The sequence below is a fragment of the Phocoena sinus genome, chromosome 1 (assembly GCF_008692025.1).
Source record: "Phocoena sinus isolate mPhoSin1 chromosome 1, mPhoSin1.pri, whole genome shotgun sequence".
NCBI classification, from domain to species: Eukaryota; Metazoa; Chordata; class Mammalia; order Artiodactyla; family Phocoenidae; genus Phocoena; species Phocoena sinus.
In genome coordinates this window covers 99,327,222-99,470,649 of record NC_045763.1, presented here as the reverse complement: position 1 = coordinate 99,470,649, position 143,428 = coordinate 99,327,222, and the positions used below count along the sequence as shown (strand labels likewise).

Sequence of the window (143,428 nt, the reverse complement as noted above, 5' to 3'; positions counted from 1 at the left end):
TCAGCATCTCTGCTGTCCTAAGATGGCTTGTCCTGGGGCTACCTCTCAAAGTGCTGCTCGGGTTGTTAACCTCTTTGGCTTCGGTTTCCTCATCTGCAAAACGGGGAGTTGATTGGTGGCTAGCTAACATCCTTCTAGCGTTAAGAATCAGTGATTGTTCTTTTTGCTGGTATCTTTTTCCTTAAAAAACGACTCAGAAAATGAGCCTCAACTCTTCAGATCCATCCCTTCCCTCTGAAGTGAGCAGAGGAAACTAGTGTATGAGGTGCAGAATCTAAGGGGCCTGCGAACTGAAGGGCTATTTCTCACTGTTTGAAGGATCCCATTGCCAAAAATGGAAGTGGTGTTTGGAGTGTTGTTTTTGCCATGTCCCCTGGACTTAAATGGAACTAAATTCTCTTACAAAGATGGAAAGGAGAAGGGAGAAGAGGAGGGGGCCTGGGCTGGGAGCTGGCTTCTAATCTATGCACTGGAGGTCCAAGTTCAAAAATGCTTGCAGGAAAGCTTCAGTTCAATTTTTTTTCTCCATACACAATGAAGCCGTTGTGTGTCCAGAAGCTGGGAGAAGGCAGCTGGATTTCTAGAGCTCAACAGCCAGCATCTTTTTTATTCCCCTTTGATGCTCCTCTTTTGGAGATACCCCATAGGACACATTGGTCTCGAGAATAAAATTCTAGTTAGTCCCATGCTGTAAAGTCTAGAAAACAGGAAGCAGATCATGAGCAGGAGTTATCAGCTCTCATTAGCATGAGGCCTCCGTGAATCTGTGAATAATGACTTTCAGTAAAGCAAGGAACATCAAACACTTTCCACTCACCTGAACATTTGCCCTGTCTCCGATGACCATTTTAGGTGTGTAAGTTCCTGCAGTGCTGGGTCCTTTTGCTGTGTTAGCTTAATTTTGTAAACTACCCTGTACAGGAATGTGTTGAATAAATGCCCATCTGATTTAAAAAGTCTGGAGGGATTTCTGTGCCTACTGCTTTACGGGATCTAATCAGATGGTCCTTGAAATGGCTCTGACCCCCTCTTTGGGAAATATTTCTAAAATGATAAATTATTTCTTCTGCTAAACCTCTGTGATAGTTTTTCTGTGATTTCTCTTTAAACAGATGAAGCCTAAGGAGATGACACAAAAGGAAACTGGGGTTTAGAGATGGGGGTAGTAGAATACATTTAGCTACAATGATAATAATAGTTGACATTCAGAGCTTACCCTGGTGGGGGTATTTTAGGAATTTAATTCATTTAATCCTCAAAGTGACTCTATAGAATAGATATTATTGTCTTTGTCACTTTAACAAATGAGGAAGCCGTGGCATAGAGAGGTTAAATCATGAAGCTGATACGTAGCTGAGCCAGGCTCCCAAATGTGGTCCTTAGAGTGGGACATTTTACTAATTTCCTGTGCGCAGGGTGTTTCTCTAACTTTCATGCCTCTTGGTTTCCTGACAGCTATGTTGTACTTTCATTCTAGATATAAGTCTTGACTATTCATTGTCTTTATACTCTGGTTCCCCGACATAAGATGAGCAGAAAGTCATGGGAGAGTCAACAGGGGTGGAGAGGAAGGCAACAAGTCATGGCATCGAGGCCACACACACACACACACACACACACACATGCACACACGCTCACAATAAAATTTATTTATTTTATCCTCACATCACTCATGTGCTCTCAGAGGCTCCTTTCCTGCCAGGTTACACATAGTGTTTCCCTGAGGGCTCAGTCCTTTGCACTCCAGGTCATGGGAAGGGGCAGGAAGGAGATGACTTCCTTTCCAAGGGCCTGCTGGAAAACCATGTTTAGAGAGGCACGCTTGTAAGATTTGATCAATAAGAATAGCAACTGTGGGCTTCCCTGGTGGTGCAGTGGTTAAGAATCTGCCTGCCAACGCAAGGGACACAGGTTCGAGCCCTGGCCCGGGAAGATCCCACATGCCGCGGAGCAACTAAGCCTGTGCGCCACAACTACTGAGCCTGCGCTCTAGACCTGCAAGCCACAACTACTGAGCCCACGTGCCACAACTACTGAAGCCCGCGCACCTAGAACCCATGCTCCGCAACAAGAGAAGCCATGACAATGAGAAGCCCGTGCACTGCAATGAAGAGTAGCCCCCGCTCGCCGCAACTAGAGAAAGCCCGCGCACAGCAACGAAGACCCAACACAGCCCCAAAATAAATAAATACATTTATTTAAAAAAATAATAAAATAAATAAATAAATATTTTTTAAAAAAAAGAATAGCAACTATGAAGGACAAATCTCTATGAGTGAGACGGTGCAATCACCAGCTCTCTGAGCATAGAAGGAAATCAGTCCTGCCCTTGAGGAGCTCAGCACTGACAAAAGCAAACCCCAGTTCTGATGTGTCATCCCCCACACCCCAAGACTGTCATCTTGGGACATATACTGTGGCATGCTATCACGTACTCTATAGCTTCTTGTACCCTGGATTTAAAAACCAGTCCAACTCTTACAACCATAGTGTGGAACGGTGTGTTGTCATTACAATGAATGAGGGTGCATTAACATTGGAAGTTACCCTTGGTGTGTTCATTCGGTGAAATAAGCTTGCAGAACAATATGCGTGGCATGCTCCCATTTGTGTAACCAAGATAAAAACACATGCATAATAACAATAATAAAGATGCTTATTATACACAAGGCATTATTCAAAGTGCTCTACATTTACTAACTTAATCTTCAGAACAATCCTGTAAAGTGGATACTAAGATTAGCTCAGTTTTATATGAAGAAATCAAAGTATGGAGAAGTTAAGTAACTTGCTCGAGGTCACCCAGCTAAGTAGTGAAGTCAGGATTCAAACCCAGGCATCCTGGCCCCAGAGTGTCTACTATTAACCAGGATGCTGTACTTTAAATACCATGGAAGCAGAGAACAATTCTAGACAAATATACAGCAAACTGTTAACAATGGTTAGCAAAGACATGTGGAAATTTGGGGTTGGATGAGGGGCAAGAGAGGACATTTTATGTTTATAATACACACTGCTGTACTTTGGGGCATTATTCTTAAACTACCTGATTATTTACAAGTTTATTATTTACAAGTTATTGTTTACAAGTTTAAAAAGTCCTTTAAGGGCTGCAGGCAACCATTGAATTTGAAGTAGCCTAGTCAAGAGAAGAGATTTAAGAAAATTCTGTTTTTAGGAGGAGAGAATGGGGACTGGGCTGGGTTTATAAGTAAAAAGGAAAGAGTATGGGTATGACTTAAAGAGAAGGGGGAGAGATGATGTACCTAGAGCAGTCGAATTCATAGAGACAGAAAGTGTAATGGTGGCTGCCAGGGGCTGGCGGGAGAGGGAATTGGGAGTTGTTTTCTAATGGGTATAGAGTTCCTGTTTTACCAGATGAAGAGTTCTGGAGTTGGATGGTGGTCATGGTTGCACAACTACGTGAATGTATTTAACACCATTGACCTGCGCACTTGAAAATGGTAATGCACTTAAGATGGTAAATTTTATGTTAAGTGTATTTCACTACAACCTAAAAAAAAAAACTGAAGAGGAAAAAAAGAGAGAAGAGGGAGAAAGATGACTGAGGAGCCAGTAGAAGCAACAAAGAAGGGGAAGGAGTGGAAATCAGTGCATGGAAGTGTGGTGAGGAACTTGGGCATCTAGCCCTGCTGACTTTAATGATCCACACTAAATATAAGGTCTCAGCAGAGGGAAAAACCTGTGTTCTCCATGTACAGAAATGAAATATTTTACACACTTTATAAGTTAACCAGTAACTGTCCTTTTGGGGGATGGTCTGGAGGGTCCCAGGAAGAATTTCAAGCATAGTGCAGTTGTCTCCATCTTGAGATCTAGTGTCCTGGTTTAGAGGAAAGTTTGCTGTTTTAAAGCAGGAGTAGACTCCCAGTCTCTGAAAAATGCAAATGCAGATTGATCCTCCTCTACAGAGCAGTTCAGGTAAATGGGGCCACCCAAAACCACACCGGTGTGAGAGGGAAGGGATCAGGTTTCAGCTGCTGGGACACCTTGCTGGCCTGGTGACAGGCCTCTGTGAGGTGGCCCTGTTCCAGCAGACCCCAGCATCTCCTTTGCCAGGTCTGCTATCAGCTCCACCACCTTTACCCTTGAGCTAGAGCCAAGGTCTCTGGAGGAAGGAGCGTGCTGTCGCCTTTCATATCAGGGCCTTCCTGATGCACAGTGGACAGGCAGTGCTCAGCCCTGAGTGGCTCCCAGGGTCTCATGAGTTGGGCACTGTCATAAGAAAGACTGAGTATCTGGAAAAGGTAGCCTCTAAAGGACTGTCAGTCAGGGCCAAGAAAAATCATCCTCACTTGAGATAATTCTGACAATTTAGAGTCTAGGGAGTACAAATGAGATTTTCTTAGTTTTTTTTTCCGTAGGCTTGGATGGACTTCTACTTACAGCATGGCATGTTTTCATCTTGACTAGTAAGAAGAGGTCCCACCTTCCTATTTTCTTCCTGTTTCATCCCCAGATAGCTACCATAACTGTAATTATAGCCATATTTACTGAATGAATATTATATGCCAGGAATCTTACCTATACACTTCTCGCAACAAAATGCTGCAATAGGGAATATTAACACCATTTTACAAGTGGATGAAACTGATCATCAGAGAAGTTAAGATTCTTATCCAGGGCCATTCGTTTGTGGCAGAGGGGGGATTTGAACCCAGGACTGTTCAAGTCCAAAGCTGGTAAATTTATACATTAAATGTGTACATTATGCTAGATTGCTCTTTCAAGTGCAAATAGAAACTATTTTTAAAGCAAGCTCCTTAATAAACAGGTTGCCAGAGCTGCAGCATAAATGCAGAGTTGTACCTTGTCTGACACCTCAGCTTCTCCTCTATCTTACTAAGTATGACTGGCACTTGCATATGGAATCTTTGGAAGCTACATTTACTCAGCTACTAAATACCATGAAGTCCTAGAAGAGGGTTACTCTATCCCCAAAGTTCCTCATTTCTGATGAGGATATAACTCTGTCACGAAGGAGGATTTGCTCTGATTGTGTTCAGAGGCCTGTAGAATAACCCAAGCTGGTGCATCCCTCTCCCATTCCAAGGTCAATGGCTGGCTCTCTGAGCACATCACTGCCCATAGGGGAGGTAGGAGCTACAGCCCCAGTACTTATGGCTAGGTCTCCAAGGAAGAATCATTGATTATCTTTTGGGGCTAACTGGCATCTGAGAGTTGCTTCTCTGCCCATGGTATCTCCTCATGGTGAAGCTGTTCTGGGCAGTTTGTTAGGGCTGACATTGATTTCCCATTGTCTCCTGTACATGATCTGAATGATTATTTACACTACTTGAATTTAAGTTCTCAATCTTTATACAAGTTACTGAGTGCCTTTACAAAGGCAACTTGGGAGCATTCTGTTAAAGAGGTGATTTTCTAAAGCTGGTGGACCTTTGCATGAGTGAACTCTGCAATGGATGGAATTTTCATTATTCATGGAAATGTATCTTCAAAGACAGCATTTTTTACACTTTCCCCCACCCCACAACCCATACAAAAAAAAATACATTTTTTAAATTACAGGCAAGATGAAGTAAAAGGAATCAGATTTAGTTTTCTGCCAGAAATAAGTAATAAACGAAACAACAATATTTGAACACTGAAAACAAATGAAGTTAGCCCCACAATTACTCCCAACTTATTTCTGGGAGAGTGTCTGTGTTGCAAAGCAGGGAGGAGAAACCAAGGCAGAGCATGGTGATTGAGGAGACAGAGGTGGGAGCCTAGGGAGGGCAAGGTGGCTAGAGTCTGCAGAAGAGAGCACGGAACAGGAGAGAGCTTCACAGAGAGAAAGTGCTGGAGATCTGCAGAGGGTCTCCCTCTAGTCTTTGGCTGAATATTGGTCAGCACAGGCATATGAGGAAACTGCCTAAAGCTGGAGAAAACCACCCAAAAGGAGAGGGGACAGGACCACAATAGGTCATGTTTCTTCCAGCCAGAGAGGAAATCTTCAAATTAATGGGGTTTTGGTTAGAATTCTTATAAAGATACTGCCTCGGCATAGGACAAAATTAGTCCTAGACTAAAAGCATCTCTGGTCTTACTGAACAAAGTTTAAAAGCAAGCCTGGAGAGGATAAAACTGTTTCCAAGTAACTTAACTGTGCTCCAGAACAAAACTCAAGGAGGACAAAAATATCTAGCACTAACAAGGTAAAATTAACAAGGCCTGGTATACAATCAAAATATTACCTAGTATGTAAAGAGACAGGAACATGACCAGTAATGAAGTATAAAGTCAAAAGAAACAGACCCAGAAATAACACATATGATAGAATTAGTAGACAAAGTTTAAAATAATAGTTATAATATATTCTATATGTTCAAGAAGGCGAAGATTGAGCATGTTAAGTAGAGATGTGGAAAATATTAAAAAGGCCCAAACAGAATTCTAGTGAGGAAATGACAATATCTGATATGAAAAATACACTGGATGAGATTAACAGATTAGACACTGCAGTATAAAAGATTAGTAAACCTGAAGGCTTAGCAATAGAAATGATGCCAAATGAAACTGAGAGAAATGAATTAAAAAAAAATCTAAGAACATCAGTAAGCTGTGGTAAAACCTCAAGCAGCCCAATGTACATGTAAGTAGAGACCCTGAAGGAGAGAGGAAAGAGGAATGAACAGTGAAAATGTTTGAAGAAGTAATGGTTGAAAATTTCCAAATTTGATGTCTACTATAACGCCATAGGCCCAAGAAGTTTAATGGATCCCATGCATAAAAACCATGAATAATTACACCAAGAGACAAATTTCTCAAAACCAGAGATACAGATAAAATCTTAAAAGCTGCCAGAAAGGGAAAAAAAGAAGACACATTACATATTGAGGAACAAAGAATGAAAGAAGACATCATGTCAGGAACAGTGTGAGACACAAGACGATAGAGCAATATTTTCATAATGTGGAAAGAAAAGAAAATCTGTCAAAACCCAGCAAAAACATTTTTCAAAAATAACTTTTGCAGATAATAGCTTTTCCAGGCATACTAAAACTGAAGGAATTCATCACCAGCAGACCTGCACAAGAAATGTTAAAGGGATTTCTACAGGGAGAAGGAGAATGATATGAGATGGAAATCATAGGAACAATGAGCACTAGAAATGGTAAATATGTAAGTAAATATAAAAGACTTTTTTTATTATTAAAAAACTCTTTAAAATAATTGACTTTGGAAAGCAAAAATAATGACAATGTATTGAAAGGTTCATGACATAGGTAGAAGTAAAATGTATGATAATAGCACAAAGTCCGGGAAGGGGTTAAATGGATATATATTGTTTTAAGGTCCTTATACTATGTGTTAAATGGTATATTATTTGAAGGTAGACTGTATATTGCAAACCTTTGTTATAAAATAATAAAACAAAGAGTTACAGCTAATGAGCTAACAAAGGATATAAAATGGAATCATTAGGATTATAATTTTAATAATTAAAGAGGACAAGGATGCCCCCTCTCATTATTCCTTTTCCACATTGTACTGGAAGTCCTAGATAATGCAATAAGACAAAAGGAAATAAAAGGTATACAGATTGGGAAGGAAGAAATAAAACTGTCAATTTTTTTTTTTTTTTTTTTTTTTTTTTTTTTTTTTTTTTTTTTTTTTTGCGGTACGCGGGCCTCTCACTGTTGTGGCCTCTCCCGTTGCGGAGCACAGGCTCCAGGATGCGCAGGTTCAGTGGCCATAGCTCACGGCCCTAGCCGCTCCGCGGCCCAGACCGGGGTGCGAACCCGTGTCCCTTGCATCGGTAGGCGGACTCTCAACCACTGCGCCACCAGGGAAGCCCAAAACTGTCAATTTTTGAAAGTGTATGATTATCTATGTAAAAAATTCCAAAGAATCAACAAAAAGCTCCTGGAATTACTATACAATTATAGCAAGGTTGCAAGATACAAGGTCAATATACAAAACTCAATTGCTTTCCTGTATATTAGTAATAAACAGAATTTGAAATTAAAAACATAATATCATTTACATTAGCACCTTAAAAATATTAAATACTTGAGAGTAAATCTAACAAAATATATACAAGATTTATGTGAGGAAAACTACAAAAATTCTGATGAAAGAAATTAAAAAAAAGAACTAAATTAGTGGAAAGATATTTCATGTTCATGAATAGGAAGACTCAGTATTGTCAAGATATCAGTTCTTCCTACTTAGGACTATAGATTCAACATAATCCCAATCTAAATCCCAGCAAGTTTTTTTGTCAGCATTCTAATTCTAAAGTTTATATGGAAATCCAAAAACCCAGAATAGACAACACGACATTGAAAGAGAAGAGCAAAGTTGGAAGACATACTACCTAACTTACTGTAAAGCTACAGTAATTGAGACAGCATGGTATTAGCAAAAGAGCAGATGAATAGATCAATGGAACAGGATAGAGAGACCAGAAAAAGACCTACATAAATATAGTCAACTGATCTTTGACAAAGGAGCAAACGCAATACAATAGACGACAGTCTTTTCAACAAATGGTACTAGAACAACTTGGACACCCACATCCAAAAAGTAAATCTAAACATAGATCATATACCCTTCGCAAAAATTAACTCAAAGTGGCTCATAGACCTAAATGTAAAATGCAAAATTATAAAACTTCCAGAAGATAACATAGGAGGAAATCTAGATGACATTCAGTGTGGTAGATGGCTTTTTAGATGCAATAGCAAAGGCACAATCCATGAAAGAAATAACTCATAATCTGGACTTGTTAAATTGAAAAGGTTCTGCTCTGCAAAAGACACTGTCAAGAGAATGAGAAGACAAACCACAGACTGGGAGAAAGAACTATTCTGATAAAGTTCTGATAAATAACTATTAACAAAAATATACAAAGAACTCAAAACTCAGCAGTAAGAACGAGATTAAAAATGGACAAAAACACCTCACCGAAGAAAATATGCAGATTTTCAAATAAGTATATGAAAATATGCTCTACATCATATGTCATCAGGGAAATGCAAATTAAAGCAACAGTGAGGTACCACTACATACCTAGTAGAATGGCCAAAATCTAAAACACTGACAACACCAAATGCTGGCAAGGATGTAGAGCAACAGAAATTCTCATTCATTGCTGGTGGGAATGTAAAATGGTCAGTCCCTTTGAAATGCAGTTTGGCAGTTTCTTATAAAACTAAACATACCCTTACCCTAGGATCCAGCTGTTGTGTTCCTTGGTGTTTACCCAGATGAGCTGAAAAACTTATGTCTACATAATAACCTACACAAGGATTTTTATTCAGATTTGTCAAAACATGGAAGCAACCAAGATGAATTTCAGTAGATGAATGGATAAATAGACTGTGGTACATCCAGATAATGGAATATTATTCAGCACTAAAAACAAATGAGCTATCGAGCCATGAAAAGATAAGGAGGAACCTAAAATGCATATTACTAAGTGAAGGAGGCCAATCTGAAAAGACTACTACAATTCCAACCATATGACATTCTGGAAAAGGCAAAACTATGGAGACAGTAAAAAGATCAGTGGTTGCCGGGGGTTGGGAGGGAAGCTTAATAGGTGGAACACAAAGGATTTTTAGGGCAGTGAAACTATTTTGTATGATACTATAATGGTAGATACATATTGTTATACATTTGTTAAAACCCACTGAATGTACAACACCAAGAGTGAACCCTATTGTAGAGTATGAACTTGGGTGATGATTATGTGTCAATGTAGGTTCTTCAATTATAACAAATTGTAACAATAACAACTACAAAAAACACTGCACACTGTGGTTGTCGATAATGGTGGAGGCTGTATATATGTGGAGCAGGGGATATATGTGAACTCTTTGTACTTCCTGCTCAATTTTGCTGTGAACTTAAAACTGTTCTAAAAAGTAAAGGTTATTTTTAAAAACTTTCTAAAAAATAGTCCAAAAGAAGGCATAAAAAGAGGAAAAAGGGGAATCAAGAACAATGGAACAAATAGAAAACATATAGCAAAATAGTAGATTTAAATCCAACCTTATCAATAGTTACATTAGATGTTCATTAAAAGGCAGAGATTGTCAGATTATATACAAAAGCAAGAATGAACTATATATTGCCTCCAAAGAAATCCACTTTAAATATAAAGATAAAACTAGGATAAAAGTAAAAAGATGGAAAATAATACAGCATGGAAACACTAATCAAAAGAAAGCTGAAGAGACTCCATTAATATCAATATTAATCAATATTATTAGGGATAAAGAGAGTTATTTCATAGTGATAAAAGGATCAGTTTATCAAAAGGACACAGTAATCCTAAACATTTATGCACTTAATAATAGAGCTTCAAAATACATGAAACAAAACTGATAGAACTAAAAGAGGAAATAGACAAATCCACAATTATAGTTGGAATTTTTAACACCCCTCACTCAATAGTTATTAGAATAAATAGAAAGTCAGACAGTATATAGAAAAACTGAATAACAACCATCAATTAAGTAGGCCTAATTGGCATTTATAGAACTATCCATGCAACAGCAATAGAATACATACTCTTTCCAAGTACACATAGAACATTTACCGAGAAAACATAAAACAAATCCCAATAAACTCAAAAGAATTATAAATCATACAAACTGTTTTGTATGATTGTAAATCATACAAACTGTTTTCTGCCCACAAATTAACATACTTCTAAATAATGTATGTCATAGAAGAAATCAAAAGGTAAATTAGAAGGTATATTGAAATGAATAAGAATAAAAATATAACATCAAAATTTGTAGACACAGCTAAAGCAGTGTTCAAAAGGAAATTTATAGAATGAAACACCTCTATTAGAAAAGAAAGGTCTCAAATCAATGACTTCAGCTTCTACCTTAAGAAACTAGAAAAAGAAGAATAAATTAAACCCAAAGCAAGCAGAAGAAAGAAAATAATAAAGATAACAGCAGAAAGCGATGAAACAGAAAACAGAAAAATAATCAAGAAAATCAATCAAGCAAAAGCTGGTTCTTTAAACATATCAATAAAATTGACAAACCTCTAGTTTGACTAATCAAGAAAAAAGGAGAAGACAAAGTTACAGGGGACATCACCACAGGTCCCACACACATTAAAAGAATATGTGAAATTATTTATAATTTTGCTGATAAATTCAACAATTTAGATGAAATTTAAAAAAAAATTTGAAAGACAAACTACCAAAGCTAAGTAAATTTTATTTCTAGTTAAAAAATCTTCCCATAAAGAAAACTCCAGGGCCAGATGACTTCAGGAGAAAATTTTATCAAACATTTAAGGATGAAATATCATCAATTTCATCAAAACTCTTCCAGCAAAATGAAGAGATTAGTTCCTAACTGAGTCTGCAAAACTGGTGCTGTTTTGATACTGAAATCAGACATGCACTACAAGAAAACTATAGACCAATAGCCGTCATGAAATTAACACAAAAAAATTCTTAATAATTTTAGTAAAGTGAATTGAACGATACATGATAAAGATAACATATATGTCCAGTGGGATTTATCCCAGAACCCAATCTATAATTCAAAACCCAATCTGTAATTCATAGGCTAATAGACTAAAAAATAAAAATCTTATCATTATGTCAATAGATGCATAAAAAAAAATTTGACAAAAATCTACTATGCCTGATATAAATTCTTAGTAAGATAGGAATAGAAGGGAATTTCCTCGATCTGATATAAGGCAACTATGAAAAACCTACAACAAATATCATATTGGAAGACTAAAGTCTTTCTCCTAAGGTCGGAAACAAGGAAAGATGGCCACTCCCACTATTTCTATCCAACATTGTATTGGAGTTCCCAGCCAGTGGAATAAGGCAAGGAAAAGAAATAAAGACATTCTGATTGGAAAAGAAGAAGTAAATTGTCTTTATTTGCAGATGACATGACTGTCTATGTAGAAAATCTTCTATAAGTTCCATATGCATAAAGTAATTGTACTTCTTTATTCTGGTAATGAACAACCAGAAATTTGAATTTAAAAACAATACCGGGCTTCCCTGGTGGCGCAGTGGTTGAGAGTCTGCCTGCCAATGCTAGGGGACACGGGTTCGTGCCCCGGTCTGGGAAGATCCCACATGCCGTGGAGCGGCTGGGCCTGTGAGCCGTGCCACTGAGCCTGTTTGTCTGGAGCCTGTGCATCCGGAGCCTGTGCTCCACAACAGGAGAGGCCACAACAGTGAGAGGCCCGCGTACAGCAAAAAAAAAAAAAAAAAAAAAATACCATTTGCAACAGCAATAGCAACAAACAATACTTGAGGATAAATTTAATGAAAACTATGCAATATCTGAACACTGAAAGATATAGAACATTGCTGAAAGAAATTAAAGAAGACCTAATGAAATGAAGAGATACATTGTCTTCATACATTGTAAGGTTCTGTGTTGTTGAGATGGCAATTCTCTCCCAAACTGATCTCTTAAATTTACACCACCTTAATCAAATTCCCGGAGACTTCTTTGAAGAAATTGAAAAGCTGATTTTAAAATGTATATGAAAATTCAAAAGACCCAGACTAGTCAAAACAACTTTGAAAAAGAAAAAAAGTTTGAGTACTAACACTACTTAATTTCAAGACTGACTATAAAACCACAGCAATCAAGATGGTATGGTATTTGTGTAAAAATAGATGAATTGATTGATGGAACAGAATATAGAGTCCAGAAATAGACCCACACATAATGGTCAATTGATTTTCAAGAAAGATGCCAAGGCAACTGAATGGGAAAAGGACAATCTTTTCAGCAAACGGTGCTGGAACAATTGGATAGCCATATGCAATAAATGACCCTCAACACTTACTTAACACCTTATACAAAAACCAACTTGCAATGGATCGTAGGGACTTCCCTAATGGTCCAGTGGCTAAGACTTTGCGTTCTAATGCAGGGGGTGCACTTGGGGAGCTAAGATCCCACATGCCTCACGGACAAAAAAAAAAAAAAACATAAAATGGAAGCGATATTGTAACAAGTTCAATAAAAACCTTAAAATGGTCCACATCAAAAAAAAGTCTAGAAAAAGAAGTAGACCACAGACTTGACTATGAGGCTAAAACTCTAAAATTTCTAAGAGAAAATCTAGGGGAAAGTCTTAGTGGCCTTGGGCTTGGCAAAGATTTCTTAAATATGATGCAAAAAGCACAAACTATACAACCCAAAATAAGTAAACTAGATATACAAGTAAAAATAATCAAAATTAAATCTTTTGTCTTTCAAAAGGCACTGTTAAAACAATGGAATGGTTAGTTAGTCTTTAGAGACTGGGAGAAAATATTTGCAGACTATATATCTGACACAGGACTTGTAACTAAAATATACAAAGAACTCTAACAATTCCATAAGAAGATGAATAATCAAATTAAAATGGCGCAGTGGTTGAGAGTCCGCCTGCCGATGCAGGGGACACGGGTTCGTGCCCCAGTCCGGGAAGATCCCACATGTCGCGGAGCGGCTGGGCCAGTGAGCCATGACCGCTGAGCCTGCGCGTCCGGAGCCTGTGCTCCGCAACGGGAGATGCCACAACAGTGAGAGGCCTGCATACCACATAAATAAATAAATAAAAATTGGCAAAATATTTAATAGTCACTTCACTATACACAAATTAAATGAGATACTATTGTATAGCTACTAGAACAGCTAAAATTAAATCAACTGACCTTTCCAAGCCCTGGCAAAGATCCATGTAGTGGAACTGGAACTGTCATTCATTACTGGTGGGAGTGTAAAATCATTTTACAAAATGGTTTGGAAGTTTCTGAGGAAGCTAAATATACATCTACCATATGATTCACTCATTCCGTAACCAGGTATTTACCCAAGAAAAACTATGTCCACATAAAAACTTGTAGGATCAGTAGTTAAGTGGAAGGAGGGATTACCAAAGGGCATGAGGAAAGTTTGGGGAGCAATGGGTTTGTTACCTTGATTGTAGTGATTGTTTCACAGGTGTATACATGTGTAAAAATTTATCAAATCGCATACATTAAGTATGTAAAGTTTTTTGCATGTTACTTATACTTCAGTAAGGGTGTAAAACGAAAGGAATTCCTTTCTTTTTTTTTTTTGCGGTACGCGGGCCTCTCACTGTTGTGGCCTCTCCCGTTGCGGAGCACAGGCTCCGGACGCACAGGCTCAGCGGCCATGGCTCACCGGCCCAGCCACTCCGCGGCATGCGGGATCCTCCCGGACCGGGGCATGAACCCGTGTCCCCTGTAACGGCAGGCGGACTCTCAACCACTGTGCCACCAGGGAAGCCCAGGAATTCACTTTTGATTGCTATCCACTGTACTCTCAAACATAACTGAAACGAAATTACAATGTGTAATGTAATCTGATATACACATTTCATTCCATTCCATTTAATTGAAAATATACTCTGATCATGATCTACAAAGTTGATTTCATACTTCTATAGTGGACTGAGATCTGTAGTTTGAAAAACACGGCTTTATAATATGTTTGAAAAATGAATGGCTTGAGTCCAAAACAGTCTCTTACACTGACAAGCCCCTCTGAGTCAGTTTCTCTGTCTTGACCCCTAACTTCCATCTCCCCTTCTGTTAGGGTGGTTGAGAAATTATAGAACCTTAAAGTAGAAGTCCTAATCTTTCAAATTCTTGCATTGGAAACTGAGACTTACACTCCCCCTTTTGCCATGATCTGCCACTGACTTGTTCGGGAGATTGTTGATCTTATGATCTCATAATGAAAATTCTTCTGTGATGACTCTAGGCAAAAGGAACACTGTGGGGGGCTTTTGAGGAACAGTGAGATGGCAGCTACCGACCACACAGTTGCTGTGGTTGCCAAGGCTTTTGGACTTTACCAACATGGGTAGCAGCTGCTATTAGTTATCATTTCTCTCATAAAAGAAAGCTAGCAGGCTCTGGCAGTGAACCTACTCCTTGTGATGACTTATTTAGTTTCCTGCAGAATTTACTTTGAGCTGTTGTTTTTGCCCGTGCATGAAGAAGGCCATATGGAAAGTGGTTCCTTGTTTCCTAACATCCAGTACGTTAACAGCGGTAGCTGTCTGTGCACAACAGCGTTTAGCAAAGAAGAGAAAAAATTAGGAGAGGGGAGAAAAGAATAAAAAGTGATGAAAGAAATCTAGGCTTGGGGTAGTTCAAGTTCTGCTGTGAATTAGGTTCCCGTACGCAACTTTATATTCGTGTGCCTGGCAGTCTCTCTTCAATTACGCATAGTTTTATGTCACAGGAAGTGGTATAACGTGCAAATTCAGTCCATTTTATGGCCATGAAGATTTTATTTTATTTTATTTTTTATTGGAGTATAGTTGATTTACAATGTTGTGTTAGTTTCAGGTGTACAGTAAAGGAAATCAGTTGTACATATATATATATCCTCTCTTTTTTCTCTTCCCATATAGGTCATTGCAGAGTATTGAGTAGAGTTCCCTGTGCTATACAGTAGGTCCTTATTAGTTATCTATTTTATATATAGTGGTGTGTATATGTAAATCCCATTCTCCCAATTTATCCACCCCGCTTTCCCTCCAGGTAACCATAAGTTTTTTTTCTACATCTGTGACTCTATTTCTGTTTTGTAAATAAGTTCATTTGTACCATATTTTTTACATTCCACATATAAGCGATATCATATGATATTTGTCTTTATCTGTCTGACTTACTTCACTCAGTATGACAATATGTCCATGAAGCTTTTTTTTTTTTTTTTTTTGTGGTACGCGGGCCTCTCACTGCTGTGGCCTCTCCCGTTGCAGAGCACAGGCTCCGGACCCACAGGCTCAGCAGCCATGGCTCACGGGCCCAGCCGCTCCGCGGCATGCGGGATCCTCCCGGACCAGGGCACAAGACCGTGTCCCCTGCATCGGCAGGCAGACTCTCAACCACTGCGCCACCAGGGAAGCCCTCCATGAAGCTTTTAATCAATGAACTCGGAAACAAAAGAAGATGGAACTCAGGCAGAAGTTTGGGCTGTGATTCTGGCCTCAGCATGTTTCTAGAAAGTGGCTGTGGACAAGCTACTGGAAGAGTTGCTATTATTTCCCAAGACCGCAGCCTCTCCATGGTTCCAGAAGAACCAGTGCAGTAGATGTCCAAATTAAGTTCATGGCACACATAGGAGAGACAGAATTGTAAAGAAGAGCTTAAATTTCCAGGTTTGGCAGAGTGACCCAGGTCTCAGTTGATTTAGCTCCCAAAGTCTAGATCTAGAGTCTGCTCAGATAAGCAGTAGCCAGAACTTGTAAGTTCAGAATCTGAACACTCTCCAGGGTGGGGAATCAGTTTATTGATGCTATTGCCTCTGGGTAAATAGATTGCAGTAACGAGTTCACACCTTCCTTATTTAGAACTAGGAGAGACCATGACAGAGTGACAAATACCTGGTTTTGGTGTCAGGCACACCTTGATTCAGATTCTGTCTCTGCTGCCTGCCAGCCTTGTGGCCTTGGGAAAATTACTTAACCTCTCTGAACTTCAGACTTCCCATTTAGAGCAGCAGCTCTCAACTGGGAGTGATTTAGCATCCCCCGCCCAGGGAACATTTCATAACATCTAGAGACATTTTTGATCATCACGACTCATGACTTGGGGGTGAGGGGATGCTATTGACCTTTGGTGGGTAGAGGACATGGATGCTGCTAAACATCCTACCATGCACAGACAGCTCCTCACGGTAAAGAATTATGTCGATAGAGCTGAGCTTGGGAAATCCTTGTTGAGAGATAATGTATGCAAGTGTCTGGCATAAAACAGGTGCTGAATTGGTGGTACTATCGTTACCAAATGATCAATTCAGTGTGGCTAATTGAAAACCAGATTCTGGGGAAGCAAGGACTGCGCAAGTGTGCCTTAGGTTCTAGAAAAGTCCCCAACAGTGCTACCTGCAGTCCACTCAACGGTTAACGCAGGTGCAGCAAAGAGGTTCCAAGTGGGGGCTCTGGAGCCAGCCTGCTCGGATCCATATCCTGGCTTTACCACTTACTACATGTGTATTCTTGCTCAAGTCATTTAACCTCAGTCTACTTATCTATAAAATGGGGACAACAATGATACCTGCCTCACAGAGATGTGTTAAGACACACAAAGGATGGGTCTGCATAGCTTAGCAGCTGCTCAACTCATACTTTCTATTATTACAAGGGGAGTAGTTATGGAGCCAGTGCTGAGAGGGGCACTGATTTTAATCAGAAGCTCTGAATTTTTTTTATATGAACTGTGAAGAGGAACACAAACCAGACAGAAATGGATAATTCACACAGCAATAGAAAGTTCATCAACCCGCTAAAGACCCAGTAAGTGTTGCTGGGCAGGTTGCCAGGTGTTTATAAATATCATCTCATTAAATCCCCTTGACAGTTCTTTGAAATGGCTTTCATTAACCTATTTCAGGCTTATTTTACAGATATGGAAAGAGGCTCAAAACAAAGTAACTTGCCCAGACTCACACAGCCCTAAGGGGTAGAGCTAGGGTTCTAAATCCAGGTAGGACTCTAGACTGTGCTTTTGTGGGCTGAAATTCAGAAATGCCCACCTCAGTGTAGATTCCAAGATATAAAATATTCAGCTGGTTGGTGTGTTCTGTGTTTAAGGAAGGGAGGAAAAATGTAAAGCCAAGCCCCTGTCTCTAGTACCAGCTGGGACAAGGGGCTTGCGGTATATGGGGATGAGGCAAGGGGAGCAGGACACAAGTGACAGGAGCAGTCCTTGCTCTTGTCCAGTGACAACTACTAAGTCCAGGAAAGCCTCCTTGCCTTGCAGAGCAACGTAAAGCTGCTCATAGAGAACATTTCTTGGTAATGGCCGAGGCTTGGCAGCCTGAGAGAAGGGATGTGGGCCGTTATGTTACTCTCTGTTGGTACTTTCTGCCACAAGGGGATATTTTCTAGAGGATTCCTGAAACACCCCTCCTCTCACTAAATGTTTCATGAAGCTAGTGTGGGGTGTATATGTGTGTGTGTGTGTGTGTGTGTGTGTGTGTGTCTAGTGGGATGAGACCACAATAGCTTGGGCCTGGGGAGCCGGCAGAACCAGGAAAAGGTCTCTGGTAAAATGGTGGCCTTCCTCTAAACAAACAGCTCTGTTTAGATATGGGTGGAAATGGCACCTAAAAATAGCCAAGAGGCCTGAATGTACCCCAGGAGTAGTGGTGTTAGAGAGTCGCACCCACCGGTGCTCAGGGCTGGGGCTGTGAGATAGGTGTTTCATGGCTCTCCTGCGGGTCCCCTTCACCCCATCGCTATTGGAAGGCATCACGAGCTACTTGCACCCATCTGGGCAGACCTCCAGGCCCCCTGCTTCACTGCACAGACCATGCTGCTTGAGGCCTTGTTGGGGACTCTGGGCCACACTTACCCAGCAGAAGCTGGGGAGAAGCCAAGCCACTAGGAGAGGCCACTAGGCCTCAGGGTCATCCTATGCCCGTGGGTTCCATGGGAGGCTGTGTTCCTCCCCCCGCAGCAATGCTCTCTCAAGTTCACTAGCCTGGTTGTTTAAATATAGGAGAGGAAACAGCTGCTGGCTGGGCGGAAGTTTCTGGGGAGACAGGGTTTTGGCGGGGGCTTGCTAAGGCTGATAAGGACACAGGGTGTGCTCCCAGATGGGCGTCTGCTGATTTGCTTTGGGCCTTTCTGACACTGCCCTGAGCCACGGGTGTCAGAACTTGGCTCCATGGTCACGACTGACATGGCAAGGAGCACCTTCCTGCTTAGGCCAGCTCGAGCCCAGGTGATGTGTGCAGGATCTGGGAAGGTGAGGGCGGGCTGTGTGCCAAGGCGCGTGCCAAGGGCGCTGTCCTGGCAGGCAGAGCCCAAGCCCGGTTCTCCTACAACAGGACTGTCAGTGGAATCCCAGCCTCAGCCTCCGCTGATGGGAGCTGGGTAGGGAGACACAGCACCCAGATCAGTCACCGCGGGGGAATCGCAGAAGCTGCAGTTCCGGGACGCTTGGGGCGTGTAAGTGAGTGGGTACCCACGCCCGCCGCAGAGCATGGGCATCACGGCTGGACCTGATCTTAATGGGGGCGCCCCTCTCTGGGTCGGGCTGTGCTGACAAGAGCGACTCAGGTCTGCGGTCTGCAGGGAGCACTCCCTCTCGCATCCCTTGTTCGCAGACTCCCAGAGGAGCACCTCTGGCCGGGTGTACCACCAGAGTCCTCAAATTGTGTGGCGGATGAATCAGCCCCAGAGTTCCACACCCTCCACCCCTGCGTTAGAGCAGCGGAGCTGAGCTGACGGCGCAGTGACCCCCTGGGGGTGCCTGGGAACCAGTACCGCCCCCCACCAAGGCCCCCCCGAGAGCTCCACCTCCTTGTCCCTGCTTCCCTCCAGTTCTCAGACCTACAGCTGGGCTCAGCTGCCTGTGAGGACCCGGCCCATCGCCTCAGCGCAGGGCACCTTTAGTTCCTCGCAGGGACCTCCTTCCTTGTCATCTGCTCGGGGGGGAGACTGACAGCATCACTTGCTCCCATGAGGAAGCACACAGCCCCTTCCTCGCCCAACATCCAGGGCCTGAAAACTCCCCTCCGCTGGTGTTTCCTTCATCAAATAAGCAGGGCTGCGGACTGGCAGGGGGCAGTTTAGGAAACTGGTGTTTCCTCTTCCAGACCCAGGGAATGAGGCTCAGGCTTACTCGGTGGGAGTCCTGGCTGGGCAGCCCCTGTGACCCAGTCTATGTCCCACCAGCTGTGCCGGTAGCCAGTCCGTGTGATGCTCAGAAAGGCCTTTCCAGGTTAGAGTCTGGGGTCAAGAACTAGCGCTTCCCTCTAGAGGTTCCCACTTTAGGGGAAAAGCAGATCCTGGGGCTGTCTTACTGTTGAATTCCGGATTTGAGCTGCTCACCCCCGTCTCTCATCTGCAGAGACTGGCAAAACCCACCTGTCAAGGTTGCAACGGGACTGAACGAGGAGCCCGAGGCATGTGGCACAGGGGTTGGGCAGGTGACTGACCCAGGTGGATGTTGGCTCTACTGTCTACAAGCAGTGCTACCTTGTTGAGTTACGTAACCTTTCTAAGCGCAACTTCCCTACTGCAAAGGGCAGATGTGATGAAACGGATGTGTTCTGCGATAGAGCCATGACAGGGATCAAGGGAGGGCATGTGACAGAGCACTAAGCATTGTGCCAGGCCCAGAGGGCGCCCGCAGGAGGGTTAGTGGCTGTCATTGTGTTACGGTGACTCCTGACACATAGTAGGCAATCTCTACTTGCTATTTTTTCTTTTCCTTCCTCATCTACCTGACTTGGAGGCGGTGTGGTATAGCGTGTGTGTGTGTGTGTGTGTGTGTGTGTGTGTGTGTGTGTGTGTGCCCACACTGCACACACACTTGCTGGGGGGCAGTGGTGATGCTGGGTACTAGTTTAGACTTGGCCTCTAACTTACACATCTATTTTGTCTTTGAACATTTCTTATCACCTGTGAAATCGGGAGTTCGACCTATTGTTTTCTCAGATCCATGTCAGCTTCAACATAGAATTTAACATTTAAAATGGCGTTTATAAAAGGCTATGCATATACTCCGTTCATCTGGTCAAGACGCAGCCGAGTTCATCTTTGGAAGCGAAACTGGGGAGGAGTTGTGAGGCCTGCAGCAGTCTTGGGCCATACACCAAGGCCCCCGTGCCTCTCTGTGGTTCTCTGCTGAGGCTTCGCCCTTTGCCCTCTTCCCTGAGGTTCTTGCATCTTCCTTCGCAAACCCCTCCTCCATCTCCCCCAGTCTCACCCTAGGCAGCGGCTGCCCTTGCCTCCCTGTAGATGTTTCCAGGCCATAGATTGCATGGAGTTCACGTTGGTCATTTGTTCCATTTGCTCAGAAACAACAGCTGGCATTATTGGCAAGAAACGGAGAGTGTGCCAACTCCAGAATCACATAAAAAGCTCTAGTCATGGGCACTGGGCAGGGCACGGGGGCAGGGGACAAAGGGGCGTGGGCTGGACTGTCTTGCAGTGACCTAGAGTTCTGTTGCCCCAGCTGAAGTCGTGGTCATTAAAGCGAGGTCTAGCCTTCCACTGGGAATGGCCAGAGCAGGCCAGTTGACTTATCTTGGAGGGACAAGGACAGAATGAGATGCTATTTTGGAAGCCAGGAGTGATTGGAGCTGGCTCCACAGCCCAGCTCTGAGCCTAAACCCTTGACCTAAAACAAACTTATTTCTTTGTTGCCTTGAAATCAGGAAAGATTCCACGGTTGATGAAAGATTGGATGATGTTTGGTGTTAAGGGTTGAGAGAAAAACAAATAGATATAATTCAAGTTAAATTGTGGGCCTCATGTGCCCCCAGGTTTGCCATGCAGCTGTTTTCGGCAGGAGTTGGCTGTAATATTCAGCAACCCTCACACCCTGGGGGTGTAAGGAGGGGGCCCTTCCCAGTGGTGAATAGTGTCGAGTGACGTGCCAGCCCCTCCAGAATGAATGACACGTGAGAAATGGAAACTATGATTATTGCTTGGATAATCTTGCTCTTGAGACTGGTGCTGCGAGAGTGTCACCTGGGGCACGTCGGGGGCCAGAGTGGCTCTTAGGGGCCAGTGACCTGGCAGGCAGCATGTCTGGAACTGAGCATCTTCAGATCAGAGCTGCCTTTCCCCAGGCTCACAGAGGAGTCATGGGTGGGACGGTTGGGAGCCCACCGAGGTCGCCTGCTTCTGCTTCCCCGGGTAGGTGGGCGCCATCTCCAATGCTGACAAACCACTCGGAATGGGGTAAGCAAGTTACCCTGGCAACCGTGGAGAAGGGAGAGGAAGATGATACTGCCTCCTCCAAATCTCCTTTGGACACTTCCTGTTTCAGAAGCCAGGAGCACTGCTGGGGGATATGGACAGGAGTAGAGCCACTCCACTGAGAAACTGGGAGAGTCAGTGCCGAAGAGACCAGCATCTGGGGAGTCCTTCCTCTTGGATTCCCCAAAAGCCTGTATCTCATGGTTTGGGGAAGCTGGTAGGTGTGAAATGATTTTCCTTTAATTCAATATTTATCAAGCACCTCTTAGGTGGAGCAGTGGCCGGGCGCTGGAGTGGCCCTGACGGTGCAACAAGGACCCTCCCCTGTAGTGCTCACACACTGGTAGAGGGGGAGGTCAGCAAGACCGTGGACCAGCTGCCGGCCCACGTTGCTTCCCTCAGCCCTCGGTCAGGTATCTTTGTCACTTATCAAGGGGAAAATGAAGACACAGAATGAACAACTTGTCCACCATCATCCATTTAGAAACAGAGTTTAGAGAAGACAGATAAGCGTGTTTTGCAGCACAGGACTGGACCGGACAGTGATCTCTCCCCTGGAGCGTGTCGGTCAGGGCGGAGTGGGAAGGGCCTGGCACCTGGATGAAGAGGCACGGATGTGTGTACCGTCAAGCATCTCACTGTAGCTGAACGTCCATTAGGCACATCTGGGGTGCTCCAGGTGTAACTCATTAGCACCCACCACTGCACCCATCAGCATGGGTTGACAGGCAGACTGGTCAAGGATCAAGCGCAACCATGAAAGAAGAAAGAATCAGCCACAGAGTTGGTTGGAGGGTCCTAGGCGGTTTGGAGATTCAGAGAGAGGGGGGACCAGAATGACAAAGGAGCCAGTGAAGCAGAACATGGACAGAGCCCCTCCAGCAAGAGACTGAGAGAATCAACCCTAAGAAAATGCAGGAACTGGGGAGCGCATCGTTATGGATTCCCAACCACGTGGATTCCCAGTTTTTCTGCTGGTGAAGAACCCTGGCTGCTTGCCCCAGGTTTGACCTTGAACTAGCCACTCTGGGCATCAGATTCCTCTGTTGCTCCCTCCCACTCCAAATCCTCATATTCTGGAAACCCCATACCAAACCCAGTGATCTGTCACACTACATCATGTGTCACACTAAATGGGCTAGCCAGGACCAGAGGTGGTTCTGGGTCCTGCAGATAGAGCAGTGACAAGCCAAGTGAGGAAAGGAATAAACTCTGATGAAGAGCTCTGGTTGTGAAAGGGGTAACATAGGAAATAAACAGAGTGAGATGATGGAGAGTGCGCGCGCATGTGTGTGTGTGTGTGTGTGTGTGTGTGTGTAGAGGGCACCATTTTAGATAAATCACAGAGATGAGAGAATGAAATAGGCTATTGTATATAAAAATGCTGAAACCACAAACTGTAATGTAAATAGCAGACATTCTCCCTGAGGGTGCCTTTGACCAGACCCAAACTTTCACCAGAAAAATGTTGTTCTCTATCTGTACTGGTTTGCAATTGAAGTTAGATTGCAAAAAGCTATTTTTGGTGAGGAAGAGGTCTTCCTAGATCCCTCCTGACTCCGCGGTGGACGTAGAGACATATGGTCAGCATTCCTGCAAGGCGAGGAGCGGAGAGACCTGAGAATAATTCATCACACATTCAGTGAGAATTGATTGTAGGTCTCCTATGTGCCAGGTACTATTTCAGGCTCTTGGTGCTTTGGGGAGAAGGGGAGAGGGAGGGAGATATAAAGATGAATAAGGTATAATTTCTTTCGGAGTTTACTTAAGGAGTTTACTAGTTACTGGGGTTTGCTAGCTAGTGAGAGGAGCAGTCATGTAATTAAATAACTACAAAGTGGTGTAATAAGTGCTCGAACAGAGGAATGTGTGAGATGACGTGGGAGTACAGAGGGGGAAGCTATTGACTCAGCCCGGTAGAGTAACTTCAATCCTTTGTGGAAGTGGGTGGGGTTACATAAATAAAAATAAATTCCACCTGGAGAATCATTATATTATGCTCTATCCAGCATCATTCCTGAGGGAGCATTTACCAGATCCTGCTGGATACTGATGCTTCAAGTATTGTATTGAAAGCTTTCCTCAAAGGGCTCACTGAACCCCAGAGGGCATTTCCAGTGTCAACATAGTTTTTTCTTTTGCCCAAACTAATCATCTAAAATATGATTGTGGATCACTTGTCCGGGGAAAAAAATCCTCACCTCCAAGTCGTGGGGGGACTGACAAGAATCTTTGTTTAAGAACCTGGGTTAATCAACCGGCAGACGTGCCTTCAAAATAAACACTAACGGGCCTTCTAATGTCAGTTCTGTGTGTTCGTTATTTACAGCTTGCCCACTTCCAAAAAGGATGGGAGCTGTTCATAATAAAAGAACAAGGCACGATGGAATCCCCGACACAACAGGTGCCAAGGGCTGACATGGGGCCTACAGATGCCGCGGGATACCTAAGCAGAGTGTGGTTACTGAGACAGAACACCAGTGTGGAGCCTCTTGGCTGCCCACACAAAACCAAATTATACAAAGCTCTACCACTAAGCAGTTCAACAAAGCAGGCTAGTTTATTAAGAGAAGCAATTTTTTTTTTTTCTAGCACTAAACTCCTCAGAGAAATGTATCCTGAGAAACTTTCTATAGGGAACATAGCAGCAGATAGTATCTTTGGTCATGATGAATTGCAGTACATACTTCCTCTGACAGCTTTCCATATTTACCTTTAATAAAACGCAGAGGCTGAGGTTATCTGGGAATGCGTCTCAGCAGGGAACTAAAGTAATATGGTTCCAGGACGCCATTGCCTCATATGGCCCACTGCAGGAGTTGCACTCAGGGAGCGCGGAGGGGGAGGGGACTGACTGCTCTGGAGGCCCAAGATACCCCCCTGCTGAGCTGAGCTTTGACAGGTGCTGGAACGCAGACAATTGACCCAATAACACACTGCCCCTAGTAGCTGGCCTGACCTCTGAAGCAAGTCTTATCAATTAGGACACTGAAGGATTTCTGCCCAAATTACAAGTGGGGTTTTGGCATAATTGATGTGTAACTGTCCTCATGGGGTTCATTGAGAAGAGCCAGGGCTTTGAAGGCAAGACAGACTGGGGTTTGGGCCCAGTTCTGCCATTTACTGGCTGTGTTGCCCAGAGCAAGTCATTCACTGGCTACCATGCCTTAGTTTCCTCACCTGTGAAATGGATCTAATAATACTCACTTGCAGGCTTGCTGTAGACTTGTGAATGATGTGTGTACAACCCCTGGCAGAGTGCCTGGTACAGGTTGGTTGTCATCCAATCATGCAGCTCTCATGATCATAAATATGAGAGGCCTTGTGGTGTAGGAGGGGAAGACACATATGTCATCAAAACAGGGGCGTTCCCAGCCAATTCCTGCAGGAGTGTCATCACATTTGTTAGGTAGAAGGTAAAAAGCAGGTCCCGGGGCATGGTCCTGCTGGAAACGTCTAGGATCAGCAGTTGTTCTATCCGGAGTTCATTCTTACACCTTCTGGTGTTTAGACAAAGGGCGTGGGGATCAAGAGCAGGGTGTACACTTGGCCACCCCGGGGACCATGGAGACACCCGGCATGGGTGGTCAGAAGCCTGGGGCTGTGATGAAGAGGAGGCTGGATTGCGAAGAGACCCAAGGTGGTCTGAGAAATCATGTGCACCAAAAGACAGGAAGCATTCCAGCGAAGGCTGGGAAAGTGGACCAGTGGGCCCTGTGCCCATAGAAGGGAGAGGACAGGTCAGAGACTGGCAGGCACCGAGGGAGGGCCTGGTGACATAGGCATAGGGAGCGAAACATCCCGGTGGGACCTCCCCGGGTGGTTTCTGTGCCCCGCCCCCCAGTCAAGGAGGCCAGAGATGGCTCCATCCTCACACTGCCTCTGACCAGATGGGCAACCTTGAGTAGATCCCCCTGTCTCTCTGCCTCAGTTTCTTCTGCTGGGAGATGAGACGAATGATACCTACCTTGCGGGGTGGTTGTGTTCATTTACTGACGTGGACCGTGTGAGGAGTTTTGCACGCTATGAAGGGCACCAAATATTGTTTTTACTGGAACACTCACGGGTTTAAAAGGAGAAGCTGCTTCTCAGCCCCTCGAGTCAAGAGGATGGAATTTGGTACTGCCCAGGAATACTCTTTGGGACTGGATTGAATTTAGGCAGATGGCAGTCTCTCCGTGTCTCCCTTCCTCTTAGTTCTCTCTTTCCTTTTCTGCGCGATCTGACGGGGCTGGCGAGGTGGCGCTCGGAGGCTGTGCTGCTAAATTCTCAGGGATTTTATCGCTCAACCTGCACCCCGAGTGGCAGTGGAAATGTGCTGCCACCTGGTGGTCACTCCTGCACATAGCGCCCCCAACAGGGACACAGGAATAAAAGCCTCTTACCTGCTAAGACTCCGGTAGTTGGAACACCTCCTCACTTCCTAAGTGCCTAGAACCTGGAATAAATATAGTTAGCTGAACCCTTCTCTGGATTCTCCACTAGAGCCCAGAGGCCTTCTGACACACTCAGTGTGGGTGGAGGGTCTGGTGGGTGGGGCGTAGGTGCCAGGAACAGCTCCCCTTGGCTGGGCAGGATTTCCCGTTGCTCAGAGTGAAGGAACCTTGACCTCTCTCCTCCCCCATCACACTGGCTGTAAGTGAGTCTCTGCTGAACTCAGGCTATAGGGAGTCCCTGGCTCCTTGGTCACAGCTGAAGTCCTAGTAGGAAGCCCCCTGGGGACAGTGGCTCCAGATCAGCACAGCCTTCTCCCTCTGGCTTGATTGAGAGGCAGAGAAGGAAAGGGGGCTGGCAGAGGGGGAGTAAGAGCAAACCACCGTCCTGGAGGGACTCTGGGCGCCTGCTCTTTCTAAGCCTCTGCTGCTGGCTGGCAAGCATCAAGTTCGATAAAAATATAAATCTTTGGGGAAGTGGTGATGGGGCCAAGAGGAAGTGAGCAAAATGATTTTGTGCAACTCTGTAGGCAGCAGTCGAGTCAGTGAGAGCCAGCCCCTGGCAGAAGCCAGCACCTTCCGCCTGCCTGACATCCTGTCTCAGCAGCCGCCTGTACCAGTTCTGGGGCTGCAGAGTCCTTTCCTTGGGCCCCTGCTAACACTGCGTCTTGTTGTTGCTGCAGGCTGGGTGCTGGGATTTCCCAGGCTTTTCTGAGAAGCTGCAAAGGATCAGATGAACCATCTCTGGCCGGGCTCTTAGGCTTTTAAGCAGAAGCCCAAGAGCCAGGTTGTGGCCTTGCAGTTGATCTGAGTCCAGTTGCCTCAGCGCACGGAGGCTCCAGGCCAGGGTTTGGGACACGAGAGTCCTTTCCCTAGGACTCCGGTTGCTTTTTCTCTGATTCAGGCTCATGGCTCCTCCCAGACCCTTCCCTCCTCCATATTTTCAGGTTTTTTCAGTAGAACCTAAACAGACATGGGCTTTCTTTTAGATGGGAAAATCTGCTGAGCCACGTTTCACTTGTAATTTATTTTATTATTAAATTTTTTGTGTGTGGGGCACCTTGGTCCAACAAAAGGTTTTCTTTCTGGTACAGAGATCCCCTTGGGGCCCAAGCCCTTCTTGCTTATGCATTTACCGAAGCCAGGAACCTGGGTTTGAATGCCAGCTCTGCCACTTCCTAGCTCTGCACCCCGGGGGGCAAGTTACTTAACCCTTCTGAGCCTCAACAGTAATGACAGTATCTACTTCATCAGAGAGAATCGAAGGAGATCAGATGTATAAAAGGCTCAGCACAGCAGCTGGTATAATGGAAAGTGCCTCACAGGTCCTAGCTGATTGCTATTCTATACCCAGTGCTGGTATTCTATACCCAGTGCTAAGTTTATGCCCCCTGGTTCACTGAGGTTCCTACTCATTCATTTGTCAATATTCTGAGCACCTAGTAGCTGCCAGGCATTGTGGTAGGGGATAGAAATGCAGAAATGAGAAGGGGAGATCCCTGTCTTCCAGGAGCTCAAAGAATAACAGTGGAGGGATTATATAAACCCAGCGTGGGACAGGGGCGGGTGGGGTCTGCAAGTTTTTCTTCAAGTTTCAGTTTGAGAAGTGTCTAGAAGGAAAAGTGCTTGTTTTCTGTGTGGATGCACAGGAGAAGGGCCTTCCTAGCCAGAAAGAAGCATGTGCGTAGGGGAGAGGAAGTGAAAGAGCTCGCTCTGAGCCCCGGGACACGTGGCCCAGTGGCACTTATGGTTTCCTGATGAACCAGGCAACAGGAGACTGCAGGGGCTGGGAGACCCCCTCACAGAGAGTCTCCAACGCCATTCTGAGGAGTCTGGACTTGATCGCGGGGGCAACATGGAGGCTGCACCTGGGCCTGGGTTAGGGGGCTCAGAGGTGATGAGGGCAGTTCCCTGACTAAGAGTGGCTGTGGACTGGGTTGGGGGGATGGGGAAAGGGGACCATTCCTCCTGGTTTCTCTGTCCTCTTTCCCTGGCTGCCCTTTGGTGTTCGGTCTAGAATGAAAAGGACACTCAGGGCCCCCCGTCTTACACCAAAATGCTAAGTGGCTGTGAAAGCCTTCCTCCTCACCCCTCACATCAGCCCCCTGAGTATCGATGGGCTCTGTCTACTCAGAAAATATAAAGGAAGGGCTTCCTTTATTCATGGAGAGGAAATGCCCCAGGTTTGTGCAGAGGATTCTGGGAACAGTTCCTGGGGAAGGGGTGGGGGGGAGGCGGTGGCTGGGTCGGTGGCCCCAAGTGTGTCCCCTGTCTCTCCTTGTTCCTGTGGGTTACAGCTTCACAGGCTATCCTATCCCCACCACGCTGCCCTTGTGACTGGTCCTTGAGCAAAACCCTTCTACTTGGTTTCTCTAACCCAGATGAGATGGGCTGATTCTGGAAGGACTCACCTGGGTCTTAAAGGAGGGGAATTAGGCTGGAATCTGAAAACACACACCAGTCGGGTTTCCAGCTCCCGCTGTCACTTCCATCCCTAACAGCTCGGCTCACTTCCGGTAGGACGGATCTGTGGTTCAGGGACTTTCCCTGGCCTCCACCTCCTTCTCCCTCCCCCAGGCTTCTGGCCCACAGCTGCACAAGGGCCACAGGCTTTTTTCTTTAAATGCAGAAACTGTCCACTGTCTGCCCAGCTCCCAAACACAGAGCAGCTGTCTGTGCTCCACTCTGCCATGAGCCCACTCGCTCTGTCCTCGGGCACCCCAGGCAGACCCGGGGTTACCAAACCCTCCAGGAAAAATGTTCCTTAGCTATACCATCACCACAGCCAGGCAACACGACTCATTGCTACCCCAGAGGGTCTTTCTCTCCCACAAGGTTTTGGTGCTACTGGGTGGCTGAGGGTCGGGAGCCAGGGTACATTGTTGGCAGTGAATTACCAAGATTCAACAACGGCTTTATAGCGAGAAGGACTTGTTTCGGTCTCACACAGCCTCCTAGAAATCGCTCTCTATGTCTTCCTTCTCCCGAGCAGAGATAAAGAGAGCAGCTGCAGTAGAGACATTTATGAGAGGTCACATTGGAGGCTGGTGACACCTTTCATGTTCCCAAAGTGCAGGGATGTGGGCACGGCTAACATTGGAAAATTCTGGAGCGACAGAAATGCAGTTGGAGAGGACTGCCACTTAATGTCTGGGGAGTTGGCTCATTTCCCTGAGCAAGTCTAGCAGGGATTAGCAAGGCACACCAGACAGACTTGGGATGCAGTGGGGGTGGGCAGTGGGGGGGTAGGGGTGTCGACGGATGATGCCGAAGCAGGACAACTAAAGAAGACCCTGGCAGGCCCCATGCTGAGGCATCTCGCCAGTGCCCCAGTGAGAGGTGTTTGTTAGTAAACACCAGAACAGCACTCCTGTGATAGTCAAATTTTATTTTTTGGCTCTACATAGATTGGTGCTTAGAGGTAAGTATTATCAACCCTTCAATCCACAGTGTGGGCTTAGGTCCAACTGTTCCTTTTGCTGTCTCTCTAAATAACCCTTTTGGGCGGCACTGAGAAACCCCTGAACCAGGGGGACTCCAAATAAAAATTGCATTCAAGTGTCTGATTCCCAGGAGTTTCCAGGTGAGCAACTTCAGGGAGAGGGTCTGATTTTCAGGTAGATGGCTGTTCCTGCAGGGCGGGGGTGGGGCTTGGGGCCAGAGGGCAGGAGGTATGCTGTGTGATCATGTGTACATGTTGCCCTTTCCTTTCTTTCTGCATGGCTGGTCATCCTGTTGTCCCTCAAATAGATTTGACACAGGCTGGTTGCTAGTGTGAGGGCATGGTGGGTGTGTGGGCTGAGAAGGGAAGATAAGGGTCAGCAGATGTGATGCTTACGGGAGGTGCTGAAGTTTTGCTCATCTGAACAGGGAATCTTAGTTTGTCTCTTTGGCAAAAGATCTTTGATACAAAGGCTGTGTTCCAGCTATGCCCCAGCAGAGTCAACTCACGTGGCCAAATTCTCAGTCCTTACTGTTATGCGCTGTCTTAGTACCTTTGGGCTGATATAACTGAATACCAAAGACTAAGTGACTTAGAAACAAGAGAGATTTATTTCCCACATTTCTGGAGGCTGGGAAGTCCAAGATCAAGGCATCAGTAGAACCTGTGTCTGGTGAGAGCCAACTTCCTCGTACATATGGTGGAAGGGGCAAGGGAGCTCTGTGGGGTCCCTCTTATAAGGACACTAATCCCATCCATGAGGGCTCCACCCTCATGACCTAATAACCTCCCAAAGCCCCCACCTCCAACTACTTTGACTTGAGGGTCAGAATTCAACCTATGAGTTTTGGGGGGACACAGTCAGTCTATGGAGTGTACTCTTTAGAAAGAGTACATTCTGGCTAAGTTTAGGAACCTGCCACCAAAGTCTATTTCTTTCTCTTCTGTGGGTTCTGCTTGCCTCCTTCCTGTGCGATCTTTCTGATAAGCTATCGGAAAGCCAGAATGTTACGTAGTCAGTGCTCCCAGCTCCTCTCCCACCCAGAGTGACATTCTTATCTAGTCCTTGAGTAAATGAATGCTGAGTCTTCTCCATGCTATGAACACGCCCCCACCCAGCCCCCATTCTTTCCATCTTCTTGCTGAGTGTTCCTGGCTCTGTGCTTCCTCTTGGCCCATCTCACTTCCTGAAACACCACTGAAGAGCATTGCTTGTCTTGATGGAGTTTAAGTAGCCCTCCAGGGGCAGGGGAATTAACAGAAGCAGCATTTTCACTTTCAGCCCACATAGAACTGTCCTCCAGGCTTCTGGGAGCCCAGGGGTGTACGGCCTGCGTTGGGGCTGAAAGTGATGGCCCCGTGATGGACTGTCTCTAAGGAGAGGGGGAGAGGGGGTTCCAACAGAGAAGAGAAGGAATGGGCGAGTTGTGAGTTCCGGACTGTGGCTGCTGCACCTGGACCTCTGGCGAGATGTCTGGCAAGAGCTAGACTGACTGGTCCACACGGATCTTGTTGGCACAAATGTCACCTGGGAGGCTACACCTGGAAAGCGAGATGCCTGTCAACAGCACTGCCGTGTCCTTGGTCAGCACTACCTACATCACTGTGGAGATTCTCATTGGGCTCTGTGCCATAGTGGGCAATGTGCTGGTCATCTGGGTGGTCAAACTGAACCCCAGCCTGCAGAACACCACCTTCTATTTCATTGTCTCCCTAGCCCTGGCTGACATTGCTGTCGGGGTGCTGGTCATGCCTTTGGCCATTGTCATTAGCCTGGGTGTCACAATCCACTTTCATGGCTGCCTTCTCATGACCTGCCTGCTGTTGATCTTCACCCACGCCTCCATCATGTCCTTGCTAGCCATTGCCGTGGACCGATACCTGCGGGTCAAGCTCACGGTCAGGTAACTTGCTTGGGGAGGGGTGGTGTGGGGCAGTGATAGAGGTGCCTGGGAAATGGGGCTACAACCTCCAGATCTCAGACTTTTTGAGTGGAAACAAATCCAAATTGGCCTCTGGGCTTGAAAGAGGTTCTTTTCACCATTTGGTGTGTGAAGGGTTTAACAACGATGAGTAGAGACTTGGGAACTAGAAACAGAGGAATGCTCCAATCCCTCCCCACTGACTACAGGAGTATATGCTCAATACCCTGGGGGGCTAAAGATGATAAAAACTCGATGCATCTTTAATTAGTGAAAAATGCTCTTGACTTTTAGAAATGATAGAAACACAAGATGATAAGATAAGCAGAGAGAAAAGAAGGAGATAAACGGATGTTTCTCTTCTTTGCAAATGTAGGCTATTTTAAAGTTATTTTAATTTTGTTTCCACTTCCATGTTGAGAAGGGGACCACAAAAGTTCTCCATTACAGAAAGTAGTAACAACTTTTCAGGTGACCATGTGAACAGAACAGATTGCCAAATGAAGAGATCGAATTCCCCAGGTGTCCTGAATTACCTTGGTATCTTGTTGCTCCTCTCTTCTCTTGGGGAAAGAGCATGGTGAGGGAGCTACAGACAACTTTTGATACAAACGAGCCTGGGTTCAAATCCCAGATCTTGAGGCCTGATCTTGGGCAAGTTATTTAGCTTTCTGTGTCTCAGTTCCTCATCATAGTGGTAAGATGCTCTGAACTCAGATTCACCTCCATTCCATTTTAGCTCCAGCACTTTTGGTTCTGCAAGTTGATTAACTTGTCTGTTTCATTTTTTTCATCTATAAAATGGGGATGATAATTGTACCTTCCCCATAAGATCAAATGAGTTAATACACGTAAAGCTCTTAGAAAAATGCCCAGCACACAGTCTGTGCTCAGTAACTGGTAGCTGTAACTACTATGATTTTCACCATTACCATCAATGAAATGGAGATTGTCATAAAAATATCTCCAGTTTATCATGAGATTTTATTGAGAGAAAGTCTACTGGGTACATAGCCGGTACTTAAAATCTGCTTCCTTCTTATAGCCTATGTAGAATGTTGTCAGGAAGAATGGTTTAAGGAGAAATGGTGACTTTTGATTGGATGAGTCTTTTAAGGTCCTGGAAGCACCTCAACATGACGTTTGCAACTCCATGAGAGTGGAGTCTAACTCAAACCCCAAATGTAGTGCAAATAGAGAAGCAGAGGCAGACACAGGTAGGGGGTAAGTGTGGGACAGGCAGAGTCTAATTTATGAACACCAGCACAACAGCCAAAAAACAAACAAACAAACAAAAACAGTGCAGAGCACAGCAGGCAAACATGCTTTGAGCAGATTATTTCTCCCCAGGTAAGGCGATCCCAGGGGACTTTGATCAATAACTCTTACCTCCCAGGGACTGAAGAATTCTTGGGCTGGAAATGGAACTGTGAATGGGGTACGCAAGCCCCGGACTCTAGGCAACGTACTCCTGTTGCTTTGGAGGTTGTACTTCTTTAGAAAAGTTCCCAGAGAACTTTGCTGTATTTTTCTCTAATCATTGTCTGCTCATCTTGTCTTCATATTCAGTAGAGTTTAGCTGAAATCACCATAGAATATCAACACCCTCCAGTTCCATCTCCCCCCAACCCATTAGCAATTCCTGCTGTGAACTCACCGGCTCTCTTCCATTCCAACAGATACAAGAGGTTCACCACTCAAAGAAGAATATGGGTGGCTCTGGGCCTTTGCTGGCTGGTGTCATTCCTGGTGGGATTGACTCCCATGTTTGGCTGGAACATGAAACTGAACTCAGAGTACCACAAAAATCTCACCTTCCTTTCCTGCCAATTCCGTTCCGTAATGAGGATGGACTACATGGTCTACTTCAGCTTCTTCACTTGGATTTTCATTCCCCTGGTTGTCATGTGTGCCATCTACCTTGACATCTTCTATGTCATCCGGAACAAACTCAATCAGAACTTTTCTAACTCCAAAGAGACAGGTGCATTTTACGGACGGGAGTTCAAGACAGCCAAGTCTCTGTTTCTGGTTCTTTTCTTGTTTGCTTTCTCCTGGCTGCCTTTATCCATCATCAATTGTGTCATCTACTTTAATGGTGAAGTACCACAAGTTGTGCTCTACTTGGGCATCCTGCTGTCCCATGCTAACTCCATGATGAACCCTATCGTCTATGCTTATAAAATAAAGAAGTTCAAGGAAACCTATCTCTTGATCCTCAAATCCTGTGTGATCTGCCAGCCCTCTAATTCCTTGGACTCAAGCACTGAGCAGACTTCTGAGTAGCTATCCATGAAAGATGACTCTCCGTTCCATTACCCTTCAGATTCAGCAGGGACAAACACTTGAGGGCCTATCCACCAGGGCCATGGGCTCTCACGTGTTTGATTCCTTCCAGTGATGTGGGAAGCATTTGGCTGGCTGTCTCCAATTTTATCTTCCCTACTACCCTCTTTCTCTAATTCAATTTTTTTCTTGTCCTTCTTTTCTAATTCAATTTTCTGGGTGTCTGACTTGAGGACAATATTCCTGCCTGTGTTCCTCCTTCCCAAACAGAAGTCATGGAATCTTCCCAAACAGAAGTCATGGAATCTGAAGGATGCCTCATTGACTTACTGACAAAAGGGTCCCAACTGGGCTGGACATGTATGTAATGGTGACTCAGTTCTACTCCATTATGGAACTAAGCAGAGAACCCTACTCTCAGCAGATACCTGGAGGATGGATGGAATGCAAGGAGTGAACTGAGTTTAAGAGGGACTTAACTTGCTGGATTCACCTGTAAATGTATTTGAGTAAATAAAAGATGGTAACTAATTGCTGTGTAGCTCTTTGCTGAGGGTCAGGGTCACTTGGGTCTTGAAGACCCAGCTGGCTCCTCCTGGCACTCAGCCTGCTTCTACCTGATGCCATGTGGCATGTTCGCCTGTGTAAATTCTAGGACCCTCACCCCTGGCCCCAGAACACCCTGCTCCTTTTTCCAGGGCTGATCAGAACATTTGTCAACTTTATGAACGATTCATCGAGTGTTAGAGAAGAAATGATTCTTAGAGCTGAGTCTTAATCATCTCCTCTGGTATTTTATTATTTAATAGGAATAGCGGGAGTGGGGCAAAAAGAGACACCAGACAGCTATTATATGTTGAGCACTTTCTATGTACTATTTTGCATGCGTTCTCTCTTTTGGTCCTGACAGTCTTTTAGGTACCACCGTTATTACCATCTCTATTTTGCAGAAGAGAAAACTGAGACACAGAGGTGTTAAGTAACTTGTCCACGAACACACAGTTAACAAGTATGAGAGCCAGGATTTCAAGGCAGTCCTGCCTTATGGGAGAACCCAAGATTCTTGCTACCTGTCCCTAGACATGCAGAGTGACTTGTCATTTCTACAAAGTCCAAACTCTTAAGTCCACCTTATGTACAATTAACAGAATCATGGGTACAAACTATGATTTGTATACTCAAAGACTGCTGGGGGCTTCCCTGGTGGCGCAGTGGTTGAGAGTCCGCCTGCCGATGCAGGGGACACGGGTTTGTGCCCCGGTCCGGGAAGATCCCACATGCCGCGGAGCGGCTGGGCCTGTGAGCCATGGCCGCTGAGCCTGCGCGTCTGGAGCCTGTGCTCTGCCACGGGAGAGGCCACAGCAGTGAGAGGCCCACGTACGGCAAAAAAAAAAAAAAGGACTGCTGGTTTTTTTGCATTAACTGCTGTTGCCAATTGGGACACAAGACAGGGATGGCGTTCTAGTCAAGTCATTCGGGCTTTAAGTGTGGCTCTGGAAGTTTGAGGTGGCATCTTTGATTGGGCTATCCAAACTTGCAGCTGTGGACTCTCACTCCCAAGACAATAAATATATTAACTTGATGAGAGCAGCAAGATGGGGATTTCAGTTAAACCACATCAAAGAAGATAACTGTACTGAAAACGTTTTTCTAATTAATTCTTAGCCAATCTTGAAAGGTTATCCTGATCCTAATCTTAGGCCAGAGCCTGATAAGCCTATTTATCTTGTTAACATTTCACTTCAGGGAAATGTCCTCGTGTCTTCTCTTGTCAGCCCAGGAATAATCAACACCATGTGCGATGTTGAAAAGCTCGCACATCGCATTTTCTACCGATGCCAAACCAGTTGGTCACCCCGCCCACCCACTTCCTGGTGCCATTCACAATCTTATGTTAGAGGCAGAGGACTGCAACACACCCCCGCCCTCCATTCCTGGGTGTCCCTGGATGTGGGAGGGGACTTTTGTCCTGACAAATTCCCCATCAACATTTTGGGGGATCTTTTTTCTTTCAAAAGACAAGCCTCCCCCACCTCTAATTTTTTCTTAATGATATCCCCTCTTTTGATTTCAGCATTTTCCCCCAAATTAATTTTTGTGTTTAGTTAAAATGCCCCTCCAGGACGAGGCCCTGGGTCTACTCTGGGGCATTGGGTGCTCCTGGCACACTGTTCTACGCACGACTCACCTTTGCCCAGTTGGAGACTTGAGGGAAGTGCTGGTTGGTTCTTGGCCTCTAACCCAGTTGCTATAGCAACATTTGTCATGTGCCCTTTCAGGAAACTTGATTTAAAGGGACCGCTTGCCTCACAAGAAAACAGCAGTCTGTCCTGAGTCATTTGGTGTCATCAGACAAGCTGTAGCTCCAGAGTTTCAGAAAAACTTTTTTTTTTTCTCCCTTTCTCCTCCTCCCCTCCTTCTCTCTCTTTTCCTTTCTGACAGTCACTGATTAGCAAACCCACTGAAGGCTTGTAGGAAGTTGTATTTTGGGGGCTTGAGAGTCAATGAGAATCTCTTGAGCTAGGGGGCTCCACCAGCCCAGAAGAGGCCCTTACAGTGAAACGTCTTTTGGCGTGAACTCAAAAAAGATGAACCAAGACTCACTGGTGAGGAGTTGGGCTGGAAGCGGCGAGATCTACCCTGGTTTCAGGTTTAGAGATTAATGTCACTGGAGTTTCCCTGAGTCTGTCCCCTGGCTAGCTCCCTTCAGCTAAACATTGTCAAAGGTGGATGCTGGGCTTTCATTTTAAAGGAATAAGATAAAAAAAGACCACCAAGACAAAACTGAGGTTTGCTTCCTCCTTCCTCCTCCAGACAGATTCGCTGGAACAAAGGTAGATGCTGAGTAGCTGGGCTTACTTACTCAGTTTTTAAAATCAAATCAACAGTAGAAATAAGTGAAGACCAACCAAATGAGAGCAAACAAACCCTATTTATTCTGAGCTTTCTATAGCAAAGGAGTCAGTCACTGCCCCTTGCTTTTTGGCAGAGACTTAAAGGCAGGCAGAAGAGTGGGATACTTTTATAGTAGAAAAAACAAGGCTTCAGGTACACCCTGACTGGAGACTGTTGGCCTGGGGAGGCTGTAGGCAGGCCGACTAGAAGTGGGGCATCCTGTGTGATGGGTTAGGGGGCATACTTGACTTTCTCTGGTTGGTTCATAGATGGAAGCAGGACAAAAATTAGGGAAGCTGTCAGTTATTCATCAGGTCCTGGCCATTCAGGGCCAATTGTTACAGGGATTATTGTTTGGCTTTCTGAATTGTTACTAGGAATAATGGCCTGAGTTCCTATAAGTCTGGTTTACATCAGGCTGGCTTCCTGGGCCAGTTACTATAGATAAGGGGCTGGTTTCCTGGGCTGGTAGTGGGCCAGAGTTCTATTTTTATATGTGGTCTGGCCATGGTCCGTTTGTATCTTCAGTTTCTTACAATTAAATTCACATTTTCTAGAGAAACTCTGCCCTTAGATACTATACTGGGTACAATGGGAATGAGAAAAATTAGGCTGCATCTTGCCCCAACCACTCGGGTGACTGGCATAATGTAAAATCTCAACTCTAAAGTGCTCTACAGTGTTGCGATATTGTTACTACTGGGGAAGCAGAATTGAGCGATGGAAAGAACAATTTTTTCTTTCAGATTTAGCATGAGCTCATGGCGGCTGTACTAGCTGTGTGAACTTAAATGTAGCAGTTACTTTAACTGAGCCTCCATTTTTCTCATCTGTAAAATGGGAGACTACTAATACCTGTGTCAACGTTTTGTTTTTTACTTTTTGTTATGAAAAATTTCAAACACACAAAAGTGGAGAGATTAGAATAATGAAGGCTCATATACCTATTGTCCTGCTTTAATAATGATCAACTTACAGCCAGCCTTGTTTCATTAATGACCCCACCAACTTGCCTTACCCTGATTATCTTGAAATTTTGCACATCAAATTATTTCATCTGTACACATTGCGGTTTGTATTTCTAAAAGATATTTTAAATTTTTGGTTTATCCTTATGACCCATTTACCTTTTTATTTACACATCAAATAGAGTGAAAATTAATTCTACCCTTAAGAGGGAGCAACAGAACTAATAACACCAGATAATACTCAGAACGCTAAGACACACATGTTTATTCTCTGTAACTCTGAGCCTGTCATTTGCTTTAGAATGTTACTTTTTCACGTCTTGGGCATTTTCCTGATATCTGTGCATAATCTCCTTCTGTTGGTACTTTTTCTGTTTCACGGTGTGCCATCTCTGAGCAATACCGAGTGTTTGTTTTACATGCAGCTTTCTCAGCAATAGGGACTACTTTAAAAAAAAATAACCACAATGTCAGTATTAATTGATTGCTATGTAATGAACTATTCCCAAACGTAGAGGCTTAACATTATTATTATTATTATTTATTTATTTTTGGGGGGGTACGCGGGACTCTCACTGCTGTGGCCTCTCCCGTTGCGGAGCACAGGCCGCGGACGCGCAGGCTCAGCGGCCATGGCTCACGGGCCCAGCTGCTCCGCGGCATGTGGGATCTTCCCGGACGGGGGCACGAACCCGTGTCCCCTGCATCAGCAGGCGGACTCTCAACCACTGTGCCACCAGGGAAGCCCAACATGATAATAATTATCTCTTGTACTTTCTGTGGGTCAGGAATTCAGGAGCATCTTGGTTGGGTGGGTCGTGCTTGACGTCTCTCACGAGATTTCTGGGTCTGTAGTCATCTGGAAGTTTGATGGTGCTGGAGGATTTACTCCCAAGGTGGGTCGCAAGTTGGTTCCTTTCCACATGGGCCTTTGCACAGGTCTGCTTGAGAGTCCTCACAACATGGCATCTGACTTCCGCAAGAAAGAAAGAGCAATGTGACTTCTGAGGTGGAAGTTGCACACCTTTTATGACCTAGCCTTGGAAGTCATATGCCATCCCTTCTACCATATTTTACTGATCACATGGGCTAGCCCTGATTCAGATTAGGAGGGGATTACACAATGGCATGAATCCAGGAGCCATCTTAGAGGCTGGCTATGACAATATCATTATCACAACTGAAAAAAAAGGTAACAATAATTTCTTTCTAAAAAAAATTTTTTGATAGATCTTTATTGGAGTATAATTGCTTCACAATACTGTGTTAGTTTCTGTTGTACAACAAAGTGAATCAGCTATGTGCATACACATGTCCCCATATCTCCTCCCTCTTGCATCTCCCTCACATCCTCCCTACCCCACCCCTCTAGGTCATCACAAAGCACTGAGCTGATCTCCCTGTGCTATGCAGCTGCTTCCCACTAGCTAACTATTTTACATTCGGTAGTGTATATATGTCGATGCTACTCTCACTTTGCCCCAGCTTCACCCTCCCACCCCGTGTCCTCAAGTCCATTCTCTATGTCTACATCTTTATTCCTGCCCTGCAACTAGGTTCATCGGTACCATTTTTTTTTTTTTTTTTAGATTCCATATATATGCGTTAGCATACCGTATTTGTTTTTCTTTCTGACTTAATTCATTCTGTATGACAGACTCTAGGTCCATCCACCTCACTACAAATAACTCAATTTCATATCTTTTTATTGCTGAGTAATATTCCATTGTATATATGTGCCACATCTTCTTTCATTCATCTGTCGATGGACATTTACTTTGGTTCCATGTCCTGGCTATTGTAAACAGTGCTGCAATGAACATTGTGGCACATGTCTCTTTTTGAATTATGGTTTTCTCGGGGTATATGCCCAGTAGTGGGATTGCTGGGTCATATGATAGTTCTATTTTTAGTTTTTTAAGGAAACTCCATACTGTTTTCTGTAGTGGTTGTATCAATTTACATGCCCACCGGCAGTGCATGAGGGTTCCCTTTTCACCACACCCTTTCCAGCACTTATTGTTTCCAGATTTTTTCATAATGGCCATTCTGACCTGCGTGAGGTGATACCTCATTGTAGTTTTGATTTGCATTTCTCTAATAATTAGCGATGTTGAGCATCTTTTCATGTGTCTCTTGGCCAACTGTATGTCTTCCTTGGTGAAATGTCTATTTAGGTCTTCCTTCCGCCCATTTTTTAATTGGATTGTTTGTTTTTTTGATATTGAGCTCTATGAGCTCTTTGTATATTTCGGAGATTGATCCTTTGTCCGTGATCCTTTGTCCGTGGTTTCATTTGCAAATATTTTCTCCCATTCTGAGGGTTGTCTTTTCATCTTGCTTATGGTTTCCTTTGCTGTGTAAAAGCTTTTAAGTTTAATTAAGTCCCATTTTTTAATTTTTGTTTTTATTTCTGTTACTCTAGGAGGTGGGTCAGAAAAGATCTTGCTATGGTTTATGTCAAAGAGTGTTTTTCCTATGTTTTCCTCTAAGAGTTTTATAATGTCTGGTCTTACATTTAGATCTTTAATCCATTTGGAGTTTATTTTTGTGTATGGTGTTAGGGAGTGTTCTAATTTCATTCTTTTACATGTAGCTGTCCAGTTTTCCCAGCACCACTTATCGAAGAGGCTCTCTTTTCTCCGTTGTATGTTCTTGACTCCTTTGTTGTAAATTAGGTGCCCATATGTGCATGGGCTTATCTCTGGGCATTCTAACCTGTTCTATTGATCTATATTTCTGTTTTTGTGCCAGTACCATGCTGTCTTGATTACTCTAGCTTTGTGGTATAGTTTGAAGCCAGGGAACCTGATTCCTCCAGCTCCGTTTTTCTTTCTCAAGATTGCTTTGGCTATTCGGAGTCTTTTGTGTTTCCACACAAATTGTAAAATTTTCTGTTCTAATTCTGTGAAGAATGCCATTGGTAGTTTGATAGGGATTGCATTGAATCTGTAGATTGCTTTGAGTAGTATAGTCATTTTCACAATATTGATTCTTCCAATCCAAGGACATGGTATATTTCTCCATCTGTTTTGAAAAGAATGGTTGTTAGCTCTTCTCTAAATGTTTGATAGAATTCACCTGGTCCAGCCATCTGGTCCTGGACTTTTGTTTGTTGGAAGATTTTTAATTATGGTTTCAATTTCATTACTTGTGATAGGTCTGTTTATGTTTTCTAATTTTTCCTGGTTCAGTCTCGGAAAATTGTACCTTTCTAAGAATTTGTCCATTTCTTCGTGGCTGTCCATTTTATTGGCATACAGTTGTTTGTAGTAGTCTCTTATAATCCTTTGTATTTCTGCAGTGTCAGTTGTGATTTCTCCTTTTTCATTTCTAATTTTTTTTTTTTTTTTTTTGCGGTACGCAGGCCTCTCACTGTTGTGGTTTCTCCTGTTGCGGAGCACAGGCTCTGGATGTGCAGCCTCAGCGGCCATGGCTCACGGGCCCAGCCGCTCCGTGGCATGTGGGATCTTCCTGGACTGGGGCACGAACCCATGTCCCCTGCCTCGGCAGGTGGACTCTCAACCACTGAGCCCAGGGAAGCCCCTCTAATTTTATTGATTTACTTCTCCCTTTTTTTCTCGATGAGTCTGGCTAATGGTTTATTAATTTTATCTTCTCAAAGAAGCAGCTTTTAGTTTTATTGATCTTTGCTATTGTTTTCTCTGTTTCTATTTCAGTTATTTCTGCTCTGATCTTTATGATTTATTTCCTTCTACTGACTTTGGGTTTTCTTTGTTCTTCTTCCTCTAGTTGTTTTAAGTGTAGGGTTAGATAGTTTACTTGAGATTTTTTTTGTTTCTTGAGGTGAGATTGAATTGCTATAAACTTCCCTCTTAGAACTGCTTTTGCTGCATCCCATATGTTTTGGGTCATTGTGTTCTCACTGTCATTTGTTTCTATGTGGTTTTTAATTTCTGTTTTGATTTGTTCAGTGATCTCTTGGTTATTTAGTAGCACACTGTTTAGCCTCCATGTATTTGGGTTTTTTATAGTTCTTTTCCTGTAATTGATTTCCAATTTCATAGTGTTGTGGTCAGAAAAGATGCTTGATACGATTTCAATTTTCTTAAATTTTCTGAGGCTTGATTTGTGATGCAAGATGTGGTCTATCCTGGAGAATGTTCCATGTGCACTTGAGAAGAATGTGTATTCTGCCGATTTTGAGTGGAATGTTGTATAAATATCAATTAAATATATCTGGTCTATTGTGTCATTTAAAGCTTGTATTTCCTTACTTATTTTCTGGTTGGATGATCTGTCCATTGGTGTAAGTGGGGTGTTAAAGTCCCCTACTCTATTATTGTGTTACTGTCAATTTCTCCTTTCATGGTTGTTAGCATTTGCCTTATGTATTGAGGTGCTCCTATGTTGGGTTCATAGACATTTATAATTGTTATATCTTCTTTTGGATTGATCCTTTGATCCTTATGTAGTGTCCCTCCTTATCTCTTGTAGCAGTCTTTATTTTAAATTCTATTTTATCTGATACAGGTATTGCTACTTCCGCTTTCTTTTGATTTCCATTTGCATGGAATATCTTTTTCCATCCCCTCACTTTTGGTCTGTATGTGTCCCTAGGTTGAAGTGGGTCTCTTGTAGACAGCCTATATATGGGTCTTTTTATTGTATCCATTCAGCCAGTCTGTGTGTTTTGGTTGGGGCATTTAATCCATTTACATTCAAGGTTATTATCAATATGTATGTTCCTATTACCATTTTCTTAATTGTTTTGGAGTTTTTTTTGTGGGTCTTTTTCCTTCTCTTGTGTTTCCTGCTTAGAGAAGTTTCTTTAGCATTTGTTGTAAAGATGGTTTGGTGGTGCTGAATTCTCTTAGCTTTTGCTTGTCTGAAAAGCTTTTGACTTCTCCATCAAATCTGAATGAGATCCTTGCTGCCTAGAGTAATCTTGGTTATAGGTTTTTCTCTTTCATCACTTTAAGTATATCTTGCCATTCCCTTCTGGCCTGCAGAGTGTCTGCTGAAAAAGCAGCTGATCATCTTATAGGGATTCCTTTGTATATTACTTTTTTGTTTTTCCCTTGCTGTTTTTAATATTTTTCTTTGAATTTAATTTTTGTTAGTTTGATTAATATGTGTCTTGGTGTGTTTTTCCTAGGATTTATCCTGTATGGGACTGTCTGTGCTTCCTGGACTTGGGTGACTATTTCCTTTCCCATGTTTAGGAAGAGATTATAGAGTTTTCTATAATCCCTTCAAATATTTTCTCAGACACTTTCTTTTTCTCTTCTTTTTCTGGGACCCCTATAATTAGAATGTTGGTGTGTTTAGTGTTGTCCCAGAGGTCTCTGAGATTGTCCTCAATTCTTTTCATTCTTTTTTCTTTATTCTGCTCCTCAGCAGTTATTTCTACCATTTTGTCTTCCAGCTCATTTGTTCATTCTTCTGCCTCAGTTATTCTGTTATTGATTCCTTCTTGTGTATTTTTCATTTCAGTTATTGTGTTGTTCATCTCTGTTTTTTTGTTCTTTAGTTCTTCTAGATCTTCGTTAAACATTTCTTGTATTTTCTGAATCCATGCCTCCATTCTATTTCTGAGATTCTGGGTCATCCTTTCTCTCATTACTCTGAATTATTTTTCAGGTAGATTGCCTATTTCCTCTTCATTTATTTGGTCTTGTAGGTTTTTACCTTACTCCTTCATCTGTGAATTTTTTTTTTTTTTTTTTTAATGAGTGGGATTGTGTTCCTGTTTTACTGGTTGTTTGGCCTGAGGCTTCCAACAGTGGAATTTGAGGCTACTGGGTAGAGCTTGGGTCTTGGTGCTGAGATGAAGAACTCTGTGAGACCTCACTCCAATGAATATTCCCTGGGGTCTGAGGTTCTCTGTTAGTTCAGTGCTTTGGACTCAGAGCTCCCACCACAGGAGATTCGGCCTGACCCCTGGCTCATGAACCAAGATCCCATAAGCTGCATGGGGTGGCAAAAAAACAAAAAAGAGAACAATAACAAAGTAAAAAATAAACTTAGACTAGGAAACTAACAGATATGTTAGAAAGAATATAAAAATATAGATGAATCAACAACTGGAAGGTATGTCAGTATCACAATAGTAAAGAAGAGGAGGAGAGAAAAGAAAAAAAAAAGGGGAGGGGAAGGCCTTAGCTGTGGAGGGCAGGGCCTAAGCAAGGGAGAGGTTTGGGTGCTGGGCGGGGCCAATGCTCAGGACCCACAGGGCTGGAAAAGGCCCTGGGGGCTGTGGGGGTGGGGCTTAGGCTCAAGGAACAGAAGGGGTCCAGGCGTGTCCCCCACCCCTGGTCTCAGAGGGGAGGGGACCTCACCTGGGAGCCCAGCAAGCTTCCTGGACTTGAGTGGGTGGGGCAAATGCCTTCCTCCCCTCTCCTGCTCCCCTGGTCCCGGAGGCCCCCTCCTGCCTGCCTCTCCTATTCTCCCCTCGGGCTCCTTCCTATGCCCCCAGGACCAATGCGGCCGGGGTGGGGTGGGGGGGCCTTGGAAGGCAGAGGACTGGCCTGGGAGCTCAGCAGCCTCCCTAGGCCTGAGTGGGCCAGGCGATCGCCCTCTGCTCCTTTCCTGCTCCTCCCGGAGAGTCCCTCCTGCCTGCCTCTCCTGATCTCCCCAGCCTCAGGGGCACCAATCTTGTCTGGCTTCCAATTCTTTCCCCTCAGTGCCCCCGTGTCCTACTGGTTCACTTGGGGGTTCCTCCTGTCTACTTGGGCATCAGGGTCCCCCACCAGTGGCCAGCACGTGCCCTAGTTGTGGGGAGAGCTTAACTCAGCGTCTTCCCACACTGCCATCTTGACTCTGCCCCCCAACAATAATCTCTGAATATCATCAACTATCTAGTCACTGTCCAAATTTTCTCAATTGTTTCCTTCAGTCAGAATCCAAATAAATTCCATATATTGTAATTTTATCAATATGTCTCTTAAGCCCCTTTTAATCTATAGATTCCTGCTTCATTTTTACCCTGTGCAGTTTAATTGTTGAACTCATAAAGGTTTCATAAGGAATAAATGAGGCAATATAAGCAAAACACCTACCATGATGCAGGTAAATCATGTACCATGATGCAGGCCTGCTGCTGGCCCATATGCTGACTTGGTGTGAATTAGAGAAAGGCTCTCCTTCCTCAAGAGAGGACATTATTGAAAACCTGGACAATCACCCATGTCCAGCCCTTGATGAGAAGTGCTAGCTCTGGGATGTGATAAGTAAGCATTCAGCTTAAATTCAACTGAGGGTGGTTCCATAATTCAAACTTTAAAAATCAGTGGCCAGGCCATATGAGTCCCATTAGGAATAAGGGGAAGCTTCTGCTGCACGGACAGAGAGCCTTGCTTTGTCCCAAGAAAGCTTTCAAGATGTCTGTAGGCTGCAGCTTGTCTACTGATGCACAAAACCCCACACTTTCACCTGCTCACATGCTCCGGATGCCAGGCTCCACCTGCTTCAGGCTCCACCCTCTATCTACTCAGAAGGCGGGATAGTTATGAATCTCATTACTAGTCTTCCTCTCAGCTAAATAGGAATTGGACTTCCAAGAGTGGTGAACAGACAAGAGGCCTGGCCTCTTATGATACCTGGACCATTGGCAGAACAGGGCACTGTTACACAGATGAATGTGTGCCAGCGATGGTGTGTGTGCATGTGCCCTTCTGAGTGTGCCTTGTGTGCCAGAGTGGATTTATCCAGGAGGGGGATCTTCACTGCTGTTCTGGGCTCTACCAGGAAGCCCAGAATATTCTCATATTACTATATAAGTAAGTGTATGTCCACAAATGGCATCCCTCTCATGAGGTACCCTTGTGCAGTGCACAACCTGGGTACCTATACATAGTAGCACTTCTTGGATTAACTGGTTGGTCCTTCTTTTCCCTGATCACTCCAAACAGGATAAAACCATCTTAAACTCAAAGATTCCTATTTCCTGAAAACAGATCTAGGATTCCTAAGAGCCCTGGGTCCATCTGGTCATCCCAGTTGAAGGCTGACTTCCTTCCAGTCATGAGGCTCTTCATTCTGCTCTCCTTGACTGTCTTTTCAGGTAAGAGATGGGGAAGAAACATCTCCAGCCCTCCAAGCTTCTCAGAGACTGTGCATTTTCTTTTCCTTTCCTACCTGGAGTTCTTGCTTATTAGCTCAAACCACCTAAGGAGTGGGATGGGAAAATAAAAGGAGGTGGAAATAGATCTTGTCCAAATTAGCCCTTGTTCTTTGATCTGATGAAGGGGTTGTGGGGGAATTTGAAGGCCTCAGCTAAAATGAGGGGTCTGGATTCTCTCTCTCAGTTTAAGTTCCCCCTTCCTTTCCCCTTTCTCCCCTTAAAAACATTTGTGCTAATATATGAGGACGGGACTTTCCACTTTCTGCTCATGCCTGACCCCAAAGATGAGACTCAGAGGACCGGGTTGGCCCCAGCTCTGCCACTGTCCAGCCTTGTGACCTTTGAGAGTCACTGCACCTCTCTCTGAGTCAGTGTTCAGGCCAGTAAACTGAGTATCACACAATCTTTCTTATGGGGTGCATCTGAGAACAAAATACCATACCATGTCAAATGATATCAAGGATGTGAGCCTGCATTGTAGGCTGGTCGCACCCACTGTGAGCTACACTTGAGGCAGCATTTGAGGAGGCCCCAGTGCACATCTGGAAGGCTGAGGGGTGGTCTCTGTTGCCCATCTCGTCTCCTTGGTCAGACACTTCCCCAGCCACTGTCATTCTGGATGTGAAGTACACGACTTCCTTATTATGCAACATCCTGAGATGACAGATGTGCCCACACTGGTCTGGTATGGAGGAAACATGAAGTTCTTAGCCCCTGAGGACAGACAGAACCAGACATCTCTGTTTTCAGCCCTATACATCCAACAGAAGACTCTAAACCTCCTTACTTTCTTTTTCTATAATTATTTTCTTTTTTTTTTTTTTTTTTTTTTTTTGTGGTACGCGGGCCTCTCACTGCTGTGGCCTCTCCCTTTGCGGAGCACAGGCTTCAGATGCGCAGGCTCAGCGGCCATGGCTCATGGGCCCAGCCGCTCCGCGGCATGTGGGATCCTCCCGGACCGAGGTACAAACCCGTGTCCCCTGCATCGGCAGGCGGACTCTCAACCACTGCGCCACCAGGGAAGCCCTATTTTCTATTTTTTAAAATTTTATTGAAGTATATTTGATTTACAATGTTGTGTAGTTTCAGGTGTACAGCAAAGTGATTCAGTTATACATATATATATATTTTCAAATTTTTTTCCATTATAGATTATTACAAGATACTGAATATAGTCCCCTGTGCTATACAGTAGGTCTTTGTTGTTTAGCTATTTTATATATAGTAGTGTGTATCTGTTAACCCCAAACTCCTAATGTATTCCTCCCCCTGCCCTTTCCCCTTTGGTAACCATAAGTTTGCTTTCTATGTCTGTGAGTTTGTTTCTGTTTCAAACCTCCTTACTTTCTTTTCGAGGATACCAAGGTGGAGTGGGGGGCTAGGGGCAGAGGATATACTAACAGTAAGCCTCGGGCTTTTCTACCCTCCCCCGCAAGCAACATGAGAAGCCACCTAAATTCTTGCAGAGGGGGAGATGTATTTTACCCACTCTTAGGCCAGGGAAGAAGTCTTCTCCAGGGCTGCTGTATTCGTTTGCTAGGCCTCCTGTAACAACCACAGACTGTGTGGTTTACACAACAGAAATTTGTTTCCTTACAGTGATGGAGGCCAGAAGTCCAAGATCAAGGTGTTGGCAGGTTTGGTTTCTCCTGAGGTCTCTCTCCTTGGCTTGCAGAGGGCCCCTTCTCACTGTGTCCTCACATGGTCATCCCTCTGTTGTCTGTGTCCTAATCTTTTTTATTAGGGCACCGATCAGATTGGATTAGGGCACATTCTAACGACCCCCTTTTAACTTAATTACCTATTTAAAGGCGCTAAATCCAAACGTAGTCACATTCTAAAGTACTGGGTGGTTAACACGTCAACGTATAAATTTTAGGGGGACACTATTCAGCCCATAACAGTTGCCAACCCCAAAGCAGGCAAAAATCGGCCTCCAATGCTTTAATTAATTTTCCTCCAGGGTGCAGGAACTACAATGTGTTTAAAAGAACAATAGTGTTTGTCTATGTGTGTTTTCACAGATGCTATGGTCATGGATGAAAAGGTCAAGGAAATCTTTGTGCTGGACACATCTTCTGCCATCTGCAACTACGATGCCCACTATAAGGACCACCCCAAATACTGGTGCCGAGGTTATTTCCGGGACTATTGCAACATCATTGCCTTCACCCCCAGCAGCACTGACCGCATGGCCCTGAGGGACACAGGAAACCAGCTTATTGTCACTGTGTCCTGCCTGACCGAGGAGGATATGGGCTGGTACTGGTGCAGCATCCAGCGGGACTTTGCCGGGGATGACATGGATTTTACAGAGCTGGTTGTCACTGACAACAGAAGAGCCCTCGCCAACAATTTTTGGTCTGGGAGAGGTAAGAGCCTGTTGGGGGTCCAGCTGCGGGTACCCCACAGCAGTACCTGTTAGCTGGTGTGGTAAATACTCAGAGAGCAAACACTCGGGCTCCCCCTAGGTTCTCTGGGGTAACCTGGCCCCTCCTTCCCTCCATAGTAGGATAGCTGCTGATGATGCTGACCACTGACTTGGAATTTGGGGAAGAGGAGGGTCCATTGCCCTGGGCTGCTCTTGGCACCTCTCTCTCCTCACAGCCATCTGGCAGATGGAACTTGGGAGGCTGACAGGTGCGAGAGCATTACCTTGCCGGTCTAGAATCTTGAAGATTCACTTCTTGAGGCGTGACTGAGGCTGTAAAATGTGGTCTAAGGGCTCCCCTGGTGGCGCAGTGGTTGAGAGTCCGCCTGCCGATGCAGGGGACGTGGGTCCATGCCCCGGTCCGGGAAGATCCCGCATGCCGCGGGGCGGCTGGGCCCGTGAGCCATGGCCGCTGAGCCTGCGCGTCCGGAGCCTGTGCTCCGCAACGGGAGAGGCCACAGCAGTGAGAGGTCCGCGTACCGCAAAAAAAAAAAAAGAAAAAAAGAAAAAAAAAAAAAAGTGGTCTAAGCACCCAGACAAGCACCCTCAAAAACTGTCCACTTAAATAATTTCATAATTTACAGGGATAAATATGGTCCAAGAGGTCAGTGCTTTCTTTTAAGGAGTACAGTTTGCACCAGGAAGCTGCCGGAAGGGTGTGGGTGGAGTAGCCTGGAGGGGTAAGTCTGTATAAGCCAGTGTGTTGCTCCTTTGGGCCAGGGCGAAGGCATAGGGTCTCCAGATGCTCCCCCAAATCCTTCTGTCCAACGCTGAAAACCTCTCTCAGGCACACTGTTTATGGAAAGTACTATCTTTCTTTTCTTCTTCTTTTCCTCCTGTGGCTTCTCATTATTTCCATTTCTAGAAGGGATGTCTTTTTCTAGTGCAGTCCAGAGCACAGTGTCTGTAGGAAAACAGAGGACTTAAGGGAAGCTCCGGGAAGCCTCCTCCTGGTGCTAGAGGGCCTTGCTCACACTTGACCAACTGGTTATTTGTTCAGCAAGCCTCTTGCTGAATGTGTGATACCCTTCACGCCTGCAGTGTTTCTACTTTGTGTGGTTCTGCTTTTACTTAACTGTGTAGTCTGTCCTGAGTTTTAGTCTCAGGATGAGAGAAGTCCCACCTAAGTGTGCTCCTTAGTTTAAATGAAACACAGACACCCCCACACACACCCCAGTCTTATCACAGGTGGCAATGTGGGTGGCCATAGTGGCCCTTCTCCCATTGGGTTTTGGTGGCTGTCATAAGCATGATGTGGTAATTATGTTACCTACTGATCAGTTCCTTAAGGATAGGACTGGCACGCAGCCTGGCACTCTCTAACCACAGGCCATATCTAGTCAACACAGCGCATTTGTGCAAATCTGGAAAAGATGCCCCTTCCTCCAGGTGCATGGAGCCCAGTGGCAAGGTGCATGGTTTGGCAAACGAGTAGAAGGGCTGGATTACAGCCCTGCTTGTTCCCTCCACCTCTGCCCTGTGCAGGGCACCCATAAACAGCTGGACTTGACCCAGCAGTCACCCAGGGCACTAATTCTCTGGAGACTGAGGGAATGGCAGGCAGAGGTGCAGAGATGCAGAAGGCAAAGGAAGGGCCTGGGGATGGGCCTTATTTGACTCTCAACAAATCCTTTCTGACACAGACCTATCAGGCAACCAGAACAGAAGCTGCAGTTCTTCCGAAGTTGTCCACAAGGCAGATCACTCCAGGTGAGTCATGACTTTAGGAGACAAGCAGACTTTGGGTGGGCAGGAACAACACAACATGACAGTGGGTTTGCACCTGCTCCTTTTCAGCAGTGTATTGTTTCTCGTCCTGAACTGTCTTCAGTGTGACTATTTGCTTCCTTTCAAAAGAATATAGTTTAGGACTCTTGATCACAAGCAGCAAGAATGCTCTCTGGCTATTTTAGCTAAAGGGGGAAATTCTTCATAAGGAGAGAGCAATGACTGATGAAATGAGAGGGCAGGGATGTGGTAGCCCTGAGAAAGGGTCTGAATGTCATCAGGATTTATCTCCATCTCTAATCTGCTACGCTTATGTGTGTTTGCTTCCTCTCTCTCCCCACTGCCCTTTTATATTTCATTTTTGCCATAGGAGAAGATAATCCATTTCTAGCTGCCGAGTTTATTTTCCCCCCGTTCAAGAGACTCGCCAGCCTGAGACTGCATCCTCCCACTTCCAGTCCCATGTTAGTCCCCGAGGAGGGGGCTGGGCCCAGCTTGGTCAGACACCCACCGCAGGTCCAATCAAGTGTGGTCTGGAGGAGACGGGTGCTCTGAAGGAATCCAGGTCGCCAGGGGTTGCTGGAACCGGGCGAGAGCAGGGGCAGGGAGAGGGGACGGGTCTCAGAAAAGGGCATCCTGGGCAGAGAACCAAAAGATGGTGTCTTCCAAGGGACGCGGATGCTGTCTGTGATTCCTTCCAGGATGACCATTCTCATCATTTGCTTGCTGAGCACGGGCTTGGGGACCATCTCTATAATCAGTCATTTGTCCAGAAGAAGGAGAGGTCAAATGAGTAGAAGGGGTAGGTAGCAGTTGGGGTGGTGTGGGTGGGAATTGGGGAAAATGAAAGGGGTCAAGGAACAGCTTTCAAATGGGTGAATGTGACCCTCTTCTTTTTGCCTGGACCCCTGGAATCCCGTGCAGCCTGCCCATGGGCTAGGGGCAATTCTGTTTCACGGTGACAAATGCTCCCTGAGAGGTGGCAGAGAGAGCACTGTGGCCCTCATAAGTGGAGGTGTGTGTAGACCCGTGAGGAGGGAGGCTGAGACATCAGAGGAACTTCTGGGGCCCCTGGATAAGCAGGCATAGAAAGGTCTCCTTGAGAAGAAGGGTCAGGATCGGAAGAGGACAGGTCCAAGGGCCTCAGGCCCAGCCTTGAGCCATGGGAGGAGAGGCCTTTCAGTTTTGTGCCTCCTTCTGCCCTTGGGCGATTGCAGGTAAAGGCCTAGCCAGAAGCCAGAAAAGCAGCCAAGCTTCCTCTGTGGTCCCCACACTTCTGGTAAGTTCCCTCCTTGACTCTTCTATCCTGGGCCCTGTGCCCCCCACTCCCTGATCTGTAGGGCACTCTGTTCCTAAATAGAAGAAGGCCACCATGTGGTGAATCGGTTAACCTCTCAAGTGGACACAGGGTAGAGAGAGCATCACTGACAAGTGCCACTGTTTGTCTAATAGGTTTTTCGTTGTTTTCTTTTTATGCTCAGAAGACACAGAAATACCTTGGGCAATGGAGAGACTGTAAGCATAATTACAAAACAGACTCCAACCTCCTCTGGGTATGGAACTGTAGAAAACAACATTCTAGAGAATGAGAGAACACAAACCAGAAACACCTGTTAATGAAACACAGGGTCTACAGCCAGACAAACCTGAAATCCAAAGCTAAGGCTGTGAGGCCTCATTCTCTGTCTGTGATAATTTGGCCCCAGGGGCAGAGCAGGAGTCCTAAGAAATCAAAGCAGTGGCTCCCATGGCATTTCTGGCCTTTTGCCGTTTAAGAGCTGTGGGAACTGTGGAGGTGGGGGATGCAGACAAGGCAACATCTCGCTTGGTTTTACCCAAGACCCCTCCCTTTGGGACACAATTTGAGTCTAGGTTTTTGCAAAACCCATTGTCACTTCCTTAAGGCATGACCCTGGGAAACTTGTTACTTCTCTGGGCCTGTTTTCTTCTCTATAAATTGAGGACCCCATACTCCCCAGGATTTTTTACTAATTCACTCATTCATTCATTCATTCAATAAACAAGGACCACGCCAGATTTTGGGATACACAGCTGAGGCAAAGAAATATTATCTGTCTTCATGGAGCATATAATGTAGAGGGGGAAGTAGGCAAGCCATCTCAGACATACACACACACACACACACACACACACGTGAGATCAACTAGAGTAAGTACTCTGAAGGAGAGATGCGTGGTGCTATGCAAGTTGAAGCAATGGCACCCAACCCTATTTTTTTTTAGCAAGGAGTTGTACAACTTGGTTTAGCCACGGCCTGCTTCCTCACACTCAGGCAATGGGAACGTGACAGCCGCAATCAGGGGCCTTTATGGGTTCTGAAGGAGTCCAGCTGCATTCACGTCACCAGAGCTTGGTGAGAGGTGAATGCAGGCCCCACGCACCAAGCTTTCCTGCTGACTGACTGATGACCTTTAAAGTCATGACGTCTGATTTCCACCCTGAAAACAAACTTGGGTGTTTGGTCTCCATGAAGCACCCATGACAGAGTTTGCCCCCTTTGCTGCAGAAACACCCAGCAGAGGTAGGCAACAAATCTCAACTCAATTTTCCTTTTCTGTTTCCAACAAAGTAGACAACTCTTTGAAGCCCCTCTCTCATGTCCTGACTCCAAAGGCAATGGCTCATACTGAACAGATGGGACCGAAGATTTCTTTTATTTAGTTGAAAAATAAAATGATGCTACAATAGAGTCACCATGACAACCGGCCCACATCTTGGGGACTGATTCTGATCTCAGGCATTCTGAAGGCCCCTCTAACCTTGCCAGCGACCATTTGCAGTTACGTAAGAATGGTGGCAGCCAGAGGGGCTGTGCTAGGCCACGCCTAAGTAAGGCCACGGTCAGATAACATCTCAAGATCTTAGTTCTCATGCACTTGGCTTGTCAGAAGTGAAGAAAAGGGCCAGATCTTGGTCAGAGGGCCAGGAGATCACTTGTGTTGTATTTTTTAGACAATAAATTTCTGACCCAGTGTTGAATGAACTCCAAGGTATGACTAACTTCTCTCAGGATATCACTGGGAGAGTATTTCTGGAAAAGTTTCTTTTAAAGTATAGTATTCCAATTTACTTCTGAATCGATATTACATGCTGTTCTACCCAAAGAAGGGGAGAGAGGCTAAATCAGGGCTTCTTAGATTCTCTTGGCTCAAAGACTGTCCTGTATGGGAAACTGCCACTAGACTGAATGGATACTGCTTCTGATCAGTGAGAAGCCAAGGTGTGATAAATTAAGAGAAATATCCATTCACATCAGGAAACACAAATCAATACGGGGACATCAGCAGTTGAGGGTGCAGGTGAGGTGACACTGTCATTAATGCCAGAATTACCCAAACTCTTAGCTCCTACATGAATGTCTGCACCCTCTCTTCCCGTAGAGTGTCTCTCCTGCTATTTCAGACCCTGGCGGCTTCCCATCACTGCCTCTGTTGCCCTCATAAAGAGCCTGCTCTTCCAGTCTCTTCTGATAGGGTTCTGGCCAGTCTCTGCACTCAGGACACTCAGTGGCCCTCTGGTCTGAGCAGGGCTGGGACAGGGTTCTGCACATGCCCTGCACGTGTAGGTCCAGGCTCTCACACACTCGTTTATGAGCACAGTTCCTTCAGCTTCCACCCTGAGCCCTCTCTCCATAGGTAGGGAACTCAAAGCTACTCAGAACCCTGATGGGGAGAGGAGGGACTGTGGATGCCACTCCATTGCTGCCATCCTCCGTGTTCCCACACAGCTGGCCCCCTCCCTCCCAGAGTCTCAGATCAAACAACATCAAAAGTGCTGTCTCTCAAATGCAAATCAAAACTACAATGAGGTATCACCTCACATCAGTCAGAATGGCCATCATCAAAAAATCTACAAACAATAAATGCTGGAGAGGGTGTGGAGAAAAGGGACTCCTCTTGTACTGTTGGTGGGAATGTAAATTGATACAGCCACTATGGAGAACAGTATGGAGGTTCCTTAACAAACTACAAATAGAATTACCATATGACCCAGCAATCCCACTACTGGCCATATACCCTGAGAAAACCATCATTCAAAAAGAGTCATGTACCACAATGTTCATTGCAGCTCTATTTGCAATAGTCAGGACATGGAAGCAACCTAAGTGTCCATAGACAGATGAATGGATAAAGAAGATGTGGCACATATATACAATGGAATATTACTCAGCCATAAGAAGAAACGAAATTGAGTTATTTGTAGTGAGGTGGACGGACCCAGAGTCTGTCATACAGAGTGAAGCAACTCAGAAAGAGAAAAACAAATACCGTATGCTAACACATATATACGGAATCTAAAAAAAATTTTTAAACAATGGTTCTGAAGACCTAGGGGCAGGACAGGAATAAAGACACAGATGTAGAGCATGGACTTGAGGACACGGGGAGGGAGAAGGGTAAGCTGGGACGAAGTGAGAGAGTGGCATGGACTTATATAAACTACCAAATGTAAAATAGCTAGCTTGTGGGAAGCAGCTGCATAGCACAGGGAGATCAGCTCAGTGCTTTGTGACCACCTAGACGGGTGAGATAGGGAGGGTGGGAGGGAAACGCAAGAGGGAGGAGATATGGGGATATATGTATATGTATAGCTGATTCACTTTGTTATACAGCAGAAACTAACACACCATTGTAAAGCAATTACACTCCAATAAAGATGCTTTAAAAAAAAAAGTGCTGTCTCTCGCCTCAGCCACAAAACAACCCCAATCCTTCCCCTGTGGCCATGTATTGAATTTGCACAAAGAAGCCACTAGCCCACCGGTTCTGCAAATAGCAATCCAGTCTGGGCTGGCCTTGTACACTGGATGTACAAGTGGGCTTGTACATCCCACTACACAAGGCAAGATAGTAGACAGCAATATTCCACAACAGATGAAGACATCCATAGACGTCTTGAAAGATTTACACTTACTTATCTGGAAAACTATTTCCCCTGAGAATCCTACAGGTTTGCTCTGGTTCCACGATTCAGCATCCACAACCGTGTTTCTTCCCACACCAAGCAAAGACTTGTTGAATCTGTGGTCAATTATTTAATTACTCATTTCATCTTCCAGCAAGGCTAGTCACGCACCGGTTTTCATGATAAAGAGACAAAAAAACAAGACTTTGTAAATGCAAGGCTGTGCTATGAAAACTGGGAAGCTTCATGAAAACAGGGAAGAGCAATTAATCTGATATTTCCCGTATTGTGTGGCCACAGGACGATGTTTACATCTCCTCTTGCAGCTGTTCATAAGGTACTGGCCCTGAACTGGAAAGCTGATGTGGCTTCTAGCTTCAATGTTGGTAGAATTGTTTTGATGTCAGCTCAGAGTTTCAGCTGAAACTGAGAGAGTCCTACCCAAGGATGCACGACACAGCCAGCCTGGGGAGAAAGGCATTCCTGGTGCTCTGCTGACCTTGTGTGGCTGGCTGCACTGCGGGTGATGATAGGGGCTCATTTATCAACACTCTCTTCCTCTGTCTTCCCCTCCATATCCAGCTGTCAGCAGTAGCTGCTCCATCTCAGAGTGAACATGCTCTCTCGAACACATCTCCTGGCTTTACCTTTCTAGTTTCTCTGCCACTATACGTACTCTGGGACAGCTTGGTGTGGAGACAAGATGCAAGGAATTTGAAGTGAGAGGACTTGATTTAAATTTTGTTCTGCCACTTACTAGCTGGGAGACATTGGGTAAAGTATGTCATCTCTTTGCACTTTAATTTCCTTACCTTGATATTCAAAAATATTACTTAATATTTTTTAAGACAGATTCGTGGAGGAAGCTTCCTTCCCTGTGGACTGAGCTCCACTGGGGGGACACTCCTCAGTGACACCCCAGCGGAGATGGAGTGGTCTGTCTGGTGAGTGAGTCTGGAGGTAGGAACCAGGTGTGCCTACTCTGCCCTTCCTCTTCATTTTTTCTTTTTAGAATTTTATTTCATTTTTTTATACAGCAGGTTCTTACTAGTTATCTATTTTATACATATTAGTGTATATAGGTTAATCCCAATCTCCCAGTTCATCCCACCACCACCCCCTGCCCCCGCGCTTTCCCCCCTTGGTGTCTGTGCGTTTGTTCTCTATATCTGGGTCTCTACTTCTGCCTTGCAAACCGCTTCCTCTGTACCATTTTTCTAGATTCCACATATATGCGTTAATGTACCATATTTGTTTTTCTCTGACTTACTTCACTCTGTATGACAGTCTCTAGGTCCATCCATGTCTCTGCAAATGACCCAATTTCACTCCTTTTTATGGCTGAGTAATATTGCATTGTGTATATATGTACCACATCTTCTTTAATCCATTCGTTTGTTGACAGGCATTTAGGTTGCTCCCATGACCTGGCTATTGTAAATAGTGCTGCAATGAACATTGGTGTGCATGTGGCTTTTTGAATTATGCTTTTCTCTGGATATATGCCCTGTTGTGGGATTGCTGGGTCATATGGTAATTCTATTTTTAGTATTTTAAGGAACCTCCATACAGTTCTCCATAGTGGCTGTATCAATTTACATTCCCACCAACAGTACAGGAGGGTTCCCTTTTCTCCACACCCTCTCCAGTATTTGTTGTTTGTAGATTTTCTGATGATGCCCATTCTAACTGGTGTGAGGTGATACCCCATTATAATTTTGATTTGCATTTCTCTAATAATTAGTGATGCTGTGCAGCTTTTCATGTTCCTCTTGGCCATCTGTATGTCTTCTTTGGAGAAATGTCTATTTAGATCTTCTGCCCATTTTTTGATTGGGTTGTTTGGTTTTTTAATATTGAGCTGCACGAGCTGTTCATATATTTTGGAGATTAATCATTTGCCTGTTGATTTGTTTGCAAACATTCTCTCCCATTCTGAGGGTCGTCTTTTCATCTTGTTTAGAGTTTCCTTTGCTGTGCAAAGCTTTTAAGTTTCATTAGATCCCATTTGTTTAGTTTAGTTTTTATTTCCATTACTCTAGGAGGTGGGTCAAAAAAGATCTTGCTGTGATTCATGTCAAAGAGGGTTCTTCCTATGTTTTCCTTTAGGAGTTTTATAGTGCCTGGCCTTGTGTTTAGGTCTTTAATCCATTTTGAGTTTATTTTTGTATATGGTGTTAGGGAGTGTTCTAATTTCATTCTTTTACATGTGACTGTCCAGTTTTCCTTGCACCACTTATTGAAGAGACTGTCTTTTCTCCATTGTATAGCCTTGTCTCCTTTTTCATAGATTAATTGACAGTAAGTATGTGGGTTTATTTCTGGGATCTCTATGCTGTTCCATTGATCTATCTTTCTGTTTTTGTGCCAGTACCATGTTGTCTTGATTACTGTAGCTTTGTAGTATAGTCTGAAGTCAGGGAGTCTGATTCCTCCAGCTCCGTTTTTTTCCCTCAAGATCGATTTGGCTATTTGGGGTCTTCTGTGAATCCATACAAATGTTAAGATTTTAAAATTCTAGTTCTGTAAAATATGACATAGGTAATTTGATAGGGACAGCATTGAATCTGTAGATTGCTTTGGGTAGTATAGTCATTTTCACAATATTGATTCTTTCAATCCAAGAACATGGTATATCTCTCCATCTGTTTGTGTCATCTTTGATTTCTTTCATCAGTGTCTTATAGTTTTCTGAGTACAGGTTTCTTACCTCCTTAGGTAGCTTTATTCCTAGGTATTTTATTATTTTTGTTGCAATGGTGAATGGGATTGTTTCCTTAATTTCTGTTTCTGATCTTTCGCTGTTAGTGTATAGGAATGCAAGAGATTTCTGTGCATTAATTTTATATCCTGCAACTTTACCAAATTCATTGATTTGCTTTAGTAGTTTTCTGTTGGCATCTTTAGGATTATCTGTATATAGTATCATGTCATCTGCAAATAGTGACAGTTTTACTTCTTCTTTCCAATTTGTATTCCTTTTATTTCTTTTTCTTCTCTGATTGCCATGGCTAGGACTTCCAAAACTATGTTGAATAATAGTAGTGAGAGTGGACATCCTTGTCTTGTTCCTGATCTTAGAGGGAATGCTTTCAGTTTTTCACCATTGAGAATGATGTTTGCTGTGGATTTGTTGTATATGGCCTTTATTATGTTGAGGTAGGTTTCCTCTCTGCCCACTTTCTGGAGAGTTTTTTTTATCAAAATTGGTGTTGAATTTTGTCAAAACTTTTTTTGCATCTATTGAGGTGATCATATGGATTTTATTCTTCAGTTTGTTAATATGGTGTATCATATTGATTGATTTGGATATATTGAAGAATCCTTGTATTCCTGCAATAAATCCCACTTGATCATGGAGTATGATCCTTTAATGTGTTGTTTGATTCTGTTTGCTAGTATTTTGTTGAGGATTTTTCTCTCGATATTCATCAGTGATATTGGTCTGTAATGTTCTTTTTTGTAGTATCTTTGCCTGGTTTTGGTATTAGGGTGATAGTGGCCTTGTAGAATGAGTTTGGGAGTGTTCCTTCCTCTGCAATTTTTTGGAAGAGTTTGAGAAGAATGGGTGTTAGCTCTTCTCTAAATGTTTGATAGAATTCACCTGTGAAGCTATCTGGTCCTGGACTTCTGTTTGTTGGAAGATTTTTAATCACAGTTTCAATTTCATTACTTGTGATTGGTTTGTTCATGTTTTCTATTTCTTCCTGGCTCAGTCTTGGAATTTGTCCATTTCTTCCAGGTTGTCCATTTATTGGCATAGAGTTGCTTGTAGTAGTCTCTTATGATGCTTTGTATTTCTGCAGTGTCCGTTGTAACTTCTCCTTTTTCATTTCTAACTCTATTGATTTGAGTCCTCTCCCTCTTTTTCTTGATGAGTCTGGCTAACGGTTTATCAATTTTGTTTATCTTCTCAAAGAACCAGTTTTAGTTTTACTGATCTTTGCTATTGTTTTCTCTTTTTTAAAATTAATTAATTAATTTATTTATTTTTGGCTGCCTTGGGTCCTCGTTGTGTGCGGGCTTTTCTCTAGCTGTGGTGAGCGAGGGCTACTCTTGGTTGTGGTGCGGGGGCTTCTCATTGCAGTGGCTTCTCTTGCTGCGGAGCACGGGCTCTAGGCGTGTAGGCTTCAGTAGTTGTGGTACGTGGGCTCAGGTTGCCTATCTCCACTTCATTTAGTTGTTTTTCTGGGGTTTTATCTTGTTCCTTCATCTGGTACGTAGCCCTCTGCCTTTTCATCTTGTCTCTCTTTCTGTGAATGTGGATTTTGTTCCACAGGCTGCAGGATTCTAGTTCTTTTTTTTTTTAACATCTTTATTGGAGTATAATTGCTTTACAATGGTGTGTTAGTTTCTGCTTTATAACAAAGTGAATCAGCTATACATATACATATCCTCATATCTCCTCTCTCTTGCATCTCCCTCCCACCCTCCCTATCCCACCCCTCTATGTGGTCACAAACCACCGAGCTGATCTCCCTGTGCTATGCGGCTGCTTCCCACTAGCTATCTATTTTACTTTTGGTAGTGTATATATGTCCATGCCACTCTCTCACTTTGTCACAGCTTACCCTTTGCCCTCCCCATTACCTCTCTTGTAGGTTTGTGTCTTTATTCCCGTCTTACTCCTAGATTCTTCATGACTTTTTTTTTTCTTTGATTCCATATATATGTGTTAGCATACGGTATTTGTTTTTCTCTTCTTGACTTACTTGGCTCTGTATGACAGACTCTAGGTCCATCCACCTCACTACAAATAACTCAGTTTTGTTTCTTTTTATGGCTAAGTAATATTACATTGTATATATGTGCCACATCTTCTTTATCCATTCATCCAATAATGGACACTTCGGTTGCTTCCATGTCCTGGCTATTGTAAATAGAGCTGCAATGAACATTTTGGTACATGACTCTTTTTTTTTTTTTTTTTTTGTGGTACGCGGGCCTCTCACTGTTGTGGCCTCTCCCGTTGCAGAGCACAGGCTCCGGACGCACAGGCTCAGAGGCCATGGCTCACAGGCCCAGCCACTCCGCGGCATGTGGGATCTTCCCGGACCGAGGCACGCACCTGTGTCCCCTGCATTGGCAGGTGGACTCTCAACCACTGAGCCACCAGGGAAGCCCCTACATGACTCTTTTTGAACGATGTTTTTTTAAGGTATATGGCCAGTAGTGGGATTGCTGGGTTGTATGGTAGTTCTATTTTTAGTTTTTTAAGGAACCTCCATACTGTTCTCCATAGTGGCTGTATCAATTTACATTCCCACCAGCAGTGCAAGAGTGTTCCCTTTTCTCCACACCCTCTCCAGCATTTATTGTTTCTAGATTTTTTGATGATGGCCATTCTGACTGGTGTGAGATGATATCTCATTGTAGTTTTGATTTGCATTTCTCTTATGATTAATGATGTTGAGCATTCTTTCATGTGTTTGTTGGCAATCTGTATATCTTCTTTGGAGAGATGTCTATTTAGATCTTCTGCCCATTTTTGGATTGGGTTGCTTGCTTTTTTGTTATTGAGCTGCATGAGATGCTTGTAAAATTTGGAGATTAATCCTTTGTAAGTTGCTTCACTTGCAAATATTTTCTCCCATTCTGAGGGTTTCTTTTGGTCTTGTGTATTGTTTGCTTTGCTGTGCAAAAGCTTTTAAGTTTCATTAGGTCCCATTTGTTTATTTTTGTTTTTATTTCCATTTCTGTAGGAGGTGGGTCAAAAAGGATCTTGCTGTGATTTATGTCATAGAGTGTTCTGCCCATGTTTTCCTCTAAGAGTTTGATAGTGTCTGGCCTTACATTTAGGTCTTTAGTCCATTTTGAGTTTATTTTTGTGTATGGTGTTAGGGAGTGTTCTAATTTCATACTTTTACATGTACTGTCCAGTTTTCCCAGCACCACTTATTGAAGAGGCTGTCTTTTCTCCATTGCATTGCTTTTACTGTCTGCCCTCTGGTGGATGAGGCTATCTAAGAGGCTTGTGCAGGCTTCCTGATGGGAGGGACTGTTGGTGGGTAGAGCTGGGTGTTGCTCTGGTGGGCAGAGCTCAGTAAAACTTTAGTCTGCTGATGGGTCGGTCTGAGTTCTCTCCCTGTTGGTTGTTTGGCCTGAGGCGACCCAGCACTGGAGGCCACAGGCTCTTTGGTGGCGATAATGACGGACTCTGGGAGGGCTCACATCTAGGAGCACTTCCCAGAACATTTGCCGCCAGTGTCCTTGTCCCCACCCTGAGCCACAGCCACCCCTTGCCTCTGCAGGAGACCCTCAAACCAGCAAGTCTCCTATGGAGTCACTCCTATGGAGTCACTGCTCCTTCCCCCTGGGTCCCGATGTGCACACTACTTTGTGTGTGCCCTCCAAGAGTGGAGTCTCTGTTTCCCCCAGTCCTGTCAAAGTCCTGCAATCAAATCCTGCCAGCCTTCAAAGCCCGATTCTCTGGGAATTCCTCCTCCCATTGCTGGAACCCCAGGTTGGGAAGCCTGACGTGGGGCTCAGAACCCTCACTCCAGTGGGTGGACTTCTGTGTTATAAGTGTTCTCCAGTTTGTGAGTCACCCACCGAGCGGTTAGGGGATTTGATTTTATTGTGATTGCGCCCCTCCCACCATCTCACTGTGGCTTCTCCTTTGTCTTTGGATGTGGGGTATCTTTTCCGGTGAGTTCCAGTGTCTTCCTGCCTATGATTGTCCAGCAGTTAGTTGTGATTCAGGTGCTCTTGCAAGAGGGAGTGAGCACACGTCCTTCTACTCTGCCATCTTGAACCAATCTCCTTCCTCTTCATTTTAAAATCTCTTTTGTGCAGCTTTCAAAGAGCACATGGTCTCTTCTTCAACTTCTGTGGGCAGGTGAGCCTCTGTTTGGGTTGCCGGGAGGGGCGGGGGCTCGCCATGGTGCATGGAGTTCAGGGTTCTGAAGCCCACTTCTCTGCAGCTATGGTTTATGCTTATATTCTCCTATGTTTGTAATAAAGATACTACTTTGTTCTCCATCTCCTGAGTCCTCTTATTTCTCAGTTGGTCTAGAATTCAGGTGGGAAATGTGAACACTAGGTATCAGGCTCCCTGAAAATCCTCAACAAGGTAAATGAAGAACTTCAAAAGTTACAAAAATGTTTTTAAGGGAAAGCATACCTCCTCCCATCCCTGCCCCTCAGTCCCTCAGTTATCACGTTCCTCTCCCCTGGGGCAATTACTAAGATCAGTTAGTGGTGTTTTCTTTTAGAGACAGACTAAATAAATACAAATACAGGTGCAAACTCAGTAATAGTGTGTAACAGTGTGAACTCAGGCAAGTTGTTTGACCTCTCTGTGCCTCCAGTTTTGTATCTAAAATGAGAATAATAATAACTGTAACCTCCTAGTGTTTTGTGGGGATTCCATGACCTCATGCCAAGCGCTCAGAATAGTGATTGGAGTATAACAAGACTCGCTAAGTTTTAATCAGTTTGATGAATGCTGCAATTCAAATTACACAGGTGACTTCCCACATGTTTAAGTAGGATACATTCTTAGAAATAGAATTGGAAATGTTGTTAGCTGTTGCCAAAATGCCTTTCATAGTAGTTGTGTCAACTCACTCTCCCACCAGTATTATATGTGTATCTTAGTTCCCCACAATCTTGCCCAAACGTTTTGTTAGCAAACTTTTTGAATTTTGCTAATCTTATTGATGAAAAATATCTAATTGTAGTTCTAATTATGATTTCTCTTAATATGAGTAAAGTTGAGTTTGTCTTCATATGTTTAAAGGCATTTATATTTCCTTTTCTGTGACTGGCCCAACATTATCCATTGTCCTTTTTCTTTTCTCTCGAGTTGTTGATTTTTTTCCCCTGTTGATTTATAGGAACTCTTAATAGATTAAGAAAATCAGCCCTTTGTCTACAAGATGCTCTGCAAGTATTTTCCCAACATGTCATTTGTCTTTTGAATATTACTTTGTAAGTCAAGCTAATTAGTCTTTTCTGGTTTATTGAACAGGTGTCCTGCATTCAAAGTCATGCTCCACTCTGTTGTTTTAAAAGTCCTCCCATATTTTCTTCCAGTACTTTTACGATTTTTAAAAATTTTTTGACACATCTGGAATTTTGATACAAGGAGTAAGATATAGATCTGATCTTATTCTCATCTACATGGTTACTTAATTGTCTCAACACCATTTATGAATAAACTAATTTCCCCCAAATGATTTGATGTGCCATCTTCATCATACTCTAAACTTCCTCATGTGTTTTTGGTCTATTTCTGGTCTTGCTATTTTATCCCTTTATTTATTTATTCATGAACCATTAACATGTTTTAATTAGACATTCTTAAGGAAACAGTACTTTTAGTTAGCTGTTAAGGCCAGGCTTCCCATATTTTATTTGCTTATTTTTATGAATTTTCCTGGATTTGCTTTCTTGTTTATTGTTCACATAGGAGAGTTAGAATAATTTTACCTAGTAAAAAATAATCTTATTCATATTTTTACTAGGATCTTCTATGGGGTTATTCATTGGGATTTGGCAGAGGTGGTTAACATTTAGATTAATTTTTATTTCCCATAGAGTGTTAGGCATATATCATATGCTATAGAAAGGAGATGGACATCCACATTTGAATAGTGCTTTAGCCAATAGGGACCTTGTATTTGCGTAGAGCTCTGGGATGTAGAGAGTACTTACATATATGATATCTTATTTATTCTTACATTAAGAGATAAGTGTTATTAGTTCTGTTTTCAAGATGAGGAAATAGAAGCTTCAAAAGTTTAACATACTTGCCGCAATGAATGGAGGCAGCTAGTTAGTGATAGAGTTTGAGACCTGTGTCCCAATCGATCCTGAGTTAGTTCCAGAGTACCATCACCTCCTTAGGCTTTTCTGGCTGTGGATGAGCTCTGCACCTCTGGAGGTGATGGGGAAAGACACACCAATGATGGAGAGGGAGCCAGCATTGCAGAGAGTTTGCTTTTATTTGTAATCCTCTCTAGATTGTTCATTTGGTTGACTTGTCCCAAGTTGATCAATGATGCTGAGGGAATACTCTTTGTGCCCTGAGCTCTGTACCACACATTTGGAAGGGGACAAGGAAGGCAGTCTCAGCCCTCAAGGGGCTAACTCGCTGTCCATCCAAGTGGGAGGGCCAGCAATCTTTTCTCAGGCCAGGAAAAAGACTGACCCTTGGTCTTCAAAACTGTTCGCTAGCATTGCCCAATCACACCCAGACAACTCCGACTGTGGTTTCACCCAGGTTGTAGTCCAAAATTTGTTAAAAGGGAAAGTGATGTATGAAGACAATGGAGCTGAGATGAGAGGAATGGGACTCACACCTCACTGGAAAGGCAAGGTGAGTTTGTAACTTTAGTTTGAGCGTAGACAACGGAGTCCGAGTCTGCAGAATGGTTCACGGTCAGGTGATTGCTCTTTTCTTTCGAGATTTTGAAAGTCATGTTGGCATAGGTAAGTGCTTCCTCTGGGGGTGAAAACTACACAGGAAGAAGGAGGAGGAATGAGTGAGTTCAATTTGGAGAAAGGTGTCTCTTAGAAGCAAGTGACATTTAGAAACAAAGAGATCAGAAGAGCCTTTCAAAGAATCACTTGCCCAGTGTCCAGAGAAATAACACTACTCTAGTTGATAGAAGGAAATTCCCCTGGCAGCAGGCCTCCATATCCAGGAAACAGCGTGGTCGTCTTACCTTGGCTGGAGGAACTGAGAGGGGGATCCAGGGCCCGGGGACTGGAGTGACCTGCCACAAGTGCCAGGAAGAAGAGGGACAAGTCTCACCAATGGGGCCTGGAGGAATTGGAAGCTGCTTTCTTCAATCTTGGGTGAAGGGATGGGGTGGGGGGGAGGTGTTGGAGGTGGGCGGGGTGGAGGGTGGAAATGACCAGGAGAGAAGTAAAGGGATTTGAGTCCTCGGTCTGTAGAGAGGGTGGGCTATGCAAATTTTACTCCCCCTTAAAGCTAACTCTATTCTCGAAGACAGAAAAAGAAGGGCTGTCGCAGCTCTTGGAGACTTACATTTTCTGTAGCTCTTTATGATGAGGAAGACAAGGGCCATCAGCAGCAGTGTCAGTAGAACCCCACCAAGAAAGGTTAAGACCAAATATTCTTTGCTGTTGTGGCAAAGAAAATGAGCAGATGACCCGCTGGGCTTTTTGAAGTCCTTTCCTAAAGACCAGAGGGTAACCTTTCCCACCTATGGGTAAATCCCTGAAATAGCTTTCACAGTGGTTAGTTAACTTTCAATCTCACCCCCGGGTTTTCAACTTTTGGCTTTGGGGTTCCAGATCCATTTGAGGGCTCAATAAAAGCTGTGGCTCTCTTCCCCCTTAAGAATGTTCACAGGACTGCACATAGCAAATTTTATCTATAAGCTTAGGGAATTCATGAATCTCTTGAGGCTTGGGGGACCCCAGGTTAAGAAACACACTCTGAAGGGAAAAAACTGATTTAGTTCCTCCTCTGTTTCTGGTCCCTTCTCCTCAGACCTCCCTCCCCAAGTCCATAAGGCAAAGCATTCAACACAAAATCAAATGCCATGCGGTATGAGAGGAAACGGGTGGGAGGATGCTTGCTTACTCGGGGTGGCCAGAGAAGCAGGGTGCAGAGGTCACTGCCTGGGGCTGCCGTGGAGTGGGTGCTTTGTCTGTCTTTGAGAGAACACGAAGGGCATTAGTGCATCTGCCATGTCTCTCTCCAGTTTGAGGGCACCCACATACCCCACCTTATCCAAGCAACCAGTGGAGACTAACGACAGGGCTACAGCTCCTCAAAAGGAGAGAACATTGTGTACTTCAACGTGAAAACTAGATCAGGAAATAAACAATAATCAGCTACACAAATGAAAGAAGAGCCGAGTATTTCTGCAGCCCCATATGTCCCTTTGAAAAAAACATTGCAGGGTGCTCCCTTAAAGATTTTAATAAGACCCTAGGGACAAATGCTTCCTGGGACTTAAGCAGAGAATTTCAAGGCCAGGGGGTAAAGAACCAAAAGTGAAACCCAGAACTAGCATTTCCCAAAGTCCTGGGGAATCTGCCCTTGGGAATAGCTGCCTTTTTTTGTTCATTTGTTTTTCAGGGAAGCTATTTACAGTGGCTAGCCAAAGGCAGCCTTAGTGAGCTCTCCTCACACTTATAGAATAGAATAGCAGTTAAGGAAGGGAGCCAGAGTCTCGTAAACTACCCAGATGGTCTAATATTGAGCACAGAGTACCCTTTCCTCAAATTTGGAGGATCAGATAATTCTTCCTTGCTCCCCTTTTCACTCTTCTTGGCATCAGACCCTGCATCATGGTAAAATCTGATTTTTCCAACTTCGGAAATGTCGTCGCATTACAGCCCTTCAGCAGTTTCCAGTGATTCCTGTCCCTTTTAACTCAGCAGTGAAGCAGGTAATGGGTTCTGTCCTGGACTTACTATTGTTTGGTTCAAGTTTGGAAATATTACTTCCCATGTTGCTTTCTCCTGAGAATTAAAAATGGTACCTCTTAGAAAGCTTGCAAGGAGACGTAGCAGAGTGGCCAATTCTGAGACTGTGATCTTAAAATTAGAGCCGTAATGTAGGAGAGAGGCAAGTGGTGGGTGGGTGTTCTAGTGAGATCAGTGGTCACATACTTTACAGTGTGAGTACTGTAGCTCAGCAGGCAGTCCTCAGCTTTGCAGGTTCATAAATTTGATCATATCAGGGCACCAAGAATTGACAGATTGCTCCAGAACTGACTCACACCAACCAACTCACAGGAGACTGATGTATGAACTGGAATAACATAAGAAACAAGTTGGTATAACCAGTGCATTCTATCAAAATGTATGAGAAAGCCAATTAAAATCATAATTTTGCTTGATGAACATCAAACTGAAGTATGATAGAAGCAGAATAGCTGATTTTAACATTGAGTGCCATCTAGGTCTGATGTATTTGCTTCACTCTTCCCTGGCAGTGCTGGATAAACCGACTAACTTGTTCTTGAAGGTCCTTCCTCTAGACTGCATCAGACACTTCTATTTTGTTCACACATTATATTTTTGAGTGTGAAAATGCCCTTATCTAAGCTATAGTTCTATTACGTTAAGCTTTCTGTATTTCCCTCATTTATTTATACTAAAAAGCATTAAGTGCCTAAAAGCAGAAAAGTAAAATCGCTCAAACTTCCACTACCTATTGTTAATATTTTAGTGTATTTCCTTTGTGTTGTACTTCATGCATTTTTAAAAAGCTAGTTGAGATACTTTTTCATACCTCCTTGTTTTGTTTTTTTAACTATGATTTTTACCATAAACATTTTCCTATCTTACTGAAAATTTCTTTAAGCCTTTTAGTGGTGATAGGTCTTTCTGTTATAGCTATGTACTATAGCTTGCTTTTCCAGTTTCCTGTTTGTTGATAAAAATTATTCCCACTTTTATTTAAACAAAATCAAATAACAAAAAATTTTAGGAGCCCACAATTTTACTTTATACTTAGGCAACCCCATGATAAGAATTTTTGGCTCTGCTATATCTACCGTATTTTAAGGTAATTTAGTTAGACAATAAATGCCATTGATCATTTGTGTTTAATTGCTCAGCTCTCCAAAGTGAATCAGTTTCTAAGTCCTTGGACATAGAGAGGATTGGGAGAAGGACACCTCATTGCCATGTACCAGTTAGAACAGCAACAGCAACATTATCAAGTGCCTTACAATCAAACAAACTTTTTAAGAGCATGTAATCTAAGATAACAAGAAAGGTGCCAACAGGGAAATTTGATGAGAATTCTGAGCCATGAGAATAGAAAGTCCATCATCCATGGCAGAATCAACAGTGGCAACAATTTTTCTAGCACTTTTTGCTCCTTTTCTAATATAAAAGTCAACGGTGTTCTTCGTAGAGCACTGTAAAATATTTATATAGTATTTTTAAGATATTGAAATACATGTTTACACTAAACATAGTATAAACATATCCTATGAACTTTTACTAGACCATATCACTGGGGAGGTGGAAGAGGGGAGGATCATAGGTTTCCATAAAATCTTAACCTTCCCATGAGTGGCTCTGAATTTACAACCATCCCAAAGAAATGTTAGCACAGCCATCTGAAACAAAAGCTCGGTCCCCCACCCTGAAAGACAAAACCATCACACGATGCTACAGGGAAATAGTTACTTACAGATCCAGGCCAAAAAAAGCAGGAAACACATTCCCTTTGAAAACGACACTCCAAACATTTGATAGAAGTATAAATTAAAATAGAAACAGTGCTATATATGTATACTTTTTCATATTTTGTCCAGCATTGGTGAACCTTACTGACTGTCATAAAATCTACCAACTAAATTCAGCCATTCAAATGCAACCCTTCCCCCATCAAATAAAGTTAAAAAGAAAAAAGTTACAGAAACCACTATAAATTAGGTAGCATTTTCTTTTGGTGATTATTTCGTCTAGATTAAAAGCATGGAGTAAACACGTTTACCTTTTAAGAAAAAGTCTGGTCCTAAGATGTCGTTGTCTAAGACTGAACTTTTCACCTGCTGCTTCTGTTACCACCCCTATTTTTCAGAATGATGAAATAGTGATTACTGCCACTGCCACTGCCACTGCCACTGCCACTGCCACTGCTACATCAAGCTGTGTGTCGCAAAGATCTTGTCTAAACTCCAGGGCCGACATCCTCTTTGTGGCCAACACTGTATTTTTTTAATTCCATAAGCAGAGAGCTGCTTTTATATCTTTTGACACATGAATGCCAGAACACAGGGAGATAAGTTTATTTCTAATTAAGTATTTATTGAATATGTGACCACCATGCCAGATATAGTAGGGATCACAGTGGTGTGACATTATCATTGTCATCAAGCATGTCATAGTCCCATTTATTCTAGCCAGGGAAATGCCCTTGATAAAGAAAAACAAAGAGCAAACGGTGTTAAGAGTTTAGTGAGGGCTGGACAGACTTTTAAGTGTTTTAAGATCATGGAGATCTCTTCAAAGGGAAGGCGAATCATTTACCTTGTAAACATTTATCGATAAAATAATATTAATAAATATGCTCATTAAATAAACACAGTGGGCCATGTAGTGGGCTAAGTGCTGTGGATATTTCAGAGAGAAGGCAGAAAAGCTCCCATGGGGCCTACCGTCTAATTGAGAAGAGCAACGACAAACAAGAAAACAACAGATTAATCACGGATGTGTTACGGGCCATGAAGGAAAGAAGCAAAGTGCCATGCCAGAGAGTAAATGATGGGAGAACATCTTTAGATAAAAGGGAAGGCCTGTCCAAGGAGTGATATTTACCCTGAGAACCAGAGGATGAGAACGAGCTGGCCGGGCAAAGAACCTCCTGGGGAAGACAGCTTCAGGCCAAGGGCAGAGCAACTCGCAGGCCTGGAAGAAGGGAAGGGCTGGCAGAGCTGGCAGAATCAGGCAGAACTGTGTGCAGGGAGACCTGGAGGGTGGATGGGGGAGAAGAAAGGGACTGTGTGAGGAAATGCCCAAGCCCAGGATTGGGTGCTGGGCTTTGAGTGATGGATTTCTGGGATATCAGCATGGTTCAAGAGTGGGGCCTTGGTAAAGGGTGAGACACAGAAAATAGTTGCATAGATAGATTTGAGACATATTGTGGAGGTCTTTAAATCCAAGCAAAAAATATATTTTAAGCATTAATGACAAACAACTAAAGGTTTTTGAATTGGGGTATAAGATGATAAACATGGCCTTTAAGGAAGATTATATCACATCAAATAAGATAAATTGTGGGTAAAGAAAGAGACAAGGAAATAAGCTGGAGGAATATGGCAATATCTCAGGTATTTAATAAGGACGGGAGCATCAGGAATGGGGAGGCATCCACAGGTATAATAAGATTGGAAGTTCTAAGAATTGGGACCTGGATACAGGGAATGAAATAGCAGAATGAGTCCATGATTACTCCAAGTGTTTGAATCTCAGTGGCCAAGAGAATTCATTTGTTCATTCACTCCAAAATTGCTTACTGAACGTTTACTATGTGCCATGTACTGAGTTCTAAGTTCTGAGGACATAATGGTGGGCAAAAAAACAACCTTTTGTGCAGGATCCCTGGCTGTATATGCCTATGATACAGGGAACGAGGGACAGCTTCCCAGAAGAGAAAAAGCCAAAATCTTTTGTGAGATGGAGTTCCGCTAGGCCAAGATGGGGGTGGGTGGTGCTGGTGGTGGTAGTAACGATCAAAGGGAAGAGAACATTGAAATTCAAAAGCTCTAAGCAAGAAAGGAGGGCAGGAAGTGCCCCACCCCATGCCCCCCGAAAAAAAAGGCTATCGTGAAAGAGCAAGGAAGTGTGTGAGGTGATGCTGGGGTGCTGGGGGTGGGTATGGAGTATGATGGGGATGAAGTTTAAGAACCAGGCGGGGGCCAGTTCCCTGAGAGCTTTTGTCTTTATGACAAGAAAGGTGGGCTTATCTGCACTGAAGGTATTTAAACAAGGGTGATGTGATCAGACTTGCTTTCTAAACAATCACAAAAACTGGCGGTGGGGGGGGTGAGAATAATTGGAAGGGAGCCAGAATAGATATGACAAGACTGGCTAAGAGATTATCACAGTGATCCAGTTGAGGGATAATAGCAACTTGGACTAGGGCGGTAGGTAGCAGCGGAGAGACAAAGAAATGTAAATGAACTTGAGAGACGTTTAGGAGCGTGGTAGAAAAAACAAGGGAGGATAAAAAGTCGAAGACTATGATCAGAGATATCTCCAAAGGGCAGAAGGAGGAAGAGCAGCCAGAGAAGGAAACAGCAGTAGTTCCAGACTTAGAGTGAGGATTAATTAATCAGACATTTACTGAGCACTTACTATGACCCAAACATTACTGTTAAGTTCGGGAGTAAGTGTAATGAAATGTTGTAGATGCTGTGTCAGACATACAGGATGGAGTGGGACTCAAAGAGAAAGGGCTCAGGTTGCACAATAAGGAGGGAATGTGGGGCTTCCCTAGTGGCGCACTGGTTGAGAATCTGCCTGCTAATGCAGGGGACACGGGTTCGAGCCCTGGTCTGGGAGGATCCCACATGCCGCAGAGCAACTAGGCCCGTGAGCCACAACTACTGAGCCTGCGCGCCTGGAGCTTACGCTCTGTAGCAAGAGAGGCCGCGACAGTGAGAGGCCCGCGCACCGCGATGAAGAGTGGCCCCCGCTTGCCACAACTAGAGAAAGCCCTCGCACAGAAACGAAGACCCAGCACAGCAAAAATAAATAAATTAATTAATAAACTCCTACCCCCAACATCTTCTTTAAAACAAAAGAAAATTCAAGCGTGTCAAGAAAAGCATCATAGAGAAAATGATGTTTGAGTTGCATCTTGAAAGATGAATCACATTTTGTAGGCAGACAGAGGAAGGGAGCATATTCCAGGCAGAGGAACAGCCTGAGCAAACACATGCTTTGTCATGTTTGTGATGTTCAGGGAAATGCAAGTATTTCACTGTCACTGGTGCTACAGGGAATGAGGGTGGGTGGGGATGGGGAATGGAAAGAGAAAGACTGTAGAGGAAGGACAAGCTCACATGGTGGAGGACCCTAAACAAACTTCACCTTAGAGGCAATGGAGACAGTGCTGAAGGATGTAACGTGATTACATTTGGGTTTGGGCAACAGAGTGTAGGAGGGACTGGTGAGGGGCAGTGGGACAGAGAGTGGGCAGGGAGTCCTTTAGTATGGCAGAGTTCTAGGTGAGAAACAGGGATGATCTGATTAAAGGCACAGGCTGTGGGGAAGAGGAGGTAGGGCAAAAAGATGATGAATCTAGTCTTTTTTCAGTTGTGAGAGGAAGGTAAGGGGGAGAGAGGGGAGCTCAAGATAACTCCCAGGTTTCTGCCTTGGATCACCAACTGATGGTGAGAATACAGAAGGGGGGTGTAGGATTGGGCATATATAATGAGTTTACTTTTGGACACATTGAGTCTAGGGTGCCTATGGAGCATTCAGGTAGAGATGTCGAGAGGGATGTTGGATGCACAGGTTGGGGGCTCATGAAAGGGATCTAGATTTGTGTGGTAGGGAGTACTAGTTCTCAACCCTAACCAGAGCTCCTCTCCTCCTGGCCTCTGAGCCTCATTTGAGGTTTAGTAGTGCCGTGTGATAAGCTCTGGCTAATGGTCTATGAATGAAGGTGATGTATTTCCCTTTTAGTTGAAGCATTTAATTGCTTAAGGAAGACCTCCTCTGACCCCTTCCCCTTCAGGGTGATTATGGAGATTTTGTGATGAGAAGGTGAGGTTGCAAGCTCTAAAGCTGAATCACTGAGTCACCGTATGGAGGATAGTTTCTCTGGAGGATCACCTGGACCTGCAGTGGATTCTGTGTGAGCAAGAAATAAACTTTTTCATGTTACACTACTGAGATTTTGGGAAGAGAATAAGCCACTTAACCTAACCTACCCTGCCTAATAGATGTGAGGTATAGATTAGGAAGCCATCAGCATACACATGATGGTATCAATAGAAGCCATGGGGATGGATAAGATCATCCAGGTACAGATTATAGAATGAGAATAAAACATTCCTAGAACTCTGAGGAATACCAGTATTTAACAGGAAGGCAGAAAAAGTGGAGTCAGCTAAGGAAATTGCAAGGAAACAGTGACAGCAGTAATAGCACACATATGCTACTAGAAGCCAGGGAGGAAAAGAAGGAAGGAAAAGCTGTGGCCAACAGTGCCAGGTGCTGCTGAGAGAGAGGCTGAGTAAGATGAGGACTGGAAAGAGTTGATTGAATTTGGAAATGAAGAGATCCTGATCTCTTTTGCTAAAGCAGCTTGGGGTGTAGTAGTGGTGGGGAGTCAGACTTCAGTGGGTTAAAGAGTGAATGGAAATCCCTAGACCTACAGCAGATTAGATCTTTTAAAGAGATCCTCTCGTTAAAGAACACCAGCAAATGCTGGATAAAACATTTGAAACACCATAATTTAAAAATGCATGGCTGGGGACTTCCCTGGTGGCGCAGTGGTTAAGAATCCGCCTGCCAATGCAAGGGACATGGGTTCGATCCCTGGTCCAGGTCTTCCTGGACATGCTGTGGAGCAACTAAGCCTGCGTGCCACAACTACTGAGCCTGAGCACCACAACTACTGAAGCCCATGCACCTAGAGCCTGTGGTCCGCAACAAGAGAAGCCACAACAATGAAAAGACCGTGCACCGCAATGAAGAGAATCCCCCGCTCACTGCAACTACAGAAAGCCCGTGTACAGCAACGAAGACCCAACATAGCCAAAAATAAAAATGAATAAAATAAAATAAATTTATTTAAAAAAATGCATGGCTGAACTAGATGTTGGAAATCCTCAAAGATCAGAAAGAGAGTTGAGTGAGACCTGAAGCTAAGGTTTGCTCTGGGAATAGCCACCAATTTTTGGTGACCTGAAGATTGGGTCTGAAGACCTTGTATGAGGTCAGGAAACCAAGTCTAAAGCCTGCACCAAAGTGGGAAATTGGATTGGACCCCCTGAAAAGGAACCCACAGTGGGTGAATCAGGAAAAATCATGCTGCATGGAAATGGTAGCGATCCTTGCTGTATCAGTTTTCTATCGCAGTATAACAAATTATCACAAGCGTAGATGGTTAAAACAGTACACATTTCTTTTCTCACAGTTTCTGTGGGTTAGAGGCTGGGACACAGCTTAACAGGGTTTTCTGTTTCAGGGCCTCACCAGGCTACAGTCCAGGTATTAGCTGGGCCTTGGTTTCATCAGAGGCTTGACTGGGGAAAATCCACTTCCCCTATTTGCTGGACAAATAAATTTTCTTTCAGCTGTATAACTGAGGGCCCTGGTTGTCAGCTAGAGTGTGTCTTCAGGTCCTAGAAGCTGCCTGCAGTTCCCTGCCATGTGGTCCTGTCCACAGGCAGTTCACAACCTGGCAGTTTGATTCTTCAAGGCCAGCAGGAGAGTCTCTCTCCAGCCTGCTAAGATGGAGTCTTAACACAATGTAATGTAGTGATCGGAGTGCAAGTCTAGAATCATGTTATCTTCCTCCAAACAAGGCTTCTTCTATTGCTTTTGCCAGCCACCTGGGGGCACCAGCAATCTGTGATCACCTTAATCCAAGTTCGGGGCTTGAGTTTTTACTGGGTCATCTGTTCACAGCAGGACACTGTTCATTAAGGACTGGTTATTTATTTATTTTTGGCCACGCCCCACAGCTTGCAGGATCTCAGTTTCCCAACCAGGGGTTGAACCCACGCCACAGCAGTGAAAGCCCGGAATCCTAACCTCTAGGCCACCAGGGGACTCCCAAGGGCTGGTTATTTCTGTCTTCTTCTTTATTCCTAGAGTGCAGCTGACTGTGCGAATGGTAGTGGTGGTGGTAGGCAGTGGTGGTTTACTAGGGTCTCTATTCTTGATGGGTCCTGGACTCCATCTTTTGTTCCTCTAGCCCTGTGAAGCGACCAAAAACATGACTAAGTGTCTTAGCCATCTTTTTCAGATGGGCAAATGCTCCCAGGACAAAAATGGTCCTGAGGGCTAACCTCACCTCTCTGAATTTCCACTGTCTCTCAGTTCTTGATCTGATGATTTCTCATGATCTCTTGGTGGTTTAACATTTTTTAATTTTTATTGGAGTATAGATGATTCTCAATGTTGTTAGTTTCTGCTGTACAGCAAAGTGAATCAGTTATACATATACATATGTCCCCTCTTTTTTAGATTCTATTCCCATATAGGTCATTATGGAGAAGTGAGTAGAGTTCCCTGTGCTATACAGTATGTTCTTATTATCTATTTTATTTCATTCTATTTTTTTTGGGGGGGGAAGATAATCTTTTTAGTAGACTGTGCTGAAACAATTGGGAATTCATATGAAAAACAAAAAAGTCTTAAACTCTTTATTTCACACCATCTACAAATTATGTAACATATCCTTACCTGTAGGAGCTAAAATTACAAAACTTCTAGGTTAGGTAGAGATTTTTTTTAAAATTTTTATTGGAGTATAGTTGATTTACAGTGTTTTTAGCTTCAGGTGTACAGCAGTGAATCAGTTATACATATACATATAGGCACTCGTTTTAGGTTCTTTTCTCATATAGGCCATTACAAAGTATTGAGTAGAGTTCCCCATGCTATATAGTAGGTTCTTATTAGTTATCTATTTTATATATAGTAGTGCGTGTATGTCAATCCCAACCTCCCAATTTATCCCCCCCTCCCCCACACTTTCCCCCTGGGTAACCATGTTTGTTTTCTGCATCTGTGACTTTATTTCTGTTTTGTAAATAGGTTCAGTTGTACCATTTTTTAAATTCCACATATAAGCGGTATCATATATTTGTCTTTGTCTAACTTACTTCACTCAGTATGACAATCTCTAGGGCCCTCCGGTGCTTTAATATTTTTAAGATATGTTTTATATTTCACCCAGATGCGAAAAATTTCTTCAGTAGGAGAGCTGGTCTGAATTACCTAGTCCACCATTACTGGAAGCAAATGTTACAGGATTTTGCATCTTAATTGCATTTAACCTCAGCAACAAAGTTGCAGGAATCAGAATCTTAATTTTCTTACTCCAACAAACAGAAAATTTACTTTTAAGCCAGGTACGTTTTATAATCTTAATAAAGAATAGAAAGTCTTTAGAATAAATCTTACAAAAAAAGGTACAGGACCATAACAGAGAACATTAAAAATTTTAATGAAAAACACTATGACCCAATAAATGGAAGCATAATCCCTAATTTAATTACTTCCCCTGGTGTCATTTATAATGTCCCTCTATCTCCTGCATTTCCTGGAAACTGGAATTTACATCTTAAGTCCTGAGAGATTCAGGTTAAATACGTCTGGCTAGATTACATCACAGGTGATACTGTCTACTTCGTATTTCAGCAGATCAGGAAAGATATCTGGTTATTCCACCATGAATGATGCTAAGAATAGCCAGTGAATTAGGTAATTGACCACTTGATGGAATGATCTTCAGATTCTTATTAGTTATCATGGATTAGAAATTATTTTTACGGTCATTACAAAATTTATGACAAAAGAACCCAACATTTCCCTTTTATCATTGACAAATGTAATCCATTTCTTTTGCTAATACAAAAATACTTCAAACAATTGAACTTTTTCATACCATACATTTAAAAATTAACTGTGATACTCTTGAGACTGCACAACCAATTACCATGCAGCCAATTTGTACATACCACACCACATCCACCACATAGAAATGAATTTCTGGTATTCTGAAGGTTGAGATTTGGGGCTGTAGTCTGGAGTTTCGCCTCTAGGAAACCTGCTCAGCTTATTACCTCCTTTTCATTCCTGACTGGCTTCACTTTGGGTTGTGATACCACGCTCCTTGGGCACAGGTAAACAAACTCCTCCAGCACATCCTTGTCCAAAAGGAGCAGCATATGCTCTACAGCTGGCTGCAACAGTAAAGTCCAGGTGTCAGAGCATCGTGTTGGCTATCCATACAAACATGTAAGTGTTGCTGTGAGTACAAGATGTCATTCATCTGGCTCCCTGGTTCTGGGGACCATGGGGCACACTGTCAGTCCCTGCTTGGATCTGATAGCCTTATGAGGAGACCCAGATGAAACTGTTCTCATTATGAAGTGACTGGCCAGAGGACTTTTGACAGCCTCAGGCCTAGCCTAGCTGCCTTTGCGAATGCAAAGAAGCAACTTTGTGGCTTATACGTACTGGTGCTAATCTGTTAACTCACCAATTGTAGCTGGGCCTATAACTTCCCAACCCTTCCCTGGGTCATCCTTCAGCTTCTCTAACCTTTGGACCAGGTGTGTGAGGAAAGGCTTGGCGTTTTGCAGGACAATCATACCATGAAGATCTGAGGTAATAAAAACTGACAAGGGTTTCAGTCCGTGCTTGTGATTTCCACTTGTTCCTACCCTCTCCCATTTCACATCCACCTTCCCTTCTTAAATGCCTGCTCCATGCACGTCAAGCTCCTTCATCAGAAGCAAAGATTAAGAGCTTACAGAGATTGCTTAACCAGCTCCCACGACAGCACAGTCAAATCCCTTACCTATAAACATATATCCTAGTAGCTCTGCTTCTCTGACTGAATGCTGACTGATACAGTTATGTACAAGGAAACTGATGAGGTTATTGAGACTACCTAAAATGGTGCTTGTCATTTCACTCTCAAAACACCTAAAATCTGTACTGTATCACATATTCTTACTGCCTTTCCAGGAGATATTTAACTCCCTGAGGTAGGAACTTTTTATCTCTGTATGACCAGTGCAGGATTGTGCTTAGCACAGCAATTCTTTGTTTAATGAATAATTTGGAACACCTCTGCTGACCCTATCAAAATCTCCCTTAAGTAACATCTTAATAATATCAGTCTGATTTCTATATAAGATGAATACATTAGCCATCAATCAATAAATAAATACTGACTTAAATGATTGTTATATCATTAAAACCTTAGGAAGTCAATGAAAATGGCAATTATCCATATGGTACGTATTTTCAAATATTTCCTATTATGTAAGTTATCCATCTGTTTACAAGTAAATCCTTATACAACTATGGGAGAATTAAATATAGACAAACCAATGGAAGGGCAGAATCTTCTAACTATCTGCTGGATTCTTCAGAGTGATTTTATGACACATTGAGTCCATAATATTTTCTGTTGACATACTACTAAAATGAAAATGAAGTCAATGATATAATTTGATATACAAGATTTCCTTTAGTTATTTTAAGAATACTGAAAAGTTTTAAATTCTCCATAACCTGTCAGCAAGAAATAGCTTACCACTAAGTTTTATAAACAATATTATCAGCTCAATGACATCTTTAATTTTTACCCATATAATAAATGTTGAAATAACATTTCAGAAAATTATGCATCTTGAAAAACTTTGTTTCAACGGTCACTTTATTGTAAGATGGCTGAATTAATTCAAATTTAAACTCTAACTTGACAATTTTTAGTCAGGTACCAAACTTTATTCAAAGCAAACTGCTTATTCAAAAGTGATCATGGAACAACTGAAAATGCAGAGCAAGAAGGATGAGAGAAACATCTTACTGGCCAATAGATTGTTTTCTCTCATTATATGAAACTCAAACTTTTCATTTTTAGGAAAGGGAAACTAACTTCAGTATAGAGCAATACAGAAAGATTTTGTCACATAGACTAGTTTCCATTTAGTCAGTCAACTGTTTCTAGCTGTCTCAATTGGGACAGATGCATTTACAGAGCTGGCTGTGCTTGAGCCTTCTTTGCAAGCAGCTTTAGATCTGCAATGCACTTGGCAATTGTCTCCTTCTCCTGTGATAAGGAAAGAGAAAGCTGGTTAGAACTTTTCAAATCATGGAAGGGTATAAACACTGTAATTCTAAAGGATACCTCCTATAAGAGGTTCCTCGGAATCTCAAGATGGATTACTGGCTTAATATGACAGACTACAAAAAATTCTTTAATTATTTAACATGGGGGAGATGCAAAATTTATTTTAAGCAAATGGAGGGAATTTAAAGTCCCCTGGCTCATAGCTTTCATGAGTGAAACCTGTTTAGAGGTTGAAGCTAGATACTCCTGTAACCATGTGCCACTGATGTTAGGTTTTACAGCTAACAGCTGCTTGAAAAAGACCAACCTAACAAACATTAGTAATAGAGAAATGTTAAGAAAGAATAAAAATAACTTTTAGTCTCTTTTGTATACTTTTGTCTTTTCAAGGTTCTTAAATAAGTATAACACTTTTATGTAAAAGACAGTTTATTTTAAAAAACCCAAGGCATTAAATGTTGACAGACCCTGTTTTTCTAGTCCTGCATGGTTATGCAGAAAATGATCAGAAATGCCTAAGTATACTATAAATCTAGGAAAGAAGAAATAAAGTCAAAAGTAAATAAAGAACATACAATTTAAAAAGGAAATCACATTTAGGTAAAAAATAGAAAACATTTCTGTTCAAGACCAATCAATTAAGTGGCTGGCAAGAGGAAATGGCATGGAATGGAAATCATGGAATTATTCAGAAAATGGTAGAGGCTCAGAAGTAGACTTGTCCAGCCTCTGTTTTACAGAGAAATGGAATATGTTGCTTAATATTTCCCAAATGTTGGAACTTGAACATACGTCTGTTCAACGAGTGTTCTCAACCATCTTTCCACTCTTCTTGGTCCATGAGGTGAGAGACTCTTTGGAAGCCAAACTTTGAGGGAGGCAACCTACCAAGGCAGTTGTACAGCATCTTCTAGGTTACCACTAACCAGAAAAGTGAACCAGGACCACCCCAATGTCTCTAGGCTAAAGACTCCTTACCAGCTATTTTTATCCTGTCAGAGATATCAGTACAACTCCAGAAGCTTCAAAACATCATGTACCTGCTGCACAGAGATGCTCTGTACCACGTTCTTCTCCACCCAGTTTATCATGTGCTCTTGTTCCTTCTGACGTGTCATATTCTGCACAGAGATGTGATAGTCCAGGCGATTCTTTACCTCTTTGTATACTCTATGCAGTCGTTCCCGGTAAGCAACTTCCAAAGCCATGGCAATGTTATTCTGAAGAAAATTAAGAAGTGATGAAAACTGTTTGCACAGTAAAAGGATCACTTCCATTCTGAGGATTCTGCCCATTAGAATACCCATCATTACCTGTATTTTATGCAAAATTCATTTGTTTAATATGAATAGGTAACGCATGTGGTAGAAAAATTCTAACAGCATATAGTAAAAATATATTTAAAAGTATATGCAGTAAAAAATAAGTCTCCTCCAGCCCCTCCATAGGCTACCATCTTCCTCTATTTCTTGTATTCTCTCCCAGAAATATTTAATAAACAAAACATAGGTATATGTACACACACAAACATCACTTTTACTGATTATGACACAAAGACCCACCTTGATTTTAAAAGTTACATTGGATTCTACTATTTTGGTGTCTCATAATCCATAATTTATTTAAGCTCTATTAATAGATTAGGTTGCTTCCAATTCTTTAACAAATAATGCTGCTGCGTATATTGTATGTGTCTTTGCACTTATGTGTGGATACTTGCTGGGTCAAATAATAGCTAATAACTGTTGAGTACCTACTATGTTCTAAACACTGTGTGTCAATTCAATTAAATCTTAAAATCACACCATGGGATAGTTACTATTATTATACTCATTTTACAGTGAGGAAGAAACAGAGGCAGAGGCTAAGGAATTTGTCCAAGGTTATAGAGCAAATGAACTGTGAAGCCAAGACCTGACTACAAGGAGTCAGGCTACAAAGCCCAGGCTCTTAAAGATCCATTTTAACTTGTGATTAACACTGTCCAATTCCACAGAAAAGTTGTACTGCTTCATACTCTCACCAGCAACACAAATGCTTGTTACTCTAAACCCTGGCCAATGGTGTTTATAAAACATTTTACTCTCGACTATTCTGATAAGCAGAAAAAAATATCAATTTAATTGTCATTATCTAAGGAGAAAATTTACATATTTAGAAGCCATTTACATTTACTTACATTTTTATAAATTGTGCATGTCCTACACCTAGTTTTCTACTGGGATGTTGGTCTATCCTAAGGTAACTACCCTTTTGTGTCATATGGAATGCATGTGTTCTTCCTAGTTTGTCTCTTAACTTTGTTTATGGTAACTTCTACATGTAAAACTTAAATTTTTAATGAGATCAACTTAATTTTTCCTCTTATAGTTCCTGGATTTTTAAAAATTGAAGTATAACTGACATACAATATTACATTAATTTCAGGCATACAAACACAATGATTCGGTATTTGTATATATTGTGAAATGATCACCACAATGGGTCTAGTTAACATACGTCACCACACAAGTTTCTGCATTTTGTTGTCTTTATTAGAAAGGCTTTGCCGTTCCAAGGGTATTGTATTGTTTTTCATGTTCTCTTTTTCTACTTTTATGGTTTCATTTCTTATCTAAAGATCTTTAATTCATCTTAAATTTGTTTTGGTATAAGGCAAAAAGTAGGAAAACAACTCTGTACCTACAAAGATACCCGTCTGTCTTTCCCCTCTAAGATGAAAATGTCACCGATCTAAACTACCTTATGAGTTTAGGTCTATCTCTAGACCCTCTCTCTCAAGTGCTGTGCCAATCTGACTTTCTATTCATGTAGTGTGCCAAGCTATTTATTTAAAGTTCCTTTACAATTTTGAGCTTTAATATTTGGTTGGACTGTTCACTACTTCTCTTTTTGCTTTAATATTTGGTTGGACTGTTCACTACTTCTCTTTTTCAGAATACTCCTGAATATTTTTTACTTTTTGTAGTAATAATCAATTTGTTCAAGTCCCAACACTCCCTACTCCTAGTCTATTAGTATTTTCTTTCTAGGAATGTGTAAAATTTAGAGATTAAAGTAGGGAAAATTTGATATCCTTATATTATTGAGTCTAGGTTCTTAGAACCTTATACCTCACAAGCATTTCACATTTTTCAAAGTAAAAAGACTGTATATTTCTAGTTAAGTTACTCCTAGGTATGTCTTCCTAAATGGTTTACCTTTTTCTCTTATATTTTCTAACTGATATTTATATACAGAAGGCTACTGATTTTGTTTATTAGATATTAATTTTGTACCCAGATACCTTACTGAATTTGCTTATGGTTTTAAGAGTTATGTTGATTCTCTCAGCTTTCCGAGGTATATAATCAGGTAATCTATAAGTAAGGATAACTTTATGTTTTCTAATTTTTGTACTTCTTATTTCTTTTTCTCTAATATCAGCTACTACTGCCAGAATAACATTGAATTAGTAATGGTGACAGGTATATTGTCATCTTCTAGTCTGTAATGAGAATCCTTATAGGTCTGCCTGTTTTATATAAAGCCTTGAGATATTAATCTCAAGTAGGCCCTTAATACTTCTAGGTACATTTTTTTTTTTTTTAGTCCATTCACTCTCCTGTTCTTCTTTCTCCTGAAATCTCTAGTATATCTCCTTGACTACTTTCCTTTTCAACAAATGACCTACCTTCCTATTTCACTGAGAAAAAGGAAACAAAGAACTTCACAAACTTCTACCACCATATAAACCAATCTACCTGGACCCATACTCACATACTTTGCCTTCCTTTCTTTAACTATGGCTAAACTGTCTCTGCTCTTGAAGCCAACCCTTCCACCTGTGTATTCTAAACTCTCTGGCCTACTGAAGGACATTGCTCCAGCAAATTCCTCCCTACCCCCACCCCTTTCTTGCATCAATTTTTCTCTCTCTACTAACTTCTATCAGATGCTAACATGTAGTTATACTTTCCATCTTTTAAAAAATCTCTCTTGATTACTACATCCTACCTTCTGAGCTACTGATTTCTTTGCCCAATACAGTAAAACTCCTTCACAATTTTGACAGTGATCTATACTGACTCCAATTTCTTTTCTTCCATTTTTTTTTCCTTCAACTTACTCAAATAGCCCTTACCAAGGTCACCAACGTCCATGTTGCTAAATCCTATGCCAAACTCTTAGACCCTTACTACTTGACCATAAGTAGGGCAACTACAAATTAAAATAATCCTTGTTTCCTCCAGTTATTTTCCTTCATGTTCCAGTCTTACAGCTGTGCCTCTTGTAAGCTCACGATTCCCTCATCTCCAGTCTGGAATTCTCCCCAGTGATTCCAGACTCATATATCTAATGGTCTACCTAACAACTCTATTTGGCTAACTCACTGGCATTTCGAACCAATGCATACAAGATTGAAGGCTACTTTCAACAAGGCAATCAGAGTCGCCCTTCAAAACACGAGCAAGATCGTATCACTCCTCTGCCTAAAAGATTCAATGACTTTCTCTCTCATTCCGAGTACAAGTCAAAGTTCTCATAGAAGCCTATAAGACTTTACATGACCTAGCCCTTGGCCACTCTCTGCCTTGCTTCCTTTTACCTTCCTCCTCACTCATTCCACTTCAGCTACAGTGGCTTCCTTACTTTTCCTTGTCTATACCAAGCAAGCTTCCAGGATTAGGGCCCTTGCAATTGTTCTTTCCTCTGCCTGGAATACTATTTCCTCAGAAATCCACACAGCCTGAACCATCACTTTGACAGGTCTCTATTCAAATATCACATTAGAAGCCTTTCTAGCCTGCCCAATAAAAACAGTAACTCCCTCCTTCTAAAATCTCTTTTCCTTTAACATAAGTTCATTATTCTACATGTACTTCATACCCGTTGACATTCACATCTGCTTAATTATTTTTCTCCTGTCCTTCTCTCAACCCCTGGCTAGGAGAGAGACGCCAGGAAGGCAGACTTTGTTTTGCTCTCTGCTGTATTCCCAGCACCTTGCCTTGACCAGTGTCCACATATAAAATATACCTATTAAATATTTCATAAATAAAAATTTTAATGACTATCATTGGAATCTTGTAAAAAAGCTACATCTTCAAAAGCCAGATTTTGTTTGTGCATACATAGTTTCTATGAGGCAGGAAGCATTTAGATTGTAACCTAAATCTGCACGGAAAGATATTTTAAAAATTTCCGAGGATTTCAAACATTTATGTGCTTAAGAATCTCTCAGGATCCTATTTTAAAAAAATATAGACTCTTGGATAGCTCCTAACAGAGGTTCTAATCTCACAAGTCTTGGAATGGGTCCAAATATTTGCATCAAAGATGACTGATGCACATGGTACCGAGACTACACTAGGAAATACTGGCCCAAACCCTTAATATTTCAGATACTTATTTTACCTTAGCACCTAATTTTTCATTTCATAGGTGTTTCTATACATAAAATTTCAATATAAGCTCATCTCACTTTAAATATCAGGCAAAAAGTACTGGGCTCAAAGTAAATAACAACAAAATGCTTGAACACGTTCCTAAAGTTGTTTTAGAAACTAAATATTTTAGAATCTAATTATGCTTTGATCATAGTAAAAAGCTCTCCGGCCATCAGAATCTGCTTTGTGAATTTGGAATGTAAGGTATCAGATTTTCTTATAGCAAGTATGTTAAGTAAGACTTTCTTATAGCGAGCATGTATGAAATGCACAGCATACATTTCACCTACTGTATTTTACAGTGAATGCCATTTTTTAATCTGCTATAACTTAATGAATTATTTTCCCTCTGTGTGGATTCAAAATGTGTCCTTTTATACTTTTTACTCTTTCTAGTTTTAGAGTATAATTCTAGTTATTTTTCTACTTGATAGGTCCACTGTATAGTTAATAGCTGTAACTGCTATTTAGACCCCCACCCAAATATTCTCTTTTCTAAACAAAATATGCTCAACTTATCCAACTATTCCTCATAAGATTCTAATTTTTTGTGTTAAATGCACACAAATGAGTAACTTCACTTGCCTTAGAAAGTTCTGAAACCTACCCTCTGGACATCAAAAAGGTAATGGCGCTTTTGAACCAGTGCCTGATGTGACTTCTCCAGATCAATTGCATCTTGGATTTGTTTGATGGAAGCCTGTTTCACTTCTTCCAGTTCGGCAATTTTTTGCTGCAATTATGATATTCACAACAAAGATCAGTGAAAGTACCAAGGGTAATAAAAAAGTTTCATTTTATGCTTCCTCGAAGTCATACCCCTCATTTGTGAAAACACCCACACATAGGGAGAACTATACAAATCCTTGAAAAGAGTTGCCAAAAATAGCTATGCAGTATCTTGTTGAATGAACAAAACTATGGAAAAGCTGGAGAAAGTTTGGTAGATTTTTAAAACTTGATCTCAAGTTAGTAATAACATTAACACTTATAACTGAAATCATTATAATTAGATTCATTTCTATATGCTCTGCCCCTATCATTCATACCAAAAACATCACTTGATGGCTTTGACACGACGACTACGGTCTAAAATGGGAAATAAGGTTTATGGTTCTTACCTCATTGAGTTTATCAGCAAATTCACCAATAGAGGCACCATATTTTTTAACTAAATAGATAAGCACCCCTATTGCTGAAATGGCAGAGAAGGTCTCTGCAGTTATCACATATATTTCTTTGGAGAGTAAATATAAGATAAGCCCAGTTCCGAGCACGTAGGGTCCTAAAAGAAGAAAAAGTTATTTTATGATGGATATGCTATGTCTAAAAGGGGAAGACAGAGATACTTCCATATTTAATTAGTTGAAGACAAAGTTAATAATGATTTTAAATAATCAGATTCAAAGACGGAACACTAGATGAGAACCAGTATGGTAGGGTTGCAAGAACGAGGATCTGGACCCATGGAAATCTGACGCTGCAACTTATAAAACACTGAGCAATACAACAGATGATCTCTGAGCTTAGTTTCCTTAACTGTAATATGGGAATAGTACCTTCCTCATAGGGTTGATGAAATTGAGAAATAATGTATATTAAGTATCTGGTACAATTGCTCAACAAACAGGAAGTATTTTATAAAGATGCCAGGTTACTTCCAGAAGTAATCTGGGCAGCAAAATATACTATTTATTGAGTGGGGACATTGGTCAGAATAAAATTTATCCACTCTTGCCTATTTACTGAATAGGAACCTGACACTGGAAATAAACAAACAAAACAGATACAACTATGAAGCATGTATGTAAAAGAACTAAATAACAGGATGCTCAACTCCTGTAGTGTCTTATTATAATGCTTCAAATATAGCCATCCTTTTCTTTAACCAGGCCATGAATTCTGAAAGGACACAAACCATAAGGTACATTTCTTTAGGATTTTCCTCTATGCCTCATTAGATGCTAGGTAAGGTCAAAGCAGGTCTTTGGGGAAGCAGTTTACAATGTTTTTGAGCAATACACGTACCAAAGGATGTTAGGATGTACTATGAGAATAAAAGGGTTACATTCTCAAATGTATTTTACCCAGTTTCCCGTACAAAGTTTCAACAGTTCATTTTTTAAAAAAATTTGCCTTCAATGTATAAATTTTAAATGTGAATTGATAAGAAAGGCCTATCATATGTAGCATTTTTATCAGCTATGGAGGTCTGAGGAAATTAATGTTTCTTGCAATTTTAGTTACAGAAATGCTACCTTAGGCCACTCCCTGGAGAGATGAAAAAAAAAAAAACTTTGGTTTTCAATGTTTCATGGTCATAGCAATATTTGGGTACAGCAAGAGAGGCAGTGCATGTAGTAGAAAGAACACTAAACTTAACTGTAGAACCTGTGTTTAAGTCCAACTCAGTCACTAAAGAGAGAATAAATCTCAGCAAATTCTTTGTTTTCTAGTTCTGGGTAATAAAAATGTCTTCATAGGGCTTCCCTGGTGGCACAGTGGTTGAGAATCCACCTGCCAACGCAGGGGACACTGGTTCGAGCCCTGGTCCGGGAAGATCCCACATGCCGCGGAACAACTAAGCCCGTGCGCCACAACTACTGGGCTTGCGCTCTAGAGCCCGCGAGCCACAACTACTGAGCCTGTGTGCCTAGAGCCCGTGCTCCGCAACAAGAGAAGCCGCCACAGTGAGAAGCTGGCACACCGCAACAAGGAGTAGCCCCTGCTCACCACAACTAGAGAAAGCCTGCAAGCAGTAACGAAGACCCAATGCAGCCAAAAATAAATAAATAAATTTATTAAAAAAAAAGAAAGTCTCGGGCTTCCCTGGTGGCGCAGTGGTTGAGGGTCCGCCTGCCGATGCAGGGGACACGGGTTCGTGCCCCAGTCCGGGAAGATCCCACATGCCGTGGAGCGGCTGGGCCCGTGAGCCATGGCTGCTAAGCCTGTGCGTCCAGAGCCTGTGCTCTGCAATGGGAGAGGCCACAACAGTGAGAGGCCCGCATACCGCAAAAAAAAAAAAAGAGAAAGTCTTCATAGAACTGTTGTATGGATTAAATAAAGTGAAAGCATATCGTATTATAAAAATGTGAGGTTTCAGTACAGTTTATGCCTTTTTATTTATTTATTTTAAATAAAATTATTTATTTATTTGGCTGCGTTGGGTCTTCGTTGCTGTGCGCGGGCTTTCTCTAGTTGCGGCACGCAGGCTTCTCACTGCGGTGGCTTCTCTTGTTGCGGAGCAGGGGCTCTAGGTGTGCAGGCTTCAGAGCGCAGGCTCAATAGTTGTGGCGCATGGGTTTAGTTGCTCCGTGGCATGTGGGATCTTCCCGGACTAGGGCTTGAACCTGTGTCCCTTGCATTGGCAGGCGGATTCTTAACAACTGCGGCACCAGGGAAGTCCCTATGCCTTTTTAAAAGGGAAAAAAAACCCTGATAAATATGGTCCAGCTCTTTTTTCGTAATTATACATACAACACAGAGTCTCTATTGCCTTACCTGGCTTTATTTTAATCCATAGCTCTTTCTATCATTACCTGAAAATGTATTATACAGTTACTCAATTTTGGTTTTTTTGGCCGCTCTGTGCGGCTTGCAGGATCTTAGTTCCTTGACCAGGGATGGAAGCCGGGCCCCTGCAGTGAAAGCACCGAGTCCTAACCACTGGACCGCCAGGGAATTCCCCAGTTACTCATTTCCTTATTGTCTATCCTACAAAAGAATGTATGTTTCATGATGGCAGGCACTTTAGTTCACCACTGTATGCCTAGAACAGTGCCTAGCATACAGCAGGCAGTCAATAAATTTGGTGTAACAAGAAATGGAGACAATGTTATAAAATCAAGTTAAAATCCCAAACGAATTTATTCCAAAGACAAGTTAAAGCAACCAAATCAATTCTTATATTGAATCACTTCCACACTTTACTTTAAAAACAACTGACTTGATTTTTCTGGTACATGTGGAAGAGGTTAAGAGACCACTAAAACGCTAGATTAACATAAACCATACCATCTAAACATACTATCAAACATTGGGCAAATGCTCACCTGTTACACCAGTTTTAGGATAAAGGAACTGGAAAAATTCCTCAGGGATCAGCCCAAAACGAACTTTTCCTCCATATTCAGGAAGAGGTGGTACAGGGGCAAGACTTGGCTGCCCTTTGTGAAAGATCCTTGTTGCCTGCAATACCCTACAGGTAGGAATTACACAAATTTAAAGCCTATTCTTTAAAGAGAACACAATGTATGAACAACTGTAGAAAAGAACAAATAGGGGTGAGGATTGAGGCTGTTTCCCACTGTCTTAATGGGAACAGAACAGACCAAGAACAGGAAGGTTAGGGTCCCATAATTAGCTGTGTGATAAGGGGAAACAACTTACTTAAAGCTGTATGTAACCTTCTACCCAATACTAGAATCCCTTCTGTTAAGTCTCACGGGTCATCTGTCTAGCACTTTATATGTCTATTACTAGCAATGAATTATGTAAGAACATAGACTCTGCAGCGAGGCTATCTGGGTTCAAATTTTAATATATGCTTTTGTAGTCTCTGATTTCTCTAAAGTAAAGTAGGAACAAAGAATATGACCTTAGAGAGTTGCTGTGAGGATTAACTGAGTTAATAAATGTAAAGTATATAGAATAGTGCTTGGCATATGGTAAAGTTTTATGTAAGTGGTTAGCTATTACATGTCCACTGTGTTGTGAGCTCCCTGATGGCAAGAACTTTGACTTTTTTGAATATTCTCTGTATTGGGGTGCTAAATAACCACTAAGTGAAACATGCTTTTTCAGTGTTGGATAGCTCTAACTATAATCATCCTTTGAATTGAACTGCTACATACATCCTTGAAACCTCTATCCATTGGTTCTAATATTATTCTTCTATGTAAATTAACACTCATGTATCTGGGTTAAACATCTCAGTTCCTTCACAATCCTGACTGTCCACAAGCAGCAAACTGGTTTTGTTTACAAAAATGAAGTATACAGAACTGAACATAATACTGAACTGAAATATAGCTTGACTAATTCATTCACCCTACAAATATCAATACATATTGAGAACTTGCTATTGCCATCACTGGGCTTGAACCACCGTACTATTATCATGGATCTGCGAACTATTCTTCTCTTTAAAGTAGCCTAAGATTGTATCTGTAGCAGTTACAGCATACTGGTACATAGGATTCTGATGAAATAAAATCCTCTAGCCTTTTCATATCGGCTGTCGAGCTAAATCCCCTTCAAATTCTAAGTATGTTTTTGTCCCTCACCTCCCCTCTCTCTTATCTCCTTGCAATGTAAGAGTTTACACTATTTCATTGATTATTGTTCACTGCCTGTCTTTTGAATATTATTTCTGCTTCCCGATGTATTGAGTTACCTCACCAACTTTTGAAATCTGAGAATCATGCTCAAGATTCTTTCATTTTAATCAGGGTTTCTAAACCTCAGCACTACTGACAACTCTTTGCTGTGGAAGGCTGTTCTGTGCACTTAGAGTAATTAGGAGGATCCCTGTGGCCTTTGTACACCAGATGCCAGTAGCATCCCCCCTCCTACCCAGTGGTGACAACCAAAAATGTCTCCAGACATTGCCAAAAGTCCCTTGGAGGGCAAAACTACCCCAGGTTGAGAACCACTGACTTAAATCATAGCACTAAAGAACTTGCTTTAGGGGAACACAAATCCTCTCCCTAACTGGCTGTCTCACTTCAAGCCCTCATCTACTCCTGCCTAAACAAGTAAGTAACCCCAAATCTGTTCTCTTGGCTCTTCCTCAAATACCCCTTGAACCTAGCCCCCTCCCTGCTGCTTTGTAAGTTTTTAAAATGCAAATTTGACTTTAAAACTCTTCAACAGGCTCTCTCCTGCCCACAGAAAACAAACTACTTAATACAGCATACGTGATTCAGCACCTGTCAAATTTTATATCCTCATCTTCCTTCATTCTCCTACTCTCCAGCCATATGGAACTACTTACAGCTTTCAAAAACCAAAAAAAAAAAAAAACCTCATGTTGCTCCTTCTGCCTGGTATGACTGCCAAGACCAACCAGCCTTCAGAACATCTTGAGTATATCCTTTATAAAGGCCTTCCAATCTTGAGTTGACAATTACTCACTCAACAAAACATTTACTGACTTTCTGCTTATATTAGGTACCGGGAGTATAACAATAAGCAGACAAAGTCCCAGCCTCTGACATTCTAGCGGGGGTTTGGGAAGTGTGAGTGTATAGGTCCATACACAATTTCAGACAGTTTAAGTGCCATGAAAAAAAATAGGTGAAGGAAGGGGCTAAGGAGCAATGGAGTGAGGGAAAGGCTTTTTTGGTAGATCAGATGACATTTGAGCCAATGACCTGGGGAAAAGAGAGAAGAGCAAGTACAAAGATCCTGAGGCAACAATAAGCTTGGCAGTTTTCAGAGGAATAGCAAGAAGGCCAGTAAGGCTAGAGAATGAGCTTAAAAGAGAATGTAAGAAGGTAAATCAAGAGGTAGGATGGGGTCAACTCATGTTGAACTTTCTGTGTTAAGGTAAGTTTGGATTTGATTTCAAGTGGGATGGGCAGCTCTAGAGGGCTCTGTAGGGGAAGGGTGGGGGGACTGACAGAATCCCTGTGGCTATTGTGAGGATGGCCTGTAATGGGACAAGAATATAGATTCAAGGAGACTAGTTAGGAGACAACTGAAATAGCCTAGGTGAAACGTGATGGTGGTTCACACTCCAGTAGCAGTAGTAGTGGAAGAAGTGGTCAGAGTCTGGATATCATCTGGAGAATGAGCCTTACTAATGCATTAGACATGAAATGTGAAAGAGAAATCAAGGATGTTCTTTGCATTTTGTATATATTATCTATATTACAATTATTTACTTGTCTATATGGAGTCTTTCTTCTCTGAGAAGTTGGAAGCAGCCAATTATAGCCTCATTTTATTGCTTATACAAAAATTACAGATAACCAAAGCCACTTTTTCAAGCTACAGGATTGTTATCAAATTTTTCAAGATTTAGGACTAAGTCTGGAAGTAAAAAGAGAAATCCCAAAGAAAACTGACATTTTATGAAATATCAGTAACACCTTCTAATATTTACTAAGCACATACTATGTACCAAGCACTGTTTTTAGGGTTCCCAGGAATTAATTCTCTTAATTTTCACAATCCGTAATGTACTATTCTATTTGGCAGAAGGGGAAATTAAGGTCCCACAGTAAGGTCCCACTTGTAAGTGGAGGAGCCCGGTGTACCCTCTTTCAGCTTTGGAATCCTCACTGTAAAATACCACTTTATAGCTGCCTCCTCTGGTAGACTGTGAGTGAGGTCCACGAAGGCAGGTACTTAACCTTACTCATTTTTTTATGTTCGGTTATGTGCGTGGCAAGATAAATACCTACTGAAACGACGAATAATTTCTCTGACCTGACAGTAAAAGTTGGAATCTGGGAGGCAGATTAAAAACAATATGCTTCATTGTTTTATTTAACAAAACCTGTCCTAGGGTATGCAATCTAGTAACCCCGACTAGGGATGCCGCAGCTGTGCCTAGCTGAAGGTCACAAGGGAGAGGGGCGGGGCTTAGGGGACACCAAAACCAGTTTCTAGTTTAGTTAGAACACATTAAGTGACACAACGGTGTTCCAGGCAGTAACAGGAGCACACATGTTTGAATGAGACTTGAAGCGTTCCAAAATAACCTAAAGAAAGGTAATTACCGGCCCAAAGCTAAGAACAGATTACCCAGAAGTGAAATAGGTGATAAAACAAGGACAAAAGGGAGTATTACACCCCTTACACTTACCCTGGACCGAGGAGGGCTGCGTTCTTCAGAGAGGGAGCTAGAAATACACAAGGCACAGGTTAGCAAGGTCACCGTGAAATCTGGTTTGCCCCTTCCTCGGTCCCCGCGGAGCCCAATCACTAAGGCCATGCGTCCCCCATTCCTATCCCCCGAGACCCCCACACTCTCCTTCTGAGCGGCACTAATCAACTCTTCACGCAGGCCCAAATCCCGCCGCGCCTTTCATCCCCTTTCCTCCCACCCGCTCCAAGTAACCCTAGACGCGCTGGTTTGCAATCACTCTGCTAGCCTGGACTAGGGTCTGTACCTCTCACCTGCTGCGGTGGCGGCAGAAAGTACCACCCGGGACAGCATTTTCAAAGAGCGTCCACACAACAGTCTTCGCGCCCCAGTGACCGCTACAGGAGACTCTGTCGGGGCAAAAACAAGATGGTCGCTCACAAGTCTCGCGAGAAGAGAACATCGTGCCCTTTTCATCAACTTCCGGTCTTTTTTTTTTTTTTTTTTTTTTTTTTTTTTTGCGATAAGAAGCACAGGGGACTGAGAGCCCGCGGCAAGACGTTGCTCGCTGGAAAGCGGAATGGAATCGTAGAAGCAATTCTCGCGAGATGTAGAGAGGCTGTAGCCTGGCCAGAGGGGCGGAGGCCTATAGCGGGGCCACGTGGTGGCTCGCGGAGCTGAGTCTCCGGCGGGCGTCCAGTTTGGGTCTAGGTTGGAGTTGGAATCGTGGAGATGCGGAAGGAAACCCCGCCCCCGCTAGTGCCCCCGGAGGCCCGGGAGTGGAACCTTCCTCCTAATGCACCAGCCTGTATGGAGCGGCAATTGGAGGCTGCGCGGTACCGGTCGGGTGAGCCTAGGTCCTGGGTCTGGGAGTTCCCTCACCCCACCCCGAATGCCCGTTCCCGGGACTAAACCTTCCAGCCTTCCCCCAGCCCCCCGCTTACCCCGCATGCCATCCTCACCCTTGCCTCGCGTCGCTGAGCTCAGTCCCCAGCCGTGCTCGGCGTTCCTGGGCTCCGATCCAGACCCGGCCAGCTGGCTGCTGGGCGGTCACCAGGGAGATTAGCCCTTCCACTCCTCACGCGCTGACAGCTTGTATCTCCCTTAGATGGGGCGCTTCTGCTCGGGGCTTCTAGCCTGAGTGGCCGCTGCTGGGCTGGCTCCCTCTGGCTTTTCAAGGACCCTTGTGCCGCCCCCAACGAAGGTTTCTGCTCCGCTGGAGTCCAGACGGAGGCCGGAGTGGCTGACCTCACTTGGGTAGGGGACAGAGGTATCCTAGTGGCTTCCGATTCAGGTGAGTCACTTTCTCCTGAACCTTACAGGTGGGATGGATGCCATGGGTATAGGTCGGGCTGTGCTCAATTTTTAAAATCCCATACTCAGTGCTTGGGGGAGCTTGAGGGTGTTGGTCCCGAAGGAGAGTAACTGTGTAGGTAGGAAATACCTTCCCCAAGATTCTAAATTGTTTGGTGGAAATTCGTAGTATAATCCATAACAAAATTAAGAAATTAATTGGAACTATTTTTCTTCTCTGTATCCACAACCCCAAACCAAGGATAATCTTGATCTTAAAGATGATGCCGAGGCCAATCTGTGCTCTTTCCATTTCTTCCCATTTTGTTCTTAAATGCCTTTATTCGGCTTTCTTTGCCTTGAATGTCAGTCTCAGCAATGGAGGCTTTGACATTAAAAAAAAAAGAAATCAGAATATGGACGTTGGCAGGCATTGCATGGAAGGATAAGTGTGGGACATTAAAGATTGAGCCTCTCTGGCGATTGAGCTTGAACACTCTATATTCAGGGCAGCTATCTGATGATTTTCTATACTTAGTCACTGTACAACATATTTTTATGTTATTCAACATATTTTTATGACTCTAAGACATTTATTCAAATTGTTCAACAAATACTTTAGTGTCCAAATAACTGGGAATATTTAACCATACGGCCTGTGTGCTGCTCAGATCACTGGGGAGATTTCCTCCTTGTCTCCTGAGAGCTTAGAATCCTAGAAGAGAATTTCTGTCTTGGCATAATCCAAGCTTGTTTCCCTCACCCTACTCCCCACCCCCAACAGGTGCTGTTGAATTGTGGGAGCTGGATGAGAATGAGACACTAATTGTCAGCAAGTTCTGCAAGTATGAGCACGATGACATTGTGTCTACAGTCAGTGTCCTAAGCTCTGGCATGCAAGCTGTCAGTGGTAGCAAAGACTTCTGGTGGGTCCCTCCTCTCATCGCTCCTGTTTCTGGGCCTCCTTTGGGTGTCTTTAGCATCATATTAGCCTCATTAAATTATGTTTTGGGCTCATTATAAGAACCCAGTGACTAATTATGACATGCCTATAAGGTTTTCTTAGAGGTTTTTGCAATCCATGGTAAAAGTAGGCTGTACCAGAAGTCCAGTAGGCAAAGACATAGGGCGTTCTTACTTGAACACACGTTTTTATGTAGGTAGTGTAGGTCAAATTAAGCCTCTGTTTCCTTTTGCTTCTTAGCATCAAAGTTTGGGACCTTGCTCAGCAGATGATTCTGAACTCATACCGAGGTGAGTGCATGTTCTTTCCTTTTCAGTCCTGGCCTTGGCTGTTTTGTTTTTATTCTCCCCTTTGGGGTCTTTGAACTTTGCTTGCATGTTAGTGATATCAATTCTTTGCTCTCCTACCTGGTAGTGTATTTCTTCCAAAACTACGGTCAGGCTCCAATGTCGATTCTAGCCCTTTTCATAATTTCCCTATTTTTTTTTTTTTTATTGACAGCCTCACCACCTTCTTGGTCACCTGAGGCTGAAAATCCCAGTCCTCTTCCACTCCTCCTGTTTCCCACTATCAGTTGGTCCCCAAGTTCTTTGGAGTCTTTTTCCATTTCGTCAGTGACCTTCTGTTCCATTTCTTATGCTCCCATTTACTTTCAGGCTTTATCTTATTACAGACGGTGGCACTCATCTCATTGTTCTTCCTGTAATCTTTAGTCTTTCATTGGTTTCTTGTGGCTTGCAGGTTACAATCTCATGTTCATGTCCTGGCATTCAAGCCTTTTTCCTGTCACTCCTTCAAGCATACCATGCTATCTAAACCCGATCACGGTAGATCTTTGGCATTCTCCAAGTATAAACCCTGATACTTGTGAATCTTGAACTTTTGCATATTCACCTCTATAAAGTCTCATTTTTTTGGTGAGAACCATCACTTTCTATTAATGTTCCTTTTTCTGCTCACTTTCATTAGCAGCACTAGCAGTTGACTTTATTTTGGGAGCCATTCCTCATGAAGATACCAAATCTTAATGAAGATAATGTATAGAGCGTTAATGTGTGTGTGGCTAAGAGATGTAGATATGGGTGATCACTGGTTCCCCCAGTGACTAAGTGCCTTTCTCTGCCAGTTCTAACTTCAAAGTGCGTGATTCAGATATGAGCGAAGCAAAATCATAAACTCATATATCTCCTGGAGCTTCATGGTCGCTTGCAGATAGTTAGACAATAATGTTAAAATGTCAGTGCTCAAAGTCTACTGTACTTGCCTTTTGTTTCCTAGACTTACGATGTGTTTTTCCGGTCAATGCTAAATAACTCTTTTTCAGCACTTGTTCCTTTCAGCCTTTTTAATTAGTTCTTTGTGTTTATTCTTATTCCCCCCACTGATTCCAAATTCCTTGAGGGCAGAGGAACCACATATTTTTTTTTTCATCTTTTGTACTCCCCCATGGTGTTTGTCCCAAAGCTTTGCTTTTCTCAAGTGAGCAATACATTCCTTTTCCTCGTGTTGGCTTTCCATGGATTCTATGGAAGGTAGTTTGAGTCCACACTTCTGTCTCAGGGCAGAGCCACATTCAGACTATCTCAGAAAGTCTGGTTAAGTCACTTTGGAGAAGGTGGTTTCCACAGCCTGTAATTAACATTTAGCGGAGACCTTTAACAATTTTAGCATGTAGCCCTAAAAGAATTTTGAAAAAGTGTACCCTCTCACACATTTTCAAATTAGTATCTAATTTAAATTTAACTAGTTGCAAAGAAAGTTATATCTGGCCATGTCATTTATTGTACACTTTTATAATATGTTTGTCAAAATTTTGGATTTGCAGATTAAGCTCATTTAATTTATGTAAAACATCTACCAAATAACCTAACTGCCAAAAACCATATGCACTGTTAAGCCAGTTGGCCAAGTGGGACTTAACTTTCAGTCAGAAAAAGTCTGACTTTATTTTTAAATTCAGATAAGCTTATGGATGTCCTTATGACAACCACCTGTCATATGTTTCAAAATTTTCATTACTAAAGAGAAGAGATCAGTGACAGAACCACACTTGTGTTTGTGGTGTGGCTGAGAAAGGCCAGCCTCCTTCACAGAATTTTACACAAGTGCTCTTTCTTTGTCTCAGGAAAAGCCCCTTTTGTTTTATTCCTTAGGTTTTTATACTCCTGAGCATCATGGTAAGGTTTGGGGTGGGTGAGAGGTGTGTATTTCTTCTACCCATGGGAGAAGGGTGACTGTGAGAGTAGAGGTCAGCACTGGCAGATTATAGGCAGCTTCTCAGTTCAATATGGAAGAAGAACATTAGAGAAATTCCCTTAAAACTCTCAGTGTCCAGAACTCCCTCAGAAGTCTTTGTATGCTACCTGGAGGCATGTGTGCTACTGCTATTCTAGGATGTCTTTACTGTAAATTCCTCTCCTGTTCTTATTCAGCATTTAACTTATCTTCCATGTCTTTAGTGATTCATTTTTCTCCAAGCCTTTTGAGTTTTCGTAATGATATCAACATTTCCTCTTAGGTTTCGTCTAATCCAAAAATCTCACAGAATTTGTTAATTTGCATCGTGAGACTAGGCCTATTTCTCACACCCTCCCTCCTACCCCTTCATAGTGTCTGGGCTGCTTGATTGTAATGCCTGCATCTTCTCTGTCTTATTTCTTGTTCTGTCTCCTTTACAGCTCACTCTGGGCAGGTCACCTGTGTTGCTGCCTCTCCCCACAAGGATTCTGTGTTTCTTTCATGTGGTGAGGTGAGATATAATCTCTTTTTTCCTTCCCACATCCAAACCACACTCAGACCCTTTAGACCTAAGTCTAGTGTGGAGGGCTTCTGGCCAGCAGCTTCTTCTTTGGATTGTGAAGCCCTTTTTCTGTCCCTTCTTTCAGGACAATAGGATTTTACTGTGGGATACCCGCTGTCCCAAGCCAGCATCACAGATGGGTGAGTCTGAGAGCCAGTGGTGGGAGAGTGATACTAGGAACCCACCTGGAAGAGGCTTTCCTTGGCCAGAGTCAGAGGCAAAACTGCCAGATGCCCAGTCACTGACACAAATGACACAATTGCTTTCTTTCCCACTGAGGCACATTGTGTGCAGTGGGTCCCAAGAGGAAGGGCTAGTTACTGGGTGGGTCCCTTACATTTCCTGGATGGGCGAACAAAGGGGTCAGGGCTGTTATCTTCACGCTTTGTTTTGAAACTTGCCCGTGATTCACGTCTGGAAAGGGCAGGAGGCTGATGGGTAGATGTAGGTTGTGAGGGTCAAGGGTGAGGACAGGACTGCCTTAGCAGGGCTTGGGACACTGAATAAAGGTGCTCCTGGGATGGCGAGTGACTTCACCTGGGAAGCTTCGGCTCAGAGCTGGGCTCGGAGTCTCGTTCCAGACCCCTCTTCCTCCCTTTGCAGGCTGCAGTGCCTCTGGCTACCTTCCCGCCTCCCTGGCTTGGCATCCTCAGCAGAGTGAAGTCTTTGTCTTTGGTAAGGCAGCATGTCGAACTGTGTGTTGACTCTGGGAAGGGGAGGATGAGCCAGAGAGCTGACCCCATAATTCGAGACTCTGGCTGCTCAGTCTCGTCAGCACGCTTGGGCGCAAGGTGAATTATATTAATGGGGGTGCAGGGAGGTGGGGTGACCCAAAAGTGGTTTTAGTTTAGCTTTGGAGAACATGGTGATTCTTGCCCTCGTAGATTTGATTCCTGACTCTTTGCTGTGGCTCTTGTATTCATGGCTAGAAGTCAGTGGGCCGCAAAGCAAGTGGATTGCTACATGGGGAATATTGTTGTCTAGCAGGGACAGTTGCATTAACATGGTGATATGGCTGTGTGTATGGTGACATAGTTTGCGATAACAATTACGTCATCCATTAATTTAATTTCCAGAACCCCCAAATGACTAGTTATTCCTACTTTACCAAAGAGGAAGCTGATGCTCAGTTTCTCCCCTTGCTCTGTAATGTTTCTCTGTAATGCTTAGGGTGGTTAACTTGTTCAGGATGGAGGACCTAGCATTCAAATCCAGATCTGGCTGAGTCCACAGCCCATGCTCGTAACCTCTGTGATGTACTCCCTCTTTCCTTCAGGTGATGAGAATGGAACTGTCTCCCTTGTGGACACCAAGAGTGCAAGCTGTGCCCTCAGCTCAGCTGTGCACTCCCAGTGTGTCACTGGGCTGGTGTTCTCCCCGCACAGGTACTGTTCTTTGTCATCAAGGGCCTGGTGGGTATGAATAGGAAGAATGAGGGGGGATGCTTGCGTTGACGTAGCATTAGCTGATTGGGTATCTCCTTAAAGCAGGCACTGTTATAGCTGAGGTTTTGGAATGTGAAAGATCTCTTAAGACTGTAGTCCATTTTTGGGGTTGTATGGTCTCTGACTGCAAATGGCTAAAATATGGTCTTGTTCCTGCTCGACACCCAAGATGATTAATACTGTGGGCTTGTAGGGCTGTGTGGTTGGAAAGCCTGTGTTTCTGGATCATCACTGAAGCTACAGGGAGGGACTAGATGGGATGGTTAGTTGCCAGGATGGCTGTCAACCCTGACTTTGTTCCATTTTCCTCATCTTTCCTTGGAACTTGTACCTAGACTTGAGTGGTAGCCAGGCCTTAACCCAAAGTGGGGATCAAGCCACCTTCTCTGATCATTTTAGGTGGGCTTTGGGGACTACCCAGTCAGGTTTTGTCTTGAGAACCATGGGCTTTATGTCTGCCAACCCCCTCCTTCTCTCCTAGTGCTCCCTTCCTGGCCTCTGTCAGTGAAGACTGCTCCCTTGCTGTGCTGGACTCAGGCCTTTCTGAGGTGTAAGTGTGCCGTGGAGCCCTGTGATCAGGAATCAGGGAGGGGAGCAACACGTGGCTGGGTCCTTTTTCTCTTTGGAAAACTGGGTTGTCTCTTTCAAGGAGACTTGGTGATGGAAGCAGGCCGACTGCTGACTGTCTCCCTGTTCTGGGGGCGGACTCACAACCAGCTCTGTCCCTGGTAGAGGAGGAATGTGGTGGTGGGTGTGATTTCTGATCCTGACATCCCGACTGACTCCCAGAAAGAGACGGTCTACCCTTTTCACACAAAGAACCTCATGTAGGAAATGCAACCTGCTATAGGGGGAAAGGTACCAGACAGAAGATCTGATTGTACTTCCTTCTTTGCCATGAGATGCTGTCTGATACTGGCTCATATCACCACCCTTGGTCTAGCTATCATTTCTTCTATGAATATAGGGTCCTAGACTGGATGATGAAGTCTTCTGTGGTTAGCTACACCACTATGCTAGTGACTAGGCCATATATGGTGAAGTGTGCCCTGGGTGTGTTGGGTCTCTTCTTTCCATTTCTGCTTTTTCCTCTGTCTCTTACTATGCCCACACTTTTCTTTGTTCTCTTGTAGGTTTAGAAGCCGAGCCCACAGAGACTTTGTGAGAGATGCCACTTGGTCCCCGCTCAATCACTCCCTTCTTACCACGGTGGGCTGGGACCATCAGGTCATCCACCATATCGTGCCCACAGAACCTCTCCCAGAGCCTGGACCTAAGAGTGTTGCTGAGTAGATTGGATTTCAGACAAAAAGCAAATCCCCAATGAGTATCCACTCCCTTTGCCCCTTCCCTCTCAGTTGGTGAGACAACACAGGAGCCTTTTACAGTATGTTGGTACACCAGATCTGTGCAGTTAATAGGCATTGTCTCTCAGCCTGGGGTAGGCTGGATTCTGGGGTCCTGTAGCCAGGGAAGAAAAACTTCCTTGAACATGGATATGTATGTATCTGAGTGTGTATGTGGGTAAATAGTTTTTGTTATGGGGGGAATAAAAAATCCATCCCGCATCTTTCCCAAGGCCCAATCCCCATTCCCCCCCCCCCGCCCTGCACCCGCCCCAAAGTTAACAAAAGATTTTATGCTTCCCATGTAGCTTTGCATGAGGAATTTTGGCCATGTCTGTATGAGGTATGGGATGTGGGCATCCCTGGATTCTTGGAAGCAGCTCATAGAGATAGGAGCAATTTTATTTTTTTATAGAGCTTAAATTCACCTTTGTCATGGGCAGTGCTTCCATTCACATCCAGCCCAGCTCACCTTGAGGAAGAGCCAGGACACTCACCACAGTTTTGCGCATCCCTTGTTATTAAACTGAGCCGGAAGTCCAGTTTCTGGCTTAATAAGAAGTTTGGCTGGTACCTGTGTAATGCCCCCACCCCACCCCCGACCCCCATGGAGTTGTGTATATGAGAGATGAGTGTATTTCTGTCATAGATGCCATAGAAGAGTTTCAGGATGGAGAGCTTAAAGGCATTTCAGTTAAAAACTGACACAGACTTGCATAGGAATGTCTGCCACTTTCCCACCTGAAAACAGTCTGGGGCCTGACCTTTTTTGCCTCTGGGCCCCTGTTTCTGGATATAGGAAGCCTAAATGCTATTTTGGGGGACTCTGAAAATTTTGAATACGGCATCAGAGAAAGAATCGGAAGTACCGGTCAGTGAAATAAAAAGTTGATTCATTGTTGGCTTGTCTTTTGAAGCGTGTATGTCATGTGCCGTTAGACATGCTACTTACGTGAGTCATCAGGGTATCTCTTATAGCCTGTTACTTTTTTGTGTGCTTCCCCAGCCCCCCAGAGTAGCTAGCTGGAACTTAAGGTAAATATTTGGTTACTTGGTTGGTGGCTACTGCCACTTAGAAGTTATGGATCAATTACTGATTGTATTGAAACTAAATTAAATCAATTATGTCCTTTGTGTTTTGCAAGTTTCGTTTAGCTAAAATATTATGAAACTGGGGCAGTTTCATGGGCAAAGTATTTGTAAGTAAAACTTCTGTGTTTCACCCTTGGTGAGCGTGAGCTCTGTTCTCACAATTACCCTGGAGTAAAGACATGGGAATTTGTTGTCATATGATCTAACTGTCGGGTTTGAGGGGAGATGGAATTGAAGCCCTCACTGTTCGTAAGTGTAACTTCTTGGGAGGTAATAGGATGTGTTGGTAGAAACACTTAAGTTCTTCCCAGCAGTAAAAGCTTAAAATTTGTGATCACTTAGAGAAAGTGAGGTAGAGGGTGAGGTGGGTAGGAATTAAATTTTCATGGGCATGTTCCTCATGGACTGAAGAATGGTGGAGAGAAGAGTCATTGAAAGAGATAAGAGTCCAAGGAAATGAATATAATGTGTCAAGGTGGTTAAAATGACATCAGCGAAGGAAAACCTAGAGTTTGAAGAACCATGTTACTTAATGTAAAAAATATTAGTTTAGATTCAGATAGATCTGTGCTGATGCAAGTAATTCACATCTATTCATGATCATCACCAAGACATTTGCAAATGTAATCGAAGTCACAGTAGGAATGACCCTCACAATTGTGATTGAATGTGTCTATAACAGTGAGAAAAAAAAAGATGGTTCAAAATAGAAGGTGACCTCAAAATAATCAGAAATGTAGTATCACATGCAGTGCTGTTTACTAGGCCATTGACTTGGGAGTAGTTTCAGTAGAGTGAGCACAGATTTGCTGACCACAGGTGGAAATGGGCTCATTTTGTTTTTTTTTGTTTAAAACTATACAAGCATATATTTTGCATTTAATTTCACTGGTTCAAATATCCAATTGCTGGAGTAAGTCCATTTTCCTATTCTTATTCTTACTGGGAAGTCCACTAACCTGACCGACTATATTCCACCTCTGATTTCTGGTGCTCAGAACAACAAACACTGAGGTTGGCTCAAGTACTGTTTCAGGTAGCTCCAGACGTCAGGCTGGTTCTCCAAGATCTGTCCTGCCCTACAGGACGGTAGGAGGCTGGTCAATTACCAGCTCTATAGGCATTAACTGCTGATCCACAGTCGCATTGAGGCAGCAAAATCACCCAAGCTCTGACTGTTCCAGACTCCCAGCCATGTTTCCTCTGGGCAGCATTATAGAAAGGGCAGGAGATTGGGAGGGTGGGTGTGGGAGGGTCTCTGTAGTTTATTTATTTTTTTTGCGGTATGCGGGCCTCTCACTGTTGTGGCCTCTCCCGTTGCGGAGCACAGGCTCCGGACACGCAGGCTCAGCGGCCATGGCTCACGGGCCTAGTCGCTCCGCAGCATGTGGGATCTTCCCGGACCGGGGCATGAGCCCGTGTCCCCTGCATTGGTAGGCGGACTCTCAACCACTGCGCCACCAGGGAAGCCCTCTGTAGTTTATTTTTTAAGCACTCAGTTACAGAGGGCTCCAAAACTCTCGCCACATCTAGACCCAAAAGTAAAGGGCTCTGATTCGTAAAATGCAGATTTCTTGTTGCATTTGGACAGTATGAGCAATGTGCTTTTATATTCTTTGTATTTCTGTAGTTGTTTGACTTAACTGTATCTACAAACTAAAAGAATAGAAAAAAAAAAGGTTTGTTCCAAACTATACTTACATAAGCATTTCTTTCAGTAAGACATACATCAAATTTTTGTATGCATCCTAGGGAAGTTTTAGGGCACCTAAAGAGAGCCAGCATATGTGAAAGAAGCTGAAAGAATTCATATCAAATCACCATTCGTAGCAACTTTCTTACTGCCAATCTCTGGGTCACACTGAAATTTAGAATCACTTGTGCAGGGAACTGATTTTGTTTGGAAAAAGGGTGAGGAAGCTCTAGGCTCTATTTTGATGTAATTAAAATCTCTCAAGAGCATCAGCAGTCTTTATAGCTTGATTTTGGAAAAGTAAAGGAAGCAGACCAGTTTTGAGCCCCAAACACATTTTCTTATTGAGTTCTTCATCAAAAACGGGCAGTTGTGGAGTTTTTCATCTTCATTACATGGTCGTAGGACTAGTGCAATCCAGGGAGTGAAGGAGGTGCAAAGATCAGGACAGGAAGCGTTAACTCATTTTAAGTTATAGATACAGTCACTGATCGTAAAATCTTTTATCATCTAGAGTAAGGTTTAATGTAGTCCTCAGCGTATTCTGGAAACTCCTTGTCTTGTAAATGATCTGCTTCTTCAATGTATAAGAGATCGTCAGAATTCAAAAGGTCAGTAAGTAAAGGGTTTCACCCCCAAACACCATCCTTTCAACTTTCTGGTGGGAAAGCCAGTGCTACTGGGTGCAAGTTCCTTCAGTGAATGTAGACATTTCATTGTCACTGTGATGTTGGTTGTCAGATTCTGGTATATTTCACTTCGGGAGGCACCATGTTATAAGCATTAGGAACTTCAAACTAAAATTTTCCACTCCAATGGTAACCCTTATCTAGAATCTCAGCTGAAAGGAATGAAGCTTGTTTGAATCAGAAAATGTACTTTACATGTGTAAGTATATCAGCTTCAAATTCTGCCAGATCTTTAACAAGCAACTTGTCTCTCACAGAAACCCTCTGATTAGGATAGAAACTGGCTGATGTACAGGCCCCTGACCATTATCCAATGTCAATTTGCCTGGCAGAGTTAGCATTAATGCTACCTTTGACCTCGGCACCTGGAGACACAGGCTGGGTGCCCCACACCATTCCTGGGCCCCTGTTGCAGTCTGTACTTGGCAGGGCCAACGTGGGCCTTGTTTGTTTTTCTTAAGTTGTTTTTTAAAAAAAACATTATGGTAAAATATAAAATTTACCATTTTAACCATTTTAAGTGTACGGTTCACTGGCATTAAGTACATTCACATTGTGCAGCCACCATCCATCATCCCAAGTTGAAACTTTGTACTCATTGAACAATAACTCTCCTCCAAGATCTTGACGACCACCATTCTACTTTCAGGTCTATGAATTTGACTATTCTAGGTACCTCTGTGAGTGGAATCGTACAGTGTTTGTGCTATGCGTCTGGCTTATCATTTGATTTCATAAGGTGTTGACTTGCTCCTCAAAGCGTGGTCTGTGCGCCAGCAGCATTGGCATCACCTAGAACTTGTTAGAAGGGCAGTGTGTTCAGACCTCCGAAATCAGAGTATATTTTCACAACTTCCCCAGTGACTCCTGCATGTTAAAGTTTGAGAAGCATTGGCTTTATCTACTGAGAATTCTAGATGGGTCAGGAACCAGGCAGGGAAGTCACCAGACATTCAAGAGTGAGCAGCTGTGGTGTATCAGAAGCTTTTGGGCATCGTGTGTGGTAGTGAGCAAGACGGACATGGTCAGTCCACACTTCGGCAGCTTAGTCTAGAGAGAGAGACAGGAAGGAAATAATGTTTTAGTGCTAGCCAAAAGAAACAAAGATTGCTAAACAGAAGGATGATAGCCAGACATGAAGAAGTGGCAAATCTTCCCTGGTGAAGTGACATTTGGATTGAGTCCTAAAGGTTGGATGTGAGTTGGCTGATGCTTGGGGCTGGGGCAGAATTCCTGATGGAAGTGGCAGTGTGAGAGTCCTGCTGTGGAAGGAGCTTAGAGCTTTCTAGAGAAGGAGGTCACTGCAGCTAGGGCTAAATATGGAGGTGGGGGTGCAGGATAAAAGGAGATGAGGTTGGTTGCGACTGGATGGTGGGTGCTGTGAGCCATGCTGAAGATCTCAAACAGCGAAGTAATGTGTTGGATGCGCTTTTGAAATGGATTCCACTGATGTGCTTTGGAGGGGAGACTATGGAAGCTTAAAGAGGCCTAGGTTTTGTTTTGTTTTTTTCTTTGTCCTAAGCCACCAGGGTGTAGGCAGCTGAACTAGGCTTGGCCATTTGGCTACTCCCATGTAGGACTTAAATCTGGAGGCAGTGCAGCAAAGATTCAAAGAATGGGTATCTGGCAATGACGAGTGACAGCCCAGTGGCGGCAGCACCAGTCCCACCAGTGGAACTTTCTAACCAGACTTTCCATGGCAGGACCCCGGCAGTCTTTTTTTTTATTTTATAAATAGTCTTTCTTGGATCCTGACTGTGTTTTAAGACTGGTTCTTGATACTGAGTTGTATGAGCTGTTTATAAATTTTGGAAATTGACTCCTTACAGGTCATATCATTTGCAAGTATTTTCTTCCATTCAGTAAGATGTCCTTTCATTTTGTTGATGGTTTCCTTTGCTGTGCAAAAGCTTTTTAGTTTGATTAGGTCCCCTTTGTTTAATTTTGCTTTTAATTATTTTGCCTTAAGAGACAGATCTAAAAATATAGTTATTTATGTCAAAGTGTGTTCTGCCTGTGTTCTCTTCTAGGAGTTTTATGGTTTCAAGGCTCACATATAGGTCTTTAATCCATTTTGAGCTTATTTTTGTATATGGTGTTAGAGAATGTTGTGATTTCATTCTTTTACATGTAGCTGTCCAGTTTTCCCAGCACCACTTATTGAAGGGACTGTCTTTTCTCCATTGTATATTCTTGCCTCCTTTGTCATAGATTAATTGACAATAAGTGTGTGGGTTTATTTCTGGGGTCTCTATCCTGTTCCATTGATTTATGTGTCTGATTTTTGTGCCAATACCATACTGATTTGATTAACATAGCTTTGTACTCAAGCTTTGTGGTATTATTGTTCTGAACACCTGAATTAAGGAAGTGTGATATCTCCAGCGCAGTTCTTTTTTTCTCAAGGTTGCTTTGGCAATTTGGGGTCATTTGTGGTTCCATATAGATTTTAGGATTACTTGTTTTAGTCCTGTGAAAAATGTCATTGGTATTTCGATAGGTATTGCATTAAATCTGTAGATTGCTTTGGGTAGTATGGACGTTTTAACAATGTTAATTCTTCCAATCCAAGAACATGGGATATCTTTCCATTTCTTTGTATCATTTTCAAATTCCTTCATCAATGTTTTATAGCTTTCAGAGTATATGTCTTTCACATACCGGGTTAAGTTTATTCCTAGATATTTTTTTATTTTTGATGTGATTGTAAATGGGATTGTTTCCTTAATTTCTCTTTCTCATAATTCATTATTACAAACAAAGAACCCAATTAAAAAATGGGCAGAAGGCCTGAATAGACATTTTTACAAAGAAGATATATAGATGGCCAACAGACACGTGAAAAACTGCTCAACATCACTAATCATCAGAGAAATGCAAATCAAAACCACAATGAGATACCACCTCACACCTGTTAGAATGGCTATCACCAAAAAGTCTACAAATAACAAATGTTGGTGAGGGTGTGGAGGAAAGGGAACCCTAGTACACTGTCAGTGTGAGATTGTGAATTGATGGAGCCACTATGGAAAACAGCATGCAGGTTTCTCAAAAAAACTAAAAATAAAAGTACCATATGATCCAGCAATTCCACTCCTGGGTATGTATCCGAAGAAAACAAAAACACTAATTTGAGAAGAATCTTGCACCCTAATGATCATAGCAGCATTATTTACAATAGCCAAGGTATGGAGAAGCAACTTAAGTGTCCATCAACAGATGATGGGTAAAGAAGATGTGATGTACATACATACAATGGAATATTATTGAGCCATAAAATGAAATTCTACCATTTACAACAATGTGGATGGACCTAGAGAGTATTATGCTTAGTGAAATAAATCAGATAAAAATAAATACTCTGTGTTATCACTTATATATGGAATCTAAAAAATAAAACAAATGAATGTATATAACAAAACAGAAACAGACTTGCAGATACAAAGAACAAACTAGTGGTTACCAGTGCAGAGGAGGAAGGGAGGGAGAGGTGAGATAGGGGTAAGGGATTAACAGACACAAAATACTATGTATAAAATAAATAATCAACAGGGGTATATTGTACAGCACAGAGACATATAGCCATGCTTTTGTAATAACTTTAAATGGAGTTTATAAAAATAATGAATCACTGTGTTGTACACCTGAAACTAATATTATAAATCAATTGTACCTCAATTAAAAACAACAGACTGATTCTACAACACGCCCATTGATTCTAAGTTGCCTTGCAGGCTTTCCTTTGAATTCCTGTTTTGATTGATTTAGCCAGAGCTGGTGTCTGTTGTTTGCAGCCTCACCACCCTGACAATTACTGTCTTGGTCCAGTGGGGAAAATGCTGCATGTTCCGTGAGGTTGGAAGCGAATAGAAGCTGTTGTCAGAGTTACGGGAATCTTCCTGCAAGGTCATCGCTGTCATCAGGAATAACAGCCCCTCTTCGTTGATTTCTATGAAGGGTATTTTCTGTCTTGTTCTGACCCCGCTCTGCTGACTCCACCCCCGCCCCCTTCCCCAAGAGTCTTTCTGGGCCCCATCCACTCTCATGTGTCACCAAAGGTTGGGCAGCTGATCATTACTGTATACTTCAATAACAGTGTAGCCTGCGCAGTTGGCTGTCGAATGACTATTCTCTCTCCTTCCTCCACATTTACCAACAGGACTTTGATTTTGTTCAGGTACAGGTGGCCATGTCCTTTAGAGAAGAAACACATCAAGAACTTGGGTCCTGGGTGGTTGTGCTGAGCACCTGGAGTAAGCAGTGAGGATTAAGCCACCTCTTCTGGATTTCTTTTAATGTGAGTTAATAAGTTTTCATTTTGATTAAATTGCTTCTAGTTGAGTTTTCTGTTGCACCTAACAAATAGTTAACAGTGCATTATATTTTTGAGTATTTACCTTTTAAACACTATTTAAAGTAATACTTTTAATCATCTGGATACTCTGAAAGGTAATTATTACTACTTTTGTTATATTCATTCATTTTTTGTTTGTTTTTAGATTCCACATGTAAGTGAAAACATACAGTATTAGTCTCTCCTTATCTCACTTCACTAAGCATAATACCATCCAGGTCCATCCATGTTGTTGCAGGTGGCAACATTTCATTTTTGTTTGATGGCAGAGTAACATTCCATTGTACATATACACCGCATCTTCCTTATTCATTCCTCAGTTGATGGACACTTAGGTTGCTTCCAAATCATGGCTATTGTAAATAATGCTGCTATGAACATTGGGGTGCGTGTATTTTTGTCAAATTAGTGTTTTCATTTTCTTTAGATACATACCCAGGACTGGAATTGTTGGATCGTATGATAGTTCTATTTTTAATTTTGTGAACAACCTCCATACTGTTTTTCATGGTGGCTGTACTAATTTACATTCCCACCAAAAGTGTACTAGGGTTCCATTTTCTCCATATCCTTGCCAACATTTATTTTATTTTATTTATTTTTTTCCAACATTTATTATTGTTGTATTTTTGGTGATAGCCATTCTGACAGGTGTGAGGTGTTATCTCATTGTGGTTTTGATTTGCGTTTCCCTGATGATTAGCAATGTTGAGCATCTTTTCACGTGCCTGTTGGCCATCTGTATATCTTCTTTGGAAAAATGTCTATTGAGGTCTTCACCCATTTTTTTAAATTGATTTGTTTGTTTTTTGAATTGGCTGAATTTTTTGTATATTTTTGGATTTACTCCCTGGTCGGACATATCACTTGCAAATCTCTCTCCCATTCAGTAGGTTGTCTTTTCTGAAACATAATTATTAATATTTTAATGTTATAGGTGGGAAAACAGGCTCATAAAGATTAAGCAACATGATCCAAGATTATATGGTCTGTCAGTCGGGGTCCTAAGGAAAACAGGTGGTATACTCAAATTAAGATAATGTGAGGAGGGTTTATTTACAAAGAGACTAACTACAGAGTTTTGGGAGTGGTGTAGGGGAATCATAGAGCTAGTATAGGAAGCCAAGGCTAGAAGAGTGGAGCTGTTACAGGGAGAGGTTACCTGAAACTGGAAGAAGAGATAGTCAGGTCGAGCAGTCTTCCTTGAAAGGAGCAGTGAACCTCGAAGGAGGGTTATGGTCATCTTGATGTGACCTCACAGGGAGTGATCCTTAGGGGAATAAACACCCTGACCTCACTCTCCTTCCTCCCTCTACTCTTCTGTTAGGCAGAGCCCACTGAGCTATTGGATGTAGTCCAAACAGACTGACTTGCAGGGGCAGAGAGCAAGGTGGAGAAGGATGGGGAGATAGAGGGACAATTGGAAAATATCTGTTGTGGTCCAGCCTGTTTGCCCCCTACTGTCCTCTCTTGTCTGAAATGCAGGTCAAATGTGACCTCAACACAAGAGATGCCCAAAGTTCCATCAGCTATTTATCATCATGGGATGATGTTCATTTGTTCATACTTTCACTTTAAACCTAAACAATTAGCCATCAACAGTGCCCTCATATAAAGTAACAGGAGGGAAATGGGAAGATAAAAACAAGTAATATAAAATATAGCTGTTACAATCCCTGCTTCTATAACTGGCCACAATGCCAGTTGCCTCTTTCTAATCCAGAGTGTGCTCCTTGGCTGTGCTTTTCCTTAGCTCGTTCATGCCAAAGGCAGACCATTTAATTGCTGGTTCTGGAGCTACAAAGATAAATCAGTCACGTATCCTGACTAAAAGAGCTCACAATAGATGAAATAGTTATTTAATTTTAAATTTAGGGTAATAAGGGGTAAGTAGATACCTGATCTCTGGTTTGTGATGAAATTAAAAGAACAAGAACAACAATGAAAGCAACTCTGCTTTAACTGGGTTTTTTTTCACCCTTGGGATTATTAATTATCAGTACTGGATTATTCTTTGCTGTGGGAGGCTGTCTTGTGCTCTGTAGGGTGTTTAGCATCATCCTCAGCTTCTACCCACTAGGTACTAGTAGCACCCCTGCCTCCATCGTGACAACCAAAAATGTCTCCAGACTTTGCCAAGTGTCCCATGGGGAGCAAATTATTGCCCAATTGAGAACAACTGGCTTAAAAAGTAAAGAAAGAGGCCACTGCATGGATGTGTAGCAACATATTTATATGTCTCCAAATAATGGTTATTTAGTCAGTTGGGGTTTCCCTTTTGTTTTGTTTGTCTTTTGTTGTTACAAATAAACCTGCAGTGAACATACTTTCTTTGTGTACTTGGGCAGATATGTCTGCATGGCAGATTTCTAAAAGTGAACTTGCTGGGTTATAGGATTGTGATGTTCTCAAAATGACTTCTAAGGAGATTGAATAAATAGTGTTACCTTTACTGCTTTATTAAAATATTCTTTTTCAAATTGCCTCAAGTTTTACACTTAAATAATATCTAAGAAATAATGGCGTTTTTGGATAATTACATTTTATAACACACATTAAAATAAACACATAGGGGCTTCCCTGGTGGCGCAGTGGTGGAGAGTCCACCTGCCGATGCAGGGGACACGGGTTCGTGACCCGGTCTGGGAGGATCTCACATGCCGCGGAGCGGCTGGGCCCGTGAGCCATGGCCGCTGAGCCTGTGCGTCGTAGCCTGTGCTCCGCAACGGGAGAGGCCACAGCAGTGAGTGGCCCGTGTACTGCAAAAAAAAAAAAAAAAAACCTCATAAATATTAAAATTAAAAAATCCTAATGTACAACCAAAAATCATCTTTTATATTAAATATTGGGAAACAATGCTCTAGTCTATCTCCTTCATTTTAGAGATGTGGTAAAGCTATTTCAAGTTTACACTGATCTGGAGTCAACACTCTTTTTGTTCTTATGTTATTCAACCAATTGCTTTTGTTCGAGTCATACATCTCCAGTTCTTCCACATGAGAATCATGAAAAGTTTGGTCAAATGCTTTGTTAAACCCACAGCCCTTCACGTCTGTGATCTTGCCTTCATCTAGTTGAGTGTGTAGAATGTGGAAGAGGTTGTGCTGCGGTGGGGATTTCTTCAGCAAGCCAGCTAAAGGGTATTGTACGTGCCTTTTCTCATTTCGTGAGAACAGGCTGAGCATTGGGAAGGAGTGTTTTCCAAGCATCTGGGTGGGTGTGAGAAAATACAAAGCAACGGTTGTACTATTGACAGCGGGAACCCAAGGAGGAGGATTGGGAGCGAGCAGTGCAACATGGCACAGTGACTTTCAACCTGACCCTCACTCAGCATTTCACTGTTCATCATCTCCTACACACAGAGGCTTAGTTGCCAATTCTTTGGCACAGTCATCCCTGAATGAAGCAGACATCACTCCTGGGCATCCATTGTTATATCTTGCCATTCTTCTCAGCATCATTAGTCACTTTTGACTGTATGGAAGAGGGAGGTCTGGGATCCAGCCTTGCCCACTGCAGCAGACTAGGAGCCCAGAACACTGAGCCATGTGCAGGTGAAGGAGGTTCAGTTGGCAGGCAGATCTGGCCCTTTGATGGGTACAGCATGAACAGCTAGTGCCCCTGGCAGGAGTCTGGGTGGAAGGGCACAAACCTCGTGGGAAATCTCAGTGATGTGGTATCTGGGGAGCAGGAGGTGGGGTGAAGGGAGGCTTAGAAGCAGAGAGAAGCAGACATTCACATCAGGGTGGTCTTAAAAGACAGGCAGTAAGGCCCCAGGAGCCTGGCAAGAATGAGTCAGGACCCAGGCCCTAGGAGCCAACTGTGGTGCCTACAGTTATAAACCAGGAAGAGAAATCAAAGCAGAGACCCAGAAACAAGACCTAAGGCACATGGGCTGGGAATTGGGAAACAAGTAAGAGCTTGGTCACTAGAGTTAGAAACCGCACCAGGGGTAATCTACCAATGGTGCGAGATGTTGCCAAATCTAATCCAGCACTGCATTTATGAGGCTTAAGTATCTCCTGATTCTGATTAATATTAGCTGAAGGTATGGAGGGTGGCATTGAACGTGCAGGTGAGACCTAATGATAGTACAGAGCGGGGAATTGGTTCTCAAGGTTGTTTGGAAACAAAACTCATGTGCTTTACTCTGCACTCATCCAAGAGATATAAGAGAGGGACACACACTGGCTCTGAGGAGTGTGATCCATGTGTTCACGAAACGAGAAGCTTCTTGAGCAGAAACTATGTCTTCATCACCACAAACATAGGGTGGCTATCAGGGCCTGGCCCGTGCTCAATGAATATTCATTGAATACATAAAGGAAGGCAAAGAGGGCTGAACAAATGGAGACACAGCCTCTGTTGGGTGGGGTATTCTCTGGCTTTCTCAAGTTTCAGTGAAATATCCTTGCCCTAAACATTCTATACCAACTTATTGTTCTTATTCCATGATATCCAAGCAACCTGCTGATACAAGTTAAACTTTCCTAGTTTCTTCGTATTGGAAATGAAGTGAGTTCAACCACTAGCCATTGTTATTTGTCAGTGTCATTTATTATATTGACATCTGGTTAGCACCTCAGTGGCGCGTGGATTAGGTGAGCTGTGTGAGTCTCCAAGAGGATGAACGTAGTGGATATACTGAGAACATCCAGTTTCTGGTCCCCCCTGATTGAGGTTCACACCCTGAAATATGGGACCTACTCATGATCTGAGAGCCTCGATAGCAGAAAAGAAAACTGGTAGATCATGAAAACACTGGAGTATAGATCTATGTTATTTATCCTTCATATTATTGTTATATTTTTTAAAAATTGGCTCCCAGGTGTCCAAAATTGGGTTCATTATATTCCTTAAGTTCATGACACCTCTCATGACAGTGTCACCATTGGCTCATATACTGGCTCAAACATTGTTGACTCAAACAAAAATTCCGATTTCTGTCTTCTCTTGGGAAATTGAAGAATCCTCCAAAAGATTGGTTCTGTTTCTCTGCAAGGCAGAAATTAGTGGCTACTCAGAGTTCTGTCCCTATCCATACCAATCTCTGTTGTCTCCTGATAAGAGAAGTTGAAGTGTATCACTGGGCTTGAACCGTTATTCTAATCAAGTGGAAAGTAAACTATTCTCTTGGGTCCACTTCACCAATTTACATTACCTGCCTGTCAGCATTTGAGTTTGAGAACCCTGCTCTGGGAGGAAACTTCTGTGCCATCCCTAATAACTACCACCATTCACTGAGCCCTCACTATAGGCAAAGCACTGAACTAACAGTTTTTCACACGTTCTCTCTTTATTCATATAAAACCCTATGAGGTAAATTCAAGTGTTATCTCCGTTTTACAGGTGTGGAAACTGAAGCTCAAAGAGCTAAATAACTGCCCAAGATGATAAAACTTCTAATTTTTGACACTGGGATTCAAACTTTGGCCTGCCTGAGTCCATAGCCGGGCCTTTTTTGTTTGTTCGTTAACATCTTTATTGCAGTATAATTACTTTACAATGGTGTGTTAGTTTCTGCTTTATAACAAAGTGAATCAGTTATACATATACATATGTTCCTGGGCCTTTTAAACTTTACATTACACGGCTTTTCTAACCACTAATCTTATAACAATAGAATTACTGCTGCCCTTCAGTGTTTCTTCCTCATACTCAGTCCACATGGGGCTGAATTCCAGGAAGAGGGCTGAGCACTGCCCTGCCCTCGCCAGGGCCCATGGTGGACACCCACTCCGTGCCAGTGTCAGAGGGAGTTGTTGCTTTGTTGGACCTGAGAGCTATAGCTCTGCTGGGCGGGAGGACGGGAGATGCTGGGGTCACTGTGACTCTGGGGCAGCTGCCCGTTAATCACTATTCCTGGTTTTGTGTGTTTTAGCTGGGCTATCCCAGTGTTGTCCCAGGGTCATACCTGGGGAAGTGCATATAAAGGGGCTAGAGGTCTAGACCTGCAGCTCTCAGACCACGGAGATGGGGAAGCTGTTGCTTTGGGTTGGTGAGTGTGGTGGGTCCCAGCCCCACAATGTCTCTTCGTTCAGGAGGGGCCAGGCTTCATAAGCTCATTGTCTCGCTGGTTCCTGGGAAGCATCCTGCGACTCGGGGCCCTGGATTAGGTAGAGGTGGGACAGGACACAGTGAAGGGCCAGAGGGGCCCAGGGAGGAGAGATCAGAGCAGTGGTGGTGCCCTGGCTGCACATTAAACATTTTTATGCCTGGCTTCCACCTCAGACCAGTTCATTCAGAATCTCTGGGGGAGGAGCCAGGATATCACTACTTTTAAATTAGCATCCAGGGTTGAGAACCATTGACCTAGAGCTTTTGCTGGGACTTCTAAATGTCATGGTTGTCCCTGTGCAAAGCATGTGTGTATATGTATGGTGTTTACTGAAGTGGAAAGGAGATGAGATAGATCTGGCTTCACCTGCTCAGTGCGGAGAAGAGGAAAGAGGGAAGGGTGTGTGTGTCTCCATTTGCTTGAGTGGGTGGGTGTATTCAGAACTGGAGGGTGTGCTGGGGTGTGTCACTCCGGGTGTGCCTGTGAATCTGCGTGTGATTCCTCCTTTGTGTCCTGCAGGGCTGGTTCTTGCGCTGAAACACCACAATGGTAAGGACCCTGTGTGGTCCTCTCCAGAGCCAGGGAGAGTGTCCACCTGAGAAGTGCTCCATGTCTAGCGCTCCTGCAGCCCCGCCCTGCGCTGGCTCCCTGTCAGGGATCACTGACCCAATGCAGTTCAGCAGATGATTTTCAGTCACCTGCTCTTTGGCTCACTCCTTGTGCCAGGATCCAGACTCCAGGATCCATTCTGACCAGGGTTTCACAAGGCATTCTCCCCCCCCCCCTCCGCCCCGCCACCCCTGGGGACCCCAGCAGTGAGGGAGGGACCTGCCTTCAGTGTAGCTTTGGGGTGTGAGTGGGGATGTGTTACTGTGGCCTTGCCTCTTGAGCTGTGTCCACGCTGCTCTGTGGAAGCTGAGCTCCATCCCCACCTTGGTTTCTGCCAACAAATGCCTGCTCTCCCCTGCCAGGTGCTGCCCACAAACTGGTGTGTTATTTCACCAACTGGGCCTTTAGTCGGCCCAGCCCTGCTTCGATCCTGCCCCGGGACCTGGACCCCTTTCTCTGCACCCACCTGGTATTTGCCTTTGCCTCAATGAACAACAATCAGATTGTTCCTAAGAATCCCCAGGATGAGAAAATCCTCTACCCAGAGTTCAACAAGCTCAAGGAGAGGTGTGTTCACTTTGGATGTGGGGTTGTATTTTACAAATGGAAGTGAGTTAATCCCTTTCTCCTGTGAGTCGTCAACTTTCCTCTGATTCTTGTGTCCTAGCCTCCTGTCCAGGGCGCTCCGGAGCTTCCCTGCCTTGGGAGCTCCCCACTGACCAGCACTCTGAGCTCGTCCTTGCCTCCTTGCCTTCGTGGCTGCTGTGGCCCCTGCTTGGAACGCCCTCCTCTCTCTTCTCTGCCTGACATCCCCCAACTCGCCCTTCAAGCCCCGCGTTGAGGATTCTATGTGTTAATGCTGTTCAAGCACTTCAGAGAGGGCTGTGCATCACAAATGCTTCACAAATGCTAGTGTTTCTATTACCGTCTATCACCTGCAAATGAGGCCCCCAAGGGAAGGGTCAATGTCTGTGATATCTTTGTTCACCAGTGGCTGGGTCAGTGCCCGGCAGAGGGCTGGTGCTCAGTACTCCCTCCCCAGGACTCCTGGGCTCTCCTGGCCAGGGGGTGGTCTGTCACGGCATGCATGGTTATAGAAGGGTGGGGAAAATCCATGTAACCAGATTACAGGCTCTGGAGAGGAGAGCAGGGAGCTTATCCTCTGTTCACTGCTGTATCTCAAGCACCTAAAACAGTCAGTGGCAAATAATAATTGCTCAGTAAACGTTTGTTGACTAAGAAAGTGAGTGAAGAGAAATTTTAGACTGCTTCTTCTTTTCCTTTTTATGGGACTGTCATGGGAGCGGGGAGTTTGGGGGCCTTTGGACAGCCTGGGGGTTCTGACTTTTGTGTGGGCTAGTTGTTCTCCCTCTTTTTCTTCTTCCGTTCTTGGGTTCTGCTGGGCTCTGCTCTTTTCTTCCTTAGGTTCCCCCACCCGTCTCCCCCTTTCCGTTCCTGTCCTCCCATCGCCCCAACTTCCCAGTCACCAAATGAATGAATGAGGACCCAGCTCACAGACTCTGTCCTGCATCACAGGAACAGGGAGCTGAAAACACTGCTGTCCATCGGGGGGTGGAACTTCGGCACATCGAGGTGAGACTGTGCTGTCAGGTCTTCTCTCTGGGGTGGAGGCAGGGTATGGGGGAGGAGCAGGCAGGCCAGAGGTGAGGACAGATTGGGGAGCCAGCTGGGCTGTGGGGAGACACGCTAGTACTCCCCCGAGTCCTGACCTGGCCCTGGAGTCCAGGGTCCCCCGACCTCTCCTCCATGGTGAGTGAGGGGAGACAAGGCAGGTCCAGGAGGTGGTGAGAAAGGGGCTGGGGGGAAATGAGGGGAAAATGGGATGCTCACAGTTGTCCCCTCAATGCTTCAGAAGGGGCAGGGCTTTTGCCTCAGAGAGGGGAGGAGTCTTGTTTAGGACATGGATAAACCCCAAGCCTCCCAGGGCCTGGGTTTCCTCGCTTTATAAATGGATCCAGTGGTATCAACCTGAAAGGATGGGAGGAAAGAAAGTGATATAAACCAGATGCTCAGCTGAGCACCTGGGCACATGGTCTGTGTCCAGTGCATGGTGGCTACTCTTCGTTACCCTCCAGTAGGCAGTGTGGAGGTGACAAACTGCCTTCATGTTCTCTGAAGAAACTATTCCCCTCTTTCATGGCTGAGGCCAAGGGTAGAGAGTTGCCTCCCTTCCTGCCTTAGAGGAGGGAGCTGTAGCAGAGGGTCACCTGAAGGCCTGAGAGTGGGGGGATGTGAGGAAGCACCTGGCACAGAACCCAGGAGCAATGCAGGGAAGATGCAGGGAGCTGGGTGAGAACCGGCTCTGCCCGACTCCAGGCCTCGCCTCTCCCTGGGCCACGACTTCTTGAACATTCGCTGTGTACAAACGCTGGCCAGAGGCTTTGCATGCATTATCTCATGGTTACTTGGGAGAGGCTTACAAAGTGGCTGTTTACATTCTAAATTTGCAGAGGAAAGCAGGAACGTGAGCTTAAGAAACTTACCATATTTCACACAGGTGACCATGAGAGATGGCCCAGCTATGGGTGGAAACCAGATAATGGAACTAGGCCTGCCTAAGTCTGAATCTGGTTAATTTTCTAATCATTGCACTCAGGACTAGTCCCGACACATGAAGACTTGCTTAAAGTTCAACTCCGATAAGTTACAAGTTTTCCAATAGTGTCTTCACTGTGGAAGAGAAAGCACTAGAAAAAGAAAAAAGAAAGAAAACAATCAAACAGCCAAAGAACAAAAGAGCAAAGGGTACAGAACTCCTAGTCTGAGCATGGCCCTCCTGTGCCACGTTAGCTCAGAGATCGTTCTGGAAATGCCGGCCCTTGGCTCATGTTCCCTCCGCTAATCTGTTCAGGCAGAGAAAGTCAGTGCCAGGACAGGGTGTCAGGACTGAGCTGTTACCCACGAGGAAACAGCAGAGGGACAGTGCGTGGCTAGGGGCGGACCATGTTTTCAGAGGCCAAGCTGGCCTGAGCCTGCTCTCTCCACCCCAGGCTGTGTGCTTGTTTCCATCTGGCAGGGGAAGTTGTGTTTTGCAAATCCTCCCTGGAGCCTGAAGTCCCCATTCCTGGGTATTGGAGCCCTGTGCTGGGAGGGGCTTTAAGAGGCTCTGAGAGTTTCAACGACCTGCCTTCCTTTCCTCAGTCACATCCACTGTGCCCTCCATGGGATGCGAACCAAGGGGTCTTGTAAGGGAGGCTGAGGTTGTGCAGAAAACACTCCTGGCCTCACCGCTGGTCTCCCTGCAGGTTCACCACGATGCTGTCCACATTCGCCAACCGGCAGAATTTTGTCAATTCAGTGATAGCCCTCCTGAGGACACATGGCTTTGATGGTCTGGACCTCTTCTTCTTGTACCCTGGACTCAGAGGCAGCCCCAGGCATGACCGCTGGACCTTTGTCTTCTTACTTGAAGTAAGGCCAGCCTGGCAGCTCCCGAATCCAGAAATGATTCTACTTTGATCATATCTGGGCTCAGGGCACAGGGGAAGCCTAAGGCCGGGGACAAGGGCAAGACAGCGGTAACAGAAGTTTGTTTACTGCCATCACCTGCAGGTGTTGGACAAAGAGTTGCCTAGCAAGGGCCCTATGGCGGCTCTTTCTCTCTGTCCCATCCGGGCCTTGGCCCAGCCCTGCAGCCTGAGTGATGCCTTCTCTGTGCAGCTCCTGGACTCGCTCAGGTGGGCTGTCTGAACTCTGCTCCTGGGCCTGCTGCCAGCCTTCTGTTCAATGACTTACCACATTGGCTCACGTCCGCCTTTCTCAGGAGCCAGTGGGCAGGGCCTGTGTCTGACTCTCCTGGCTCAAGGGTCTCCGTAAATAAAGGTTTCTTGGATGAGTCTTGTTTTCCCAGACTCTGCTTTGTCTGGTTCTCGCGTCTGCCTCTCTTTCTTCCCAGGAGCTCCTGCTTGCTTTCAGGAAGGAGGCGCAGCTCACCATGCGTCCAAGGCTGCTGCTCTCCGCTGCTGTCTCTGGGGATCCCCGTGTCATCCAAAAAGCGTATGATGTGCGCCTCCTGGGAAGGTGAGTGGGTGCTGCGTTGGTGGGCAGGACATTGGAGGGAAGGAGACATCTCAAGCTCAGAACCCCAGAGGTGCCCAAGCACTGTCCTTGAACTTTTCAAGTTCCTGCCCTGCTGTAAGTGCACCTTTGGGAGGTGGGCTGATCAGGAGCATAGGTGGGGACAAGGGTCTTCCCATTATATTCTGGGCTTTCCTTAGGAGATCAGAGGGAGGTGATGTAGTACCAGTCCACACCACAGCATCCTCTTGGGTAGAGATCTGTATCGCCTATCACTGGGTCTCTAGGAGAAGAATCCAGGAGTCTGGCCTCTGCTGTCCCAGAGTCCCCTTAGACATACACTGCGTGCCAGATGGCTGGTATCATAGAGATGGATTAATTAGCAACTACTGCCACTGAAACAAAAATACGAATGCCCAGTCAGGACCAGTTTTCAGAGTACAGGTCTTCATGCAAAAGTTACAAAATCAGGCAAAGAGAGCTCCTAACTTTCTGGACAGCTCTGGACTAATTTTCTCAAAGCTCAAGAATCGGGTATTTACAGATGTGATAACTGAGTCAGATGCAGAACACAAGAAATCACACGCAATTTTTGCATGTGATTACACTTAAGGAGAGTGGTTCCACGGTGGCAGGAAAGATGAGAGACATAGTGGGGTACAATTGGCTAGTGTTGGTCTTACAGCCAGGCAGGGTTGAGTGAGACCACCTTCACCTAGCTGGGTCACCTTAGACAAATTAGATAACGGTCTGAGTTTCAATTTCTTCATTTTAAAATGGAGACAATTGTATTACTTAGGGCATTGGACAGATTAAAATTAAATTAGATAATCCATGTTAACCTGGACACCTGTGACCTGGTAAGGCTCAATTATACTTTGTCATTTGGAAAGCTTTCTGGAAGAGATAGGTTTCAATCGTTCCTATAATGGTAGAAGGGCAGAAGCTTTTTCATGCTGTGGGTCAGAACTGCTTACACATGACGATTTATGCAGACCTCTGTTGCACTTGTATCAGCCTGAATGCCTTTGTTTTCTGTTCTGACCCCTGCTCACTCCCTTGGTTACTCTCAGCATGGCATAGGTCCTGATGCATTGCTGTCCCTAACCAGCTGTGTGTTCCAGGGGCAGCCTCTCAAGTGGATGGCACAGCTTGGGCCATCCCCACAGGCAGAAATGGCAGGGAAGTTGGGTGCCCAATTTACAGCTAGTTAGCTAGTCATCGCTGTGATGATCGGACTTGAAAATCTAGCTAGCACTATCTTCATATCTCCTCTTCCTGCCCCTTACAGACTACTGGATTTCATCAGTGTCTTGTCTTATGACTTACATGGAAGCTGGGAAAAGTTCACAGGACACAATAGCCCGCTGTTCTCTGTGCCCAAGGACCCTAAATCTTCGGTAAGAAAGAGAAAGCTCTCATGTGGCCCAGAAATCTGTCCCTGAGTCAGGCCATTGGCTCCTGGTAAGAAGGAGGGGTTTGTGTTCTTCCTGCCTGCAGGCATATGCCATGAACTACTGGCGAAAGCTTGGGGCAGCACCTGAGAAGCTCCTTATGGGGCTCCCCACCTATGGACGTACTTTTCGCCTCCTCAAAGCCTCTAAGAATGAGTTGTGGGCAGAAGCTGTGGGACCGGCATCTCCAGGGAAGTACACCAAGCAAGCTGGCTTCTTGGCTTATTATGAGGTGACAGGAATGGGGAGCTCTGTCTATTAGTTAGGGCTCTCACACCCCAGCCCAGGGCAAGAGCAAGGACAGGGAGAAAGGCAAGAGTGAGGGCTAGAGACAGGACAAGGAGGTGGTTTACTGGGGCAAGGGAAACCCACTCTCTGGGATATTCTCTGTTTCTGTGGGGAAGTTATTTGAGTCCTTTGTTAGGGGTGAGGGACTAGGTGGAGTCTGAATGGAGCGGGACAGATATTTTACCCCTTAGAAGAATCTTAAAAGATATTGAAGTCAATCCTGACTTAATATATGGCCTAAACATAATTAATATTTGCAATATATATATATATATACACATACATATATATATATATATATATATATATATATATATATATATATATATATAAAACTTCAAACATTTGCCAAGGTAAAAGAATAGTATAATGTCCTCTCACTCTCCCTGATTTCCAGATACCCCTCACCCAGCTTCAATCAATAACCACTCATGGCCAATCTTGTTTCTTCCCTGCTCCCTGAATCGCTCCCTCCCACTACTAGATAATTTTGAAGTAATTCAAGGCATCTCCCATCACAGATTCTCTCTCCTCTACCCCAATTCCACTCCCTAATCCCCATCTCAGCAAAGCTTACTGTTGACTGAAGGAAAGAGACATGGACCCAAGGGATGTGAAACAAAAGAGAAGACAGTAAGGGGCACCGAGTGGGTGGCTATATTACCTGGGAAGGTCTTATGGCACAGGTGGATTTTGAGCAGATCTTTGCAGCACAGGTAGAGTCCTGATGGGCAAGAATGACAAGATGGGAGTGACCTCCTAGGCAGAGAACAGCAGGCACATAGACACAGGTGTGTAGGGGCGCCAGGGGGTGAGCTGTGTCTTTACCTGAGGTAGTAGTGGAGGTGCTGGTGTCTCTCCAATCTCTATTCTGTGCTGGCTGCCTGGAGATGTTTTCCTGCTAGTCCAATGAAGCATGGTTATGAGTGATAACATAGTTGAAGGAGTGTTCTTGAAGGACATTATGGGTCAAAGAAATTTTGGTAGACTAAACTTTTAATTAAAAAAACAAAAACAAAAACAAACCTTACACATTAACTTCTGCAGAACACATCTACGTCTTTGCAGTCTATGGTCTCCAGCTCAGGGATGGGTACCCAGTCCACACTCAATGCTTCTTTGATTGTAATAACCTAGTTCTCCCTACCTTCGAGACCTTTATATTTATTATAGATTCGAAAGTTAGTTTGATAACTACCTAGATGGGGCAGTTTATGTTGGTTTTAATGAACAGAGGAGATACTTGTTCATGAAAATTCTTTGTAAAAGATACAGGTTCGGTCCAGAGTCAAGTCTGTTACTGTAGTAGTTTGGTATTGACATTATTTACCAGACCCTGGTTTGGTTACTTAAGGATGTCAGCCACTCCTTGGTTCTCTCTCTGTTTATCCATCATGGATGTCAGAGGAAGGAATGTGCAGTAGTAGGAATTTTGCAGAATAGAGAGAAGGTCCTTTGTGAGTGGCTTCCCCACCCCCTCTTTGGTCTACCTTCTTCTCACTCCCTAGTGAGGGATTCTTGGGTTCTTTATCCTTGCTGGCGCTTCCCTCCATGGCACTTCACAGAACTGACCTGGTGATCTTCTTGGCAGATTTGCTCCTTCATCTGGAGAGCGAAGAGGCGCTGGATTGATGATCAGTATGTCCCATATGCCTACAAGGGGCAGGAGTGGGTTGGCTATGATGATGCCGTCAGCTTCAGTTACAAGGTGAGACCTTGTTCCTTTCTTGCTCCAGCATAGAGTTTCCCTCTGCTTCCGTGAGGCCTTTGTCTGTACAGTGTGTGAGTGTATGTGTGTGTGTACCTATAAAACTGGCAGGTTAACTTGTTAGCCTGTAAGTAGAAAAAAGTCTCAGAATCTTCAGTTTCAAACTTGACAATTATGGGGTTCATTCTTATTTTACATTTGGGAGAAGTAAAGCCCAGAAGGAGCCAACTGATTTGGCCTTGGAGCTGTTTGGATGTGACAGATTGTATCTTTTCCATCAGGCTTACGGAAAACACTCATAAAGTAATAATAAAACCTGGATTCAAGGCTAAACATCCTCCTTTTAGTTATATCTGAAGTTTAAAAAATCATGGATAAAAGCCTTTATTTTCTTATATGTGTAAAAGGTACAATATTATCTGCTCTACTCCTCCTTTCTAGCATCACTACGGTATAAGGTATGTTGATGTGATTTTTAAAAAATAAAGCAATATCTATCATTTAATATGATGATAGTGGTGATTAGCAGGCTGGGGAGCCAGACAGCATTTAACATTTATGAACATTTACTATGTGCAAAGCATTGCTCCAAATATTTTACATGTAGGAATTTAAAAATTGTTTTTCAAATCGTGGCAAATTATATACAACATAAAAGTCACCATTTTACCCATTTTGTTACAGTTCAGTAGCATTAAGTACATTCACATTGTTGTGTAACTATCACCCTTATCCATCTCAGAACTTTCTTCCCAAAGAAAGTTTTGAAGTAATTCAAGTAATTCTTTCAGTCTTCCCAACTGAAACTCCACACCCATTAAACAACTGCCCATTCCTCCCTCACGCAGCTCCTGCTAATCCCATCTCTACCTTCCATCTCTATGAATTTAACTACTCTAAGTACTTCTATGAGTGGAATCATAGTATTTGTCTCTTGGTAACTGGCTTATTTCACTTACCATAATGTCTTCCAATTCCATCCATGTTGTAACATGTGCATGTAGGAGTTCTTTGGGTCCTAAAAATGTTGGAAATGTTATTATCCATTTTTTTTTTTACACATGAGGCAACTAAGACACATAGCTTTATGTAACTTTTCTCAGGATCCCATAGCTCATAAGCAGTAGAGGCTAGATTCGGATAGAGACTGCATGCCTAGCCATCCTGCCATATTGCCTTCTGAGAGCCCATCTGTTCTTGCCATTGTACCTAGTACAGTGGGTTGACTGACTACTGCTTTTACAGGCGTTTTTCATAATGAGAGAGCATTTTGGGGGGGCCATGGTGTGGACATTGGACCTGGATGACGTCAGGGGCACTTTCTGTGGAACTGGCCCTTTCCCCCTTGTCTACACATTGAATAATCTCCTGGTGAAGGCTGGTGAGTAGCTATGACCTGGAAACGGGGGTTGGCTGTTGCACACCCAGCTACTGGTGCGTGCTTTCTGTTAGATCTAAAGGCTTTGGTGAGGCAACGTGACACTGAAAGAGGAGAATAAACTTTGATGCCACGCTAGTCTGCTTTCTAATCTTGGTTTGAATGCATGCTCTATTTGACCTCTGTGAGCTTTGTTTTCCCCATCTACAAAATGGGAGTAATCCTTACACTCAGGACATTATACAAACTAAATGAGATATGGAATGAAAACATGCTGGCTCATAGTGAACACAATATATGTTAGTTTATTTCTCTATTTCTTTTTTCTGTTTTCATGGAACAAGAGCCAGAAAAGGAAATTAGGTTTCTTTTTGATATCTCTTTGATAGTAGAGACTGCCTTGGCAGTTAGGAGATGGAACCTGGCATGCTAGAGCTGCAACAATCTTGGAGGTGGTCTATAACCCTCATTTTGTGAGGAGACTAGGGCTCAGAAAGATAATACAGCCAGTCAGGGGTGGAAATGGGACTCCAACCCAATTCTTTACAGTATGCTGTCTAGAGCAGCTTCCTGGCCCTCAGCCTTGTTCCTGGTGCCTCCCAGGACGGGGGGACACAAAAGGGTTCTCCTTGAGGATTCCACAAGTAAGAAATAGGCTTTGGGGCAAGGTCTTACTCAAGGTGCAAAGATCAAATCAAGGGCTTAAGCATAGAGAACTGGCAGACTCATCCTTGGGGTTACTCACTGGAAATGTAACAGACCCACTGAGTGCCCATGGGTCCCTGGGATCATGTTAACATGATGAGGTAGGGGAGTAGGGCTTCCATGTGTTGAGATTTTGTCTATGTCCTCAAGTGGGTGCATTAGGAAATCCTCCAATTCTGGTTTGGGAGCAGGTACTTCAGCCCTGGAGTGGGTCTAGTCCTGCCAGTAATAGGATGGGAAGGAAGGGGTAGGAATCTCAACCTTTTCTGATGATTTCCTCTAGAGTTCAGCTCAACTCCTCCACCAAAATTTTGGCTCTCAACTGCTGTGAATTCTTCAAGAATTGGCTCAGAAAGGCTGACTGTGATCAAGGATTTGACCACTGATTTGGGGATCTTGCCCCCAGGAGGGGAGGCTGTGGCCACCGAGACCCACAGAAAGTCTGAAACTATGACCACAGTCCCCAGAGGTGGGCTTGTGACCCCTACAAGGGAAACTCTGTCCTTTGGAAAACACCCCCTAGCTGCAGAATGGAAGACGGAAACCCCTGGAGAGGAGACCATGACCCCTGTGGGCCAGGCTGTGACCCCTGGAGGGATAACTGTGGCTCCTATGCTTCTTCAGACTGGAGAGAAAATCATGCCCCCAAGAAGGAAGGCTGAAGCCCCTGAGAATATGACCATCCCCTCAGGAAAGATGACAGTCACCCCTGCTGGGCAGACTGAGACTCTTGAGAAGAGAATTTGACTTCTGAGGTGGACCCTGAACCCCTGGTGGGTTACTTTGGTCTTCACACAGAAGCTGAAAACTGGATGCTGCTCTCTGGTCCTGTCATCTCGCCCCCAGGACACACTCCTCTTGCTTTTGACAAGCCCTTTGTTCCCACTGATGGAATCATTCCTCTGATGACTCAGTAACCCTTCCAGTGAGTCCTCTCTCTCTAAAGAAGGAAAATCCAGAGAACTCTGCTGTGGACCGAGGATCCTAAGATCTGTTGTTGGCAGAAACTGGAGAAAGTCCTTGCCTTTTCTTCTAGGTCCCCTGACCAAAGCTGCCTGTGCCCAGCCATTGATAAACCATTCTTGGGGCAAAGCAGGCCCCAGGCCACACTGAGTTAATCTCTCTTCTGTTGAATAAACTGGAAGCATAAGAATTCATTTGAGTTCTCTGAAGTTCTTTTCTTGAAATGACCTGTGCTAGCCAGTTATCAGCTTCTCCCTTTCAAGGTCACTTTCCTCTCCTGTTATTTTTGGGAAGAGGGAGTTTGTGTCTAGCCCATGCTGATGTGGATTCCAGTGTCCATTATGTGCTTCCCTCTCTGCCATGAACAACTGCTGACTTCACTGTTGGTCAGAGCCAGAATCTCCTCTAGAGAAGTTTTCCATACTCCCCAAGGGGGCTGAGAGAAGGAGGAGGGTGTTGTGCCTTCCAATTATATTCCCTACTTTGTAAAGTCTTAGTTGTCTCTGAAAAAACACCCCCACCTATTCTCTCCATGAGAAGTGGTGGAGGGGAAGACAAAATCATTATTTTTTGTGTTACCTGCAAACTTCTAGGTCTCCTCCAGAAACACCAGTTCCTATACTACACACTGCAGTCCACCTACAGAGTATTTTCCTGGGCATGATTGACCCTCATAGTCAATATAGACACAGGACCAATTTCTAGCCCCCCTCTTCTGGGAAACAGTGATGCTAGTGAGTGTCAGATCTACCACCAATATTACCTTTTCTTTTGGAAGTGCAGCCTCCAAGACTTTAAGATAAGGGTCTCATTAAAATACCTGTGGGAGCAGGCACCTATCATAAATGATTAAAGCAGGTGTAGTCTGTATCCACACATGTGTGGGCACATGTCCCCAGGACCGTGTTGCCACACCATAAATCCCAAATCAGTTAAGCTGCAAAACAAACCAACCTCAAAACTTAGTGGCTTACAAAACAGCTATTTATTTAGCTCATAGATCTAATATTTGATAATTTAGGCTGTGTTCAACTAGGTGGGTTTTTTTTTTTGGAAGAATTATTACTTTTTTAAAATTGAAAAACCAGGTCGTTTTTATGGTCTGAACTGGTCTTGGCTGGAATGGCTCAGGCATCTTCAGTCAGCTAGTGGGTTGGGTTGGGGTGGACTGGTTTGTCATGGCCTCAGCTGGGCTGACTGAGGTCTCTTTGCATGAGAACTTGCATTCTTCAACTGGCTAGTTTACATGGTTGTGGTCTCATTGTTACTAGAAAGCAAGAGAGAAATCTCCAATAGACAATTTTTAAGTCTCTGCTTGAATCTTACTTACTGTTGTTCCATTGGCCGAAGCAAGTCAAATGACCAAACCCAGAATTAGAATGGTAGGGAATTATCCAAGTGGATACAGGGAGGCAAAAATAAACTGGAGGATATTACCGCAATAACCTACCATACAAGCTCAATATTCCTGTGTTTAAGAGAAGCTAAACTTACAGGTGTGTGTGTGTGTGTGTGTGTGTGTGTGTGTGCGCGCGCACACGTGCTTTGATAGCACAATTGGATCAAAGAGTTCCATGTTCGTATTAAGGTTTGATGGAATAGAGGTGAGTTGTCATTTCATTCTGGACACCGGATTATCTTGTTTCTTCTTCTACTTTTTGTATAAACCCTATACTCATCTCCTTAAAGGTTAGGGCTTATATATTTAATTGGTCTTTCTTATAGTATAGAAAAGAGATAGAGGTGGAGCTTTTTCCACTAGCTCCTATATGGACAATAAATATTTCTGGTGAATCTTTGTGATTTTTTTTTCTGTCCCCTTTTCTACATGTGCTTTATTCAAGGGTAATTTGTCTGGCCATTTCTATTTATCTCTATATTTTAAAAATCTTACTTATAAGCTTCTGGGAACTTATCTTTTAGCTGTAAATTGGTTGGAACTTCCAACTTCATCATCTCTTTCAAAACACAGATCAGTGGGCAGTAAAGTTTCTACCCTGTATTGGTCACAAGTAAAGGGGAAGCAGGGAGTTCAATGTTGAGGTCACACATTCTCTTGTGAACTTGTTCTGAAAGTGAACTCATTCTGCAACGAAACCTGACAAATACTGGTTTTATTCTGGTAGGCCATGGACTCAGGTAAATATTAGGATTTTTATACTATGACATATAAAAGTAAGGACAGATATTGGGGGTAAATAGCAGTCTTTGCCATACATCTGCCCTTTTGACTATTCAAATATCTGTGCAAACACTTCTTTTTATTTATTTATTTATTTGGCTGCACCGGGTCTTAGTTGGGGCATGCAAGATCTTTAGTTGCAGCATGTGGGATCTAGTTCCCTGACCAGGGATCGAACCTGGGCCCCCTGCATTGGGAGCCCGGAGTCTTAGCCACTGGACCACCAGGGAAGTTCCTGCAAACCCTTCTTTTATGTTTAGAACCACTTATTATCTTCCTGGAAATTGACTCCAAAGTCCCTTCAATTACTGCCTGCAGCTCAAAGGCCAAGGTTTTTGGGTGGTACACAGTCCTCGTGATTATGTCCTAAGTTGACCCCCATGGACTGATAACCTATAAACTACAAGGCAAGTTATTTTCATCTCCCCCAGTAAAAATTCCCTTTGGAAAAATAAAAGAATGGGAAACATTACAAAGTTCATATCCTGTTGACTATGAATTACAAAGACTCCCTCCTTGGCAGGGTGTGAGTTCTTTGGTTAGTTCACCTGCCAGCCCCTAGTTCTCTCTGATAGGAATCTCTTGTCCATTTCAGAGAAGAAGCAGAGTGTGTGGTTAATGTGTGTATCCAGACCAGACTGTGTTTATTCTGATCTTTGCTTTTTTGTGACCTTGGGTAGGTTACTTACCTTCTTCAGGCTTCAGCTGCCTTGTTGGTAAATGTGAGGACTCAGTGTGTGAATTAATATGATTAAAACACTTAGAAGAGTGCCTGGCACATGATATGCTTGCCTTATTCCTGACTGCTTTCTTGGAGCCTTCTCTTGCCCATTTCCTTCATGACCGCTTCTGAAGCAGGCTTTGGAGAGTCTACACTTCCAATGGGCTGTGCAGTATTTGTAGCTTGTTTTTTTTTTCTTACAGCATTATTATTTCTACTTCTGTATACACTACAGTGTGCTTACCACCAAAAGTTTAGTTTCCATCCATCACCATGTAGCTTGTTTCTTGATGGTGCACTTTTGGGGGGGTGAGGAGTTGTTTTAAGATTTGAAAAATCACAGAAGTTTCAGGCTGAGCTAGAGTGCTTTAGAAATACAAATTCCCCAAAGCATGGCAGGGATAGAAATATACGAACAGAATCCAAATTTAAAGTAAGATGATGCTAATAATTGTCAGGCTGAGAAATCACACAACCCAAGAAGATGTTCATTTTCTGTTTTACCCCACTGTACCTGCTCTGGGGTGGTCAGTAGAGCTGGATCTCTCTCTCTCTCTCTCCTCTCTCTCTCTCTCTCTCTCTCTCTCTCTCTCTCTCTCTCTCACACACACACACACACACACACACACACACACAATCTCTGCCTGCTTTTATTTGCCTTAATTTTGCAGACAATCTTCTTCATCTGATCAAGTCGATTGCTGCTGGAATCCCCAAAGTAATATCTTCCCAGTGGAAGGAATACTTATCTCACATGATAACTCTATGTCAATTGCAAGAAAGACCCTGGTGGCCTCATGAGGGTCATGTGCTAATCCTGGTATCAGTCATTGTTTCTAGGGAATGAGGCTCCAAAATTTTTCTGGACCTAAATAATGTACCCTTCACTGAGACCAGAAGTGGGAGAGGGAGCACTAACAAGGTTTGCCTCTCTTGAAGGAAGTGGAGGTAGGGGAAGGGTGAATTCCTAGGGAAGGAGTTTGGAGCTGAAAAAATCTAATATAACTCATGGTATTGTTGTGAATGCTTGCTGAACTATAGTATATAAATACTATATCTAAAACGAAAACAAAAACACTAATTTGAAAAGATACATGCACTCCAGTGTTCATAGCAGCATTATTTACAATTGCCAAGATATGGAAACAACCTAAGTGTCCATCAACAGATGAATGGATAAAGAAGATGTGGTATATATATACACAATGGAATACTACTCAGCTGTAATAAAGAATAACATTTTGCCATTTGCAGTAACATGGATGGACTTGGAGGGCATTATGCTATGTGAAATAAGTCCAACAGAGAAAGGCAAATACTGTATGATATCACTTATTATATGTGGTATCTAAAAAATACAACAAACTAGTAGATATAACAAAAAAGAAGTGAACTCACAATTATAGAGAACAAACTAATGCTTACCAGTTGGGGGTGAGGGAACAAAAAAGGGGTAGGAGAGTGGAGATACAAACTATTGGCTTAAGGATATATTGTGCAACACAGGAAATATAGCCAATATTTCACAATAGCTGTAAATGGAAACCTTTAAAAATTATATTAAAAAATTTAAAATATTTTAAAAATTTAAAAAGTAAAGAATTATGGAGAGCAATCAATGAAATACCTTCTAACTACACTTAATATATGCAAAAAATAAAAATTATAAAAATACAAAGCCTGGGCTTCCCTGGTGGCGCAGTGGTTGAGAGTCCGCCTGCCAATGCAGGGGACACGGGTTCATGCCCTGGTCCAGGAAGATCCCACATGCCGCGGAGCGGCTGGGCCCGTGAGCCATGGCCACTGAGCCTGTGCATCTGGAGCCTGTGCTCTGCAACGGGAGAGGCCACAACAGTGAGAGGCCCGCGTACCGCAAAAAAAAAAAAAAAAAAAAAAAAAACCAAAGCCTATAAGTTATATAATCTTGCTGGTCTATAAAGTTAATTAATATAGTCTATCCAATTATAAATAAAAATGTACCTGTAGAATTCTGAAAATAAGCGCGTATTTTAGCTGTTCCTCCAGAGGGTCATTTGTTCATTTATTAACAGCAGAGTCAATAACACAGTGCTTTAAATAAACATGTATCAATAGGCCTTACAATCATGCTTATATCGGTATCAAGTACCGTAGTCCAGTAGTGCCACACATGGTGCTCTGGTGTGGTAAGGCATGTCATAAACAATTTGATAGAATAATAGTTAAAATACTGAAGGTAGTGACTATGTACTGCTTTAATATAATTGAAGACTCAAGAGTTTTCCTATTTTACCATTATAGTCCTTTTCATTTCAAATGTTTTCTTGAGCAGAAAATAATTTTCATAGCTACAATTAGCATGATGAGAATTGTGCAGATCCAGTGCAGGTCCTTTGGTTGTGTCTTGGCTGGTGAGGAACCATGCTGAGAATTGCCCTTCTGGCTACATTCATTCGTCATAATGTTCTTTGAACTCATCACACAACTTTCCTCTTTTATGCTATTGCTCAAGCTTTTCTTCTGCCTCCAAAGGCTCTTCCACTTCCCTTACTTCCTCATCTAGCTTCCTGTAGGATGGTTACTCAAACGTTACCTCTTCTGTGAAGCCTTTTTATCCCACCAGGAGCTATCACTTCCTCTCTGCTTGCTTTATGAATACTCTTAATTTCACTCTCATTCATTCAACATCCATTTGAATGCCTAGAGTGATATCAAGCCACATAGACTCATAATTTGAATATGTTTCAGTCATTCCAGCAGGAATGCAGAGGTTTACATACAAGGACCATTTCTTAATTATCTTTGTACTCCCAGAGCTTAGTGCAGAGGTGAGCACAGAGTAGGCATTCAATAAATTCATGAACTAAAAAAAAAAAAAAAGAACATAGTGTGTCATGGACTATGAGAATCATATATGAAGGCTATAGGTGAGACTAATCAAAGCAAGAAGGAGGAAAAGGAGAAGTAGAGAGTACACGGTAAATCTCTAAAAAGCACATACCTTCTGGAGCCAAAGAGCAAATTGTTCCATTGTTCTGGCGTAAGTTGCCAGCAGCCATTTCCCAGTAGACAAGGGTGCCAGGATCCTTTGTCCCCAATGCATTTTACATTAGTTATCACATCCTAATGTTTAGATTCCATCAGCAAAGCCATTAACTGCTTTTAAAATTGGCTACAAAGTGGATATTAAAGCCTGTGCACCACAATGAAGAGTAGGCCCCGCTCGCTGCAACTAGAGAAAGCAACGAAGACCCAATGCAGCCAAAAATAAATAAATTTATAAACAAACAAAAAAACATGCAGCAGTGATAATTATATTTATCATGTTGTTACATGATATTTTTATCATTATATTACATCCCTAGTACTTATTTATCTTATAACTGAAAGTGTATCTTTTGACCACCTTCATCGAATTCCCCCATCCCCTCACCCCTTACCTCTGGTAACCATAAATCTGACCTCTATTTCTATGAGTTTTTTATTTGTTCATTTATTTTTGAAGTATAATTGACCTACAACACTATGTTAGTTCCTGGTGCACAACATATTTCTATGTATTACAAAATGACCACCAACGATAAATCTAGTTACCATGTTTCACCACACAAAAATATTACATTATTATTGACAATATTTCTCGCTCTGTACATTTCATCCTCGTGACTCATTTATTTTGTAACTAGAAGTTTGTGCCTCTTAATCTTCCTTACATTTTTCACTCATTCCCCTATCCCCCTCCCCTCTGGCAAACACCTATTTGTTGTCTGTACCTATGACTCTGTTTCTATTTTGTTATGTTGGTTCATTTGTTTTGTTTTATAGATTACACATATAAATGAAATAATATTATATTTGTCTTTCTCTGACTTATTTCACTTAGCATAATACCCTCTAGGTCCTTCCATGTTGTTGCAAATAGCAAGATTTCATTGTTTTTTATGGCTGAGTAATATTCCATTTTATATATATATATATATATATATATATATAATATTTTCTTTATTCTTTCATCTATCAGTGGATACTTAGGTTGCTTCAACATCTTGGCTATTGTAAATAATGCTGCAATGAACATGGGGTACATATATCTTTTTGAATTAGTGTTATTGTTTTCTTTGGATAAATACCCAGGAGTGGAATTGCTGGATCATATGGAAGTTCTATTTTTAATTTTTTGAGGAACGTCCATACTGTTTTCTATAGTGGCTGCACCAATTTATATTCCCACCAACAGTGCACAGGGTTCCCTTTTCTCCACATCCTCTCCAACACTTGTTATTTGTTGCCTTTTTTATAATAGGCATTCTGACAGGTGCGAGGTGATATCTCATTGTGGTTTTCATTTGCATTTCCCCGATGATTAGTGATGTTGAGCACATTTTCATGTGTCTATTGACCATCTGTACATCTTTTGGAAAAATGTCTATTCAGGTCCTATGCCCATTTTAAAAATCGAGCTGTTTGTTTTTTGATGTTGAGTTCTATGAGTTCTTTGTATATTTTGGATTTTAACTCCTTACCAAATATATGGTTTGCAAATATCTTCTCCCATTTAGTACGTGGCTCTTTTGTTTTGTTGATAGTTTCCTTTGCTGTGTAAAATCTTTTCAGTTTAACGTAGTCCTATTTTTTTTGGTTTGTTTTTGTTTCCCTTGCCTGAGGAGATATATCGGAATAAATACTGCTAAGAACAATGTCAAACATCATACTGCCTATGTTTTCTTCTAGTAGCTTTATGGTTTCAGGTCTTACATTAAGTCTTTAATCCATTTTGAGTTTATATTTGTATATGGTATGAGAAAGTAGTCCAGTCTGATTTCTTTGCACATAGCTGTCTATTTTTCCCAGCACCATTAATTGAAGAGCCTGTTTTTTCTCCACTGTATAATCTTGCCTCCTTGTCATATATTAAGTGACCATAAAAGTGCGGGTTTATTTTTGAGTGCTCTATTCTGTTCCATTGATCAATGTGTCTGTTTTTGTGCCAATACCATCAAATGATTACTGTAGCTTTGTAGTATAGTTTGAAATCAGGGTGCATGACATCTTCAGCTTTGTTGTTCTTTCTCCAGATTGTTTTGGTTATTTGGGGTCTTTTGTGTTTCCACACAAATTTTAGAATTATTTTTTCTAGTTCTTTGAAAAATGCCATTGGTATTTTGATAAGGATTGCATTGAATCTCTAGATAGTCTTGGGTAGTGTGGTCTTTTTAACAATACTGATTCTTCCAGTCCATGACCTCAGTATATCTTTACCTTTGTTTGTGTTGCCTTCAATTTCTTTCATCAGTGTCATACAGTTCTCTGAGTACAGATCTTGTACCTCCTTGGTTAGATTTATTCCTAGGTATTTTTATTTCTTGATGCAATTGTAAATGGGATTGATTCTTAATTTCTCTTTCTGATACTTTGTTGTTAGTGTATAGAAATGCTACAGATTTCTGTATATTAAATTTGTATCCCGCTACTTTACTGAATTTTTTTATTGGTTCTAATGATTTTTTAATGGCATTGTTGGGACTTTCTATATATGGTATCATTTCATCTGTAAACAGGGACAGTTTTATTTTTTCCTTTGGACTCTTTTTATTTATTCTTCTAATATGATTGCTGGGGCTAGGACTTCCAATACTATGCTGAATCAAGATGGTGAGTAGGGGCACCCTTGTCTTGTTCATTTTAGAGGAAAGCTTTCAGCTTTTCCTGATTGAGTATCATATTGGCTGAAGATTTGTCATAAATGGCCTTTATTATGTTGAGGTATGTTCCTTCTATATCCACTTGGCTGAGAGTTTTTAATAATAAATGGATGTTGAATTTTTTCAAAATCTTTTTCTGCATCTATTGAGATGAACATATGATCTTTATTCTTCAATTTGTCAATGTGGTGTATCACACTGACTGAGTTGCAAATATTGAACCATACTTGCATCCATGGAATAAATCCCACTTGGTCATAGTGGATGATTCTTTTAATTTATTGTTGGATTTGGTTTGCTAATATTTTGTTGAGGATTTTTGCGTCTATGTTCATCAATGGTATTGGCCTGTAACTTTCTTTTTTTGTGGCATCTTTGTCTGGTTTAGGATCAGGTGATGCTTGCTGCATGGAATGAGTTTGGAAGCATACTTTCAGCTTCAATTTTTTTTTTTTTTTTTTTTTTTTTTTTTTTTTTTATTTTCGGCATGTGGGATCTTCCCGGACCGGGGCACGAACCCGTGTCCCCTGCATCGGCAGGCAGACTCTCAACCACTGCGCCACCAGGGAAGCCCCAGCTTCAATTTTTAAAAAGAGTTTGAGAAGGCTAGGCATTAACTCTTCTTTAAATGGTTGGAAGAATTCACCTGTGAAGCAAACTGGTCCTGGACTTGTGTTTGTTGGAAAATTTTTTCTTATTCAATTTTCATACAGGTAATTGGTATTTCTTTCTGATTTCGTTTTGGGAGATTGTATGTTTCTAGGAATTTATCCATTTTTTCTAGGTTTGTCCACTTTATTGATATATAATTGTTTATAGAAATCTCTTATGATCCTTTGTTTTCCTGTGGTGTCAGTTGTAACTTTTCATCTTTTGTTTCTAATTTCATTTATTTAGTTCCTGTCTCTTTTTTTCTTGTTGAATCTGGCTAAAGGTTTATAAATTTTCTTTAACTTTTCAAAGAACCAGTTCTTAGTTTTATTGATCATTTCTATTGTTTTTTGTCTTTATTTCATTTATTTCTGCTTTTATCTTTATTATTTATTTCCTTCTACTAACTTTGGGTTTGGTTGTTCTTTCTCTAGTTCCTTTAGGTGTAGGGTTAGATTTTTCTTGTTTTCTAAGGTAAGCTCATATTGGTATAAACTTCCCTCTTAGAGATGTTTTTGCTGCATCCCATGGATTTAGGATCATTGTGTTTCTGTTTTCCTTTGTTCTCTAGATATTTTTTTATTTCCTCTTTGATTTCTTCAGTGACCCACTGGTTGTTTAGTAATATATTGTTTAGTCTCTCTGCGTTTGTGTTTTATGCAGTTTTTTTTTTCTCATAGGTGATTCCTAGTTTCATTTTGTTGTGGTCAGAAAAGATACTTGATATGATTTCAATTTTAAGTTTATTTAGACTTATTTTGTGGCCTAACATGTGATCTATCCTGGAGAATGTTCATGTGCACTTGTAAAGAATGTGTATTCTGTTTCATATGGATTGAATATCTGTCTATCTATCTATCTACCTACCTATCTATCTACCTATCTTATATATATATCTATTATATATATAAAAATTCATCTGATCTAATGTGTTGTTTAAGGCCAGTGTTTCCTCATTGAATCTGTCTGGATGATCTTGACACTGATGTAAGTCAGGTGTTGCAGTCCCCTTCTATGATTGTGTTACTGTCAATTTCTCCCTTTATATTTGTTAATATTTGCTGTATGTATTTAGGTGCTCCAATGTTGGGTGCATATATATTTATAATTGTTATATCTTCTTCCTGGATTGATCTTCTCATCATTATGTAATGTCCTTCTTTGTTATCATCTTCATTTTAAAGTCTATTTGGTCTGATATAAGTACTGATACTCCAACTTTCTTTTCAGTTCCATTTGCATGGAATCTTTTTCCATCCTGTCACTTTCATTTTGTACGTGTCTTTAGATCTGAAGTGAGTCTCTTGTAGGCCACCTATGTATGGGTCTTGTTTTTGTATCCATTCAGTCACTGTATGTCTTTTGATTAGAGCATTTAGTGCATTTACATTAGAAGAAATTATTGATATGTATGTATTTATTGCCATTTTGTTAATTGTTTTGGGGTTGTTTTTGTAGTTCTTGTTCCTTTCTTTTTCTTTTGCTCTCTTCCCTTGTGATTTGATAAATACCTTTAAGTTATGTTTGGATTTCTTTCTTTTTGTGTGTATGTGTATCTATTATAGACCTTCAGATTTTGGATTGTGGCACCAATGGATTGTGGTACCAAAGTAATTTATATATATATATATATATATATATATATATATATAAAATGTAACGTATATATAATATATTTGTAATATATATATAACATCTATGGAAAAAACCAAACGAACTTTTTGGTCAGTCATATATATATATATTTTTTATATATATAAAACAACCCTATATATATAAAACATAAGTAATATATATTATATATAAACATAAGTTATATATATAAAACAACCCTATATATAATATATATAAAACATAAGTAATGTATATTCTATACGTATGCAATTATTTTAAGTTAACGATCTCTTTTTTTTTTTTTAATTTGTGGCTGCATTGGGTCTTTGTTGCTGTGCATGGGCTTTCTCTAGTTATGGCAAGCAGGGGATACTCTTCATTGCAGTTCTTGGGCTTCTCATTGTGGTGGCTTCTCTTGTTGAGGAGCATGGGCTCTAGGCATGCAGGCTTCAGTAGTTGCAGTGCATGGGCTCAGTAGTTGTGGTTCATGGGCTATAGAGCGTGGGATCAGTAGTTGTGGCGCATGGACTCGGTTGCTCTGTGGCACGTTGGATCTTCCTGGACCAGGGCTCGAACCCGTGTCCCCTGCATTGGCAGGTGGATTCTTAACCACTGTGCCACCAGGGAAGTCCCTAAGTTAATGATCTCTTAAGTTTGAATGTTATTCCCTTCACCACTTGTTAGGTATTTTGGGCATTATGTTTTACATCTTTTTGTTTTGTGTATCCTTTAACTATTTATTGCAGATATAGATAATTTTACTACTTTTGTCTTTTAACCTTCCTACTTGCTTTATAAGTAGTTGACCTATTAACTTTACTATATATTTGCCTCTACCAATGGTATTTTTCTTTTCATAATTTTTATATTTCTTGTTGTGGTCTTTTCTTTTCCACTTAGAATAGTCCCTTAAACTTATCTTGTCAATTCAGTTCAGTGATGCTGAACTCTTTCAGCTTTTGCTTGTCTGTAAAGCTCTTTATTTCTCCCTCAAATCTGAGTGATAGCCCTGCCTGGTAGAGTATTCTTGGTTGTAGCTTTCTTGCTTTTATCACTTTAAATATATCATGATACTCTCTTTTGGCCTGCAAAATTTCTGCTGAACAGTCAGCTGACAGTGTTATGAGAGTTCCCGTGTATAAAACTAGTTGCTTTTCCCTTACTGCTTTTAATATGATCTTTCTATGTTTAATTTTTGCCATTTTAATTACAGGGAGTCTTGGTGTACCTTCAAGACCTTCTTTGTGTTGATCTTGTTTAGGACTTGCTGTGCTTCCTGGACCTGGATGTCTGTTTCCTTTTCCAGGTTAGGGACATTTTCAGCTATTATCACTTCAAATAAGTTCTCTCCCCTTTTTCTCTTTCTTTTCACTCTGGGACCCCTAAAATGTGAATGTTAGTGTGTTTGTTATTGTTTTAGAGGTCTCTTAAATTGCTCTCATTAAAAAAATTACTTTTCCTGTTCAACTTGGTTAATTTCCACCACTCTGTCTTCCAGTTTGCTGATCTGTTCCTCTGTATAACCTAATGTACTGTTGATTCCTTCTAGTGTATTTTTTATTTCAGTTATTATTTCTTCAGCTCTGTTTGGTTCTTCTTTATATTTTCTAACTCAAATTTCTCACAGTGTTTATCCATTCTTCTCCCGAGTTCATTGAGCATCTTTATGATCATTACCTTCAACTCTCTATTGGGTAGATTGCTTATTTCACTTTGCTCAGTTCTTCTTCTGGTGTTTCATTGTGTTCCTTTGTTTGGAATATACTCCTTTGTCCCCCTATTTTGCCTATTTCTCTGTGTTTATTTCAGTTGTGTTTCCTGGTCATAGTGAAAGGACCTTATGTAGGATATGTCCTATGAGGCCCAACAGCACACTTCCCTCTGGTCACCAGAGCTATATAATCTAGGGGTGCCCCCTATGTGGGCCAAGTGGGCTCTCCTGTTGTGTCAGGGAAAACTACTGTGGGTGTACTAGTAGGCAAGTCTGGTTCCCATCTCGGTTGGCTGCCAGGCCCTGCCTAATGTGGAGGCTGCTGGCTGCTGGTGGATGGAGCTGGCTGAGGGCTGGGGGTCCTGGGACCAAAGCTAGCCCACTGGTAGCTGCAGCCAAGTCCTTGTGTAGCTGGCTGCAGGGCCTGGGTGTTATGGGTCTAGTGGCAGCCACTGCTGGGTAGTTATGGGTTCTCAGGCAGCTTTATGGGGAGCCTGGGGGAGCTCAGGGCTGGTGCTGGTCTATTGGTGTGTGAGGCTGAGTTCCCACATGGCTGGCTCCTCAGCCTGTGTGGTTCTGGGACTGGTATCCATTGGCTGGTGGGAAGGTAAGCCCCTGGCACTAATTGGCTAGAGGAAAAACTCCAAAGCTAGTACCAGTGTCCTCATGGTAGAAGGAGCTCCACCAAATGGCTGCTGCTAGTGTCTATGTCCACAGGGGGAGTCCCAGTTCCCTCCTGCCTCTCCAGGAGGCTCTCCAAGATCAACAAGTGGGTCAGACCCAGAATACTGTCAAATTACTGTCTCTGCAGTGGGTCTCAGAGTGTGTGAGATTTTGTATGTGTTTTATAGGAGTGGAGTCTCTGCTTCCTACAGTCCTCTGATTCTCCTGTAGGCAAGTCCCACTGGCCTTCAAAGCCAGACATTCCAAGGGCTTGGCTTCCTGGTTACAGGATCCCCAGCCTGGGGCGCTCAATGTGGGCCTCGAACCCCTTACTTTTGGGGGGAGAATCTACAATTGTGATTATCTTCCTGTTTGTGGGTCACCTTCATGGGTGTGTGTCTTGACTATACCACATCTCTGCTCCTCCTACCCATCTCATTGTGGTTCCTTCTTTATATTGTTAAATGTGGAAAATCTTTGCAACTGGTTTTCAAGTCATTCTCATCAATAGTTACTCTGTAAATAATTGTAATTTTGGTGTGCTCATGGGATGAGGTGAGCTCAGACTCAGAATAGAGCTCCTACTCTGCTATCTTGGCCACTCCCCCAATAGAGCATTTTACTTTTGAGCACTTTTCCTGTTTGAAGTAAGCCCAATAGCTGAATTTGCAATACACTGTTATCAGTAATCATCTGGAGCAGGTTCTTCCCATGCAGAAATGCTGCCTCCAGGGAATTAAAAACTGTTATTGCTCTGGGACCTCAAAACTTCAACCAATATAATTAGGACATATCTGGAAAGAAAGATGCAAAGCATTATCAATTCAGATGTATGTGGGTTGGTAGTGGTGGATGTAGGTATGTATTTTTCTATGTCATTTCAGCAGCGGTCTCTACTAACACATAGTGCATTTTATTGAACTGAGTTTTATTGAACTGAGTTGTCTCTGCACTTGAGTCATTCCTTCTTTCTTTTCTGCTGCATTTATCTAATGGAAGAAATAGATTCTTTTTGTCAAAGGGAAGGGAGTTGCAGGTTAACCCCAATTCACCTCCATCCTCATCCCCTGCCTTGTCAGCCACTGTTCCTGCCTCAGTATCACTTCTATTCATGTTCTGGCCTTTGACCTCAACTATTCAAAGCAAAGATCTTGAGTTAGAGATATAATTTCTGGAAAGTTCTCAATACTGAGATACAACAAAATGCAAGTTATCTTGAGTCACCTGAAATTCATCAGCAGGAATCAGCCTGCTGGAACAACATATGAGGTATTGGTAAAGCCAGAGCTAGAAAATTCTATCTGCTCCTGGATTCTAGAAAATAACACCCAACAGAAACTACTCCACAAGTTAAAGTCTGTTCTGCCTTGACTATCACTGTGGCATGGGGACATGATTTATTAATATGTGACTGTTCCCTCTGTCTCTACTACCCTAAATAAAGATCTTACCTGCCCAATTATCATATCTTCTGTGATAGAGAATTGGAGGACTGGGAAGAGAGGGAGAGAGAGAAGAAGTCCAGAAAGGTAGGAAGATAGATGATAGTATTTAGATAGAAAGAGCTGGGAGGTAACACGGAAGTGAGAAGGGATAGTAACTATGGAGGGTGGAGGTGAAGATAGAGCTCTGTTAGGAAAGATGTTCCAGAGCAACATCCCTGGAGGGGAACATATGATGGAGATTTTGAGAAATGTTACCTATGCTTATAAATTCCAATTTTTAATGTTCTTCAAGAGATATAAGTAGAGATTGGAATTCCCCTTTATTTATCATTGGCAGCTGTAATGCGCTTTTTTTTATTTTTAAAAATTTTACTGAAGTATAGTTGATTTACAATGTTGCATTAATTTGTGCTGTACAGCAAAGTGACTCAGTTATACACACACACACACACACACACATACACACACACACACACACATATATCCTTTTTCATATTCTTTTCCAGTATGGTTTATCACAGGGTACTGAATATAGTTCCCTGTGCTATATAGTAGGACACTGTTGTTTATCCATCCTATATATCACAGTTTGCATCTGCTAATCCCAAACTCCCAATCCATCCATCCCCCAACCCCTTCTCCCCCTTGGCAACCACAAGTCTGTTCTCTATATCTGTGAGTCTGTTTCTGTTTCATAGATAAGTTCATTTGTGTTATATTTTAGATTCCACATATAAGTGATATCATATGGTATTTGTCTTTCTCTTTCTGACTTACTTCACTTAGTATGATAATCTCTAGATCCATCCATGTTGCTGCAAATGGCATTATTTCATTCTTTTTATGGCTGAGTAATATTTCATTTTGTATATATATACCACATCTTCTTTATCCATTCATCTGTCAATGGACATTTAGGTTGTTTTCATGTCTTGGCTATTGTAAATAGTGCTGCTGTGAACATAGGGGTGCATGTATCTTTTCAAGTTATAGTTTTGTCTGGATATATGCCCAGGAGTAGGATTGCTGGATCATATGGCAACTTTATTTTTAGTTTTTTGAGGAACCTCCATACTGTTCTCCATATGGCTGCACCAATTTACATTCCTACCAACAGTGTAAGAGGGTTCCCTTTCCTCCACACCCTCTCCAGCTAAATTGTCTTCATTTTTTCCCTCAAAATACAAAAGTAACACACTAAAAGCATAACATAAATATTCCGTAATGTGGCCGATGGAATTTGCTATAGTTTCTGTCCACTGATTCTAAAGTCAGCAAACACTGCTTGGACCCAGAGATGTGCCAGACAGAGGAGGACCCAGCAATAAAGCACATGGCCCTGGTAAAAACTGAATTCATGAAGACAATGGCCACTTGGGATGCTAGCTTATATTTTGGTTACACTTGTTATACTTAAAACAGGTTCTAGACATTTCTTTCTATTTAACTATTCCTCACGATGTCATCTCTGGTCAAATATCACTAATTCATAAATATTGATCAAAATCTCAGTTTATGTAAATAAAATTTTCCCTGATCTCTGACATCTTTCTCCCTTTCCTGTGCCTACTGTCCCACTCCCTATGAAGAGGTACAGCACTTGGTATCTCTGATAATGCATTACACAGTGCATTGGATTTTACCCATTTGCATGTATATCTCCACGACTAGATTATGATCTCCTAGAGGAAAGAGGCTGTGTTATTTTTATCTTTAAATCACCAGATCTTAGGTGTCTTGCAGATAAGTACTTAGCAGACATCTGTTGTACTGCCAAATTAATGAAAATACAAGTGAGATAAATGCTGTTACAGTGAATTCTTCCTGAGAGTTTCAGGAAAGAAGAAGGTATCACAGAGGAAATTAACTTTGGGCCTTGAAGTGTGAGTAGGAACTCATCAGGTAGGGAAAGTAAAAAGGCATCTCATGCAGAAAAACAGCATAAGAACAACACAGAGGCTTGGAAGAGTTTGTGCCATTGTAAATCAGTGGGGACTCTGAATTGGCTGGAGCACACAGTACCTGGAAAGGATAGCAGGGAATGAGACCGCCAGGTGGGTTGGATCAGATGGGCAGGGCCTTGCTAAAAGTCTGGACTTTAATATCTAATCGATGGGAAACACAGTGGGTTTAGAAGAAGAGAGAGAATGATCAGAACATTGTTTGAGGAAGAGAGGTCTGCTGGCAGGGCCCCTCTGTTCCACAGCCCTCAGTTGGGGTTCCTCAGGTTCCCGTACCTGGTGGAGACACAACTCCAGAGAGATGCATATTCTTCATTCCTGGTAGAGCTTGTGCCTTAGGACCCTAGCCATTTTCCTAGCTCATGGTCATGGCTGAGAGACCTAAACAGAAGTGAAAGGCCCCAAAGCCCAGAATTTAGAGCCAACCCAAATCAGGGAGCTCTCAGCTTCCCTACTATTTCTTAGTTCCACTGTGACTCTTCACTTTACTATCCAAAAGTCACAGGAACCACAGAAACAGCTCCCCACAGTCCTGTTGGCATGTTGACCAAGGCCTCCTTCCCTGTCCCTCTCATGGTCAAAGACATGGCAAAAGGATTTTATCTTCTTGAGAAGTTTTGACACATAATGAGTTCTCTGAACTTGGCCACAGCTGGTGAGGGGTTGACAACACAATAGGCTGCCCAGGGACCTTGGGAATGGGACAAGTGTGGAGCTGGATGCAGGCTCTGCAGCTGGATTCTGGTACAATGCCTTGTGCAGGTGTTCTACTGTCACAGGGATAACGAGACCCCTCTCAGCTCAGATCTTACACAGAGTGACGGGCCCCAGGTCTTTGTGTGGGGACTGTATTAGAGATGGGGAGGATGCTGCTTTGGGCTGGTAAGTAACACAGACCCACTCCCCTCTTCTCCTCTAAATCCAGAGAATCCTCTTCATCAAGGCATCAGAAAGCAGGGATCCAGCCCCTAACTTCAATACAAAAAGGCTCTGTTTGGATTTTTCTATGTCATTTCTCTTTTGTCCTGGCATGTGCCATCTCATCAAGCCTCTGCTTTGTTAGGCTATGGCTTCCTCTCTCTTTTGCATATGCTCAGGGCCCAGAATGAAAAGAGTGACATCCTCTGTGCATTGATAGAAAGTGCTAAAGCAACAAAGAACTGCATTTCAAAGTCTAAGCAGGTGTGTCACAGAAAGTCATCCATTCCCTGCATGTCTCTGGCTCCCCTGGGTGAAATGATTGTGCCTCAGAGCCATCCCTACAGGCATATTGGGTGTTTCTTCCATTTTCTTTCCTCTTTCCTTCTCTCTTTCATCCCATTAATGATGTGCCACTTTATTCTGTTGCCTAAGTACAAGGAGGAGGCAAGTAGGGAGGGGGAAATATGGCTCCAAGGGAGTAGGAGATATCTGGAATGAGATTGGGGGATCTAGGTCAGGGCAGATTCATATTCCTATTCTAATCATACCACTCATTCAATCAATAAGTATTTATTAAGAAGTTACTATAGGATAGGTACTGGGCCATTTTTTAACCAAAAAGCAAATCTCAATATCATCAGACAGTATTTGACTCCCGTTCAATCCCTTGTGTTTTTAGAGCTCTTTCACATTCATTATTTAATTTTATGGCATGAAAACCTAGAGTTGACAAAGGTCACAGTATTACTCCATCTCTGACAAGGGAGTGAAGACTTAGTCCAGGGTAGTGAATCTACTTGCCTGAGCCCAAGCCCAAGCAGGGCCTGCATAATGGTCTCCTAGAGACAGGGCATCTAAGCCAAGGCACTGCTTCTATAGCTTCCAATCCAAGTCCCATTTCCTCTCTCTCTCTCCAATATTTCACTTAATAGAATAATTTTTACAACTCCTAGTCTCCTTCATCCATCACCTCTCTCACCACCCATTTCTTGCCCAATGAGGCCTTCTGTAAAGGAAGAACTAATGCTACCCTCAGTGCTCAGATCCATGAGCTGGCAACACCCCACTCCCAAAGAGCCTTGGAAGACTGTGGTCCATGAACACCTGAGGATGCTGAACACCACCGAGAGAACAGCTCATTCAACAGGCTCTGGGGTGTCCTGGGCATCAGTGAGAATGCAGAGCTGTTCAGCTGTTGCCCTCACTGAACATTCAGCTGAGTTAAGACAAGAGCAGAGAGCTTCCCTGGTGGTGCAGTGGTTGAGAGTCCGCCTGCCGTTGCAGGGGACACGGGTTCATGCCCCGGTCTGGGAAGATCCCACATGCCACAGAGCAGCTGGGCCCATGAGCCATGGCCGCTGAGCCTGCACGTCTGGAGCCTGTGCTCGGCAACGAGAGAGGCCACAACAGTAAGAGGCCCGCGTACTGAAAAAAAAGAAAAAAAAAAAAAAAAAGACAAGAGCATAAAGATGTTTAAAAAAAAAAGACAAGAGCAGATAAGCTGGATCTTGGCTTAAGGTCATTGTCGAAAGGTGAGAATCCAGTCCATTGGAGCCTTGATGAATATGCCAGGTAGATGGGCTAATGGTTTAATTAACACGCATTGGGAGAGACCTTCAAGTTGGTGGAAGAATA

The 143,428-nt window shown here is 42.9% G+C and overlaps 4 protein-coding genes, 1 long non-coding RNA gene and 1 pseudogene across 6 annotated transcripts; 4 read left to right on the top strand and 2 right to left on the bottom strand.

Moving 5' to 3' along the window:
• Positions 1-29,973: 29,973 nt before the first annotated feature.
• On the top strand, positions 29,974-52,640 carry ADORA3 (adenosine A3 receptor). Of its 2 annotated transcripts, XM_032624534.1 has the most exons (7): positions 29,974-31,508; positions 45,595-45,701; positions 47,786-48,133; positions 49,836-49,902; positions 50,622-50,722; positions 51,138-51,199; positions 52,511-52,640. In XM_032624534.1, the coding sequence occupies exons 1-7, from the start codon at positions 31,126-31,128 to the stop codon at positions 52,511-52,513; spliced, it is 1,071 nt and encodes a 356-aa protein (XP_032480425.1). In that variant the 5' UTR covers positions 29,974-31,125; the 3' UTR covers positions 52,514-52,640. The 2 variants fall into 2 exon arrangements, with proteins under 2 accessions (XP_032480425.1, XP_032480491.1); XM_032624600.1 differs by lacking the exons at positions 45,595-45,701; positions 47,786-48,133; positions 49,836-49,902; ... (1 more) ...; positions 51,138-51,199; positions 52,511-52,640 and adding an exon at positions 33,206-34,329.
• A 2,899-nt stretch (positions 52,641-55,539) lies between these two features.
• Positions 55,540-59,863, top strand: LOC116754100. Its single transcript, XR_004349952.1, has 3 exons — positions 55,540-55,565; positions 55,699-55,790; positions 59,829-59,863. It is a non-coding gene; the product is annotated as an uncharacterized LOC116754100 (long non-coding RNA).
• Positions 59,864-77,689: 17,826 nt separating this feature from the next.
• ATP5PB (ATP synthase peripheral stalk-membrane subunit b) lies at positions 77,690-92,348 on the bottom strand. The gene is made up of 8 exons (XM_032632365.1): positions 92,329-92,348; positions 91,681-91,776; positions 91,367-91,403; positions 87,606-87,751; positions 84,675-84,838; positions 84,161-84,286; positions 79,165-79,344; positions 77,690-78,103 (listed from the first exon to the last, which is right to left on the bottom strand). Exons 2-8 carry the CDS (start codon positions 91,718-91,720, stop codon positions 78,026-78,028), a joined length of 771 nt encoding a protein of 256 aa, XP_032488256.1. The 5' UTR covers positions 91,721-91,776; positions 92,329-92,348; the 3' UTR covers positions 77,690-78,025.
• On the top strand, positions 91,895-100,346 carry WDR77 (WD repeat domain 77). The gene is made up of 10 exons (XM_032632352.1): positions 91,895-92,213; positions 92,475-92,660; positions 93,444-93,585; positions 93,864-93,913; positions 96,302-96,372; positions 96,509-96,563; positions 97,027-97,098; positions 97,700-97,808; positions 98,350-98,418; positions 99,002-100,346. The coding sequence occupies exons 1-10, from the start codon at positions 92,099-92,101 to the stop codon at positions 99,159-99,161; spliced, it is 1,029 nt and encodes a 342-aa protein (XP_032488243.1). The 5' UTR covers positions 91,895-92,098; the 3' UTR covers positions 99,162-100,346.
• A 1,353-nt stretch (positions 100,347-101,699) lies between these two features.
• On the bottom strand, positions 101,700-105,955 carry LOC116761749 (annotated as a pseudogene).
• A 3,931-nt stretch (positions 105,956-109,886) lies between these two features.
• On the top strand, positions 109,887-124,437 carry OVGP1 (oviductal glycoprotein 1). Its single transcript, XM_032647928.1, is given in 12 exon segments — positions 109,887-113,649; positions 114,072-114,276; positions 115,246-115,302; positions 116,976-117,141; positions 117,626-117,750; positions 119,039-119,147; positions 119,248-119,433; positions 121,081-121,197; positions 122,443-122,578; positions 123,564-124,013; positions 124,016-124,165; positions 124,168-124,437. Coding segments are annotated over 12 exon segments (2,067 nt in total). The 5' UTR covers positions 109,887-113,384; the 3' UTR covers positions 124,269-124,437.
• Positions 124,438-143,428: the final 18,991 nt, after the last annotated feature.

Bases quoted from the DNA above. Each gene is read 5' to 3' on its own strand.
- ADORA3 (XM_032624534.1), top strand. From the start codon at position 31,126: ATGTCACCTGGGAGGCTACACCTGGAAAGCGAGATGCCTGTCAACAGC. The intron at 31,509-45,594 runs GTAACTTGCTTG...TCCTGAAAACAG, and splicing joins CGGGTCAAGCTCACGGTCAG to ATCTAGGATTCCTAAGAGCC. The intron at 45,702-47,785 runs GTAAGAGATGGG...GTGTTTTCACAG, and splicing joins CTCCTTGACTGTCTTTTCAG to ATGCTATGGTCATGGATGAA.
- ATP5PB (XM_032632365.1), bottom strand. From the start codon at position 91,720: ATGCTGTCCCGGGTGGTACTTTCTGCCGCCACCGCAGCAG. The intron at 87,752-91,366 runs GTAAGTGTAAGG...TCCTACCTGTAG, and splicing joins GCAGCCCTCCTCGGTCCAGG to GGTATTGCAGGCAACAAGGA. The intron at 84,287-84,674 runs GTAAGAACCATA...TCATAATTGCAG, and splicing joins TTGCTGATAAACTCAATGAG to CAAAAAATTGCCGAACTGGA.
- WDR77 (XM_032632352.1), top strand. From the start codon at position 92,099: ATGCGGAAGGAAACCCCGCCCCCGCTAGTGCCCCCGGAGGCCCGGGAG. The intron at 96,564-97,026 runs GTGAGTCTGAGA...CTCCCTTTGCAG, and splicing joins CAAGCCAGCATCACAGATGG to GCTGCAGTGCCTCTGGCTAC. The intron at 97,099-97,699 runs GTAAGGCAGCAT...TCTTTCCTTCAG, and splicing joins GAGTGAAGTCTTTGTCTTTG to GTGATGAGAATGGAACTGTC.